Raw genomic sequence first — 144179 nt, 5'->3', positions numbered from 1 at the left:
CACAAAGTGCTGCAGGAGTTGGCACGTTATCGTGCTGCCTACGCCGCCGTTCACACTTTCGCATTTCTGATCCCATTGTTGGCAGGCGTGCTGCGTGGCATACTACTGCATTTGTAGGTCTAGTCTGGCAATTTTAACTCTGCGTTTGTGTCGCGTCTTTTTTCACCTTTTGACGAGAGACTGCTTAGCCTCCCCCATGTGAAGAAGTTTGGCGTCAACCATGGTGAAAGGAGTGTCAGGGGGTAAGGTGGTGGTGTGTACTTGTCTGGCAGTTTGAAGTTGCATCCATTCCGAGATGTGCTCAATCTCGGTAGGCGCGAGGATCGACGGGCCTCTTGGAACTTGTTCTAGTTAGTAAGGCTCAGATAGGGGTTTGGAAGCAACAGTGTGGGGTGGTTTGAATAACGTAGTGGTTACTGCCGAAGTTGATTTCTAGATTAGTCCATGTGACCCGTTGAATACGATGGGTGAGCGTAAAGTCAGGGGATGTGTCTTTGGCTACACTATTGCCCAATCTGGGGGATATTTACATCGTTGCGTAAGGTGAGGCGGTGGTCCTGAATGTGGACCCATGAGGCCCTACCCTTGGGTGTGGATACAGAGTGGCCCCCAGATTTGGTGCAGTGAAGTCGCCATCACCATATAGGGTGATGTTCTGCCGCGGCAATGGCGCGTGCAGCGAGAGTGTTGAAGCGATAATGTTTATTTCGCCTGGGGTCGGCTAGATACGTTTAATACATATAAAACTGAAGCTTGAATTTTGGATGGAAGAATTTATAAAAAGTCACGTTCCATGTATATGCCGTCGAACGGGGAGTGAGTCATCGGGAAATGTTTTTGCATGAGCATTGTAGTGTCTGGTGGATTTCTGGATTTAGTTTGCTGTACATTATATCCCCGGAAGGGCATGGGCCCGTGGGTCTCCTGTAGTGCAATAACCGCAGGGGGATTGAGGCAGAGGCCAGATATTGTTGGAGATTTTCTTTCTATTTTCGGAACCCCCGACAGTTGCAGTGTCAGACCACAAATTTAGAGCTTAGGTTTTGCAGCCATCGTCAGGGGTTTGGTGTTGGTGTTGGGGGGTTAGCGGTGACGGCGGCCATCCAACCTATCGTCTGTTGAATGTGCGCTTGAACAATATCAAGAAATTTATCAAGTTACTCATTCAATGCTGTTTGGCCATTCTCCTGAGCGGTGATCCTGCTATGTGAGCAATCTTGCTCTCCAAGACAGCGAATGTGTTATGTGTTGTATTTACGAGAGCTTTTATCCTGTCTATAAATTTTAAAACCGAGGCGTCCAGGCATCCTTCCTAGTGCGTTGTGTCAGTGGTTATGCGATTGCTTTAGGGTGGGAGGGAGGTCTCGACAGATTGGGGCGTAGTGTCTATGGCAGGAGAGGGTGTTGCCGAGGGTGCGGATTAGGTATGATGTGAGTTATTGGAAGTGGAGGGTCTGTGCAGGGGCTGCTGGGAAGCTTTGGTAGGGGAAATTCGGGATTGAAGCTGGAGCTTTAGCCTGTGAATTTCCGCCTTAAGATGCTGTTTTCAGCTAGAAGGAATTTCTCTAAGCTGCTGTTTTGAGATGAGGAACAGTTAGAGGCCTTCGCCAAGCTTTTCTGGGTGGGTCTTGCGGAGTGCTGATGGGAGGGGGGGGGGTTTGTTGGCAGGGGGTGAGTTCGATCCATGCTTGATGTACTCGCGATCCCTGTGTGATTGGTTGGGTTAGCCCGGTGCAGTTGAGGCCCTTGCGAATCCTCAGGATTACCTTGTAGTCAGCATCGGGCAGTGTCGGGGGCCTCGGCAACTGCGTAGACGGTTTCTTTAGATTTAGATTATGTGTAGTGATCTATAGGAGGAAATGACGCTTAATTTTGCAACTCTTGACGGACAGTGCACATTTTTTTAGTGCTGGCGTGCAGTTGTCGGCTGGTGACAAGTGGCGGGTGGAAAAAAGGGCTGCGTGCACTACGCGCCATGAGTGCGCGGCGCCGTGACCAGCTGCGAAGACGCCGCTGTGTCGGATGGATGCCGGGTGAGTTGTCCGATGAGTGCCTGGTCCACTCAAAGGTGGTGTGATGTGCGATCCACTTTCCAAGAGTCCGCGGGGGCGGCCATAGCATGGAAAGTCTGCGGAGCCTAAGCAATCCATGTCTGCTCAGACGCTCCGTCACCGAGTGTTCCTTTTTATTTTTCCTGCCGCAGAGCTTCTCTCGAGTGATGTTCGGGTTCGTGACACGAATATAACGCGTTTGCTAAATTCTACGCACGAACGCAATTGCTACCGCGTACGGAGCCATACTCGAAGACATGCACTCGGACATGGCATTGCCGTGTTCGACTATGCTCCGGGTGCTTCCTGTTCAACAACTGTGCTGGCAAATATGAAGTACGACGCCTTTCTCGGCAACAATGCAAATATGTCAGCAGTGGCGAGTAAATTATTCATGCATTCGTCCTTTCAATATATATTTCGCGACGGCAGTTGGCAATAACCAAGAACAAAGCACCTTACGGGCATCCGCTTTTCTACGTCATCACTTCGCATTATAATTGTGATGTGTATATTTTTCTTTTAATGCCTTAGCTTTCTTGTGGTACTTCACACACTTTTGGGGGCTATCTACGTATCTATCTATCTTTGTATCTAACCGTTTTCCCGTCTACCTTGTTCACTGGGTTGTCAGGGATCGAATGTGCGGCGCATCGGGCTGCCGTGCTGAGGTAACAGGGTTCGAAACCAACCATCGGGTCAACTTCGGTCACTGAGTACGTGGCAGTGTGAACGTACGTGCCACTCTTCAACGAACCTCTTTCCCCCCGATATGGGTCACTGTAGACGCGGTACTGGGTAGGTGTTGCTGTTCGAAGGAACTCTTTGACGCCAACTTGATGTACGCGGTATGTGCCACGCGGTCTGTGGTGGTCTCGAACGCGAACCTCTTTGATGACGACTTAGGTCAGTGGGTATGTACCAGTAGGCGTGTGCCGCTCCTCAAGGAAGGTATCTGACGCCAATTTGAGCAACTAGGTATGTATGACTGAGAATGTGCCGCTCTACAGTGACGGAAGAAATCCGTTGAATTTCTTCAAAATTTAGCGGAATCAAACTCAAGTCACAAGGGTTCCTCTAGGACACCAACCCGACGCGTTACCAGGCTGCGTCATAAACACACTGGTTATGTGCCGCTTTTCAATGAACCTCTCCCCAATTTGTATCACTGTTTGCGTGCCACTCAGTGTGCGACCGAACGAGTGAACAATTCTCAGCGTTCGCAGCCACCGGCGCACCACGCTTCCCGTCTCGGGGCCATGCGCGGAGTTATCGGCAATGCCACCAGATGGCGCAGCGTGAGCAGAAAGAATCACAAGAGAGGAGTACGGCCGCAGTATGACGTGTTTCTCAGCGTTCGCGCACATTGGCGCGCCACGCATTTCGGAGGCCATGCGCAGGCTCCGCGGTGGCAGCTCAAGGTGACAGTGAGAAGCACGAAAGAGGAGTCCGCCCGAAGTACACGCCTCACGCATAATTCTTTACGACCTGGCAACAGTTGGCCAACAGTGCTAACGCATTGCCGTCGACAGCCACCATAAGGTGGGGTCTGCCGCAGAATTTTTACCACGGACCAAAATGATATCTCTCTTGGTGTTATATTCGTGGTTCCATTAATTGCGTTCAAACACCGTATGTCTTCACTTTTTTATTGCCCTAATAAACGCCGCACTTTGTAAATAATAATGTCGGAATTTTTGCCCCTATTGCGTCAATAATAACCATTACCTTCTTCAGCTAATTCATAAGAATGACATCAGTCATCACAACGTAACAAGTTTTCGATTACAAAACTTATTTCTCCCAAAAGTTCTAATTAAGTATGGCATTCAAGGAGCTGTTTTTTTCTTTAATTAACCTTCGATGAGTGCGAAATGCGAAAGCACCCGTGTGCTTCGATTTAAGTGCACGATAAAGAACCCTAGGTGGTCCGAACTTCCGGAGAGTCAGACTACGGCGTGCCTCATAATCACGTCGTGGCTTTGGCACGTAAAACCCGTAATTTATTTTTTTAATGAAGGTGCGGAATACGTTATCTTACTAGATTAAGTCTAGGACACTGCTTTCACCATTCATATAAACTCTGAGGTCATACATGTCTTCGTCTGCAGTTGACAGTTTGTCGCCACATCACATAATCACGCATAGTTTCATGAGTTTAGCTTGTACTTACGTTCCTGGTGCATCCTGAATAATCAGCATAGTGATGGTTCGGCTACGCGTTTGTAATCACCATGTTATCTAATTTCTAATACTATTGTGGTTACATAGGGATGTGTTTTATGCTACCGCTTATTACAAATACTTCCGTCTTATACTAGCACTGATTTGCTATCGCCTTTGTTTGTTTGTTTTTACTTACATGCTTACGCTTTAACGTAATATTCCTTTGTGCGCTTGGTATGCGAGGTCTCATCGCAGTGATTTAACTTTGGAAGCTATTCCTGTATACACTTTGCTTTCACCTAATCTGTTGAATAAAATTCACTTCAAAGCACTACAATCTTTAACGATCGCAGCAGAGAAACAGTATGCAATTTCAGCAGAATAACGTTCAACGGCCCACCGAAAGCCACGATGGTAAGGTACACTAATGGCATGTATTCGACTGGTTCTTCCGGCGCTCTGACAAGCTTCGTAAAAGGGTGAAGTCACGTAGAGATTGGGGTTGCCAACTATCGAGTAGATGAAGTCGAGACGGGTGAGAGGGAGAGTCTAGTTTCAGGAGGGGTCTGGAAACGACCGACCCTGTCAGTGCCAGAAGCCGTTAGTCTGCACGTGCAACAAAGTTGAAGGCATATTTTTTTAACCCTACCGTGCGGCGATTTTCAACAAGAAAGATGCAGTCTGGTTGCCTGACTATCACGACTAGCAGTACAGAGAGGACTGTGAACGGTTATAAAGCCTGCAACAGAACTAGAACCACGACAGAAGCGAAAACACCGTTATGTTTATAATAATATAACAGAACACAAAAAAGAATGCTGCGTAAATTAGCTGTAAAGCAAAATGTGCTGTATTCACTGTTGGCCAGTAGAAAAAAAAAAGCAAAAGTCTGGAAATTTGGCTGTCCCGACTTGGTGAAGTCGGGACATACTTGTTGAGGTAGGGACAGGGAACATTTACACAAAAGTCAGAACTGTCCCGCTAAACTCGGGACGATTGGCAACCCTGGTAGAGATTGGAGCAGGGGAAAACCTGCCCAGCCCGATACGTTTAGAAACTGCCAGAGCAATCGCAGGAGCCACTCTATCGACTGCCGAACTCAAAGGAGAGCGCACTCCGAGTTAAAGCACAGCACTCTGCATGGACCGGGCGAACCTGCTCCGAGCGCTCGAAAACGACCTGCCAAATAAAAATTTTGGAAACTTACCTGCACCGTAACGGGCGTTCTGCGCGTCCGATCAGGCGCTTGCGATTGCGCGACGCTTATGCACCCCTTCTCGAAATGTTGCGCGTGAGGCGATGCGGGTGCCGATGCTGGCTTGTTCTTATTTTTCTCGCCCGGCGCGAAGACACTCGAGTCCTTCCCGCTGCCAGATTCCCAGTTGGTGCCCGCCGAAAGAGCTTTAGTATAGGCTACGGCCATGCTCCTGGACAAATGACCTGCGCGTCGACCTACTTGTGTCGTGCACAACATACCACCAAGCTAGCGGCGTTTTTTATGGCCCGTCATAAGGTCCCCTGCGGGCTTGCCCCCTATTATGGAAATACTTCGTGAACATCAGAGCAGACTTACCCTTCTGAATCCATTCTCATTCAAAAAGAATTTTCTTCTCTTTCCGCTAAAAATACAAAATAAATGTAGCATGTTGGAAAATAGCACAGCGTGTCTCCCGTAATTTCACCTGAACGTTCTTAGCAAAGTTTGGCATAGTTATTGTCACATTTGAAGAGCAGGTTGTACGAAATATATGAGCATGATTATTTCAAGTCTACTGCTACAGGGCAGGTGCTGTAATTCTTGACCGGTTGACCATGATTACCTGTAAGCTCTTCTCAATCTAAAAAAAAAATAATAACCACGCCTTCGATGTAATACGACGTCAACTTCAACCTACGGTTCAAATGCCAGGCGATAGCAATGTGCTTATTTGATAACGAATTTCTTAACTTCGTAAATGGGCAGCTTTTTTACTGCCGGAGTTGAAAAAGTCTAGCATTATTATATATTTTTCACCAAATTTAGTTTGATTTGCGTTTGTTTATGTTGGGATTCTGTCCTTCATAGGCAATAATGCACAACAGTCGTGTTTCTTTTGATTCTATAACCACCTATCTTCCGTAGTGGTTAATTCTCTTACACTTTTTTCATCCCAGTTTTGATGCGAAAGCGTCAAGCACGCGTGCGAGAAAGCACGCGTCTGTCATCTGTAGCAGAGAAACGACACCTAAGCTCCCATTGCCATTGGCTGCGAGACCAGGGCACGAGCGCGCCTCTACGGAGCAGAGCGGCCAAAAGGGAACATATCCTGCCGTGTTGCTTAGTGGGGTGTTACGTGAGGGAGGAGGGCATAGCCACGACGCCACGTCATCCTCGCTCTCGGCCCCAGCGCCGTTCGATGGAGCAGAGGCAGAAGGGCAAAACTGAGCATCCGCTGCAGTAGTATCGGGCAGGTGTTGCGTGAAGGGAGAGCCCATCGCCGCGTCAGTGGCATGTGGCGTTGGCACGGCAGACTGCTACTGCATGCTGGCTCGGGAAGCACGTACCGCTATGATACATTACTCGCAGCGCGAAACTCTAAGGACGGCCCAGCGCCGTTCTATTGGAAATGAATGCTTTCGGATTCACAATACATAAAAAGTGCTTAAGTGCCCTCGTATTTTTTTTTCCACATTAACTTCCTTAAGCTCGGCGGAATTTGCCCAATGCTTTAGCAGCTCGCTAAACCACTTAATGATTATTCTGAAACTTGCTGGTCGAGACACTGCTGCACCGCAGCTATGACCTCAATATCACTAGGATCTTTTCCCTTTTCAAATTCTTTTTCAGGTTTGTAAGCAAAAATAATTTTCACGTGGAGTAAGATTCGGTGAGTAAGGTGGACGGTAGATGCATTTAAATCCTAGTGTTCTAAAAAAAACAGAATAATAACTTTTGCAGGTCTGTGTGCAGGGGAATTGTCCTGCAAAAAGAGAACACCTTTCTGCAATCTCCCTCTTCATTTGCTTTTTAAAATCTTCTTTAATTGAAACAGTAAGATGTTACTACTCTGCATTCGCTGTACGAATCTTCTAGACATGTTCGTTCAGTAATAGTATCTCTTCTTCAGCCTTCCAAAATTGTATCTATGATCTTCCCAGCTGATACCTGGGCCCTGATTTTTTTTGTCGACAATAACCCGAATGCCGGCACTGCAGAGACTGCTGTGCAGTTTCAGAATCACGATGATGCAGCCGCGTTTGCTCAGCAGTTGCCAAACAGTCTAAGAAGTCGTCGCCAGATCGCTGGAAATTATCGAAAATGAGGTTTGATGCTTCCGAAACTCGATGAGACATTTCATCGGCGTTCACACATTCGGGCACCCACTTCGCCGGCAGCTTCTGCATTGACAACTCCAAATTATTTATGGATGCGACTCATTCCCTACGTATCCTTGGTGTCTCAGCATTAAACATTCTCCGAGCGTCAGGTTGTTGACAATACAAACAAATTCAGGAGCTGAAGGGGTCGAACCCCTCACGGATCTTGCTGCACCTTCGGTGCAATATACACCCGTTTAAGTTGTGCACATCATTTCTTAACGGTGGAGTATTACAGGCACTTGTCGCCGAGAGTTTCGATTACATTTTCATAAATATCCATTGAAGTCTTCTGGAAGAAAAATCGTCGTATCCTACGCACTGTGCGAATCGGTGTGAGCGAAGGTTTTTATGGTGCTTGTTCTGGTTGACGATAATTAGCGGTGACGTTGGCGGCGAATGTGTAATTTCTTCAGCGTTTAGCCCAACCCTAGAGTGGTAAGTTGATGTTACACGTTGCTTTGCGTGCGCCACTGCTGTTTGTCTGCATTTTCCACAGAACACACAACAAGACGTGTTTACTTGAGGCGTTGTCGTGCGTCATTGCTCATAATGCCTGAGTTGGTTGAGTGTTATCGTTGATTCATATGGCACATGGTATGGTGACAGAAGCGTTAAATTTTAATTGAATTGCGGGGCCGTACGTAATTCAGTTAATATGTTTTTGTGCATACGTTGTATATATGCGTTCGTGGTCTGCACCCCGTTTCGCTGCGCAGCGCACACGCTCCTCTTCCGCGCGACGTTTCTTTCGGGCCTGGGTGTCCTCGACGTTGAGCGCACGCTTTGGAGCCATTTTGCTGGCGCCGGTTCTGCATACGTGGTCAGCACGCTGTTGAGCTGCCAGCTCCAAACACTCGCTTGAGGCTCTGGTTGATTATAATGTTTTCGCTATCACAGACCAACACGCGATCGCCACAGCCCAATGCCTGTACTACATTGTGATAGGAATTTTATGGACGTCCAGGCGCATTTCTGCCGTCGGTATCGCCGTGAGGTTTCGTATAAAGTCCAAAGGCAATGCCGCGTGCCGTCTGTATGTGCTAGTAAAAGCGTGTCAGGGTGAACTGGCGATCGCGGCTCAATCTCGCACACGTAACGGAGGAAAGTGGGGAGGTAGCGCGCTGCCTTCCGTCACGCGCAAGTCTTCGGGAGGAAGGGGCGCGGGTAGCTAGGGGGGGGGTGTCTTGTTCCGGGCGGCGTGTTTACAATTGCTAGTATTACAACAGCGGGGCGTGGCACTCAACAGCGGGGCGTGGCACTCGCGGAGACGCCGGACGTGTGCGTGCGTGCTCGAGTAAGAGAGGGTGCGAGAGAGGAAATGTGGGGACTTTTGCTTCTTGAATATATGACTGTGCCTAGGCACTACGGAAGAGTTTCTTAGCGCCTGTTGTCTGCGTTTGTCCCTAGGCGTGCCGGCAGAAGTTGCGGGGCGTGGTAGTGCTAACTTAGCATCACAAGTTGGCGGCATGACGTAACAATACTTATTCAATCGTGTTTTTTCACTAATTGAAACAACGTGTCATTATTTCGCATTATTAGCGGCGCCTCCAGGACGCCAAAGCGCCAACGGGGACATGAAAACTAGAACCCAAATTGGTCCGTGTGTTGGGTCTCGCCCAGGCCTGCGCGTGCCGGGGGTGTATACGATCAGCTGTCTGCTGACGCGGACAGCTGGCTGCTTTTCTCTTCCCCTTTACTAGTATTGTTTTTTCCCGCGTTTCCATATATCTATTGCCTTCGTTTATCCATATACCAAGATATTTATATTCTTTTACCCGAGGTACTTCCTGGCCCTGTATTGGCACTGTCTGTTCATTGTTTTCATTGTATACCATAACAGTTGATTTTCTAACGTTGAATTTGAAACCCCAATTCTCGTCTTCCTGTCCACAGATATTAGTCAGACGTTGCAAATCACTTTGCTTGTTAGCTAGCAACACAATGTCGTCCGCATAAAATAAAGCTGGAAGCATGCTGCTCTACTACTGTACCCGCTTGTTCGTATGAGAGATTATACCCCATATTACTGTCTTATAGCGTCCTCTCCATCCTCACCAAGTATAGCCTAAACAGCAGTGGGGATAAAGGGCACCCCTGCCTCAGTCCCTTGTTGATATTAACTTCCTCCTCGCTCTTCATCCCTTATCATTCAACACAAAACACATTTTGTATGTAAATCTCTCTCAAAAGCTGTGTAAAATCGTCGCCTCAGCCGTCCCCTTCGAGAATATCCCACAGAATCTTGCAGTATACATTGTCATACGCTCCTGTAACGTCTTAAAAAGCCACCGATAATGGTGTCCTTTCTACCCTGGATATTTCAGAACACGGAGTAATGAAAAATAAGTTATCATAAAGACGCCTATCTATTCTGAAGCCACTCTGAAGTTCTCCCAAAATGCCATTATTCTCTCCCTATGCTAGCAGCTTTAATTTAATTACCTGCATTGCTAACCTGTATATTACCGATGCAGAGATCAATGCTCAATATGATTGAATTTTTTCCCCTTACCTATATAAATTAATTTCATTCTACTTTATCGTCAACTGTCTGGTATTCGTCTATCTTTTAAAGTTTTTACTGCTGCTTTCAACAGAGATTCCTTACTTTTTGATCCTAGTTCATTATTAAGCCTAACGGGAAACTCGTCAAGCCCTGGGGCTGTGCGCTTAGAAATTTCCTCTTCGGCTTTCTTCCACTTTAAATTTGTCAGCACCAGCTCGTTCTCCACCCGGGTCTCTTTCATGTTCTTTTTTTCCTCAAATACAACCTCGTCATTGCCTTGGAAAGATTCAGCTGTTATTTTTCAAATCTAATTTAATGCCGCGGTCCCTTCCAGTATATATGTTTCCATCTTCGTCTAGGATATGTTGTATTGTTCCAGACTTCCTGCCTAATAAGTTCATGTGGCTCCAGATTATTCCGTGTGTTGCCTTTCTTTTCTCAAGTATCTTACAACCAACGTTCACTTTCACCTTTTATATTAGCTTGAACCAGTATTTAACCATAGATTTTTTTCTGCCGGTACATTTCTCATTTTCTGGCTACTTCATCCTGCGGCAACTGCACTTTTTTGCCTACCTGTGTTCGCGGGATGCTTTGTCGTTCGGTGATCGCTTCTGGTATCTCCCTGTTCCGCCAGCTTTGCGGTTTCTTTTTTTCTTTCCAACGAACTTGCTACTTCTCTTTTCATATTTTGCCGTTAAAACACTTAGAAGCTCACTATGTTCCCACTCTTTGCTTGGCCATTTGGCAAGTTCTTCCTCGACTTTTGTAATTATATTATTTGTTCAGCGTTCGAATTTGGACCTGCCATTTTACGCTCCTTGCTTTCTTTCTCAACTACATATCCTATTTTCAAAATGATGCCTTTATGGTCACTTCCTATGCTGCTGTACCCATTCTAGTCAATGACCATTTCTCTCAACTTATCATGAATTATTTCATTCATCAGACAGTAGTCAATGGTCGATTGCCGATTTCCCACTTCCCACAAGGCCTGCCCGTCACACTTAGGCCATCAATTCACATAACCAGGTTATGTTACTCCCAGATATCTAGCTTTGACTTCTCGTTGTTGTCGGTATAGCCACATAGATCCTGTATGTGGGCGTTCATGTCACATAATATGATAATTTCGGCATCATTCCCGAAACCCTTGATATCAGCATTTAGGCATTCGACTAACTATTGATTCTTCTCTTTGCGATTATTTCCAGTCCACGAATACGTTACGCCCAACCAAGTTTTGTTTCCACTCACTGTATGTGATAACCAAAGACACTTCTGACATTTTGAATTTATTATATTCTATTTGGCTCCCTGATGGAAGAGCATTCCGACTTCCCCTTCTTTTTTTCCGATTTATTTCTGTTGCACTCTGCCCATACATAATTCTTATTCACTGGAAGTTCCTCCGAGTATCTAAGGTGCGTTTCTGTCACCGCATACACTCCTATTTGTTCGCTATTTACTTGCTCCTCAATCTCTGCCCGCTTTTCCTTTCTTCTGCCGCCCTGCATGCTTATGTAGCCTATTGAATGGCGAGCTTTGTTTCTTGCTTTCCTTCTTTTTCTGTTATCGGCGGCGATGGTCTTCTGAAGTTCCCCTGGGGGACTTTCTTCATTACTACCTACTCTGGCCTCCTAAGTGCCTGTGGGCCCCCTAGAAAAGCAATAGTGCGATCACAAGTCACCAGCCCACTTCTCGTCCAAGCCTGTGATTGAAGTGGATCCTGTCTCCTTGGAAACAACCACACCTTCTCACTTCCCTGTTTACTTCTATGACTTCAAAACCTTTCTCTCAGCTTATTGTCCATATAGCCTCATCAGCATCCACTACAGCGCTTTGTACGTTACTGTCACTGTAGACACCACGATCTGCACCTGAGGGGACAGCTCGCGCAAGTCATCTGCCCCCTTCACCAAGCGCTGGGCTAGTCCTATCCCTTTTATGTTTGGCACGTCATTTATCGCACTTGCTACTAGGACAAGGTTGTGTCCGTGAGCATTTTCCGCGAGCTTCGCTTTGGCTCGCTCCATAGCGGCGCCCAATGCTCGCCCTACAAATGTCCCTACCGCCACTCTTTCATTGCATTCCACCCTCTCCACAATTGCTTCTGAGCACCTAGCCAAGTTTGAGTCACCGGCAATAATCACCCTTTCACTCTCTCCTACTGCCAAGGCCTCTCTCTGCTCCCCTTGGCTTCTCTTAGCATGGATGGATGGATGGATGGATGGTCGCTATCAGCGTGCTCTTTGGAACGGGGCAATGGATGGATGAATAGATGGAACGTAGGAGCGCCCCCTTTGAAACGGGGTGATGGTAGTTGCCACCATGCTCAGCTTTCTATTTTTGTTTAACTGTGTTGGAATTTATTAAAATTCGCCATTTTCTTTAAATACGTCTTCCTACACTTTCGACCTTATGTCACCTCTCTGCTTTTGAGCCACCAATCTTCCAATCGCCTTTTGCTAATTTCCACCTCATATTTATTTACATGACTACTGTTATCTCTAAACCCTAGGGCCTCAGGAAGCGTGACTGTGCCCGCATCGACGTCGTGATGTATACTGATGGATGCTTCTATCCGCTGTTTGTTGTCGCCGAACCTTGTGTTATCTGATTTCATCGCTTGACACGAATGGTGTAGAACTTTGTAGAAGGCATGCGGGTCCCACCGGTTAATCTGGAACATTCGACGACTGATCTATAAAAGCCGACGCGCTTGACCCGCTGATCAGATTTCCGACGATCGCCGACCGTGTTCGCCGCTATCGTTGTGCTATAAGTGTAGCCTGTTTTTGTGGGCACAGGTTCGCCCAATAAAAGCTAGTTTTGTATTCCACCGTATTGCTGCTTTCGTCACCGGCACTACCACGTGACATCTGGTGGAGGTGCTTGTGCGTTCATGTACCGAACGCCCCTGACAAGCCGTAATTCAAGCCCGGACCGCAAAGACAACACCAGCGCCGTCCCGGAACATCGAGCAAGCCATCGTCTTCAACAGCTGCCCCCGGAGCACGGACTCCTACCTGAGACCAAGAAGATTGTGTCCAAGGCAACTCCAATGGCAGCCCCAGCGTCCCCCATCGTGCTGCAGCAGCCCAGGGAACCACCGACGTTCCGCGGTTCCACATTTGAGGATCCGGAAAGCTGGCCGGAAACGTATGAGAGGGTCGCTACGTTTAACAGCTGGGCAAGCGACGACAAGCTGCGACATGTTTATTTCGCATTGGAGGACGCCGCCAGGACGTGGTTCGAGAATCGAGAAGCCACCTTGACGACGTGGGACCTGTTCCGAAGCGGCTTTCTGCAAACATTTGCAAGCGTCGTGCGAAAAGAGCGAGCCCAAGCTCTACTGGAGACCAGAGCGCAGCTGCCGAATGAGACGATCGCGCTCTTCACTGAGGAAATGAACCGTCTGTTCCGCCACGCCGACCCGGAAATGTCCGAGGAGAAGAAAGTCCGCCTGCTGATGCCTGGTGCAAAGGAGGAGAGAGAGTAAAACATCTTTATTAATAATATCTGAATGGCGAGAGCAGTGTGGGAGGAACCCTCAGGCCAGGGTCCCTAAGATGATTCCGGCGATGTTTCGAGCCCGTTGTATCACTGCTCGGAGGACCTCGGGAGGTCCGTCGCGGATGCATCGTCCCACAGCTTTTGTTGCGTGGGCGGTGAAGGAGAGTTGGCAAGGGAGGAAATAGGTTTGCAGTGCACTCAATCGTGACGTGGAAGATTGTGGGCGAGCTGCCACAGCCAGGGCAACGATCTGCATAACAGTGTGGGTAGAATTTATTGAGAGAGACAAGATTAGGTAAAGTTGCGGTTTGTAACTGGCGTAATGCCACTGCTTCCTCCCACGAAAAGGACGGTGGTGGTGCGGCGTGGGTGCGACGAATGCGTGTATGATGACGGAGTATGTCTTTATAACGGAGCAAGGGATCCCCCCACTCTGAACTAGTCGCCTCACCACGCCGAGTCGCCCGGAGGGAAATTTCTCGGGCAACTGCATGTGCGCGTTCGTTACCCGGCAGCGAGGTATGACCAGGGGTCCAGAGTAAGTGGATGCGGGGAGGTGTGGTTAGTGTATTTTGCGGGATCTGTTTGAGAATTTGTTGCGCCGCTCTCTGGATGCCATGTCCTGATAGGAACGCCCGGCATGCCTGTTGCGAGTCCGTCAATATATACACTTCCTCAGGAACACGGATGGCGTATCGAATTGCAAGAGCAACACCGAGAATTTCTCCGTAAGCAGCATTTGTTCCGCGCATTGCAGCAGTCTCTCTCAGGGATTCGGTGCCATCCAAAACTACCGAGGTATAGACCTCTTGAGTGCGTGATGTGTCTGTGTATAAAGTGTGTGTTTCCGGGATGTTTGCAAGCATGCGGCCAATGTATCGTACACGGGCTTTGCGCCGCCCTTTGTCATGCTTGGGGTGCATATTACGTGGCAATGGATGAATACTTAGTGCTTGGCGTATCGCTGACGACAAGATCGTTGGACGGGTTTCAGACTCAAGGGGTGGGACAGAGTATCCTAGCCGTGTGAGAAGATGGCGGCCGGTAGGAGTGAGTAGGAGGCGCTGGCGATGGCTGACCCAATGTGCCTCTAGCAGCTCGCCTAGTGTGTTATGTGTCCCTAAGTTAAGGAGACGGTGTGTGGAAGTATAGTTCGGGAGGCATGGGCCAGCTTCGTCTCTTTGCGAATCATTGCGTCTATGCGAAGTTGTTGCGCTTGCGTCAACCGCTGAAATGAGAGATGGTATGTAAGGCGGCTGATCACGCATGCCTCCACCAAGCGCAGCAGGTTCTCTTCTCGAAGGCCCGAGCGCCTGTTGGAGACCCTCCGGATCATGGCCAGAATTTGCTCAATCTCTCTGGATAGAAGAGAAACAGTGTAGTTTGACCTGCCATCCGCTTGGATGTGTAGGCCGAGGACACGAGCACGATTAACCTGTGGTATCGGTGTGCCATCCACGTGCACAGTGATAGGGAGAGTAGAGGAACGGCTCCGGGGGCGAATGATTATGAGCTCCGACTTTTCCGGAGCACATCTTAAGCCGCATTTTCTCGCGTACTCGGAAACTGTATCGACTGCTTGCTGCAGTCGGTCCTGGATGGCTCCGTCGGAACCCCGTGTCGACCAGATAGTAATGTCGTCCGCATAAACAGCGTGGGCGACATCAGGGATCGGGGGAGCCCTGCGAGCGCGATATTGAATAAAGTAGGGGAAAGAACTGAGTTCTGGGGTGTCCCACGTCCTATAAGGCGTGGTCGATGCAGTCCCATTCCTACGGTGGCTGTGCGAACTCGAAGAAATGCGCGGATATAGTTGTGCATACCAATTCCACAGTGTGAATGTGCAACATTGCGAAGGATGAGGTCATGTTCAACATTATCGAATGCCCCTTTTAGGTCTAAGGCTATGAGTGCTCTCGTTTGGGCGGACGACGGAGGTCCTATGACCTCGTCCCGCAATTGTAAAAGCACATCTTTGGCAGACAGATGAGCCCGATATCCGAATTGAGAGTTAGAAAAGAATAATTTTTCTTCGAGGAAGGGCTGCAGACGCCGCAAGAGTACATGCTCCATGAGCTTACCAACGCAGGATGTTAGGGAGATGGGTCGTAAGTTTTCAACCTTAACAGGCTTGCCCGGTTTGGGGATCAGTGTGATGTCGGCGTGTCGCCATGCTTGGGGAAGTATGCCCTTGCGCCAGCAATCATTGAAGATATGGGTGAGGCGGTTAATATTCGCGTCACTGAGGTTACGAAGGGTGGCGAATCGGATGTGGTCGGCTCCCGGTGCCGTGTTGCGGCGTAGGTCTTGTAGGACCACCCTCACCTCGTCAGATGTGATGTCCGCATCTAGCAATTCGTTCGCCTCGCCTACATAAGGATAGTCAGGGTACTGCGGCGGCGGGCCTGTGGGTATGAAATGCTTCTCTAGCTCTCTGAGGAGTGTCGAGACATCGTCCCTGTACTCGTGCATTAGGATGTGCAGCTGTTGAAATGTTTTTCTCTTTGTTGTGGTGGGATCTGTGAGTGAGCGAAGAATCGACCACGTTTTTGCTGTGCTCAATGTGCCTGAGAGGCGATCGCAAAATCCTCGCCAGTTATTTCTCGTAAGGATCTGTGCATACTAGTGCCCTCGTATTTTTTTTCCACATTAACTTCCTTAAGCTCGACGGAATTTGCCCAATGCTTTAGCAGCTCGCTAAATCACTTAAAGATTATTGTGAAACTTGCTGGTCGAGACACTGCTGCACCGCAGCTATGACCTCAATATCACTAGGATCTTTTCCCTTTTCAAATTCTTTTTCAGGTTTGTAAGCAAAAATAATTTTCACGCGGGGTGAGTAAGGTGGACGGTTGATGCATTTAAATCCTAGTGTTCTAAAAAAACAGAATAATAACTCTTGCAGGTCTGTGTGCAGGGGCATTGTCCTGCAAAAAGAGAACACCTTTCTGCAATCTCCCTCTTCATTTGCTTTTTAAAATCTTCTTTAATTGAAACAGTAAGTTGTTACTACTCTGCATTCGCTGTACGAATCTTCTAGACATGTTCGTTGAGTAATAGTATCTCTTCTTCAGCCTTCCAAAATTGTATCTATGATCTTCCCAGCTGATACCTGGGCCCTGATTTTTTTTTGTCGAGAATAACCCGAATGCCGGCACTGCAGACACTACTGTGCAGTTTCAGAATCACGATGATGCAGCCGCGTTTGCTCAGCAGTTGCCAGACAGTCTAAGAAGTCGTCGCCAGATCGCTGGAAATTATCGAAAATGAGGTTTGATGCTTCCGAAACTCGATAAGACATTTCATCGGCGTTCACACATTCGGGCACCCACTTCGTCGACAGCTTCTGCATTGACAACTCCAAAATATTTATGGATGCGACTCATTCCCTCGGTATCCTTGGTGTCTCAGCATTAAACTTTCTCCGAGCGTCAGGTTGTTGACAATATAAACAAATTCAGGAGCTGAAGGGGTCAAACGCCTCACGGATCTTGCTGCACCTTCGGTGCAATATACACCCGTTTAAGTTGTGCACATCATTTCTTAACGGTGGAGTATTACAGGCACTTGTCGCCGAGAGTTTCGATTACATTTTCATAAATATCCATTGAAGTCTTCTGGAAGAAAAATCGTCGTATCCTACGCACTGTGCGAATCGGTGTGAGCGAAAGTTTTTATGGTGCTTGTTCTGGTTGACGACAATTAGCGGTGACGTTGGCGGCTAATGTGTAATTTCTTCAGCGTTTAGCCCAACCCTAGAGTGGTAAGTTGATGTTACACGTTGCTTTGCGTGCGCCACTGCCGTTTGTCTGCATTTTCCACGGAACACACAACAAGACGTGTTTACTTGAGGCGTTGTCGTGCGTCATTGCTCATAATGCCTGAGTTGGTTGAGTGTTATCGTTGATTCATATGGCACATCGTATGGTGGCAGAAGCGTTAAACTTTAATTTAATTGCGGGGCCGTACGTAATTCAGTTAATATGTTTTTGTGCATACGTTGTATATATGCGTTCGTGGTCTGCACCCCGTTTCGCTGCGCAGCGCACACGCTCCTCTTCCGCGCGACGTTTCTTTCGGGCCTGGGTGTCCTCGACGTTGAGCGCACGCTTTGGAACCATTTTGCTGGCGCCGGTTCTGCATACGTGGTCGGCACGCTGTTGAGCTGCCAGCTCCAAACACTCGCTTGAGGCTCTGGTTGATTATAATGTTTTCGCTATCACAGACCAACACGCGATCGCCACAGCCCAATGCCTGTACTACATTGTGATAGGAATTTTATGGACGTCCAGGCGCATTTCTGCCGTCGGTATCGCCGTGAGGTTTCGTATAAAGTCCAAAGGCAATGCCGAGTGCCGTTGTATGTGCTAGTAAAAGCGTGTCAGGGTGAACTGGCGATCGCGGCTCAATCTCGCACACGTAGCGGAGGAAAGTGGGGAGGTAGCGCGCTGCCTTCCGTCACGCGCAAGTCTTCGGGAGGAAGGGGGGCGGGGGGAGGGTAGCTAGGGGGTGTCTTGTTCCGGGTGGCGTGTTTACAATTGCTAGTAGGTACAGCGGGGCGTGGCACTCGCGGAGACGCCGGACGTGTGCGTGCGTGCTCGAGTAAGAGAGGGTGCGAGAGAGGAAATGTGGGGACTCCTGCTTCTTGAATATATGACTGTGCCTAGGCACTACGGAAGAGTTTCTTAGCGCGTGTTGTGTGCATTTGTCCCTAGGCGTGCCGTCAGAAGTTGCGGAGCGTGGTAGTGCTAACTTAGAATCGCAAGTTGGCGGCATGACGTAACTATACTTATTCAATGGTGTTTTTTCGCTAACTGAAACAACATGTCATTATTTCGCATTATTAGCGGCGCCTCCAGGACACCAAAGCGGCAACGGGGACATGTAAACTAGAACCCAAATTGGTCCGTGTGTTGGGTCTCGCCGAGGCCTGCGCGTGCCGGGGGTGTATACGATCAGTTGTCCGGTGACGCGGACAGCTGGCTGCTTTTCTCTTCCGCTTTACTAGTATTGTTTTTTCCCGCGTTTCCATATATCTATTGCCTTCGTTTATCCATATACCAAGATATTTATATTCTTTTACCCGAGGTACTTCCTGGCCCTGTATTGGCACTGTCTGTTCATTGTTTTCATTGTATACCATAACAGTTGATTTTCTAACGTTGAATTTGAAACCCAAATTCTCGTCTTCCTGTCCACAGATATTAGTCAGACGTTGCAGATCACTTTGCTTGTTAGCTAGCAACACAATGTCGTCCGCATAAAATAAACCTGGAAGCTGCTGCTCTACTACTGTACCCGCTTGTTTGTATGAGAGATTATACCTCATATTACTTTCTTCTAGCGTCCTCTCCATCCTCACCAAGTACAGCCTAAACAGCAGTGGGGATAAAGGGCACCCCTGTCACAGTCCCTTGTTGATATTAACTTCCTCCTCGCTCTTCATCCCTTATCATTCAACACAAAACGCATTTTGTATGTAAATCTCTCTCAAAAGCTGTGTAAAAACGTCGCCTCAGCCGTCCCCGTCGAGAATATCCCACAGAATTTTGCAGTATACATTGTCATACGCTCCTGTAACGTCTAAAAAAGCCACCGATAATGGTGTCCTTTCTACCCTGGATATTGCAGAACACGGAGTAATGAAAAATAAGTTATCATCCAGGCGCGTATCTATTCTGAAGCCATTCTGAAGTTCTCCCAAAATGCCATTATTCTCTCCCTATGCTAGCAGCTTTAATTTAATTGCCTGCATTGCTAACCTGTATATTACCAATGCAGAGATCAACGCTCAATATGATAGAATTTTTCCCCCTTACCTTTATAAATTAATTTCATTCTACTTTATCGTCAACTGTCTGGTATTCGTCTATCTTTTAAAGTTTTTCCTACTGCTTTCAGCAGAGATTCCTTACTTTTTGATCCTGGTTCATTATTAAGCCTAACGGGAAACTCGTCAAGCCCTGGGGCTGCGCGCTTAGAAATTTCCTCTTCGGCTTTCTTCCACTTGAAATTTGTCAGCACGAGCTCCTTTTCCATCTGGATCTCTTCTTCCTCTTTGTTTTCCTCGAATAAAACCTCGTCATTGCCTTGGAAAGATTCCGCTGTTATTTTTCAAATCTAATTTAATGCCGCGGTCCCTTCCAGTATATATGTTTCCATCTTCGTCTAGGATATGTTGTATTGTTCCAGACTTCCTGCCTAATAAGTTCATGTGGCTCCAGATTATTCCATGTGTTGCCTTTCTTTTCTCAAGTATCTTACAGCCAATGTTCACTTTCACCTTTTATATTAGCTTGAACCAGTATTTAACCATGGATTTTTTTCTGCCGGTACATTTCTCATTTTCTGGCTACTTCATCCTGCGGCAACTGCACTTTTTTGCCTAACTGTGTTCGCGGGATGCTTTGTCGTTCGGTGATCGCTTCTGGTATCTCCCTGTTCCGCCAGCTTTGCGGTTTCTTTTTTTCTTTCCAACGAACTTGCTGCTTCTCTTTTCATATTTTTGCCGTTAAAACACTTAGAAGCTCACTATGTTCCCACTCTTTGCTTGGCCATTTGGCAAGTTCTTCCTCGACTTTTGTAATTATATTATTTGTTCAGCGTTCAAATTTGGACCTGCCATTTTACGCTCCTTGCTTTCTTTCTCAACTACATATCCTATTTTCAAAATGATGCCTTTATGGTCACTTCCTATGCTGCTGTACCCATTCTAGTCAATGACCATTTCTCTCAACTTATCATGAATTATTTCATTCATCAGACAGTAGTCAATGGTCGATTGCCGATTTCCCACTTCCCACAAGGCCTGCCCGTCACACTTAGGCCACCAATTCACATAACTAGGTTATGTTACTCCCAGATATCTAGCTTTGACTTCTCGTTGTTGTCGGTATAGCCACATAGATCCTGTATGTGGGCGTTCATGTCACATAATATGATAATTTCGGCATCATTCCCGAAACCCTTGATATCAGCATTTAGGCATTCGACTAACTATTGATTCTTCTTTTTGCGATTATTTCCAGTCCACGAATACGTTACGCCCAACCAAGTTTTGTTTCCACTCATTGTATGTGATAAGCAAAAATACTCCTGACATTTTGAATTCATTATTTTCTATTTGGCTCCCTGATGGAAGAGCATTCCGACTCCCCCTTCTTTTTTTCCGATTTATTTCTGTTGCACTCTTCCCTTACATAATTCTCATTCACTGGAAGTTCCTCCGAGTATCTAAGGTGCATTTCTGTCACCGCATACACTCCTATTTGTTCGCTATTTACTTGCTCCTCAATCTCTGCCCACTTTTCCTTTCTTCTGCCGCCCTGCATGTTTATGTAGCCTATTGAATGGCGAGCTTTCTTTCTTGCTTTCCTCCTTTTTCTGTTATCGGCGGCGATGGTCTTCTGAGGTTCCCCTGGGGAACCTTCTTCATTACTATCTACTCTGGCCTCCTGAGTGTCCGCGGACCCCCTAAAAAAGCAATAGTGCGACCACAAGTCACCAGCCCACTTCTCGTCCAAGCCTGTGATTGAAGTGGATCCTGTCTCGTTGGAAACAACCACACCTTCTCACTTCCCTGTTTACTTCTATGACTTCGAAACCTTTCTCTCAGCTTATCGTCCATATAGCCTCATTAGCATCCACTACAGCGCTTTGTACGTTACTGTCACTGTAGACACCACGATCTGCACCTGAGGGGACAGCTCGCGCAAGTCATCTGCCCCCTTCACCAAGCGCTGGGCTAGTCCTATCCCTTTTATGTTTGGCACGTCATTTATCGCACTTGCTACTAGGACAAGGTTGTGCCTGTGAGCATTTTCCGCGAGCTTCGCTTTGGCTCGCTCCATAGCGGCGCCCAATGCTCGCCCTACAAATGTCCCTACCGCCACTCTTTCATTGCATTCCACCCTCTCCACAATTGCTTCTGAGCACCTAGCCAAGTTTGAGTCGCCGGCAATAATCACCCTTTCACTCTCTCCTACTGCCAAGGTCTCTCTCTGCTCCCCTTGGCTTCTCTTAGCATGGATGGATGGATGGTCGCTATCAGCGTCCTCTTTGGAACGGGGCAATGGATAGATGAATAAATGGAAGGTAGGAGCGCCCCCTTTGAAACGGGGTGATGGTAGTTGCCACCATGCTCAGCTTTTTATTTTTGTTTAACTGTGTTGGAATTTATTAAAATTCGCCATTTTCTTTAAATACGTCTTCCTACACTTTCGCTCTTTGTCACCTCTCTGCTTTTGAGCCTCCAATCTTCCAATCGCCTTTTGCTAATTTCCACCTCATATTTATTTACATGACTACTGTTATCTCTAAACCCTAGGGCCTCAGAAAGCGTGATTGTGCCCGCATCGACGTCGTGATGGATACTGACACATGTACTTGTCTTTATTGGGCGACACGTTTTGCCGCCTAACAAATGTTATCGCACAGCGCGGGACGCGCCTGCGTGTATCCGAAGTTTCTGGAAAGTTATCGATGCTTCTATCCGCTGTCTGTTGTCGCCGAACCTTGTGTTATCTGATTTCATCGCTTGACACGAATGGTGTAGAACTTTGTAGAAGGCATGCGGGTCCCAACGGTTAATCTGGAACATTCGATGACTGATCTATAAAAGCCGACGCGCTTGACCCGCTGATAGATTTCCGACGATCGCCGACCGTGTTCGCCGCTATCGTTGTGCTATAAGTGTAGCCTGTTTTTGTGGGCACAGGTTCGCCCAATAAAAGCTAGTTTTGTATTCCACCGTATTGCTGCTTTCTTCACCGGCACTACCACGTGACATCTGGTGGAGGTGCTTGCGCGTTCATGTACCGAACGCCCCTGACAAGCCGTAATTCAAGCCCGGACCGCAAAGACAATACCAGCGCCGTCCCGGAACATCGAGCAAGCCATCGTCTTCAACAGCTGCCCCCGGAGCACGGACTCCTACCTGAGACCAAGAAGATTGTGTCCAAGGCAACTCCAATGGCAGCCCCAGCGTCCCCCATCGTGCTGCAGCAGCCCAGGGAACCACCGACGTTCCGGGGTTCCACATTTGAGGACCCGGAAAGCTGGCTGGAAACGCTGGAAACGTATGAGAGGGTCGCTACGTTTAACAGCTGGGCAAGCGACGACAAGCTGCGACATGTTTATTTCGCATTGGAGGACGCCGCCAGGACGTGGTTCGAGAATCGAGAAGCCACCTTGACGACGTGGGACCTGTTCCGAAGCGGCTTTCTGCAAATTTACAAGCGTCGTGCGAAAAGAGCGAGCCCAAGCTCTACTGGAGACCAGAGCGCAGCTGCCGAATGAGACGATCGCGATCTTCACTGAGGAAATGAACCATCTGTTCCGCCACGCCGACCCGGAAATGTCCGAGGAGAAGAAAGTCCGCCTGCTGATGCGTGGTGTAAAGGAGGAGAGAGAGTAAAACATCTTTATTAATAATATCTGAATGGCGAGAGCAGTGTGGGAGGAACCCTCAGTCCAGGGTCCCTAAGATGATTCCGGCGATGTTTCGAGCCCGCTGTATCACTGCTCGGAGGACCTCGGGAGGTCCGTCGCGGAGGGCATCGTCCCACAGCTTTTGTTGCGTAGGGGGTGAAGGAGAGTTGGCAAGGGAGGAAATAGGTTTGCAGTGCACTCAATCGTGACGTGGAAGATTGTGGGCGAGCTGCCACAGCCAGGGCAACGATCTGCATAACAGTGTGGGTAGAATTTATTGAGAGAGACAAGATTAGGTAAAGTTGCGGTTTGTAACTGGCGTAATGCCACTGCTTCCTCCCGCGAGAAGGACGGCGGTGGTGCGGCGTGGGTGCGACGAATGCGTGTATAATGACGGAGTATGTCTTTATAACGGAGCAAGGGATCCCCCCACTCTGAACTAGTCGCCTCACCACGCCGAGTCGCCCGGAGGGAAATTTCTCGGGCAACCGCATGTGCGCGTTCGTTACCCGGCAGCGAGGTATGACCAGGAGTCCAGAGTAAGTGGATGCGGGGAGGTGTGGTTAGTGTATTTTGCGGGATCTGAGAATTTGGTGCGCCGCTCTCGGGATGCCATGTCCTGATAGGAACGCCCGGCATGCCTGTTGCGAGTCCGTCAATATATACACTTCCTCAGGAACACGGATGGCGTATCGAATTGCAAGAGCAACACCGAGAATTTCTCCGTAAGCGGCATTTGTTCCGCGCATTGCAGCAGTCTCTCTCAGGGATTCGGTGCCATCCAAAACTACCGAGGTATAGACCTCTTGAGTGCGTGATGTGTCTGTGTATAAAGTGTGTGTTTCCGGGATGTTTGCAAGCATGCGGCCCATGTATCGTACACGGGCTTTGCGCCGCCCTTTGTCATGCTCGGGGTGCATATTACGTGGCAATGGATGAATACTTAGTGCTTGGCGTATCGCTGACGACAAGATCGTTGGACGGGTTTCAGACTGAAGGGGTGGGACAGAGTATCCTAGCCGTGTGAGAAGATGGCGGCCAGTAGGAGTTAGTAGGAGGCGCTGGCGATGGCTGACCCAATGTGCCTCTAGCAGCTCGCCTAGTGTGTTATGTGTCCCTAAGTTAAGGAGACGGTGTGTGGAAGTATAGTTCGGGAGGCCATGGGCCAGCTTCGTCGCTTTGCGAATCATTGCGTCTATGCGAAGTTGTTGCGCTTGGGTCAACCGCTGAAATGGGAGATGGTATGTAAGGCGGCTGATCACGCATGCCTCCACCAAGCGCAGCAGGTCCTCTTCTCGAAGGCCCGAGCGCCTGTTGGAGACCCTCCGGATCATGACCAGAATTTGCTCAATCTGTCTGGATAGAAGGGAAACAGTGTAGTTTGACCTGCCATCCGCTTGGATGTGTAGGCCGAGGATACGAGCAAGATTAACCTGTGGTATCGGTGTGCCATCCACGTGCACAGTGATAGGGAGAGTAGAGGAACGGCTCCGGGGGCGAATGATTATGAGCTCCGACTTTTCCAGAGCACATCTTAAGCCGCATTTTCTCGCGTACTCGGAAACTGTATCGACTGCTTGCTGCAGTCGGTCCTGGATGGCTCCGTCGGAACCCCGTGTCGACCAGATAGTAATGTCGTCCGCATAAATAGCGTGGGCGACATCAGGGATCTGTTCGAGTAGTCGGGGGAGCCCTGCGAGCGCGATATTGAATAAAGTAGGGGAAAGAACTGAGCCCTGGGGTGTCCCACGTCCTACAAGGCGAATCGTACCGGATCGATGCGGTCCCATTCCTACGGTGGCCGTGCGATCTCGAAGAAATGCGCGGATATGGTTGTGCATACCAATTCCACAGTGTGAATGTGCAACATTGCGAAGGATGAGGTCATGTTCAACATTATCGAATGCCCCTTTTAGGTCTAAGGCTATGAGTGCTCTCGTTTGGGCGGACGACGGAGGTCCTATGACCTCGTCCCGCAATTGTGAAATCACAATTGTAAAAGCACAATTGTAAAAGCGCAATTGTAAAAGCATATCCGAATTGAGAGTTAGAAAAGAATGATTTTTCTTCGAGGAAGGGCTGCAGACGCCGCAAGAGTACATGCTCCATGAGCTTACCAATGCAGGTTGTTAGGGAGATGGGTCGTAAGTTTTCAACCTTAACAGGCTTGCACGGTTTGGGGATCAGTGTGATGTCGGCGTGTCGCCATGCTTGGGGAAGTATGCCCTTGCGCCAGCAATCATTGAAGATATGGGTGAGGTGGTTAATATTCGAGTCACTGAGGTTGCGAAGGGTGGCGAATCGGATGTGGTCGGCTCCCGGTGCCGTGTTGCGGCGTAGGTCTTGTAGGACCACCCGCACCTCATCAGATGTGATGTCCGCATCTAGCAATTCGTTCGCCTCGCCTACATAAGGATAGTCAGGGTACTGCGGCGGCGGGCCTGTGGGTATGAAATGCTTCTCTAGCTCTCTGAGGAGTGTCGAGACATCGTCCCTGTACTCGTGCATTAGGATGTGCAGCTGCTGAAATGTTTTTCCCTTTGTTGTGGTGGGATCTGTGAGTGAGCGAAGAATAGACCACGTTTTTGCTGTGCTCAATGTGCCTGAGAGGCGATCGCAAAATCCTCGCCAGTTATTCCTCGTAAGGATCTCTGCATACTCCTGAGATTCCCGTGTAATTTGATCTATACGTTTCATAAGTTTGCGGTTGAGGCGTTGTCGTTTCCATCGTCGCGTCAACCCTCTGCGGGCGTTCCAAAGATGAAGTAAATGCGGGTCTATGTCTGGTGTCTCGGTTGTGGTGCGCAGTGTGCTCGTGGTGGCCTCTAGAGCTTGTGCGAGAGAGTCAAGCCAGCGTTCGTACCCTTGGAGCTCAGGTGGGTCCTGGCGACGTTCCCTGAATTTCGCCCAAGCCGTTATACGCACATTTCGCTCGGGCCTGCGCGCACACCGTAATGACAAGGTGGTCGCCACAATGTAGTGGTCACTACCAAGGTGCTCCTCTAAAGGCCCGTGCGCAACGACTCGGCCAGTATTGCGCACGAAGGTAAGGTCAGGGCAGGTGTCACGAGATACGCTGTTGCCCATCCGAGTGGGGTGCTCTGGGTCGGTAAGGAATGTGTATCTCATGTTACAGATGGCATTCCATAAGCGGGTCCCTTTAGCCTGCGATTTAGCGTAACCCCATGCAGTATGCCGGCCACCACACAAACCCGTCCAAACCTACCAAATTCTGTTAGTAGGTGCTGAAAACAGTGCGTTCGCGAACGGGGGGAACTGTATGCATTGTGTATAAACAGACTCCCGGCATCTCTTCGCACTTTTGCTATGAGAGACTGTTCGTGCTTTTCCGTGTACATCTGCCCTTTGTTTATCCATACCCCGAGATATTTGTATTCGGCCACTGGGTGTATTGCTTGGCCTTGTACTGTAAGCTCCTGATCAGTTGTATCATTGAAAAACATCCCACCAGACTTAGCTGCGCTAAATGTGAAATCTAGACTGTCTCCTTCGTCTCCACAATAATTAACCAGAGTTTGTAAATCTTCCTGGCCATCTGCTAACAGTACAATATCGTCCGCATACATGAAACCCGGTAGTCGTTGCTCAACAACCTTTCCGGTTAATCTGTACGGCAGATTATACCGTAGATTGCTTCCTTGTAGCCTTCTTTCCATACTTATCATATAAAGCATGAACAGTAGCGGTGATAGAGGACAACCTTGCCTTAATCCTTTGTGTACCTCGACAGTTGTCGTACTCTTAATTCCTTCCCATGTTATTTCAACATTATTTTCTCGATATATTTCCTGTAGGAAATCAATTACCTCATGACCGATACCTTACTCTTTTAATATTTTCCACAGGAGCTCCATGTTCACGTTGTCGTATGCGCCGCTTATGTCAAGGAAGGCTAAATAATACTATAATACTAAATACTATTTTCCGCCTTAGCTATTTCTATGGACTGGGTAAGCGCTAACATGCTATCACTTCTGAACCCGTTCTGAAGTTCTCCGAGTATTCTATTACATTCTACCCTTGACTGCATTTTTTTATTTCACTGCCTGCATCGCCAGCCTATATATAACTGATGCTATTTTAATTGGTCGGGAGGATTTTATTTTCGTCTTATCGCCTTTCTCTTTAAAAATCAAATTAATTTTACTCTGTTTCCAGCCGTTCCGAATTTGCTTATTTATTCTGACTGCCTCCAATGCTTTAATCAGCGTTTCCTTGTTTCTTGGGCCAACTTCATTAACGAACCTAATTGGAATTTCGTCTATCCCTCCGGACGTACATTTTGGAACATTTGTTTCCGCCTTTTTCCTGTTAAGATTGGTCAGTTCTAAGCTGTTTTCTACTCTGCTATCCCGTGTTGCTCCATAATTTGGGGCGATTCCCCTATCATCTTTTTTTTAAATGACTCATCTATAACTGAACTAATGTAGTTCACAGCGTCATCTCCCTCTCAAAGTTTTCCCTCGGCATCGTGAATCTGTTCCTGCTTTCTGTGATTCGCTTTACCCAGATAGCTTATACGGTTCCAGAATTTTCTTCACCCCCCTTTAGTTGCATCGCGAACTTCAGCCAGCCAGCGATCAGAGGACTGCTTTATTTTAGCCTGGACGAGGACCTGCACTTGTTGTTTGTTTTGTCGATAAGATTCCCATTTTTGGCCTATTTCCTTTTCAGATAACTGCGCCCTCTTTGCTTCTCTGTGTTCCCGTGATGCCAACCGTCGTTGTTCGATGGCCTCCCTAATTTGCTTATTCCACCAACTTCGTGTGTTCCTCTTTCCTTTCCAGCGCTCCCAAGCCACCAGAAGGTGAGCGCCACCTGGTGGTGTTGCAATAAACCCAGTGGCACATGCGGCAAGACCATCATAGCAGCAGCACCCGGAAAGTCGGGAGAAGAGGCGCAGAAAGCTTCGCTTTAAAAGAAACTTCATGGTAGGTTCGAGTGCTCGATCGGATTGCACGCACGCACATATGGCGGTTCCTCACTTTGGCTGATGACATCAGAAATGTACGACACATACATTTGTCGTTCCCAGTGACGACATGTACATATTTTTATCATCCCAAAATGCTGTTTCTGGCGGCGTTACTAGTGCTACTCCTCCACGTAGTGCCAACATGTGTTGAGAGCATGCAAAGAAAACGAAAAAAAAATTACTTTCGGTTGTTGATACAAGAATGTATGCGAGAACGTAAATACTGGTGCGATAATCAACAGCAGCTGTATGGCTTCTTTATGCTTCTGCGTGCATGCGAAAACACCAAATGTGTTTTCTGCGCCTGTAGAGTAAGATGCTTAGTGCAGAGCAGAGTGAAAGTTAGTCGTTAGGAAATGTGCTCACGACAAAATCCGCAGATTGTCATTAAAGATAATAAGCGGAGGCACGCAAAAAAAAAAGAAAGACCTTTAATGCTGTCGAAAAAGAAAAAAGAAAGCCAGGGGGAGGGGTATGTGCGAGTGACCACACGCTCCACAAAATTCCGAAGGTACACGCGGAGACTTCAAGCGGGCCAGCGGTGATGCTCAGATGTTGATGACACGACTCAGCTTCTGAATCCTGTTGAGGAGGATGTCTCCTTGCTTTATGCAGGCCTGCAAAATAAACGTGGTAATTTGTCACTCGTGCCTTCGTGACGGTTTGCCGGTGTAGTAGAGGTTCTATTAACGCTACCTAGACTGCACATGGAAGTGCGGCTTACAAGTCGTCCTATTATGGACGAACGCATGGTTCCTAAAGTTCATACGTAAGGCCGGAATATTGCTAGAACTGAGTAATGCACACTTGCTTTGTTTATAGCCACTTTGGTAATTCTTGGGACGAAACTTCTATGCGGAAGCTTGGTGTGCCGCGAAAAGTATCCGCAAGGTCATCGACTCAGTCATCGACTGGAAAAGGCAAACTTACATGCACATTCCAGCGAGCTGTGTTGCCTTTCCTACAGTAGTGTTGAGAACGCAAAATAACCAGTCTCCTCTCAAGCACGCTGCGGCACATCCGGGCTACTTTGGGCGGCATACCAAATTATTCCCTTGAAGTTTGATGACAAGTTACCATTAACTACAGAGAAAACACTGGGAAGGCGGGAGATGGAAGTTCAAGACGATGAGCAAAGCGAAAACACAGTGAAAGCAGGAGCCAACGCTTCGAGGAGAGGACTTGCCTTTTTCAAGGTGACGTATGCTTTCCTTGGTTTAGTATATGTACGTATAATTATTCTAAAGGGCAGAGCTGTTTCCTCCCCCCCCCTGCCTTAGCGCCTCTCTCCTTTAGAGTAACCATACTTATATATACAATGCCGAGGAACGCCTATGTCGCCTTGAAAAAAAAAAACAAAAAAACAGGTCCACTTATCGAAACGTTGGCTCCTGTTTTCGCCGTGTTCTCGTTTTTGCTCATCGTATTAACTGCAGCCGCACTTGCTTTGCTACCCTGTGTCTAATTGATTGTCTGTTTGAGAAAAACTCGAGTTGTTCACGTTGAGTAAGCAGTCGCACCTGGTACTGGTAGTTCTTGCTGTCGGGCCGCATAGTCTCGACCACTCCGCCCACTTTGTCGATCTTGCAGTGAAGACGGCCATCAGCGATGAAGCGCGCCAGCTCCCTGCGTAAAGACAAGGTGTCATTGTTAGTGGCTATGCGCCAGCTAGCGCATAGCCGTGTGAAGCAAAGGTAATACCGACAGACACAAACTGGGTGCAAAACGACCCCCTGCGTTTTTTTTTTCTAAAAAGACAAACATATCGCCTCTTGGAATCTTCTTCCCACATACGTCTACTTTAACAGCCACGCATGCGACTAAGATTTGCTTCTTACATTAAATCTTTATTTGTTATAACCAAGTTTCATTTTATGCCGACCTAGTTTTGAACGAAGGACTGTTACTTCCACCATCTTACGTTGTTAAGTTCTTGCTGCCAGGAATCGTAGCAGTACATATTTCAAGTAGCGGCGAAGTAGCGGCGACTTGGTGCCACTTCGCCGCTTCCATCGCTGACAAAATGAGTATTTGTCTGTGCTTAACTAAAAGTACAGAGAAGCGCTTTTGTTCGGGTTCAGTTTCTTGCTTCAACATGCTTCGTGAATTGCGCTATAGGTGGTGTATTCTTGGCATAACGAGCAAGGTGAAATTAGATAATGAGATAATCAGTTGCACTGAAATGAAGTAGTGCATTGAAATTCATGCCGCAGATTTGAGCAAGGCGAAAATACTCAATAAAAAGACACAAAGAACACTGTGAAACAAAGGTAATACCGACAGATACAAACTGGGTGCAAAACGACCCCCTGCGTTTTTTTCTAAAAAAACAAACATATCGCCTCTTGGAATCTTCTTCCCACATACGTCTACTTTAACAGCCATGCATGCGACTAAGATTTGCTTCTTACCTTAAATCTTTATTTGTTACGAGTGGTTAGAGTATGTGTATGTTTATGTGCACGCTGCTCCACAGCATGCACATTGGTCGAATGGTAAAGATTTCGTTTTAACAGCGCCATTTTGAAAAAATCATGCATTCGTTCGGCGACAAAACTACAGAAGTCTTCTTTCCTTGAGCACTGCGCCTTGTGCGTACCTAATTGTGCAGTACAGGGCATATCGCCAAAATTTTCTTTAATAACTTACGTCTTTCCTGCCAACGCTATGGTGCGCTCAATACTAACAAAACTAAGATAAACTGGTTATGTATATCTTCTTTTTTGCTGCAGTGTGGTGGGAAGTTGCTTTCCTTGTCTGAAAAAAAATTGAAACCCTGGCACTTCTCGGTAGATCACCCAGCAAGCTGGTTAGAGAACCCGGTCTAAATTATAACGTGGATAATCCTAAATCCGTATGCAATGAATAGCTAATGCACGGCGCACTTTATGACACGGTGAACGGCACTCACTGGTCAATGAAGGACACGGTGACCCCGAAGGTGTCCGCCATGTACTGCAGCGTCAGGCTGCGGTAGGACTCCAGCAGCTGGGTGTAGGCCAGGATGCGCATTTCACGCATGTAGTAGCGCACGTGAGGAGCCCAGATGCGGTCGCGCTGGAGCAGGCGCTCGACATTTGCTGTGACGTACAAAGAAGGACATCGACCACACCCACGCCGTCGGGTTTCACTTAGGCGAAACAGGAAATACCTCAAAACGCGTCGTGAAAGTGCCCGAAAATAATGCAGCGATGACATCGTCGTTCATGTGTTTAAGAGCACGACATTACAGTTGCGGAATGTTGACATCGGTACTTTTCGACTGCCCCAGCGAATAGAATCGTCAGTATTCACAAAAAACAATTCTGACGCTGAAGCTGTTCGTAAGAGCAGATGCCAGCTGTTCATGTTGGCGGACATATCGTAACCGAAGGTTGCCGGCCAATGGCAAATGTCACTTACGAACGATAAAGCTTTGTGAATTCGGCCTCAAGTTCACCGTCTTTCCAAAGTGTTCACCTTCATGCACCGGAAACGTCTCGATTCTGTTTCCTTGCAATATTCGAAATATTCGAAAGATCTCCCTGGCGCCTTCAAAGTGCACGCGTCAGCACGCTTCCTGTCAGAGCCCTTTCTTTGCTTCAATTCGGCGCGGGGGACATGTTGAGATCTGACGAACGAAACAGACTCGTTTGGTTCACTTCACAACGCATAAAGCACTGTTGGCAGGGGAAGTAAATTTGGCTTGAGCTTTGATTCGCGTTATGTTTCCCCTGCATGGTGTCCTGTGATGCAGGGAAGATGCAGCGCGGAGGGGTGCTAAAAGGTGGAGCGATCACCGGGGAGTATCAGTCTGCCGCGTCAGCACCCTTGATGCAATGGCACAGGTAATGACTGTTGCGAGCGGACGACGAAACGGACACGTTCAGCCCGTCTTCTAGTTTTTCACTGCTGTTCACAGTAACATACTACATGCGTTTATACTTCGAACGTATACACCTTCGAGCGGCTAGTAAAACTCTATTACTGATCGGATGTTTAGGTACTAAAATGCTGTTTTAGGCGCCTATGACAGGCACTAAATCTGTAATTTAAGACATATTTGGCGCCGAATACTGACCTCAAGGTAGGTAGAGGCACAAATAATAACTTCCGTTGTGCAACTGAAGATGAATTATGATCGTAACACGGCCCGGTAAAATCTTGTTTACTGTTGTTCACTTTATTTTCTCTATAAGACGGAATGAGGCAAGCTGCGTAGGTTGCAAGACTTATCCTATATTTAGAGTATCTAAACAACATGAGATAAGTGAAAGCAGTGAAAAACAAGCAGCCTCTCAAGATTTGCGGGTTTCATGTTGTGCATTTTTTTACTGTGTATTGGTTTGCATGCAGAAAAGGAACTCTCAACATCTACCAAAGTTAGGGGCGCATGTTTGTACTTCGGTAACTTCGGTGACCCAGCGTCCTGTGGAATTCTAGAATGATCACTGCTCAGATTTTTGTCCGAGGCAGACTGCACTTTCCAACTACCTCTATAAGTAACAGGTCCACTGGAGATGATGCCGAACCTTTTCATGAACGTACAGAATGCGCCCCACATTCCTGGTCAGAGTTCCGCTCGAGCATATAAATTTCTCGGTGATGCCGGCTAAAGACGTTAAATGAGTGTACAGGTACAGTGAATCACCTTTAAGTGTATATTGTCGCGTATATCGCAGTTCAAGCCCTTGTCACTGTGATGCTCTCGTCTGCTGCAAAGCTGTCAATAACAGCTTTTACACCAGCAAAATGTTTCTGATAATGATCGGCTGCCTCCAGCCAAGTTTTCCAGAGGCTAATATTATTAGAAAGAAGATAAGGCTAGGAGAAAAAAAAATACGTATTTTAGGCTCTAAAATGCAAAATAAGCACCGACATAGGCATTTATAGGCAGAATAGAAGTGCCACTAATATGTGTGCACACCTACAATTAGTGCTTATATGTCAAATAGCCATTATAAGGGCGTAAGTGAAAATAGACATTTTGCCAAATTATATTGCGTCCTTATAACGCGCGTTGCAAGCTTCACAAAAGCTACTGATGTGTCCTGGGTTGATGTTATGGCGAAGCTTGTTGTGATGGTGCATGTGACAATTCGACAATAACTCAACAAAATAGTGAAAAGCTTCAATGAATGTATGAATTGAAGCATCACTAAGCCAGTGAAGGCCTTTACGAATCAACTTCACCAATAGCTAAAAGTGATCATAATAATGGTTGTTCAGCACAAATTATTACACGGACACAAACGAACGAAGTGGGCCAGGATGGGCCTGACATTATTTACTCTGCTCTTTTGTGTCCGCGTATTAATTTGCACTAAACTATTAGAATGCTCGACTAACCAGCCCAACAATTGGCCATCCTGGAGCTAAACGTGACTGCATGAACACTGAGCAACAATTTTTTTTTTCGTGCGGCACGGGATACAAGCAAGGACGCGTTCATAAATGGCAGCCAAGTGCAGGCGCGTGAATACATAGGGAATCTTTTAACATCGCATTTAAGTCTAGCCGGCGAAGGTAGGAAGCCTACTACGTTGTCTTGCTCGACTATGTGCACTCTCAAGGTTTCAATTGACGATATTACCAATAAAACCTGGCTGATTACATGTAACCTACGTCAACTTTGTTGGATCTTCCCCAATGCGTTGACTTGGACTAGCTGGTACATATAAAACCTCTCAAACAACTTTATTCTTCACATTACGACGCACATCTTTCGGAACTCGACCTGCTTGGCATCTTTATCGTCCTCCTCCTCTCACGTACACGCGAATTGTTCTTTTTAGCCCAAAACAATACCTATAGTTTTGTCTGAGACTTTTCTACAAGCTTAAGGCAAAACAGCGACATAACGGAAGCTTAAACAATCCGATATATTATGTCATTATTACTGCTTGTATAATTTTGCATTTTCTAATAACACTTGATTGCAAGATAGAGCAATGACATAACGGAAACCTTACAATGCAAACCATTATCATCCATAACCAATGAAATAACACACCACCTCCTGTTTGTTTCTCTAAAACCCAGCGTCCGGTTCCATCAGAAATGAAGGAAGAGGAGCAGTTAATGCAAGCGAATAGATGAAGCTGCTCACCGAGTTTTCTGAAGAAGATCGCATAGCGGCACTTGTACAGAGAGAAGACGTACTCGCTAATGTCTGGTATGCTGTGCATCACTTCGAGGATCTCGGGTCCTTTGACAACCTTTACGGGAGAAAGCAGAACGACGAAAATGGAGCATCTGCTTAGCGCATCCTCATGGAGCGGTTGATTACTCGTTATTTCAGTTTAAACAGCGCACTAAAGTAAGACAGGGTCGCTCACAAAACAAACACAGGAGCGAACCGCTTCGTGTTTGACCTTAATTTGTGCCTGTGTTAACGCTTAAAGTGTTACGTGCGCATTTTCAACAATGACAAGGTTCTCATTCAGTCTGTAAATGAGTAAATTTCGTAGTTGTGTTTGGATTATTATATTCGCATTCCGTTACAAAGTACTCACTCATCTCTGGGGAATTCTCTGCAGCAAACAGGGCTCGCGCTAATGCGGATATTTGTTCCTATATGTTCTCAGTGTGCCGCGTTGTGGTAATGCGCCTAAGCGGCTTGAAATGACAGGAATGTCCGCGTATATGCACTCACATTTCAACCACTAGAAATGATTATTTTCCAAAAGAGATTGCACACGATAAAACATGCAAAAAGAAATTCTATAGCTCAAGGCGACCTCGTAGTTGGAGTGAAAAATTAAAAGTTAACGAAGCAACAGGGATATTACTGTTACGTTAGTAAACCAGCGACAATAAGCTGGTACAAAATATGCTGAGCAACAACGCCGAATTTGTATTAGAAGCGATGCTTTTTTTGTAAAGGAACAAAACAATGCAGTAAGTTTTAAACTAATAGATAAGTTATTATGAAATGATATTGCTGTGAAATGGGCTGCACCTCTTCCATAGACTATGTTTTGGCAACAAGGAGTTATTATTGAAGGCAAATTTAGTGGTATTGAAGCTTTATGTAATCTTATAGCTACATAATAATGAGCCAAATCAGTATTTGAAATGGTATGATAATCTGCGGATGAGGGTAAGGTGTTTCTCGCTGAGAAATAAAGAGTTCGCCACAAATGCTTTCTGATACGACTGTCCCTTAGGCTCCGCGGGACTTGACAAACGTGAGACAAAGTTCGTTTTCCATTTGTTCACGAGCAGTCAACGGTTTCCTTCCGTCGCGCGTGCGGCATCTTTATGTTCTTAAATGCTGGAAATATATATTTTTTTTCAAGAAGTAGGAAGCGCGACTGCAGCATCCGGTCGCAGCTCGTACCTTGTCGAGGAGCTCGACGCGCGACAGAGAGATCATGGAAGCGATGACAGTGTAGGTGACGAAGCACTGGTAGTCCATCAGCTCGTAGCAGGTGAAGGTGGACACCGTGCTCAGGAACAGCTTGGCGGCCTTCTTGAAGTCCCGCACCGCTATGCAGTACAGTCCCTGGTACACTTTGAGCCGGTTCCTCCGGTCCCAGTCGCCGCGCAGTTCGATCAGACTGCAAGAACGCGTAAAAGATAGCACATGACCTTAGTGGAAGGTTTAGCTCTGGAGCTGCTGTCTAAATATGTGGATTTTTCGCTTGGCATGCAACAAAACAACATTATGAGATTTGTTTCGCACTTTCGTGAATATATTTGTGAATCAGACATGCACTTTTCTTTTACTGAAGTGTGCCAATAAGTGAAAATTAGACAGAAAAATAAATTGTCATAACGTGGTCTACTCTGAACTGTGAATCAGCCCCCCCCCCCCCCCAGAAGAAAAGAAAGAAAGATACATATATGTACTGTGAACTCAACCGAATGCGTAAACTGCGCAACTATATATTGGTCCAAGCTAAAATTATCTGAAAAAAAAAATCGCGCGTCAAAGCGAACACGCACACCGTTGTCAATGTAGCGTACGGCCAACCAGTGGAGTGCTCATATATGAACCGACCTCTTGGCCCTGTCGATGTTGCGGGTGATGAGGTCGTGGTCCATGTAGAAGAGTCCCAGACGGATCAAGTGGAACAGCAGGTCTAGCCGATGACCGAGGGCCACCGTCTTCTCGTACGTCTTGTTCAGTTGTGCCAGCGCTGCCGCCTATCGGCACAAAGACAACAAATTGTAGCTTCGTCCCAGACTAGGAAAGGAGTATGCGCCACGTGACCCTTGCACAAGCCGAACAAGAAGTTAGTGGACCGTAGTATCGTACAAACTGAGAGCGACGGTTGGGTTTACGCGTTCACTACTGTATATTAGCATCGTCTATCCTAGTATACTATGATAGTTACTAGTATACTAGCATCTACTAGCAGTAGGAACTTTCCGGCTGCATTTCCGGCGTCATCATAGGTCGTCGCCGTAGCAGCTACCCGTTTTGATAAACATCATGCCGTCTTGACAACGGCTAAAAGAAACGTTTTAGGAGAGGTTGCTGAAAGGAAGGCCAGCAGTACCTACGGCCTTCATTGACAAAACATTCCAGCTATTCAACACGAGGCAGTTTTTTCGGTGGATAGGTTAGCCCATCTGCGCTCCATTGCCGTCAAGGATACACGTAAATACCTTAGATGCGGACACGAGCACTAGCAGGGTGGCGCCATGTCGTGATACTGAGTTCGAGTAGACAACACGAAGCAAAATTGCAACCACCATGTTGCACACATTCCTAACACGTTATGGTTCAACAAATAGGCACCACATGTAGATGCCAGGGCCGATGCAGATCGCGGGCTCCGGCGTTCCTTAAACTGTGATCACATACAACCTTCGAGAATAATGATACGGAACGTTAAAACTTGCAACCTTGTTGAAAAAGCTGACCGAAAGCAAACTGGCAATAAGACAAAATCTGTTAGAACAAAAACACAGGTCACTTTCAATGACACTCGTTATCTAAGTGTGTAGCCGCCTATTACGCTGTTTATTGTTCTTTTTTTGTCTTCTCAACATGGGGGCTTACCATCCCGTTTCATACCTTGTCACCGATGCGGCTCAGGTATTCCGCCTTGGCCAGGTGGGCCTCGCGAACCTCTGTCTCGCTCAAGTTCTTCTCGGCGTCCTCGATGGCCGCGTCGAGGCGCACCAGCTCGGCCGCGTTGGCCGTCCTCATCTTGCTGGCCAGGCCTTGGTCGAGAGTCCAGCCCAGTTCGGCGCACGTCTCCTCGTAGAAGGGGGCCATGTCTACAGTGAACCGTGCACGACAGAACACGCAAAAAAAAATGTTTGCAGCGGTATAGGACTCAATTCCGGCGCACCGAACTGCTGAATCTAGTTCTGTGAGCGTCTACGACTCATTATGGCTATAGCCACAGTCATATGAAGCAAACAGACATCCAAGCCAGGGAAACCATAAATGAAGTGCACTGTTATTAAAGCGAAGCTTTCTTGGTCTGTTCTCCCGTCTTTCCGGGCGCTGCTGCTGTGGTCCTGCTCGCTCGCGCCACTGGTTCTTTTGCAACATCACCAGATGGCGCTCGCATCCACGTATCACTAGTGTTCCTGTATATGCTCCCGCAGGGAGCAGAGTTGCGCATAGGTCCGCCGTCGTGATCCAGCTCTGCAGCGAAGCCCCTCCTCGCGCGCGCAGGAGCCAAATGCCGCGCGGTGTTCCGCCTTTTTCTCTAGTGGTCGCGAGCTACAAGCGCCAATTGTTCGCAGGCGCTTAGTAATGGGCAATTCTTAATACAGGCTACACTCGAATGAGTCATTCGTGCAGTCGGAGGGGGTGGGCTTCCAACCAACCGAAACTTTGTATGTACCTATGTAAACACGCATATACAAACACACACATGAACGTACAAATAGGGGGTAGGACCGCCTTCAGTTCCCCAAAATAAAATACTGCCGTGGCTCGAACAGCTCCAAAGTTCGCTCGCAAACGCGCAGTACGTTGCCACAAAAGGCGGTGCAATGATTTTCATGCATATGAAGTTGTCTTATCATTGTCAGAAAGCAAGAAATGTTTTAGAGAGTGTTTAAAACTTCACACACGTAAGCTGGACACTTAGCGCATATTGGCTGTCGAAACCAGCCGATTAATGACCGTCGCCAAGAGAGCTATCGTGCCTGCAGTTATGTCAGTGACCGTTAACAGAGCGTCATTTATCACTAATCATCGTTCAAAACAGCTGCACGTTTTCGATACATGCGGTGCAGACACAGATTTAAGCGCATTTCAAATGTTCACATGCGCACATTTTAAGCAAAGCTTACTTTTACGATTCATTCATACCGCAGACTAATCAGCTATATAGTATCAGGAAATCTGCAAGTAGAAAAAGATTTAAGATGCAAGAGCTTCTAGATCAAATTTATTTCATACAAGGGAATGCATGAACGGCTGCTGGCAGCAGGCCAAGTGTGCTGGTTCTTGGAACCTTGGGGGCAGAATTCAAAGAAAATGGAAAGGCAACAAGCTATTAAGAGTAACAACAGGTTATTTTTATTGCACTAATCACATCAAGAAGGCAAACTTGCAGAGTAATTATTCACACAGTGCAGACTGTAATCTGACAACACATTTTTGGCATCGTAATGGCACAATACAAGTGCCAGTACGATGTGTTTCGTATCACTTCACCAAGGTCCTTGACTTCACATCGTCGAATACCGTACGTACCTGAAACCCGCAGCTGCTCCTCTCAACGCACGATCGACGGTCCGCTGATTGCAATGGCGATGGCACTGACGGAAACGACGAGTTCGCATGAGTCGGCGATGCGCCCGTAAAGTTGGCTTCGCAGCGGCGCGGATCACTTGACGTCATTTTTCGCGCTCGGCCAATAGCTGTGCGAGCGGCGCCGGAAAAGGTATGCGCAACTCTGCTCCCTGCGGGAGCATATACAGGAACACTACGTATCACGGCCGGCGCCACCGCGGCCACGTTTCACAGTTTGTGCGTATGGCATGTGCTGTGCTTTCTTTCCTATGCGACAAAATTTAGGCGCTGGGCAGTGATAGTGTAAACAGTACAATCGTCTAGAGCCTGAAGAGAGTGTTTGGAGCTGGCGCCTCAACAGCGTGCTGACCACGTATGCGGAACATGCGCCCGCAAAATGGCTCCAAACATGCGCTCAGCGTCGAGGGACACATGGGCCTGAAAGAAGCGTCGCACTGAAGCGGAGCGTCTTCGCTACGCAGCGAAACGCGTTGCTGGCCACGAATGTATGTATACAATGTGTACCTACAATTATAAAAATAATTTAATGACGTGCAGCCCCATAATTCAATTAAAGTTTAGCACTTCTACCACGTCAATCAAAGCAAACAGCATACAAAGCTTCGCTTACACTAGTTCCGGCAGTGCGTGGGATCCGCCAATCTTTTAATAAATCGATATGTAGAAAAAGTTCGAGGAAACCTAAGCACTTCTTATGAGTTGTGAATTCGAAAGCAATAATGTCCAAACTGAACGCTGCTGTGCGGCCCTTCGAGTTACGAACTCCTTGCGGAAAGCGAGCGCGTTGAGACGCTTGGCGTGTTTCGATTTGGCGTTACCGGGTCACAGTTAGAACGCAGGCGAGAGCTTGCGTTCTAACTTGCGAGAGCGAGGGTGACGGGGTGCTTAACACCTGGCGTGCTAGCGCCCAGCAGCTGTATCCTTTCGCCCGCTTTGCTCTGTTGAGGCCAGCTCGTGACGTGACGGGAGGGGGCGGCCAATGGCAATGAGAGCTTAGGTGCAGTTTCGCTGCTGCCGACGGCATACGCGAAGATTTTTGGCTCAGTAGGCCATTTGACCCTTTTGCTTGAATAATTAGGAAATTGGAAATGATGGAAGTTAGTCAAAAGAGAACTTTCCGGCTGTCGGGAAGCGAACCCGCCCTTTACATATTGCGCGTGTGATGTTCAACCTATTAAGCTACAGTGGCGGCTCTCCTCCCTTCAGCTTTCTCGAGGATTTGCGCATGTGTACTAGATCAGCCCTGGGGAGCAGTTGGCCAGCGCCATTCATGGCCATGGCGTCGGATGATGTACGGCACGCGAACATATAACAGCAGGCAAATGATCAAAGTACCCTCGAATGCTACCTCCTAGCACCGAGGCTGCTATGTCAAGGCACTCGCTATGCAATGAGCGAGGAGATGGGCGAGGAGTCTAAGGGGTACCTACGGGGTCAATTTTTCATTAGTCACAACCTCAACCCACTTGCCACATGTAAGATGTCTTTCCGACCCTTCCTTTTTCATTTGCCTATTGTTTGTAGGTTTCAATTGAAAATACCAGGTAATTTCCCGTATGCTTTCCCTAGTTTCGTTGTTCGCTTCATATTGCCAGCAAACTGTTATAGCGTTCCCTCTGTAGGAACGCTCTCTAAATTGTGCGGCAGCAAGGCTTTGCGTATTCTGGGACACAAGTTGACTATAGTGGTCAGTTGAATCAGAGCATAACAGACATTCGAGGAAGCTGCGTGCTGTTGAGTTGCCTTGCCTGTGTGGAAATAGGTGTGGCCATCTGAGCAGTTTACCTTGTAACCTTCGGAAATAAATCTCGTTTTTATTTTATTGCTATGGCAATGACACGATAATCCCATGGCGAATTTTTGCCGACGTCGTCCCCGTCGACGTTGGTGTGGTGGTCCGTACGGATGCTTCGGTATGCTAGGTATATACATGCGATATTATTGAGACGCCAAAATTGATGTGACCATACTTTACGGCCTTGACTGATTCATTCATCAGGATTTTGGCTATTTCAGCACACCAAGAACAGTGATAAAACATTACGTTCACACGGAATGCCTTTTGCCTCAATTTACGAAAAATTGCAAAACGCTACTAGGGCTCCCAATCTTAGAAGGTATGTGCACTGGTGCCGGCGCCAGTGCTCTTTACGGATACACTATTTAACTGGGCGCCGAGTAACGCTTACACTCCCATCTCGTGCAGCGTTTAGGTGCGACGCCTGCAAAGCCCCCTGGCGGTGCTCGTGACGCAAGCTTTCACAGACGCGTGCTAGCTGTCAGGACGCTGTTCTTTGAGCCCAGCAGTAGTGTTAGTGCTGCTTCGCACTAACATGTAGCGCAAAACAGTCCGAGGATTTCAAGCGAAACGCTTAGTTTTGCAACTATCGCCGTGAATGCTTCGCCTCTTCGGGGGAAACTGCCAATTCAACTGCAATTATATTAATATCTACTACGCTTAAAATTGTGCTCGCGGTGGAAGGCAACGATATGGCTGTGCCCAACAAAATAAAATAAAATAATATAAAAAAAACTCAGCCACTCGGCTCCTTCTCGCTCATTTTAGCGGTGCTCTGTAGCATTACGCAGTGTTTTACGCAGACAGAAAGACGACAAGGCCGAACGGGCCCACAACAGTATATCGCTTACTTTGGTCGGTGATGGCTGTCATGAGATCTTGCTTCAGCTTGTCGTTATCAGGCTCGTGGCGGGCCAGCAGAAACTTCATCTGGGCCAACTCGAGGTTGGGATTCTTCTCCAGGCTCTCTTCTGCAAGATTTTCTAGCGGCATGGTGAAGGAAGACTGATTCCCAACGCGACAAAAAGCGTAAAGCGCTGCTAACGCTTCCGACTCCTCGTCGTTGTCTTCTTCTTGCCCTGGTAGACCAGGCGCGTGCTCACGGACGTCGAATTGCGGCGCATCGCCGGCACGAGCCAATAATGTCAGGGCTCGCGCAAGCCGAACGTCGAGCACGCGCTTTGGCTAGTGTTATGTTCTGAAAGCCCCAATTCGATAGCGAGCTATGATGACCATGGTGGTATTGAAGCAAAGCTTTCCTTACCGAGCCGACCAGGGCGTCTGGGGGCGAGCAGCAGGGTGTGTTTTATTGCGATAGCAATTACAGGGACGCTCCAGGCGCATTTGCAGCGTCGTCATTGGCCTCACATAGTGTGGCTGTCCTGGCATCGGCGTGGGATGCGCGGCGTCCACCTGTATAGCGTTAAGCGTCCGGAAACGCGAAGTGCATTTGTCTGCAGACAGCGACGAAGCCAAGTGGATGAACCATCGCGCTACGCTCAGGGAGCCAGGCCAGCACTCTGGTGGCTCCCTCTGCCGGCATGAGCGCTATGCTCGCGCAAACGTCAGCGCTCCTCCGCCGGTGCCGCGGTGCAGGCACATTGGCCTGACAAGAACGGGCAGTAAACGTCGAGCTAAATTTACGTAATCCTTCCTTTGTTTTTTTTTTTGTTCTTTTGACGCTGTCAGAACTCCGGTAGTTTTCCCTTTCGTCTCATCTCGTGCCCCAACGAGCTGCGACTCCTGTTCACGCAGCTGGCGGTGCTTTTCATCACGCCAGCTTAGTCAAACGTCTGCAGCGCAGCGCTAAACTTCGCTATATCGCTTCCGATGCTTCGTCTTCGGGCGAAGTTGCCAATTTTTTCTTCGCCTCTCATAACGACCTCGCGGTTTCCCAAATTGGGATGTCATCAGCTTAAATGGCAAAGTGCAGCGCTGGAATGGTATAGAGATGAACACTTGTTGGAAACCGCTGCTGGAAAATATTTTTTTTGCCACGATTCCTGGCTTCGCCCAGTACTTCTGCGATTTATGTTCTAGAATTCGCTTTTCTTTTTTTTTCCGGTCGGACACAAAGACATTGCCAGTTCTTTTACTAGGGCGAGTCACAAGGAAACAAACACTAATGTATAACGCAAGGACCACGAGAACACCAGAGTTTGCTGAACGTGCGACATGCAGATATCTTAAGTATATTATTTCACATTTCTTTACTACGATGTCGAAATCAACGGGCACTGCCCTATTAATTGCGTGGAAGTGTGAACGGGAATTGACCGAGTATAACCCTAAGAAAATGCTTCTTAAATAATCCAGTGACAGGTGTAGCTAGATCATTGTGATTTATACTGCTTGCGAATTATTGCTAAAGAATCAAGTTTCTCTGCGAAGAATCTATACAAAGTTATTTTCATGTAATGTTTTCTTTCTTTCCCCCTTGCCGTAGTGCGACAGGCTCTAAACAATGCCTCACCTTATATTATATGCTCTTGCTCTGACACAGAAATATGTCTCCTCGGCACTTTGATCCCGGGAGTATCACACGCCTTACGCCCGGAGGTTAGCCTCGATATGTTTATTTATTATTTCGCATTTATTGAAGACCTGTAGTCTGTTTCAAACATAACAGACAACGCTGCGAAGGCTAGAGCGACTTCTCCAGCTCTTCGCATGCGCGACCAAAAAGTAGTGCGTCACATATTGACGAAGAATATTAGGTACGCACCGTGTGATTCGATGTGAAACCAACCCTGGTACTTTTACGTCGCAAGACATGATGTACTTATACATAAAAATCACCGTTGATTTAATCCTATTTAACACTAAACAAGAGAAGTCTCATGTTTCTGCGACAAGCAGCCATGGCGTATCGCATGCGCAGTATGCCGCCTACTGCACGCAAAAATTTGCACAAGCGTGATTTAACGTAAGGTTGCGTCCACAAGTTGTCGTAATGTAGAAACTTTTTGTTGTTTCGCCGTCGAGAAACTTGTGGAAGCGCACCTTATATCTCAATACGAAAGGCTAGCTCACAGTGCCGCCGGGCGAAACATCCTCGATAATCTCGGCACCACTACGAGTCGATGCAAATCACTAAAGTAGACATTCCTCACAATCAGAGGCGCCATCTCAAAATTAATCTCCTCCCTAAAAACATGCACCTCGAATTCTATAAGGAAAGGAGGGCCGAACGGTTAAGAGCCCTACATTAGAAATTCCACGCCCTCAACGACGTAGTATATGTCGACGCAGCAGAATAAATAGAACGCAACTGTATGTCCCTCGCAGTGGTGGACTCCATAGGTCAAATACGCGCTGGTGGTTCAATCCGCGCCAGAAGCACTGAAACAGCGGAAGAGGCGGCTACCGCTCTGGCGATAGCCTCCATACGTTGTCATTGCATTATTGGCGATTCCAGAGCAGGAGTACGCAGTTTTGCGAAAGGCCGAATCTCGGCTCCCGTAAAACACATACTTGACACCAACGAACACCCACGACCAATCCAGATCATTTGGGCGCCAGCATACTCCTCCCTAACCACCCACACCGCCGCTCGAGGACTCGCCAACCGAGCACCCGGACGGCTCACGCCAGGATCAGAGAGGGATGGCATGGTCAGTTACCAGGAAATAACTAAGCACTACAGGTTAGCCAGAGTAGTGTACCCCCGAGCGCACAAATCGCTTAAATAGCGACTAGAAGTAGCTTGGAGACGACTTCAGGCGAACACCTGCCCCAACCCTGTAGCCTATATGTCACTACTACCACCCGGATCAATACCCTAATACATGTATTCATTGTAAGAAAAAAAAAAGCAGATTTGTTCCATATTATGTGGTCGTGCCCAGCGGAATATGACACGAATAACGAAATAAGTAATACTGAGCAGTGGGAGGCCGTGTTGCTCAGCTACGACGCTGACCTGCAGGCCAAGGTCATCAAGAGAGCTGAAGAAGGCGCACGGGTCCATGGGCTCGTGGCTGCCCAACAACAAGGTCACCCGTCAATACCTTGCTTTCAAATAAAGTCTTCACTCACTCACTCACTCACTCACTCACTCACTCACTCACTCACTCACTCACTCACTCACTCACTCACTCACTCACTCACTCACTCACTCACTCACTCACTCACTCACTCACTCACTCACTCACTCACTCACTCACTCACTCACTCACTCTTCTTTTTTCGTAGAAAACATTGCAGATTAAGAACAACTGTGCTTCAAAGCTTGCGGAAGGGGACCTCCATGGCCGCACTACGTGCGCAGATTTTGCAGCATTGCCTGCTACGTATGAAACGCAGCATAATTGGGCATTTAGTAAGATAGCTTATATGAACAGAAGCATGCATTAGAACTTAACTATTGACATTTTCACCTAAAAGAATATTTAAGAAGAGATGCTTCATCGTACTAAATGCACTAAATGCTACAAGTAGTGCCAAAAAATATGTAGAATTGAATAAATCCTAGCAAATTGGTACAGAATGCACAACGAAAAATATAAGTGGAAGCGATACGAAACGAATGATTATTCTTACGCCAGTTGCCACGAAGTGGCACATGTTCAAAGTATTTGCGTATGTTTGCATTTATTACCTTGGCAGAGCGGGTTGTTTCTTATTTCAGTTGCTCATTCATTCATTCATTCATTCATTCATTCATTCATTCATTCATTCATTCATTCATTCATATTCATTCATTCATTCATTCATTCATTTATTCATTCAGTAATTACCTTTTGCAACTTTTACGCGAGCTACTAACAGCGTGTGTAGATTTGCATCGTTTTCTTTTCCTGCGAAGGGAAATAGGCCGTAGACCATCCGTATGCAGTATATAGTGTCTACGGCCCTCGTTTTCACAGTGCACCTCTGCATTCTACAGACAAAAAAAAAAAAAAATAAGAGATCTGGGATTTTACGACCCGAAACCTCGATCTGATATGAAGCGTGGCGTATAGTGGGGGAATCCGGACTTACCTTGACCGCCTGCGGTTCTCTTACGAGCGCGCAATGCGCGATATATGCGAACGTTTCTTGCATTTTGCCCGCCCTCGAAGTGCGGCCGCAGTGGCCGGTAACGAACCCACGACCCGCTCTTGTTTTTTTTTTTTTTGTGAGCAATAGATTGCCTACCCGATGCTCTTTACGAAATTGGAATATCTGTGCTGTGATTTTGTGGCGATGTCATTCCTGATGTCACTCCTTGCCGCTACTTTCGCGCTTCATCAGTGGTCAGAGAGCGACGCTCCGCGCGCGTTATGAATGAGTTCGGCTGGCCGTGAATGGCGGAGGGTAAAAGTGGTCTAGAATCGAGCGGAAGGAATCGCCACAAAACCGCCCCTCTGAATTTTCCAGTCTTCTTGGTAGGGGTTAGGAGTGGGGGGTGGGTGGGGGGGGGGCAGGTAATGTGGATCCGTTTGTAAACTAAGTGCTTGGTTTTACCTTTATTTTTCAAATTAACGCCACATTTGCCAGAAACACTGGAGGCAAAGTTAAGTAAAATCTGTTGGAAACAGCGGCCACCCGACGAGGTAGCCGAGTAGTCGTGGCGGTGCGCTGCTAAGCTCAAGGTCGCGGGTGCGATCCAGGGATAGGCGGCCGCATTTCGATGGGAACGAAATTTAAAAAATAGAAGGCGCTCATGTGCTTAGATTGTTGTACGAAATAAAGAACTCCAAATTATGAAAACTAATCCTCCCCCCACCGCCCCCCATACTACGGCGTGCCTCATAGTCAGATCGTGGTTGCGGCTCGTAACACTTCACAATGATGACGGATATTCGCAAGAATATTAACTTCTCCTTGGAGTGATCGGCAGTTTGTTCAGGCCTGTTCAGCGTCCACCACCCGGGAGTGTTTTTGTCTGCCCAACGTGTTTGAATGCGGAGGTCTGGAGGCAATATTTCGAAGCTATCAGCCAAGTGTTCCACCCACGAATGTGTTAGGTTAATAAACGTGTTGAGATTCGAGGCAAAGTTGTAACTTTTTGGTGAGCCAGCAGCTGCGGCGAACATCCTAATTCGCTGGATAAACGCGTATTACCTTATTATATAGAAATCACTAATTACATTTTAAAAAATAACATTAAGGGGGCACGCTGCAATTGCAGAGTCGCAGTCGTCCAGTACTCACAGCCTAGCCATTGGCTGGAAACTGCGTCGCGCAGTAGTTTGAGAAACGAGTGCTCTAAATCTGCAGCGAAATGCATTGCTGTTCCGGCTAATGTGCTTAGACACTGCGGACAAATGAGTGAAAACTGTTAAGTGGAACTGCAACGCATTTTGCGACACTTTTCGACTCTGTATCTAGCAAACCTCGGGCTAGGCACGAGGTTCCTAGCGATAGGTTATGCTTTGGCTATAGTTGCCGACTTAACTCTGCGGCTACAATTCAAGGCCCCTTAATTCATTTATTATAATAATTTCGTAAAATGTTGTTATTTAATAGTTGTTTTGGTGATTATAGCGCAACTTCGCATGTCCGCTGCGTCTACCAAGCTGGGTCAGCAAAATGTATTGTTTTAGCTCGTATCCCATAAGTTTTGTAATATATGAGGAAATTGTCGCAGAAATATGCAGTTGGTCTGCTAAGGTTTAAGGAGCTGGTGCTAGCAGATATAACCCTTTTAAACGCACTGCTGTGTGAAAGCGTTGATCGTCATTTTTTCTTAGTGTACACACATCGTTAGTATTTAGGTGCTCGTAGCACCATAAATTTTGCATAATGATTTGCTGGTTATGGGCTTGTTTATAAGGCGTCTGGGTTAGGTGTGGTACCGGACAAGTTTTCTTTCCGTTTAAGTAGTAGTACGGCAGAATTTATACAGAGTTGTTGAATGCTAATCAACTATTTTTTTTTACCAATAGTGGAAAACACTGTACAAAGGTCGCCTGCATAACCTTAGCACCTACGTACATTGAAGCCCATATAGGTGTAGCTAGCTAAGCGCTATTTCACTATACTTCATTTTATTTGGCATTCAACCAAAAAGCTTAATGAAGCATAAGAATGCGTTGGAGCGTCTGAAATGCAAAATATAGCCGTATTTGTTTTTGTTGTATGATATTTAATTGTTTTTGATAGAATACACTGAAACTTTTATACAGCACCCCCCCCCCCCCCCTCAAAAAGAAAGAACGAAAAAGAGATTTTGTCTTCGGGGACGAAATATCGGCATCTGTGACGTCATTATATGCTGTATTGCTCGTTTTAATTATATGCCCGATACTATACTGCGCATATAGAAAGCCACTCAGAGTTGAATTCTAGGATAACTGGTCCAACGGATATAACGTTACGCAGTGTTTCATTATTATTACTTTATTAAATATACTGCATAATGTGGTAGAAAAATAAATAATTCCGCGGATCAGAGGGAGAAGCAGGCAATGGCCGCAAATCATCGTTTCCTCACTATGCAGTGTGAATGAATACGAAGTGCCGCTTTTTTATTCATAGTTCACGGACGGAAAGCGGTTCCATTGTGTGTGCTCTAATATATCAGGAAAAAGATCGGAGGCGCCGCTGTCCAAAACGCGCCAGAAATATGGACGGCCGGATTGAAGTACAGGAAAGCACTTGTAAATCTGTGAGAATGACAAAGAGGGGCGTATAGTCTGTATTCCTCGAACGTTATACGCTCTAAAGCTTCCGTCGTTCGTATTGCGTCCTCCGGACAGGCAAATGCAACCGCTCGGGGTGCACCCTCTCGGCAAAGCGGCGAAATTTGGACGCACAGCAAACGCGGAGCCTAACGTTACCAATCCGCAAGCATCGGCACTTACGTCGCCGTCCCACGATGGCGCTGGAAACGGAAGAACACGGCCTACTGATCGAGGGAAACGTTCGGCTCCACCGTCAGAGCGGGATGCAGTAGGCTCCTGTTCAGTGCCATTGTTTCGATATCCGATCAACCAATCTTTACGGCCCTGGTAATGACGTGATGCCCGTTTAGCTAAGCGCCACAGCAGTCTCTCCGACGCAGCCTTAGGGAACGGTCGTTACTGTCGGCAACGCAGGACCGCCGTTTCAACGCCAGCGCGTTTCCGGCGGTGGCCGGGAGAGTCGGAGGTGGGGACCGGACAGCCAGGGACAGGGAAAGAGGCCCCTCGTCGTGAACGTCGTGTCGCTCGAAGACGATCACGCCAGCGATCGTCGTGTCGATTCTTTGCTAACTGTCTGGTTCTGTGAGCCACCACTCCACCAGCGGCAGCCATCATGAGCGACGACCTCGACTTCCCAGCAGATCGTTCGGAGGCGTCGAGTCCGCACGATGAGGGCGACGCGCCGTCGCCCATTGAAGCGATGCCGCTCGACGATGACGACCAGGAGGATCAGCACTCTCCTTACACCAAGGGCATCATAGCGGTCGTGGGCTCGCAGGCGAAGCCACACATATGCTACCATTATCCGGTAAGTAAGTTTATTGTATTGGTATTGATGCGTGTTTTTGTTGAGAGTCGTGGCAACAGTGTATGTTAGCACTCATGCGGTCAGGGGCAGAGAGAAAAGCCTAAATTAAACAATAAAGAAAGAGAGCAGGAGGTCCTTCGGTGTGCCTACTACTCTGCATAAGGCCAATGGAGATGGGAAGGAATGAACAAGTAGTGAAAGCAATTTAGTACGGACAACTGGACTCTTTGAAAGATAAAGCTGAAGGGACTTCGACAAGCTGTTGGTCGTATGAATGGTTAATCTGGGCAGTAGTTTGCCGAAGAGAGAGAAGAGAGAGAAAAGAAACGAGGGATGAAAGAATATATGAGACTAATGAAAAGTTCCCAAATATTTGCGTTCAACAGGGAGCTCTACAACACATTTCGCTTTAAAAGTGGCAGCATATGCGCTGGCGATTTGTAGTCTGGCAAAGATATGCTGCGCACAAGCAACTCATCGCACCCCGTGTCTTGTAGTCTATGCTAGGGCATGAAAAGTCAAGGCTGATTTTTGAGAGTAGGATTGGTTGACTCTGGTTGAATGATGAATTAATGGGTGGACAGATGGATGCTCAGACGGATAGAGAAATAGAAAAAAAAGTAATAAGCCACTCGGTCAGTGACTTCGGTGAGTGGGTGGATGAACGAATGGTGTAAGACAGGCAGGAATAGGCATGCTGGTGAGGCCGCCGTTCCTCTGCCTGGCGAACAGTATGAATTAAAGGCAAACGGATCGTCTTTGAGGTTACCTTCTTGATGGAATTGAAATACATCTGGGAATAGGCAATGTAAAGATTACACGCTGGTTCACGGTAACTGTCCTTGCCGTAGAGGAAATAATTCTAGAAAACTATGATAGTTGAATGATAGTTGAAAACTTTTGAGTCACTGCAATCGTGTCTTCATTATTCGCCGGCCCACTGTTAAGAGTTGTTCTGCTGTATGCAATCGCGCGCATCTCACGGGCAGTAAACTTATAAGCAGCAGTATGTGGCGGGGAAGGCGCGCTTAATAAACAAATAAATGGACTGCCCCTCACAGCGAGAAACCCAGACATTCTTTTACAATATGTCTGGTGTTCCAGAGACACGCCTCCTTACGGATTGTGTAACTATAGATTCTACACGGGTTGGGCACTAGTCGTAGAAGGCCAACTGCAACACGATTTTGTGGCCCGTAAAAAGCTCTTCAGTTTCATACAGTGTAGATGAAGAGTAGCCTCTATGCAAAAATTTACATTTGAACTTCGGGTGGATGCTCTATGAAAGGCGCGAGAAAGTGGCGTTCTTGATACCGAAACTGAAAAACATTTTTTAGAGGCGATATAGGCGGTAAATGCGAGATAAATGCGGCAGCATTACGTCGCACCCATTTAAGGTCCCGGATCTATGATTTAAACCACGTTCACCACGTTGCAAAGTGCTGTTTCCGGAGCTCACTAGAAACACTGACAGTGACACACACACACACACACACACACACACACACACACACACACACACACACACACACACATATATATATATATATATATATATATAAACAAGGGCTGTGCGTACAATAAGGTTCCCAAGGAGCTGCCGTCGCGAAGAACGCTGTTGCGCGGGATCCGGTGACACTGGCGTGTAGCTGAGTTTCCCCTCTCCCAGTCCCTGCCCCGGCGAGCTGTCTGCGACGTTCAGTCTTGGCTTGGCAGCCGTTAGAGTTGGAGCTCGCACTCGCTTCTCCCGCCAGGTGCGAATTAGGCTGTGTGATTAGTTAGTTTTTTTTGTGTGCAAAGAACAGTGCGCCGGTGGACATTCATTCCCAACTGCGTGAAGTTTACGGAGAAAAGTGTATGAGCGTGCAACACGTGGGCAGATGGTGCAGAGAAATCAAAGACGGCCGTACATACGTCCATGACGAACAGCGTTCTGGACGGCCATCGGTTTCGGACGAAACAATTGCGAAAGGGGAAGGAGCACTGCTGAAAGATCGAAGGGTGATGGTTCAGAATCTCTGCGAGATGATCCCTGATGTCAGCAAGATCGACATTGACAAAATTTTGACCGACCATTTAGGATAGGCCAAGGTTTGTGCAAGGTGGGTGCCGAGAATGCTTACGGAAGACCAGAAATGGCAACGTGTTGAAGCGGCCCGCGAATATCTTCAGGCCTACGAAACCGATGGCGACGGATTCTCGGACCCTATTGTCACTAGGGACGAAACCTGGCTCCATTACACGACACTGGAAACTAAACAACAATCCCGTCGGCGGAAACATCCAGAGTCTCCGAGCCACGGAAGTTCAAAGAAACTCTATCTGCCGACAAAGTGATAGCGAGCATCTTTTGGGACAGGAAGGGGTTATTGTTATGCGAATTTATGCCTGCTGGTACCACAGTCAATGCGGACCAGTAGTGTGAGACGTTGCAGAACCTTCGCAGCGCGATTGAAAACAAGAGGAGAGGCATGCTTACGGAGGGAGTCGTTTCTTTCAGGACAACGCTCGTCGGCACATTGTATGTGTAACAAACGATCTCATCAACAAATTTGGATGGAATACTGTCACGCACCCGCCGTACAGCCCAGATATAGCCCCAAGTGACTACCATAGCTTCCCTGAATTGAAGAAACACCTGGGTGGGGCGCATTTCAGAACCAGGGAGGAGCTGAAAGGAGTGGTTTTAAGCTATCACGGCGCGGCGGGAGAGCTCTAGGATTCAGGCATGCAAAAATGCATTGATCTCAACGGCGCTTATGTCGAAAAATAGGGGAGAGTCCAAGCTTTCCAGAAATCTATTATTAAATGCCAATAAACATGTTTTTCATTGCGAACAGTCATTGGTGACTTTATTTTACGGACAACCCTTCTATACACACACACACACACACACACACACACACACACACACACACACACACACACACACACACACACACACACACACACACACACACACACACACACACATATATATATATATATATATATATATATATATATATATATATAACATACACGCACAAACACAACACGATCTTCTATGCTCTCCCATTCCCTCCCTACCTCTACCACGTGACCGACTTACTTCCCACACTACAAGCACATGCACTTCTTCCCACTTTGACGCTTCTAATGCTAACGCAATTAAAGAAAAACATTTGCCGCCATCTACCACTCACCGGAAGTGACGCGTGTCTCAGTGCGTGCGGCTCCAAACTCACCATGACCTCCGAAATTAGGCGGCGCTCATGGCGCGGATAAAAATCTCGGAGGTGACGTGCTGGAGCTTAGGTCATTTTTGCTAACCACCATGCGTTAATGGCTTAGGCATCACTTGAAAAGGCTGCTAATAAAGCATTTCGGCAACCGCCGGCCCTCTAGGATTGCCAAAATTGTTTAGTGGCATATGCTAGTGGTTTATTACAAATTTAGCAAACGTGAAGTTTCGTTGCAGTTGGCCTTTAAAAGGGCCCCTCAGCTGGCCGCGCAGTAAGTTTTCCTTGTACTTCAGAGAAGTTGAGCAAACGGCCGTTCTGTGGGCGTTCTACCGCAACAAATTTAAAAGAGTTACCGAGATAGAAGCAATGAAATGTCGTAAAGCAGTGGCTGGGAGAGGCGAACTATCCTGCCTACACCAAACTCTCTCCATTTACTCAACCAGTGTCCGCAAGCAAAATCCGTCTCCAGCGTTCTCTCATATCGGAGGCGAGGGCTCACTACCTCCTCCTTTGTCACGGCCACCGCCTCCACGATCACCGCATCCCATGTGTTTTTTTATTCCTCCTTAACTTTCTGCTTGTCGCATTTCCAGTGGAGTTCCCGCGCGCTCTGCGTTTCACGGGGATTCTCCGGCTCTTCTGGCTGCTAGTGGCTATTGGTGCCCTGCAGCTGGACGTAGACGACATACAGATAGGTTTACACGAAAGAGAGTCCTGGTTCCAGATCCTTGTGTAGAACTGTGTGGACAACAAATACCTGTCAACAAAGAGCATAAGTTCCCAAGCATTATACTTGACTCCAGGCTTAATTTCATTCCACACATTAAATATCTTAAAGAAAAATGTCTAAAAACAATGAACTTACTGGAACTTCTATCCCACACAACATGGGATAGCGACAGGAAGTGTTTGATGAATCTTTATGATAGCCTAATGCGATGTATGTAACTCTGCCGCCCCGAGCGCGCTAAAGATGCTCGACCCTGTCCACCATCTAGGTATCCGCTTAGCCACTGGCGCTTTCAGGACAAGTCTGATTGAAAGCTTGTACGCAGAATCAAATGAGTGGTCACTCCACTTGCGGAGACCATAAGCCTCACATATTTTCTCATAATACAATCTAATCATGAACGTCCATGTTTTAATACAGTTACCGATATGACGTGTGCTACGCTTTTCCGCAATCGCGCCTCTGTAAGACAGCCTTTCTCGCTGCGTATGAAGGAGTTTAGCGATGAAATGCATGTCCCACTCCTCGAGCATCGCTTAATGCATTCAACCAAGCTGTGACCTCCTTGGGAGTGGCAGGCGGTAGAATGTGACATGCCCTTTCTAGAAGTTACAAAGCATTCACCAGAGGTCGAAATACGAATATATTTCCTAGAACTTCAGTGCAAGCACTCGTGCACAGAGTTCTACATTGACGCTTCCAAGTCACGTGCCGGAGCGTCCTACGCAGCCGTCGGTCCATCCTTCTCGGAATCCGATGTACTACATCCAGAAACAAGCATCCTTACGGCCGAGGCCTACGCAATATTGTCGTCTATAAAGCATATAAAGAAATCAAAACTCCAAAAAGCAGTTCGTGAAGTGTCGTGAAGGCCTTGATGTCACTCTGTAAGCATAAATATCCCGTACTTATTGAGGTCTATTCCGACCTGTGTAAAGCTTACCTATCTAACCGGCAAATCATTATATGCTGGGTACCTGGTCATAGGGGAATCGAAGGCAAAGTTCTGGCAGACCAGATGGCCACGTCAATTGCATCCCATGCTGTTAATGATACTGCTTAAGTCCCTGTCACAGATCTGAAGCCTTTCTTACGAAAGAAAGTGCGAAACCACTGGCAACGCATGTGGGACGCATAAATAAATAACAAACTGCACGTGATAAAGCCACAGTTAGGTTGGCTCTCCGCAACAAAATCACGGCGAACAGATGTCCTATTCAGTCGTCTCAGAATAGGACACACATTTGGGACCCATAATTGTTTACTTACTGGAAATGATTGTCGAACCTGTGGTAGATGTGGGGAGAGGCTGACCGTCCTCCACGTGCTCCTGGAGTGCCGGGAAGCCGCAGCTCAGAGAAACATTTTCCCTCTTGTATACCATTATTACATCCATCTTCACCCAGCTATGTTTCTTGGTAAGGAACCGCTTTTTAATACCAAGGCAGTCCTAGATTTCTTGAATGATGTTGTCCTACACGTCATAAGCCCATTAAATTCATACCGCATCCTCTTCCGAGAAGATGCTGCTGTGATAGTGTTTCGTATAGCACGTGCCTACAGGCTCTTGTTTTTCAAGGACTCTGATGAGGCAGTCGGGCTCTAGCAAATTTTAGTATCAGACATATTTTGTACAACGTATCATTATCTCGCAGTCCATGTTAATGCTCATAGTTCCTGACATTTGTCACTGCCATAATCTTATTACAAACAGATTTTACGCACTTTAGAGCGACTACTTTTAAGGCCTCTTTACAGCCACGTCACATCAACCACATAGAAATTATACCTCAACTGCAAGCTCATTAACACTGGCATGGCGATCTTCGGCCATACCTGGCCCATATATATATATATATATATATATATATATATATATATATATATATATATATATATATATATATATATATATAGCATAAGCATGTCAGTACATTGTATGAGAGTGTGGGACAATACGTGAACTTAGCTGTACTTTTCAAAAACTTCCTTCTACAATGATTTTTTCATTGTGACAGTATCATCATTATCATCACCTTTACACTGGACTATCAATGCATCTGCCAGATAGATTCCCGATGCCACATGGGAACAGCGAAAACATATGCAAAACATGCTCGTTTATTTAGATATTGCCGAACGCATTACTAGATCTCATGCGAGCGTTTGCACGTGTGGTTGTAGAAAATATACGGGCAAGGCCAACATACGCTAATATCATTTTTTCTTCATTTCCTTTTGCATTCAGCTCACTCCGGTTTACATCAAGCTACCCAAGTCCATCCGGGAAATCGGAGATATCTACATGCAGATGGTGATGCCCGTCGACTTTAAGAGGTGAGCTGGGCTGTATGAGGTATCCGGGCATGTATGAGGGAATCAGTCCGGAAGCAAAAAAGAAAGAAGAAGAAAAAAGAAAGAAAGGAAAAGGATGAGGTCAAAGGAAAAGAAACTCACAGGTCGTCATTGTTCACTGAGGGACTGCAACGCGGTAGCGTTATGAGGTCCTATCATTGCGCGTTTATTTATCTACATCCGTGGGACTTCTCCCACCTAATGGTAATCGGTCAGTTGTTATCGCAGTACGATCTATTGCTGCTGTTTACTTGTTGCTGCCTCCAAGTCTACAGCGTCACCTAAAGTCAACGAAAACACAACAGCAAAATGACGGCTGTCGCTATATAACATAACGCGCAGCTATCGCTGTAGAAATCGCTACACATTCGTCCTATCTATCGATATATACCCACCCACATGTGCGTGTAGCTATGTAAACCACAGCTATCACTTTATTTCAACCATCCACCCTACATCGTATTGCGGTGGAAAACATTGCACAAGCGGTAACACCTCCCCTTCACGTACCACTTTACGTCTTGCCCAATCCGCTTCTGCTCATCCTTACCCTCTGCGTCGCTCTCACCTCGCCAGTTGCCCTTCCGAGGACATAGCCCCCTACGACGACGAAAGCAAAGCTTTATCCCTATAGTGATATTGCGTTAAAGCCCTTGCGAGGACACATATATACTCGTAGCGCACTGCGTCAGGACCGGCCGACTCATGCTTTCTACACAGACTCCGGGAACCGGCCGCGATACAAACGCGGTGCAATGTCGACAGCCCTGTTTTGATGGTTGTATGATCTATCCTGATGGAGCAGTGGGACGAAAATAAATAGGCGCGGCCTTAAACTCAGCGGTGCGGATTAGAGCAAACTGAGGTAGCTGATCTTCGAATTCAGATTGAGAGGAAGAAATGACACAGACCGTGCAATACGTAGTCGCCCAGCAAGGTAGATGATTGGTAGTGCGGTTACGCCAGGACGCGTCCACATTGGCAGAAAGTGTTAGCAAACGAAGCAGTCGGCACCTTCTTTACGAGCTTTTGTTTTTGCGAGGTTGTACGGTTGAAGCGGGACTAAGCGAGGCGCGTTCGTTGCAGGGTGAACTGGGAGTTCACGCATTCGGCGGATACGCGCCACGTGTGGAACTCCACCGAGATCGTGAGCACGGGCCACCACAAGGTGCGCGTAAACTTTCAGGACCTGGTGGATGGCAAGGAGGACAAGTACGAATGGCATAACTCGGACGTCGGCTCGGTGGCCCCCGTCTTCAAGCCGCACAGCGAGCACTTCATGCAGCTGCACTACGACGACAAGGAGAAGCAGCTCGTGGTGAGTGACCACGATTGCTACGTTTAGACGGCTGTGGTAACATTCCTGGACGTGGGGTGTGGGGAGTGTTGGTAATTCGGAGTGCTCCCAGTAATAGTTAAAATGATTACGGGATGATTTCGATCCCGAAAACAAATGAGGGACGTTATATTCTTTGGCAACATTACGCCCACTACCTTAGTGTGCACTGAGGACTTCGCGCGTTAACCTTTACAAACGTTTAATCACATTTGCTTTTCTTCTGACTGTTTCCCTTTAACGGCCTGCACACGTTGAAAAATGTCGCTATAACTGTTACAGCGAAGCAGTTTATGCGGACCAGTTTGCCGGAGTTCACTAAAAATATCACCATCAGCAATGGCTCGAGCGTCGTCAACAGCTTCCCTAGCTGGCTCCACTGCCGCTCGTTATTTCAGCGCAGAGAGAGTAAAACATCTTTATTATTAATATTTGAACGGAAAGAGGAGCGTGGAAGGAACCCTCAGTCCAGGAACACTAAGATGACTCCGGCGATATTTTGAGCCCTTTCTATCATAGCTCGGAGGACCTCGGGAGGTCCCTCGCGGAGTTCGTTGTCCCACATCTCTTCGTTGTGTAGGGGGTAAAAGAGTGTTGGCAAGGGAGGAAAGAGGTTTGCAGTGCACTCAATCGTGACGTGAAAGATCGTGGGCGAGCTGCCACAGTCCGGACAATGTCTGCATAACAGTGTGGGCAGAATTTATTGAGAGAGGCAAGATTTGTAAAAGTTGCGGTCTGTAACTGGCGTAATGCCACTGCTTCCTCTCGCTAGAAGGACGGCGGTGGTGCGCCGTGGGTGCGACGAACGTGCGCATAATGACGGAGGCAGTCTTTGTAACGGAACAAGGGATCCCCCCACCCTGATCTCCAGCGTAGAATTTCACTTCTCTTCTGTCGTCGTAATGGGGAGGCCGCGTTTACGCGGGCGCGAGCCACTGCTTAAGGGGGTATGATGCATTCATTGTCTTACGAGACGGAAATTTTGAAGCAATTTAAATTTGAAGAATAGCAAGCGGTAGTGCCGGAAGGATGCTGCTAATCACGCCATCGAGCAAACTCGAGACATCTAACGCAAGCGACAACGGCGGACTGCAGGCATACCGTCACTGACGTCGTTCTCTCCGTCGCAGCCGAGCGTGTGTGTAACCTCATTAAAAAACACAAAGACGTAACCAATAATTGCGAAAGACTATAATGAAGCATCGGGATTTGCCCAGTGATAAAAATCGGGGCCGCACGTTTCGGTTTCGCTGGTTAACCATTTGTACGGAGTGCTTGGGTTGATAATTTTTCTTTATTTTTCGCGTATTTTGTTAAACTGTGGGGGAGACATTGCTAACTTAGGTTGGTTCGTACGTGTTATAGCTATATAGATGGAGTAACCGCGCATGGGAGAGCTCAAGCGCAATGAGCTTTGCCCGTTCATTCCGTGTGTCCTCTCCCATAAGCTGTTTCTCTATCTAGCTAAGAGGCATGGAAGTCTGCATCAACGCCTGTTGTCAGTGATAGTTCAAGAACGGAGGGGCCAGTACTGCCCATGAAAGGGAACAAGTATACCTAATCAAGCGGATCGCATCGTCCTATGGTTGCTTTCCTTCGCCAGCTTTTGTGTTCATTACACAACATTCGCGATGTTGAGGCGCGTACATGCGAATCCCACCACACCTCTGCCGGAGGTTCTTTGTAATGTGTGGCTGATGTACCATGTCTGGTGCGGGAACCAATCAGTCTATTTGGTCTTTTGCGGCGCATCTTCTTGGCCACAAAATACTCACAAAAGTTTTTAAACTACAGCAATTCGAGTAAAGCAATTAAGGTGGGTCATTTAAAGCGCCCATCTAAGCGTCTTTTCATAACAGTTTCTTCGTCGCCACATGTGGCGACTTGAACTGTTCGTACCTGTGATGCGTGACCATGGCACGCTCATTACTGCTGACCTAGGGCCCTCGGAGGTCAAGCGTATCATGTTATTCTTTCCTTTTTGGGGGGACAGGGTGGAGGGGGGGTAGGGGGGCAGGACTTTGCGACAAGTACACGTGAATTTTCTTCAGGAGGGGGCGTTTCCCACTTTTCCTCCCTACAGACGTACGTCAACGGCCGCGAGTACAATAGGCACGACATGGACGAAGGCGGCATCGCCAACGAGTTCACGCTGTACGGCACCGTCTTCATCCCCGAACTGGTCATTCCATGCGAGTTCAAGGTGAGAGCTCTCGCATTCCAGTAAGCAATTATTGTATATACTTTCAAATACTTTCAGCGCCCTTGTGGGTATTCCATAAATAAGTGGTGAAACACCCTTATCAGGGCAGGAAACATCAAGTGTAGTTAAGCAGAAGAAGGTGCTACATTTAGACATTGGGGCAGCGTTATACATTGAGTGAAAAAGAGAGAGATGTTGGTTGACATTAATAAGAAATGTTTGCTGATCGCACCGCAACCCTCCATAGAGTCCCGCTGACACATGAACTTCAATCACCAATGTGAAGAAGGAGGAGGAGGGGCGGAAGGATGACAGAGATATTAAGGAACAGAGCGCCCTGAGCTGATAGCTCTGCTGGCATGAGATTCCCTGCGAACGCTGGACGCTCTTATTAAAAACGAAAGGAACGAATCCCGTTGTATATTGGAGCGCTCGAGAAAGTAATGAAACAACAAAGAACTGAAAAGAATTTACACTGTTTAAAGAGCATACTCACTGAGCCTTTTAGCAGCGAACCATTTATGCGAATAAGTGAATTGTAGGGGCGCGTAATGGAAGGAAAGGAAGTGGGGAGTCTTATTACCGAAATTATTGCGGCGTAGTCAACGCGTTCATGCCACGAGCGATACGTATGTTGTCGAGGTTAACGGCAGGCGTGACGTACAGCCGATAACAAAGGGTGACGCAGCGCATAGGTAATGCACATTTCGGAGCTGATGATAGTCACGAGAGGCCTAACATAATATTGCATAGAGCCACTCTATAGGCCGCGGCTCTCGGAAAGGCTGACCTCTTGGGTCTAAGGTGAAATATTTTCTGTATACATCTATATGATAGATGATCTGTGATTCGACGTGAAAAGTTGAAGGCAAGTATGCTCTATTGCTTAACAATACCTTTCCGGTCTTCTTTTTTTTTTTCTCACCTAGACAATGCCACTCACGGTTAACCTGAACGGGGCAGTGGCGTACAACGACACCTACACCATCCGATTCCACGTGAAATCGCCTGGCAAGAAGTGAGTTTCCTGCGGAGGTGTATTTTGTGGAAGTACACGTGCGGTTGAAAAATTCCTGCCTGCCGATGGTATACCTCACGGCTGCGTGTTGGAACTTGCGTTGTAAATTGTTCGTGAGCACAGAATAATGTTCACGGGAAGCTCGCAAAGCTGTGCGTTTAATATTCAACGTAAAATTATTATTTTCGGAGCTGCAGATTATTTAAAAATAACCGGCGATTAACACGGCATCAATACTATTACATCCATACCACCCACCTGATCTGATATGAATTTCCGATGTCTCCTGGCTTAGCGGCACATATCAACAATTAGAAATTAGCCGTTTACAATTAAACGCAGTATCGGTACCCATTTTACTGAGTACACCTTGGCCGTTGGTCTTATCTTCACAGGCTCAGCAATTCGAACACTCGCTGGAGGCTGCGACCACTTAGTCGCATATTACAAAGTGTCGCGAGTGCTCGAGGGGCTGAAAACGTGAGCAGGCAAACTGTGACAGCACAACAGCCTATTAGACATGTGATCTGTGAAATTAGTGGTTCAAGAGTTCTGTTATTGGTTGAAGGAAACTTAGGCATCAGATCTTTTTCGATAGCTGCTAGAAACAGCTAATTTTTGATGCCCCTACAAGCGCTTAAAGCGTTCCTGCCTCTCTTGTTTTTTTTTTCGTTATTACCCTCCTCCAGTACAGTTCAGACAGTGTGGTGTGACATTCTCTCTCTCTCTCTCTCTCTCTCTCTCTCTCTCTCTCTATATATATATATATATATATATATATATATATATAAAGTGATAGTATGCCAGGATCGGGTAGTTGAACAGGCACTTGTAGGTTGAGGAAGCACGTACGAAAAAGACGATGCTTCATTTCCTACGTCTCGGACGGGGTCCGGCCTTCGTCAAGGAATCACATTACTGCAACCTTTACCGTCTGCTGTACGCCTTCTTTACCGGGTTGGCACCGATCTATATGGGTCTCTTCCATGTAATGTGGTCTGGAATCGCTGGATAATTGCTGCAGTAGACGACTTGACAAGATGCATCGAAACTTCTTTCGGCTGCTGCTCGCGAAGTCGCCGCATTTGTCTTACGGCGTTTTATTAATTATGAGGTACTCGCAGCGTGCTGCACTATTCACCGGCCAACTACGAAGTATTATCCACAGACTACGGCCTAACGGAACTGTTCAAGCGCACTCTTGCTGACACGCTCACAATGTATGTTACATCTGCCATTCCAATTGGGACGACATGCTCCTTTTTGTCACGTACGCGTATAATACTGCCACTCAGGCTACCAAAGGTTTCTCACCATTTTCTCTTCTCTATGCACATGAACCATCCTAAGTCTTCGACTCCATGCTTACGTATCATCCGGACACCTCTGAATTCCCACCTCTTTCAGAAGTGCCCCAACATGCTGAAGAGCACCGTCAGCTCGCTCGCTCATTCACGTCCGATACCGCCAAGGCGTCCAAAAAGATTGCCGCGACCGCGATCAGCCTGCACTATCCTTCGCCGTTGATTCTGATGACATCACATTGAAGCAAGTCCGAAACTTGCTTGGTGATGACACGATGCTCGGCAGATGACACGCGGTACGGACGCTGGCGTAATGGTGCATGATGTCCCGTATCGATTTGTTGAGATACGATACTTGTGGGGCTTAATGACGTGTTATCAAGTCAAACGAGACATGAAAGTCATTTAAAAGGGCAAGGAGCGGCTCAGGTTGTGTCAGATCGAGGGCATCGGCAATAAAGTAACGAAACACATCCGGTGATATCAGGTCAGATTGCAAATGGGGGGCGGGGCTGTGCTGTTGCGTTGGCATTAGCAAGGCCTTAGGAAATAGAGAAAAAAATTATGTGCACTTTGCTGAGCTAAACTGCGATAAGCGAAAGCCTATCTATGACTGCCTCTGTTGCTGTGGTCTGAACTGTTCTGCGAACGGACGCGGCCGTGGATACCGTGATTGATCACCGCTTTCCTGCGTCCACCAAGACTGTGCACGGACACCCATGAGCCACTAAAGTCTTCCGCCTTAATACACGGTAACGTCAGCGTCCACAGTCTGGATAGTGCCAATATACTCGCCACAAAGCAAATGCAAGACGCAAATACGAATGTGAGTTAGAAACAAGTATTTCTGCAGCACCATGAAGAAGCACGAGGAGAGCGAACGACAACAATATAGGGTGGCCACGACTGAAAATGGCAGCGGGTGTAAACAAGACCATCACGTTGCCAAGCAATGCTCATTACAAAAAAAAAAGCGCGGTGGGGAAGAAACGCAGTATCTGTAATGACGAAGATCCTGCTAGCATGCATGAGCTTGCAAGTCGCGAGATGGCAAGTCGCAGAGAACGGAGAACTGAACCTCAGCATCTGCACAGTCAATGACGATATGATGGCGCTACAGAAAATTGCTGCCGAGAATTGCACCATCGGAGCAAGAATTCAGCACAAAGAATTCAATCTGCTACAAGATGCATTGAATTAGCACTTTGGCAGTGCACATGGCAACTGGCTGAATCGGTTGCGTACTTGCAGTTCGAAGGGTCAGGGCCACTTTACGTAATGAGCGACAAAGCTTTTCACTAATCACGGATACACCAGAACCTGTGTCGACGAGCGCAAGAATTATGATACCATCAACGAACACGTCGATAACGTTAGAGGGGGAAAAGCGAGGACTTGGATGTTCCGACGACGACGCAGTTTGTGCCTCAAGAACTGCGGAAATCAGTTCTCCGCTTCAGTAGTACTAACACTGGGCCTACTACACATCGGTGAGAGAGAGTGGGGACGAGGGGAAGGCGAGCGACGAGCACCAAAGGGCTGTGAATCCGGAGCTGGTTGGTCATCAGCTGCGTAAATTTGCGGCGGCGACTGTTGTGCCAAATGAAATGCTGGGCAGCCATAGCTAGGGGCTTGCGCGGTGTTCATGAATGCGGCGAAGTGCCAGAGGCGAAAGCGTGCTACATGTCCTCAGGCGTAATTTATTGGGCGGTTGTCAGTATTCGGCCAAATACTTGCAACCTGTTGCTGTGCACCAAGAAAGGGAGCCGATGACTGTCGAGGCAAGGGATGACTGTTGAGGAGGAGAGAACCCTGGCAGGCGAGGCGCCCGTGCAGCGGCTTCAACCTACGTCAGAGGTGCTGCCACGGGAGCCGGCTGACAGGAAAATGGAAAAGCTTCGGTGACTTCCTCTTGAAACATTTGGCGGATCGCTGGAGCCAAATAGTAGGAAGGCTTCTCTGTCGTCGGCAAAACGGAGAGCTGTCGCGCGGCATCCTCGCCCACGAATTCTTGTATCTGCGCCAGTAGAGCTGTCTAGTTGTCGCCAATAGCCAATGCTGCCAGCGAATCTTCCGTGGGTGTTGGGTACTGAGCTAAGACGCGTTGTTTCTGTAGCTCGTCATAACTTGGGCACAAATTGATGTTTTGAATAACGGTTCGCGGATCCTTCGCTAGCAATGTTTAAGATGCGTCCTCATCAATGTATTTCATAATGTTTTGATCTTGTCTTGTTCTGCCATCGATGGATTCACGCGCTTACGCAAGTCAATGAAATCTTCAGTGTAAAGTGTGAAAGTTTCGCCGTGATGCTGTGCTCGTCCGCGCAAGCGTTGTTCAGCGCAAAGCTTGTGCACAGCGGGGCACTCAAACACTTTTGCGAGTCCTGTCTTGAACGCACTCAATGTGAGCAGGTCCTGTTCGTGATTTGGGAACCAGAATTTCTCGACGCTGGTTAAATAAGATACAGCACGTCGTGCAACTTGATGATGTCGTCCTACTTTTTGTGCTGGCTCACCCGTTCGTAAGATGACAATCAATCCTCCACGTCATGATCATTGATGTCGCTAAATATGGCAGCATCACGCTGGCGCAACCCACGAGAAGCGACGACCGCTGGTGTCTGGGGTGCATCTCGCTGGGTGGCTTTGTCAGGCATGGTCGCAGTAGGGGGCATCGAACGGCTTTAGAGTTGCAGTTTTCGAAGTTACGCCGCATCTGCACCAAATGAAAGCGGGATTTGTTGAAACTCGTCCAAGGGATCGAAAGAGGCTATATACGAAGAGTCCTAGTTCTTGTGTTTTTCTGTTGAGCATGTGGCTCCTACATACTGTGGGGAATTGGCCAAGAAATGAATGGATTTCTCCACTTTATAGTGAAGAATGCATGTCAGAATACCTATGGGTTTAGCACTGTTAACGTAAAATTGTGTAATAAAATTAAAGTGTCAGATCAGATCGAATGAGTTATCAATAATTTAAATATACACAAAAGAAGAAGAAAATATAGAATTTTAACCAGGCACTCAGCTGGATTCCATAAAAAATAAATTGGACAGTGGAGCAAACATCCGTGCGGCTGAATCCCAAAGTTGAACTCAAACAAAATAATGACAGGTAAAGTCCAAGCCAAGTCTTCGAAGCGGGAGTTCCAATATTAGTTTTGTTGCCGCAGGAAAGCGGTGACAAGATAGAAGGAAGTGATGAATTGCTTCTTCCTCATTACAAAACGAGCCAAGAGGGGTGGGCACTAAAAGTGGATATTGTAAGTAGATGTTCCGGGAGGGAATGCGGCAACATAATTTTGTGAGGCAGGCCTCAGTCATCCTTCTGTTGCAGCAATTGCTATGCCATGGAAATACCATATGCTTATAATCTGGCGAAGTAGTCAGGCCTGAGTCTGATAAGGCTTTCATAATTGAACGCATCCGACATCTCGCCGCCGTGGTGCGGGCTGCCACTGGTAGAATAGGAAGGACAGAGTCGATAAGTGACATCTATGCCAGTGAATCAGCAGTTTCATTTAAGAACAAACGTTTCTGACCAGGTACCCAAATGAAATGAACACGTTGCAGATGGGCAGGAATTAGCAAGTGAACTAGTTTCAGCATGGGTTTATCACAAGCCGCGGTAAGGGAAGACCATACGATAGTGAGCCAGTAAGAATAGCAGCTTGTTGCGGCTTAGGGTGGTGTTCGGGCAAGGGATCCACCAAGCCCATCGAGGAATACAGGCAGTAGGAATGAAGGAAAAAGGGTCTGTTGGTTTAGTTGCATGGCTGCAGTTATGGAAGTCCACTCTATGCAGAAGCAAGTTAAACATCCGAGTTCACATCAGGACCCACTGTGCTCGCTCTTGAAAAGTATCCGCTTTTAATACCGTCGTCTTCCCTAGGCAAGTCGACTAGGGAATCTGAAGACTGTCAAGCAGCAAATCACAATGATCGAATTCGTTGCGATACCACGCAAAAAAATTGAATCCGGCTTTTCTGAATCCCCTCTACAACGCAACTAAATGCACCTGGCCCGAAAGTAAATATTAAATGTTTTGTATATTTCATGTTCGTTAATGAACTAATTAAGCGGAATAAAAAAAATACTGTAAGGAGCGTCACATGATGGCGCACCATATCCTTGTGTGAAAGAGAGAGAGAGAGAGAGAAATGCATAGAAAGGCAAGGAGGTTAACCAGAGGTAGTTCAGGTTGGCTACCCTGCACGGGGAGAAGTATTGGGAGGGATAAGAAGAGAAAGAAAGTGGAGGTGTAGATAAGTTATGTGAAACACCCTGTGTGTATTGTTTCTTTTTTCGTACATACGTGCTCAACTACCGCATTTATATATATATTATATATATATATATAATCTGGTAGACTTACTGAAAGTGCGGTCGTGCTTGCTGTGACGTCGGACAAGAGAAAGTGGGGGAAAGCTCTTATCGGTCGTGGGGCTTCTTCGCAGGCTGATGCTGAATTTTGGCGAAATCACGTTGGCGAGATCAATTTTGGCGAGATCAGGATTCCGTACAGGCTACTCAACAATAGACCAGATTCACACTATCGATCAGGTTATAGAAAAATGTGCGGAATATAACCAACCCTTATATATAGCTTTCATTGATTACGAGAAAGCATTTGATTCAGTCGAAACTTCAGCAGTCATGGAGGCATTACAGAATCAGGGTATAGACGAGCCATATGTAAAAATACTGAAAGATATCTATAGCGACTCCACAGCCTACCCTAGTCCTCGGTAAAGAAAGCAAGCAACAAAATCCCAATAAAGAAAGGCCTCAGGCAGGGAGATACGATCTCTCCAATGCTATTCACAGCGTGTTTACAGGAGGTATTCAGATACCTGGATTGGGAAGAATTTGGGAGAAGAGTTAATGGAGAATACCTTAGTAACTTGTGATTCCATGATGATATTGCCTTGCTTAGTAACTCAGGAGACCAATTGCGATGCATGCTCACTGACCTGGAGAGGCAAAGCAGAAGGGTGGGTCTAAAATTAATCTGCAGAAAACTAAAGTAATGTTCAACACTCTCGGAAGAGAACAGCAGTTTACGATAGGTAGCGAGGCACTGGAAGTGGTAAGGGAATACACCTACTTAGGACAGGTAGTGACCGCGGATCCGGATCATGAGACTGAAATAACCAGAAGAATAAGAATGGGCCGGGCAGTGTTTGGCAGGCATTCTCAGATCATGAACAGCAGGTTGTCATTATCCCTCAAGAGAAAAATGTATAACAGCTGTGTCTTACCAGTACTCGCGTACGAGGCAGAAACCTGGACGCTTACGAAAAGGGTTCTACTTAAGTTGAAGAAGACGCAAAGAGCTATGGAAAGAAGAATGATGGGTGTAACGTTAAGGGATAAGAAAAGAGCAGATTGGGTGAGTGAACAAACGCGAGTTAATGACATTTTAGTTGAAATCAAGAAAAAGGAATGGACATACATGTAATGAGGAGGGAAAATAACCGATGGTCATTAAGGGTTACGGACTGGATTTCAAGAGAAGCGGAGCGTAGCAGGGGGCTGCAGAATGATAGGTGGGCGGATGAAATTAAGAAGTTTGCAGGGACAACATGGCCACAATTAACACATGACTGGCGTAGTTGGAGAGGCATGAAAGAGGCCTTTGCCCTGCAGTGGTCGTAAGCAGGCTGCTGCTGGTGATGATATATATAATCTGGTTGACTTACTGAAAGTGCGGCCGTACTTGCTGTGACGTCGGACAAGAGAAAGGGGGGAAAGTTCTTATCGGTCGTGGGGCTTCTTCGCAGGCTGATGCTGAATTTCGGCGAGATCACGTTCAACATCGACCTGGAGGAGCACAAGGACGAGCTGCACCGTTCCACGCACGAGGAGCTGCAGGTGTCCTCGCACTCGAGCTGCGCCTTCCTCAGCCTGAACCGCAAGATGATTGCCAACTCCATGCGCCGGCTGGTCACGCCCGTCATGATCGTTGACGGTGACATCCAGATCATCAACCTGCAGATCGTGAGTACCGAGGTCGAGGAGGGGGTTCCAGGTCGACGGCTGAGTTGCACAGGGACCACCTATAACGAAACGGGGCGAATTCACTGTTAAAGAATGCTCAAGCGTTCTGGTTCAAGCACAGGGCGCGGTTTGGCTACTTTTTCCAGCCCGTGGAACATTATAAACTAACACTGACGAGACGAGACAACCCGTCGCCGTCATGGCTGCCCGCTTCATAGCAGCGTCCGCGACACAAAGAGTATTTGACGACCTCGTAGATCCCACCCATCGTGCCGTGCCATCACTAGAATAATTGTGCACCGTTCTGCTCGCGTTCTTATGCCCCGCACCCCGTCGGAGTTCCGCCCCCGCGCACCTCGCTATGACCTATGTCTAGGATACACATATTTCACCACTGTTCAAAGTGCATGCTTTGAACGCCGTGACACTGAATGGCCCTGCTGGCGCCATGATGAATGTAGTTTTGGGATTTAAAAGCAGCACAAGAACATCGAGAGACGGAAGAAAGGAACGCGCGTGACGTGAATTCCCTTTTGTCTGTCGCCGTTTTTGGCCTGTGATACGATCTGGACCGAGCGTGGGGGGGGGGGGGGTGTTTAGTGTGGTAATCAGCAAAAGATAACGAAGGCGGCATGGTGATGATGAAAAGGAGAAAAAAATTGTACTTACATCATTTGTTCAAGTTGGTGACTTGATCAGACTAGTGAGTGTTTCTTGTTAACGCGGGAGCCAGAATAGCTTTAAATAATCTCTTGCGTATAGCCGAGACAATCGGCAGTGAGGTCCATTGTCAAGGGAAGCGGAGGGGCCTCCACAGGAGAAGCCGTTTTGGAGTCATCTCAGGAAGAAGCTGTTAATGCAGTCATGGATGTGCTAACGTCCAAGTGTTCGCCGCAGTGGTTTGTCTTGTCGGTGACGTCCATGGCTTCTTCCCCTTCGTGGCTTGCTTTCTCACCCGGGTCAGCTCAGGACGTGGAAGGAGGCATAGGGGTGACGTTTTCTCGTAGGGGACGGGCAATTTGCTCGACAAGGGAAGCAAGCTGGAACGTTGCTCGAACTTGCGACGTTGAATCCCAAGCCGATCATAACAGCCCGTTCACCGCCAGGGGAGGTCTCGAAGGAGTTGCAGCATTCACACACCTCGAAGAAACCGGTAGACTCCATGACACTGCCTTGTTTTGCCGTTTGGTCCAAGGCTAGCTAGTTGGAATCTTCTGGCGATAAACCAGGTAACGCCTATGGCACAACAAACAGAGAGCACTCAGCCTACCATGAGAGCCGCCAGGTCTAGATGTTCTTCAAATAATATCTTCTAAGAAAGATACCTGCAGCCCTCTTTCGGTATTACCAAGATTAACAAACGAAAGAACCAGACTTCAGTGCGTATTCCAACCAACCTAGTGCCTAAAGTTTTGTTTCTCGTTTCAGAAAAGTCACTGCCCTTCGGCAACTAAGAGTGCAGTTGGCGAGTTGAAAGAAAAGGTTAGAGTCATGAACCAAACGCAAATATATACATCTAAAGCGAACCTAAACATAACAGCATTGTAAGCAACACAAGGGAACTACGATTGAGGCTATTCGCTTGATATAACTTGATAACATCCTTTCCTGTACCTCACAATGAAGACCTGTTTTTCTTTTCCCAGACGCTTGTCTACTGTAACAAACAACGCGTCAAGCAAATAACTCGTAGCGCTAAAAACAATTCAAAATGCCTGTTTCCTCTAACAGCGTGTGAAGGAGACTTTCACCACCGAACTTTAGCGTTTGGCCAACAAACTTCGCTTTTGCACTGCAAGCCTTTCCTCTAAATGCTTATCTAACGTTGCGTCAACGACAGTATAACCCCTTCTGCTAAACCTTAAGCATTTGCAAATTAAACAATCGTCTCGAGCCACAATCTTGTTTTGAGAAGGTCATTTACATAACTCATCGCGAATCCAAGCCATTATCGTAAAACTGACGCACATTCTATGCGGCTCATACACTCTAGAGCATCCTACTGAGCCCAACTAGAACTTATGAAAAAAAGTCACTCGCAATGAGTAAAATCGTAAGAAATGAAAACAAACGGTGCCTCTTTGCTTAATGCATCTTAAGTCAGCGCTCTTCCCTGCCATTTGTCTTAGTTTGGTCACGCTGCTAACCAAAGATGCAGCAGTACCAAAATGCCTATTCAGGCACCCTTGCGAAATAAGATCGCTTGTCGCCTTCTACATTCACGTATGCGAACTGACCCAAACTGACTGCACCTTTTCTAATTACGGTTCTCTTGAATCGCGCCCGATGGGGTCGCATTCCGGTGTGCTTTCGAGCTCGCCAGGGCCAACAGGAGCGTCATATCTACTATTACATTCCACGCCGACCCTGTCCGCTTTCCTTCAGCTCTGTGAAAGGCAAGCCAGAAACTTGGCTGGTATAATGACCCCTCTCACTCTGTCTTCCATCTCGCGCAGCGTCCTACTACTGTGGCCTTGAGACAACTATGGTTCGTACATGCTTGTCCCCGCGAAGTCCAAAATTTTCGTAGGGCCCTTCTTAGCGGTGACGCGCAGTGCCCTGTCGATGCAAACCTTCGTTTACGTTTCCGCTGTCGCGGTTTCGACAAAGGCCTCCCTGTTTTTTCGCGTGACGGCTCGTTTCATGTTCTCTGGCATTGATTAGCCCTACTTGCTCCTTTGGCTCTTCCCTTTGTTCTGGTGCCACATTATCTCTCTGGCCATCCACAAATGCCTTTGAGTCGTTCACTTACCGAGACACGAGAATTATCTTCAGTTCCTCATTAACCTCACCATGACTTTTGGGACCAATCTCGTCTCCTCAATGAACGGTCTCTGGAATGCCCATTGACTTAGTCTCGGCGGACGTCTGATCCTCCTCCTCGTGAAAACACGATTCGGTGCTCAAACTATTTGCGATAGGTTCTTGCTTGTGTTGACGGCACGCGTTACCCTTGCTGTTGCTATCCAAGCCCTCACCTAAAATACTACTCCTATTCACATCTCACATCGAGACGCTCCGAGTTTTCTTCGGTCGCCGCGATTTCCGGATCACCTTCCCGTGATTCCAGAAAGTCGTTCCAACACACAGGTAGGAGAGAGGTTTCCAGCTTTTACCTGAGCTCATTTGGTTTGCTAGAACCAGTCTCGTCCACGCCAGGAAACCCCTCTGGAGTCCCCTTTGGCACCGTGTCAGCGGATGCCAACAAGCCCTGATCTTCAAAACTCTCTCCGACCTTTTTGCCCATTTCTTCTCTATAGGGTCATGAAACTTGTGATGTTTCTGGCGAAGCCTTTACCTACAGTATTCCTCAAATTCTCAAGTGGTGGGTGTTGTACGGAAGCATCAGTTTCAGGGTTTCCTTCCCGGAAGTCGCTCAAGCGCTGGGGCTCGAAGAATGTGTCCAACTCCTCACAAACCTCACTAGCGCTGTTGGAACAAATCTCGACCCCGCAATAAGTGTTTTCTGGAATTCGACTCTTTCTGTCTGGACACAACCGAGACCTTTGACTGCTTCACCCTCAATCATGTCAAGTGAAACAGCTCAAAGCTTTCAACAGCCAATCACTGTGTGCCCCGGCTTTCAGCAACAAAAACAGATGTCGAATTTTTCGCCTTTATACCTTCGGTAATTCGCTTAATCTTTTGCGCTGTTTGCGGCAGCTTCGCCCCGCGCTGACGTTCTCTCCAGGGCCTTTGTTACACTTGCTGATTCTTCGCTTACGGACGCGACTTCAGCGCTTTGTCACTGAGTGGCATCACGAGGGGTAACTTTATCTCTTATCATTCCACTTTTTCAAATTAGCCTTAGTAGCTCTCTCCAAAACACCGCAATAAAGCTTTACTAGATTCATTGTATCTGAGTAAGGGATCAAGACTACTTAGTGCTGGAGCTCTCTTTCGCGCACATACATTGCACGTACATAGCAACCCAAGTTGTCTACTAGGCCAGCAGCATGTCCTCCATACGGGCACATATCCAGTGGCCCCTGTTGATTGCTCGGAAAGACAGCAGCCGGCCCATACCTTGCAGCTCAAGGCGTAGTAGACAACTTAGGTGACCGGGCATGTGCCACCGTTCATTGTGCAAGATCGTCTGACCATCTAAAGCGGCCGGAGTAGCCAAATGAAGAAACTTAGCTTAATGAGCAGTTTTGAGAGCTTTCTGTAGCGTAGTAATTGTTCTAAAATGCAGGACAGCTTTCTCCCGTTGTGCATGAACGCTGTGTTTAATGCGAATTCATTATATGCCCCATGAAGCGGAAAGTCCGGCGTCTGGTGTTGTCATCCGACGGTACGAAAACTCATGTGACTAAGTGATGACGTTACGTTCCCGGAGCTGGACCTACTATGGCTCGCGCTGCGAAGTGCCACGGTGAACAGCCATGGCGTCGGACGGACGCCGTGGCTCACACCCAAAAGAACAACCTGGCCAACTCCCAAAATTGGATTAAGGTGGATTAAGACGGAATTAAAGTGATATAAGGTGGATTGAGGTTGGTACAAATTATAGCAAGGTGGATTAGGCTGGATTAAGGTGAAGCTTTAACTGAAGGTGATAACTTAGACACTTCCTCATTAATTCAAATGACGTAAGTATATTTAAGTGATTGTCAGCTTTGGTGCCTATCACTTGTCTGCCTTCAAATTGATGAAGACAGGTTTGTCTTCATCAATTTCCATCGAATCTCGAGCTGCTCTAGCTTCTTCTTTTTTCCAGGTTAATCGCAATCCTTTCGGTGATACTCGCCTTCAGTTTTACTTTCCCTTTAAATTGTATCGATTTTTAGACAAGAAAAAGGTACCTAAAACGCTTGCACCTGTATGCAAATACTGTGACAGGGTGTAGCCTCATCATGCATATATTTCGCAGATTTAGATTTACGAACATTAGTAATCATTAGACTTGTAGCAAGAGAGAAAAATAAAAGCTTTGGCGTGAATTTTTTCTTGCCTTTTTTGTTGCGTTATCAGCGAGCTAGCACTTGAGCAGCCTGAAGATCGTGTACAGAACAGCGTGCTGAACATAAGCGTCGAACAATTATGAAACCGTAGTTTAAAGAGTAGTTTTCATATCTGAGAGATGTCATTTGTCACACATATCGTTTTCCTTTATGGCGTTCTACGTGAAAGGATAATCAGCGACGAGGGCTCTATTAATCTTACAAACTACCGCTTGTCGCAGAGAAGTGAAAACGCATTTAGGTGAAGATAGTTAAAGGGAAGCTCAAAGGTTTCCCAGAAAAAATGAGTGAACATCTGTACATAATGGTTTTCAACCCTCCGAATTCGAATATCGTATCGAAATTGAGCGAAATAAAGCGCAAATATATTTTATTTCAACGAAAAGTGCAGCAGCGGACACGCCCAGCTCGCGCGTCTCGTTTCCGCCTGTGATTGGTCGGGCGCCTCGTGACGTCAACACTAGTGTTCGTCCAAACTGACCGCTGCCGCTACACATGAAGCGCGGTGCCAGGTAGTTTAGTTCTGTTTTTCTGAAACGGTAATGGAAAAGTTAGAGAGAATGCGTTTTTCTGAGGAGTTCGGCGTTACTCCCTACATGTACGAGCCGATTCCGAAGAGCCGGCCTCTCGAAAAAGCAAACGATGCTGGTGCGAGCAGTGCTTCCGACGCGAACGAAAGCGAAGTCTTGGGATCGCCTCGTGTTGGAAATGCTCTTGGGTGAGTATGTTTTTTGCACAGCAGCCTATGTTTTTTGCACAGCACAGTATGTTTTTTGCAAAGCTGTCGCTTCACAGCAGCCTCCCACTTCGTTAAAAGCTTCTTGCGGGAAGTAATGGAAGACAACATCGTCGCGGCCGCTGGTGTTCGTGCAACCGTAGGCTGCACAGAAAGCCGGCATGATCGGCCCACCACTTCAGCTGATGCTGCGCACGTTGACTACCACTCTACATACACGCAGACGCACCAACAAAGGAATGCAGGGTCGATCGAAGCAGATTACGATGGCACGCACGCAGAAACAAGCACGGTCAGGCACGGTCGCGGAGGCTGCGAAGGAACGGAACACTAGTGTTGACGTCACAACACCACGGTTTCCGGTCTCTGCTCGCATCGTCAGCGTCAGCAGCAGCGCGCGGCATTCGACGGGGGGCGAAGCTACAGCGCAATTTTAAGCGACGATTACGTCGCTCCTAATTGAGAAAAAAAACCCCAAATATTACCTACATGGTTTATAAGGTTCCCGCATCCGTATATGAGCGTCTTATTGAATTCGACAGACTCTTCAGCTTCCCAGCTGTTTAAACTGAAGCGTGGAATGTATCGTTATGATTGCTTCTTGTTGCTGTTCTGCCTGTCAATTTCAAGTGACGCACAATCTGCATTCTCGTTTCAGGGAAAGGGCTAAGCACTCGGCTGCAACAACGTCACCTTCTTGCCGTAAGAGCCACAGCATCTATCTTTACAAGTTTGTTTGATTTATATTTATGCTCAATGTTATCTTCATATCTATAGTCACAGTCGTGTATATTTTTACGTTAAGCGGTATTGTTATTCGCTCACGGACAGTTACGCACATTGGTCTCGAAGGATATACAAACCAGCCTTTTGGGGGAAATGAGAATTCAGACATATAACTTTCGAAAAGTTTAGAAATGAAAAGAATGAGCCCCAGTATCTTTGGCATCCAGATACATGTTAATTTGGTCCGACAGTGCTTGAGCGAGAGCAGTATGGCACTCCCGGTGGCTACCATTGAGCTTTGCACAGCGACGAAAAGTCCCAATGAGACACTGTATGACATTTGTGCATGTTCTGAGTAATCCATGTTGAATACGTAAATGCTTGCCATAAAAGAACTGTGGGTTCCTGCCGCCCGCTAAATAATTTAGTCTTCGGCGTTTTCGAATAGAACAAAAAAGAAACTGCGAAAGATACGCTGTCTTTTCCCCCAGATTTCAGTTTCTAACTCAAAAAAGATAAGTGAAAGCAAATTCACCCGAGTGCTAAGACAACGATCTGCGGAAGTTGGTCATAGTCTACATCAGGCATTTTTTGCGCAATCAAGGGAACTAAGCGATAGAGAAGGATGAGAAGAAGGCAGTGAACTGGGCGAGCGCTAACTCAAACTTTTCTTTTCCTCACCATGAAAACAATACCGTAAAGGCGCCTATTCTATAACATAACCCTAACGTTTATCCTAGCTGTTATTATTCATTTAATGTCGCCTTAGTTTATGAAATTCCCTTAAACGTTCCTTCACTATCTTCCCCTACTAGACTGCCCGATCCATGGCCGATGCCCCGTTGTGAGTTGAGCCCCCCCCCCCCCCCCCCCAATCGTACCATTACGCACCAAACCAAAAAAAAAAGGAATTGTTTGAAACTACAGCACTAGAAATGCACTTCAATAAATACACGTACTTCGTCGGTGTGTCGATCAAGACTCGTCGCATTCTTTCTCCAGAAAGGATGTGTGCCTGCCAAGGATGGTGCTGTTGTTCTTGGTGCTCCTTTTACTTTCTTTTTTGGTTAACTCTAGACCTGTCTGTCTTCTCCTCCTTCTCGATCTGTGGAATGCCACGAACCGACGGAGTCTGGCGAGGTCAAGGTCAGGCGTCAGCCGGTCGCCAAACTAATCTTTACTTTCCTTCTGATTAACGTCCGTTGTACCTGCTGCTGCGGCAAAAAGGAACAGTGAGGCGAGAGAGAGAGATGTATGCAGAGGGTGAGGGGGAGCCATGGTTCAGATGATTGCAGTCCTTGCGCTGCGGCCAATTAACTGGGCAAGTTCGCTGTTCGTTGGAGCTGCTACACGGCTGTACTTCATTTGTGGTGGACCTGTAGGTGGCGGTCGCGTTGTTTCTATACGTGAGGTGTTAGCCTGGCACTTGACTGACTGCCTGAAAACTGCTGTTCCTAACACAACTCTGGCTACCACTCGTCGATGAGTTCGAAGCTGCCTAAGAACGCGAGAAATCATGACAACCACTTTTAGCACTGTGCGCAGTCCTCTCGGGAGCCCTATTAGTATAAATATCATCTTTCCTCCTGAGGATCAAATGATCTTTTCTCATTCCTATAATGAACCACAGACAGTGCCATACGTAACCCTCCGCGACGCCCAATTTATTGCACTTTGTGCACTGAATTAGCACGCCCAGTCTTGAACGTCCACGCTAGAGTCTACCCTCTCCGAATTTCAAACAAAAGCGTGGTTTTGTTGCCGCTGAGGCCTTTAATCATACCTCTTTCGTGCGTCGGGATACAGGGGATGTACAGAGATCTTTCTTTGGGATTTCTCAGCAACAGTCTGCTTGCAGCATTGCCGAGCACGGGCAGGATTAATATCCATAGTAAACAAAATCTACAACAGCAGGCACTACAGGGAGACCTTGGGGCTTCCGCAATGTGCTTCAACGGTGCCGGAAAATGAGCCACCCCGGGGAAGTACACAAAGCTATGACAATTCTTCTGACTACTAACTACGTGAAGGTTAGCTGCAACTCCTGAAAAATCTCAAGAGCCACGACTGGTTGGTCGCCTCAGTATCATCGATCCACCGCAAGCGCAAGGACTGAGTTGTGAACAAGCGCACGTTTGCATTCCTTGTGTACAGGTGCATTGCCAATAAGCGCCAAGCTGACACGACTGTTGAGTGCTTATCGCTAGAACAGCGTAAGCGCCGTACTCTCGGTCTAAATTACATCTTCATTAAACTTCCGCAACTTCGTGGCACAGCCGACGGCAGCATCCTTCGCGAGGTGTTCGAACGAGAGGTTTCCTTGAAGCGGGAAAATGCGGCGCTGGCAACAGCCGTCTGTGGGCACTCTGGCAGCTCAGCGACGAGCGTCCGCCCAACGGAACCGACTTGCAACACCATACGTCTCGCGTCGCGTGGGAAATGTTGGAAATGAAAACCGGTTGACGCTGACCACCGGGAGCAGGGATGCAGCTCGTCGCCACCGACACTTCCCGGCCGACGGGCCTTGACATTGACTCGGGAGGATAAGGGGCGCCAGCTAACTTGGGGGCACACATGCGAAAGTGGCGCAGGCGGTTGTGGCGTAGCCGAGCTTCTCGGCGAAGCAGTGTATGTCGGTTTCCACTTGTGCAGTGCTATAAAGGATGTTCCACATCCATGGCCATGTTTTTGAGCGATGCTGGCGAACAATCTCCGATTCGTGAATCGCAATATGAGCTCTAAATGGATGAGCTTCAATTTAATTAGTGAGTCCTTGTCAATAATGCAACCATGTACTTATTATTTTCGCACGAACGTTGTCTGTATCTTCAAATAATAGAGACTGAAACGAGTGGAACTATGCGACCTGCCACAATCCATGCTTACAATTTTTGTTTAGATAGAAACATCCTATATATATATATATATATATATATATATATATATATATATATATATATATATATATATATATATATATATATATATATATATATATATATATATATATCTCACGTTGAAAAATTCCCGTCATAGAGCTTTATTCATTTAGCGCGGAAATGTAAAACATTACCGGCTCGGCATACAAATATTACGTATATTTATTATCTCTGAATCCAACAATGAGAACCACTGTGCAGATGCTACAACGCAGTAAGAATAAATTGTGCTCTTTTACGCCGGGCGACACTATGCAAGGCACACGCGATCATGCCAGAAATGCGTTCTCTGCGCTCGCCATATAACGGGGTGATTGCTGATTCTTTATCGACTCTGCACTCTTAAAACCGTTGCACCCTTTGGAGCGTATATTTGTCCCATAACGATAATCGTCATTTGCTTTGCTTGCATTTCCCTTCTTGAAAACTCAGCACTCGGTACTTTCCTGTCGAGAATGCTGTGTCACGCAGATAACGCGCAAGCCGTTCGTGACTTGGAAGTGCTGGGTACGCAGCGTTAAAGAAAAGAAATACGGGCATGACAGATGAATATTATTGTTGTGGGACAAGATAAGCTCCAAAGGGAGTAAACTTTTTAATAGTGTATAGCTTTTTAATAGTGTAATAGTGTATTTAGGTTAATATAGTTCCACTTCTAACGGTGACCAGGCGTACTTCAATGTGGCAATCAGTACCGCACTCTCACCCACATACTGCGTCACGCCCTCTGTGAATGGCCTCAGAACGCCGTGACCTCTGGGGTATTCGTCTCGCCAAACTCGTCACACATGAGTACAATCAGGAGCCGTTGAGGGAGAGGGGGAAGGGGGGCGCAGACGCACTCCCCCCCCCCCCCTCCTTCCGTATGGTGGACGTTTGGTGGTTACGCACCATATGTCCACGTGCACGCTTCGGTCTGTACAAAGCACCCCCCCCCCCCCGCTCTCTGTATTTTTTTTTTCTCGCTTTCTGGCACTTATCGGTCGCATCCTGCGCCGATGCGACGAGGCGGCGTGGGCTTTCCAGGAGCACGCAGCTGGCTCGGCGAGTCCAAATTGTCTGTCTGTTTGCCTTTCTTTTAATGCGAAGCCCCTTCTGCCAGCTTCCTCGGAATAATTGCCAAGCTGCTGCCGTGTTCCGACTAGGATAGATGGACATGATAAGAGCGTATTTTCGATTGGTGTCTGGGGAAAGAATCATTACGAGTTCACTGTGGACAGGTTTTTGGTGCTGCTGGCAGGTGCAAGGGTTTCTCCGAAACGATTTCTGTTTTCGCCTCGCGTCGCTGAAACGTGTTTACTAGGCCCCTCTGTCTCTAGCTCATCTTAATCGGCCGACAAAAAAAAAAAGTACAAATGGGACCGTGACACATGTGGTGATTACCCTGGTTTACGGCAACGTCAGATAGGATCACAGGATAGTGCTGTTACGAATTATGCCATTTTTGTATCCTCTACTTACCAATATACTTTAATGCATTTGGCTTCAATCCACGCACTGTAAAGTTATTTTTAAATATTTTCCATAATTGAGGGCTCACAAGAAGAAAAAGAAACTTTTTGTGCTCTTTAATGGTGTGTGGCAACATGAGTTGGTGAGGCCCCCTAATCCATGTGCACGTTTTATGTCAGATCTTCGATTTCGAGCTTTGCGGTATGGCGATTTCTTCTATTACACTACGTAGCGTTGGTATTTAGTACGGCATTATTGTTTCTATGACACGTCAGCTATGTGCCCCTTCCTGTGACATGGCGCGTTGTGTCATGTGATGAAATACGTCTACTTAGCGTATAACTGATAAAATGAAAGGCAAAAGTGTCGTCTACCTTAACGTAGCGCCAAGCTGCAAAGGAAACCTACCCGAACTTGGACGAATGTTTCCTCAACCGCGAAGCTTCATTTCTGAGAAGCCCGTATTGGGTTTCCTTTGGAGCTTCGTACTACATTCAGACGGGTCACAATTTTTACTTTCATGTAATTTCCTCCACTTTGCGAGTTTTCGCAGAACTGATTTGCCATAACAGATAAGAGCTAAAAGATGAACCACTCAGTGCGACAATGCTTAAAAAAAACCAAAAACATTCGGCGGTTGCGGAGGGGCAGGTAAAATGATGAGTATGGGAGCTGCGCACTGATACATTCTCAAGCAGCGCATTCTGCTGACTCCACACGTCTGCTTCGACGGGTCTCACTTCATCCGTGCTTCGTCTCATCTGTATTTAGTTTCGTCACTCTCCATTCTGAGCGAAGTCCGAACGCTTCAAGCGCGCGCCTGTCCAGCTCCACGGTCCACGGAGATGTGCGTGACCGCTGCAGGCTTTTGGTTCTTAGACAAGAAGGAAACACTTCCTAATGCGCCAGCGTCCCGCTTAAGCACAGAGTTGAGGTTTACGAGAAAACCCATTAAGGCCGACGATGCGTGCACGCAGTACGGCTTTGTACAGTGCCGCCAGCTGCGGAATCGCTACGGGAGACGAGGGTTCGGAACATCGACAAATCGCCGAAGGAAGCAGCTGTGAGAGCGTCGTAGAAACACGAACAATGGAAAACAATAAAAGTAGGCATAACGGCGTTTACGTAACTATCCGCATGTCGCAGATGCAACGGCCTTTTTTATTACGCGGAGGCATCGACGCGAACCCCGGCGGTTTTGTTGTGACGCCGGATGATCGCGAGGCCGAGCGCGAGATCTTGACCTCAGAATGTCGATGACGTTTGGGTCCGTCAGGAAACAGATATCTTGCTTCGTTGATTGCAGTCTAACGACCTCACATGCTTGTTTGTTTCCAACCAATAGTAATAACAAAAAAACATGCGTATTTCTGACCGCTACCGACGGGACGAAGCTGCAGCCATGCGAGCGAAATGGACGTGCGCAGTAAATGAGCGGTGATTTACCCGCTGTGTTTCGCAAGGCTATGGTGAAGGCTAGATGAAAACTTATGTTGATAGGAACCTAGTGCTGGCACCCATATTCAGGGCAACACGCGTGAGCGCACTCGTATTTTTCATTGCTCATTTTGATCTGACTTTATAAGAGATAGTACATAATAGCCTTCTGAAGGGAAGGTAAACACTTTAGAGCGACTTCTGTTACGCTTTGTCGCTTTGCTAGTTGACTACAGCGATGAGAACGCTTGATACCTGTTCAGGACGGAATAGTTGCGCGCACTGAAATTTCGTCCACATGTTAGTCCTCTCTGTGCGTTTTTTTTTCTACTTTTCCTTGCGTAGTCATGATTACGATTACTTTCGTTTTCTCTCTTCACACATATATGAGGCGAAGTTCATTTCTTCTTTAATTTTCATCGATGCAAGTTATTTGTATCATGCTTTAAGCAATCATTTTCGCGATCGAAGAGGGCAGGAAGACGGAAGATGGGGCAGCAGTTGACGATACGTAGAAAACTTTAGCGTTTTCCCTCTTCTTGGTCTAGAAGGAATGTCTACAGCATTCTTACCTTCCTCTATTTCTTCCCTTCCCCCTTCTGTATCGCGCAACTAACACGATTATATGTGACGCTCAAATATGTCATAATGGTTCGTGAGTTAGCTTCAGGGAGTATTCTTGTTGCGGATTAAGGAAATGTCGGCTAACTTGCCGCACAGGAACTATTCATCAATTGAAGACAACTCATGGGAAAGGGGAATAATACGAGGTCGGGACGAGGCAGGTGCCACGGAACGTGCACAGGATGCTCAGGCAATAGGCGCTCGTGAGCTAGCTTCTCGAACGCAGTTTTTGAAAGTATGACTGCCCGCAAAGCTGGCTGTTCGCACGCAGCGGCCTCCTTTCGACTGCATCTTAGCGATGCCAAACTGTCGATAGTGCTATTGAGACATAAATAGTTGAGTCGCTTTCGAACTACCGATGACAAAGCAATATATTGTCGCCGTACAACGCGGACAGAAGACAGACACGTCTTCTTCGTCCTCGCCCAATCTCACTGACCCACTAGACGGAGTCCTTTAATAGAATACACGTGTTGTTATATATATATATATATTGATAGTGGTGTCGTTATTGTACTATGGCTGATAAAAAGAAGAAAAAACACTATTCATAATGGTATTGGTAGTACATACACAACCAACGCGACATACAGCACGTAGTTAATCCCTGCAACATAAACTTGGCGATGGTTTCGTGCACGTGCCGAACCACGCGTTTATGCGGGTTGCCATAGCGATCAAAGCGCTCTGCGTTCTCGCAGAGCATGCGTCACCGGGCGCTGCAGCCCTGCTGGGTGCCCTTCCGCATCATAACAGCAGGGCGCTTGTACTAACTTGCCGTGCCAATAGTATAAGCTCACTCGACGTGGTTGACCAGTACCTGCTGTGATGCAACCATTGGCGAGGGATAGCGGCCGCTTAAAATTGCGGAGGTGAAGTCAAAGCTCGACAATGCCGCTCTATGAAATGACTCTGCAGTATACTTCTGCATTTTTGCACCGTCAGTAGCAGCAGGACGCGTGTTTTTTTATCTTTTTTTTTAATTCTGGGGTTTTACGTGCCAACAGCACGATTTGATTATGAGGCACGCCGTAGTGGGGGACTGCGAGTTAAGTTTTACCACCTAGTGTTCTTTAACGTGCCCCTAAATCTGAGTACACGGGTGTTTTTTGTTCATTTTGCCCTCGTTGAAATGCGGCCGCCATGGCCGGGATATGATACCGGCCTTGATATCGTGCTTAGCAGCGCAACACCAAGGCCACTAAGCAACCACGGCAGGTAACGCATGTTTTCAGTCGCCGAGTATATATACGTAATTTCGGACATGAGGAGTGGACCGAAGGGGAATTAGGTGAGGTTCTCCAACGTAATGCATGACTCACGCATAATTCGTCGAATTGTTGAGTTAGAGCGAAGAAAAGAAGCCTTTATAAATGTGCATAACTTCACTGCAACAAATTTCAGTTACACTTTGGATTTGAATATGATGAAAACAAGTAATTTTGTTGGTCTGGTATAACATTGGTTAGCTTTAAGCATAAATAGGTGATAGCCACATTTGGAATTGTGACAACAGAGACAAATGATATGTTATCTCATTTGCCCCCCCCCCCCCCCAAAAAAAAAATAAGAAACTAGTGCAAGAAAGCGTGAACTTGTTTTTACTGACAGTGAGTTATCATGCATGTTTTGGCAATATCGCCAGAACTGCAAGCCTGTCCATAACGCTATCAGCGAACTAGAGTTTATTAGTATCCATGGAACGATGAATACTATGGATAGTTAAAAATGTCGACACTAACGATAGTGAACTTATCGATAGTTTTGCACGACTACTGCTTCTGCGTGGAGGAGCGTGTATACAGCTTCGGGCAAGCTTTGTGAAGCGAGCACAATCCACCAAATGATACGCGATCTTACGGCCAGTTGCGAAGGTTACGTCATTGAATCAGTAATCTAGTGCGGCTGTTAACGTTCCTCTCACGGTGTCTAACCGCTAATGAATATATTGCCGACTGTCATCTCTCAAGCAGAGAAAGAGAAAGCAAGAGAAAGAGACTCGTTGAACTTCTGAATAGAAGACCATAATGGTAAAAAAATGTTGGTCTATGTTGCCCAATACATTAGCTTGTAGTATGGTGGCCGAAGCAAGACGCCACAGTAGCCGAGCTGTGTCATTGCATCTCACAGGTACTTCGCTTCCATCGAGGTGTTGACGTCAAGCCGACGTTGGTATTCCCTTTGCGAATAAGTGATTCCCCTCCTTATCTACGTATGCATCCCTTGGCTCTTCCCCTTGCTTTCGCCGTATCAACTGAGCCGCCATTACCTGTGACTGCCTTGCGGCCAAAGCCAACTCACTTCTCGCCATGGGCATAACTTTACAGCGTTTATCGAACTCGATCTTTGAATCAGCTGCGCGGTCATCAACGTTCTCCCGGTACGACTCGCTGAAAGACACGCCGATGCTTTCCAGCCGCGAAATGGCTATTTGTTCCTCGTTTAGCTTCTAGGGGGAAAGCGCAGGCGGGTACTGGGATCCTATACAGATTCATAAAAGTCGACAAGATAGAAGGATCACTACGAAAATAATAAGGTAAATAAGTAACTAAATCAAGAAAAGCGAAGGAAAACGAGAAACCGACTGCTATGTCTTGCGCAAACAATTCCACATTCCTATAAGAGGACTCTCACGCATATGATAGAGCTGAAAGTGGGATTTGATTTGATAGGCCAGGTTTTCGCCTTGGAAAACTGCCACACTCCAATGAAATGAAGTACACTTGAGAGGTATATTTCGTTGTATTGATTTATATTCATTTCAGCCGTTCTTCGGAATGTGAAAAATACAGGCCTTTGTAGGCTCTCTCTCTCTCTCTCATTATATATATATATATATATATATATATATATATATATATATACATATATGCACACACACACACACACGACGCTTCGGACTTCGGCCGAAGCGTTGGAATTAACCACATCGTTTTCGTTCGTGCTCGCCCTCATGCTGTAAGAGGGAGAGAGAGAGAGAAATTTATTTACAGAAAGGCAGAGAGGTCGGCCTGAGCTATAACTTGCTCTGGCCTGCTACTCTACACTGGGGAAGAGGGACGGGCAGGGAAAGGACTGATGAATGATGATGGTATAAGGAAGAGATGCGTATACACAAATTTACAGAGTTGTGGCCTCTCTAAAGCCGTGCGTCCAGCCCAGTGGCTTGGAGAAAAGCTATAGCGGCACTTGTTACCAGGGCTGCGCTGTCTGCATTAGGCCAAGGACCTAAAAGAAACTCTTCCGATAGCGGTCTCTCATGGATCTTTGCATTGTAAGAGCTCATAGTATATATATGTACTGTGTTAGCTTATTTCTGATGTCTGTCCTTACCTGTCTGTTTCGTTATACTGAAGCACCAGCAAAAGATATATAACATCGCAGTGTTTCTTTCAGCCTGGGCTTTCCGTTCTGCAAGCAGTGTTGGCCGGGCATCGTGCAGGCAAGAACGGGCGAAGAACTGGCGAAGTATAGGGGCCCGTAAATGACCACGAGAGTAGACCATTCTTGGTCCATATTACTTGTTCGATACCCTGCCTATGCTTCCAGAACGAACCCAACTAGATGAACTATTGCCGCGCGCCACTCTGAAATAAGGAACGCGTGCACGAAGAAAGGGCGAAGACTACACTGGACAAGCGCCTTGTCCAGTGTCGGCCTCGTCTTTCCTTTATGTCCGAGTGTGTTATTTCACTACAGTGCGCGGCAGTCATTCACCATGTACGACAACCAACTAGCCCCCAACCTTAGCTGTTGAACCAACAAGCCTAAACCAATGTTTCTATTTTACTCCTTGCAAAAGGAGTCACATGACTTTCTCTCGGCCGTAATGTCTCAATTTGTAATCACTTACGTAGGACGATTCTGCCCCAGATTCAGAAAATGAGCTGCATTGCTTCTATCGATAACAGATATTCAAGCATAAATGTCACGACATTTTTCTATATGTTAATACTAATCTAACTAACCTAAACCTTTTTCTGATTTTTTTCAGTTTCTCCTCGGTCCTGTTTTTTTTTTCTCACTCAGTTGGTTCTCCGTCCACGGTGGTGGGTTAATAAAACCTTTTTATTTCTACCGCATAATTGCTACGCGTTTGCTACGTCTGTCGTTTTTATAGTGCCTATATCTGAAAGTTGCACTTACCATTGAATAAACATTCGCCCTAGGAGCAATTACAAAAGAAGGAGCACATAATGCGAGTACCCGAGAAGATGGTTTGTTATCGTTTTTTTTCAATTCTTAACACAGTAAGTGAAATATAGAGTGTACTAAAGACTGCTGCTGACGACCTCCCCAGTTTGGCCCCCCTGAACATAATTACGCAAGACAATCATGTTCGCGTTATGATTACAAGATTCTAGTAATAATACACAACCGAGGAGTTAAAATTGCGATGACCCTGTTTTTTTACTTGCTTCTTTGTCACGTTTACATTGCTTTGAAGGTATTGGTAATCGTTGTTGCATGTACTCGCCAGTTACTCCTACAGCAATTCATTCAGCAATCATCCACTTTGCACAACTCTTTGAGCGGCTTTTTGCTATGACAAGATCAATCATAACAATTACTGTGCAATTACACCCACGTCGTCCTCACATTACGGAGGGGTAATGTTCTGAAACAAACAACATATAAATATTACACTCAGTTAAAAACAACTACAAAGTAGCGGTGTAATGGATTGGCTGTAGTAAATCCTGGTTGTTATGTTATTACAAACAAGGTGATCAATCATATCCTGCTTCAGAAAGAGCACCTCTTTCTCTAAGTCAGCAGCAAAAGAAGGCATCTCTGAGCTGCAGCCAGGATGGTGCGGGATGTTCTCGGAGGACACTTACGTTGTATATTTAAGACGCTTAATGTGAAACAGACTGAGTGACTCATCAAAATAATTAAAAAACTTAGGACTATGGGATCTATAGCATATCAAAACAAGCTAACTGCAGCATCGATGTCTTGACAAGACTTTCCAGCGCTGCCTCGAAGTGAATCAATATATCATACCTGACTATAATAGCGCTACTGTTCAGATATGCCACATCAAAGTAATGATTTCAAGTCGCTATGTTTGCAAATTTCTTTAGGACATCCGCACAGCCATTGCATGCTTCAGCGTTTTGCAGTAGGGGGCGCGCGAGATAGTACATTGGTTAGCAGTGAGTACTGCGCCCGGTGTTTTTATTGTGAACAACGTGATAACTTGACAATAAGACATTGCGTTTACAACTGCACTGTTCTCGCTCAAAATTCGCAGCAACGTTACATTTTCCTTTATATGCACCGCTCAATAACCCACTTGCCATAGTTGTTTGCCTTGTTTTTAAATAGGCAAAATTAGCCGACTTTAGCGATCCTCTGCTTCAGTGAGAACACCTACTGCGACAGTGGTTACTCAACTCGACCATCCCCCCCACACTGAATTTTGTCGAAAAATTCCTCAAATGCTGGGCAAACTGTGTGCGACATGAAGATAACGCCGACGACCACACCGTTATGATGACCACCATATGAATAAGACAAGATGGCGACGACGACGGCATGATGAAACCAATGTCACAACGACGACTGTGTCACGACGGCTGGTATCGACGGATATTGTGCTCGGTGGGATGAGCAAACTGAATAGATGGAGAAATCTAAGAGGGCGCTTCAAAGAAAACTTGTAGCGTCATCCGAAACGGCAGTAACCGACCGGCGACAAAGACCACGACGACGGCTTACACATGGCAGGCCTGGGATCAAAGTCAGAGCGGGAACAAGTGCAGCTTTTCTTTCTGCCGATTTCTGCAATGGAAATATAATTAAGATAAACATGGGGATGCTGTTAGCAACAAGCATCTCGAAAAGCGAATGAAGTAGCAGTGAGCACTTGCCAGCAATTGACCCAATCAAATAAATAAATAAATAAATAAATAAATAAATAAATAAATAAATAAATAAATAAATAAATAAATAAATAAATAAATAAAGAGAGTCATTCATATAACAAAAGCTTCCGCTGAACTCCAGTCATGCACAAATATTGGAAGTGAGTTAAAAGTGAAACTTAATCCGGAAAACTTCACTATGATGATCTGTTGTAACGCTTGTGTTATTGAAAACACTGCCACTATTGTTATCATTATATTATTAATCTGTCTCTATAGCGAATAGCTGTCGCCATGACATGAAAATTTATGGTGGACTCCAGCAGTGGGTTGATACAAAGAAATGACCCCCAAGCTTCATAAATAACATGACAACATGAACTGCACCGTTGTTCTCTGCATCAACGCATATAGGGCACGCAGTATTGTTTCCTCGATGACACCCACGTATATATGTAGTCAGAAGCTGAACGTGACCTCTGAAAATAACAAGGTAAGTCGACGTCGAACACGAGAGGGATTCTGGCACTGCTACGCTGCTATCGCCCACCGGGGCTTTGAGTTTTCTCGCAGTTGTGCGTCCACGCTGCATTTGATGCCGACTACGTTGTTGCTTGAAGAGGCTTCAAGTTATTAGGCTGGGAAAGATTGGGAGTTAGTATGAACGGCTAATATATCAAGAACGTTTGGCTTGCAGATAACGTTGTCCTGTTCACCAAAGTTGGAGACGGCTTGCAACAATTGATTGAAGGTCATATAGCCGACAAATTGCAGCACTAGTTTAGAAGGTTAGTATGCAGAACACTTAGCTAATGGTAAGTGACCTAGCAAGAGAACGAGAATTTCCGAATGGAGGTCAGCCTCTAGAATCGGTGGAAGAGTGCATGTATCTAGGCCAATTAGTCGCAGGGCATGCGGATCATGAGAAGAAAACTTTCGGAGGAACAAAAATGTGCCGGAGCTCCTACGATAGGCATTACCGCATGATGACAGGCTTATTACCATTATCCTTGAAGAGAAAAAATAATGCGATAATCGCATGCTCTCCGTGCTAACATGTGGGGCAGGAACTTGGAGGCAAACAAAGAAGCTTGAGAATGAATTAAGTACCGCACAACGAGCGGTGGAAAGAAATAATTTAGGCTAACGTTACAAAACAAGAAAGAGCTGCATGAATCGGAGAGTAAATGAAGATAACCGATTTTCTATTGGACCTTAAGAGAAAGAAATGAAGCTGGGCAGGCCATGTAATGCGTAGGGTAGATAACCGGCCGACACCTAGAGTTACGGAATGGTTGCCAAGGGAAGGGAATTGCAGCCGAAAATGGCAGAAAATTAGGTGGGGTGAAGAAATTAGAAATTATCTTGGCATAAGATGGGGTCAGCTGGCGCAAGACATGGGTAATCAGAGATCGCCTTCGTCCTGCAGTGGAGATAAAGGTAGGTTGGTGGTGCTGCTGCTGCTAATGCTGCTGATGACGACAACTACAACGACAACATTGCTGAATTTCCCCTCTTTTTCAAGGCTTCAAGCCAGCCACGTTTCCAGACGAGTGATCGAGTGATCGGTTATCTAGATGAAATACTAACGAGTGATGCTCCCTTGATTTCTTGAGTCTAGTTCGAAACAAATACAGTATTGCCAGCGCCGGGGGCAAACGCTATTACAAGTGGTCTCCACCCCATCAGATTCCCAGAAGCTTCCCATTACAACGGCTGCGTAGTCTTTTTAAACCGCACTTACGCGGGTCCCTTCAGTGACCTTAAATGGCCCGTTGCAATACGTGCGGCCACGAATTCTCTCTCTGGAGATCCCAATATAGCGCACCTGTGCGCTGACCACGGCAGGTGGCCCAACACGTGTCGGTGCGGGCCTCTCTCACCTCGCACCGGCGATTTTTACGCTTGCGAGTTTCATGCGTAGCGGTTTCCAGCTTGGCCCTAGTGGAAGCATCCAGTCCGCGTGCAAAGCTCGAAAACACGCTTTTCATACCACGCGGCAAGAGGCGGGGTTGCGGTTCGCGATTTCGAGCTGATTACGGTACTTCGTCGTTATTGACCATGTTTTACGCGTGACCCAAGCCTTCCTGTGCGGCACGCCGTTGCACAACTGTGCAGCACGTGGGAAAACCCCGCGACAACGCGGTGATTTACTCCGTCCATACTCTTGGAGAGTGTCTAGGCAAGTGCACCCATAATATAAGTGCTTCTTGCGGGCCGTTTCCTTGTCGCTGGCATGACGAGAACGCGGGAAGGCGCTCTTTTGCGCGCAATGCGGGAATTTCCCTTATTTTTCGACGTCGGGTGATTTGCTACATCTAGAAGAAATGCGTAATTTTCCGATTTCTCGAGCCTATAATCAAGCTGGAAACTTATGTGGTTACCTCCGCGGCGGCGATCGTGGGCGGGTGCTTTATTTGCCTCTCTCTAGTTTCCTTCGTATCTTTCTGCATGTCTCTCCCGTGTCTTGCAGTGTATGACGGCAAACCAGATTTTCTGTTCGGATTAACCTCCCTGCCTTTCTCCTTTATTCACTCTCCCTCTCTCCGTGGCGTAACTCAAATCTAATAGTAGGTGAAAAATTACGGTTTATAGAAATATATTTTGAACTTGACAAACGAATTTAGAAAAAAAGCCCTATGCAGAAAAATAAAATGAAATGCGGCGTACGTAGTTGCGAATTGTTCTTCATGACGGTCATTAAGCGTGTCCGTTCCATGCAGTAAACGTATAGATTAGGCCTGCTTCATGATGTTTTGTTCAGCGCGATAAAGGAGCTTCTTGTCTTGTTTCCCGTCTTTTCGTGCTGTATGACGTTCATCATGATCCAAAACGTACAAGTTATTACATACTTACGAGGTATAAAATATACATAAAGAAACGTTATCTTATATATATGAATGATATACGGTGTTATCATTTATAAGCTTTACCGAATTAAAAAAAAATCTCCTGTCAGCATTATTCTTGTCCTTGGGCCAGCTTATTCGCAGAAGGCGGACATTATCAGCACGAGAATTCAAAATACTTATGGAACGAAGTAGCGAAAATTTACTAATTATTGGTTAGTTACGTTACGGCACATATTGCAATTTATGAATTGTACTCGGCAAATTTGGCAGGCGTATTCGCTTGGAATCATTTTCCAGGATGGCACCAGTTTCTAGACTTTTCTCAAAGTATGGGACAAAGTACATGGACGTTCCAGTTACTTTTGTGCTTCAATGCATAAAAAGCATTTCGTTGGAAAACTAAGCGGAAAAACCGTGCATTTTTACGGCGAGTTTGATGACGCATATCTCGAAACTGGTGGCATTCTGGAAATTAACTGCAGGTGGGTACGCCTTGCAAAGTCACATGCTACAATTCTTAAATGGCCGCATGGGCCGTAAGATAATGAAGCAGCTAATTAGTGATTTGTGTTAATTTGTTGAATGCGTGTTTCGATTTCTCGTGCAAGTAATGTCCGCGTCTTCGAATAATCCGGCACAAGGACCAAAATTACGTCATGTGCAACAGGCAATCTCAAAAAGGTATGTAAAACTTAAAAACGATCACCCCGTATAAAAAGTAGGGCTCAGAACTAGATTTGAAATACGTCCACAGCATGTGACTTTACAATAGTCGATGTAGACGTGTACATGTACAGTCTAAGGATTCAGTACAAGATTTATCCATAAAACCACATTGCACCCACCGTGGTGGCGTATATAGTGTATTCGGAGGTGCGTTGCTAAGGCCAACGGCGCGGGATCCGATCCCGGCCGTGGCGGCCGCATTTCGATGAGAGCGAAAGGCAAAAAAAAAAAAAAGAGTCACAGGCCTGCGATGCACACGCAGCACAGTCACAGCGCAAGCATTGGAAGCGGCTCCATAGAAGCTCCATTTTCGCACCAAGCACTACAAGGTCCTCGCGGCGAAGTATCTTCGCGTCGTCGTCACGAGAACGATCTGAACTGTCCGTCCGGCATCGACGGCGAGCTGCGGCTTGTCCTGTTCTCTACACAGCGGTCTGCTGAGCCCGATGTTGCCTAGTTGCAGCCGCGCTCGTAGTTCTGCGATTCGCTTCCTCAGAAGCGGTTCGTATCTTGCGAGGAGGCGCCATAACGTGTACCGGAGTAAACACAGGTGACCAGACTACGTGGCGCACATGTCACACCCCTTGACCCATGGCGCGGTATGGTGCTGTTGTTGTTGTTGTTGATGATGATGATGGTTTATTGGCATCCCCTACGAAACATCATCATCATCATCATCATCATCATCAGCCTAGTTACGCCCACTGCAGGGCAAAGGCCTCTCCCATACTTCTCCAACTACCCCGGTCATGGACTAATTGTGGCCATGTTGTCCCTGCAAACATCTTAATTTCATCCGCCCACCTAACTTTCTGCCGCCCCCTGCTACGCTTCCCTTCCCTTGGAATCCAGTCCGTAACCCTTAATGACCATCGGTTATCTTCCCTCCTCATTACATGTCCTGCCCATGCCCATTTCTTTTTCTTGATTTCAACTAAGATGTCGTTTACCCGCGTTTGTTGCCTCACCCAATCTGCTCTTTTCTGATCCCTTAACGTTACACCCATCATTCTTCTTTCCATAGCTCGTTGCGTCGTCCTTAATTTCAGCAGAACCCTTTTCGTAAGCCTCCAGGTTTCTGCCCCATATGTGAGTACTGGTAACACACAGCTGTTATACACTTTCCTTTTGAGGGATAGTGGCAACCTGCTGTTCATGATTTGAGAATGCCTGCCAAACGCACCCCAGCCCATTCTTATTCTTCTGGTTATTTCAGTCTCATGATCCGGATCCGTGGTCACTACCTGCCCTAAGTAGATGTATTCCCTTACCACTTCCAGTGCTTCGCTACCTATCGTAAACTGCTGTTCTCTTCCGAGACTGTTAAACAATACTTTAGTTTTCTGCAAATTAATTTTCAGACCCACCCTTCTGCTTTGCCTCTCCAGGTCAATGAGCATGCATTGCAATTGGTCTCCTGAGTTACTAAGCAAGGCAATATCATCAGCGAATCGCAAGTTGCTAAGGTATTCTCCATCAACTTTTATCCCCAATTCTTCCCACTCCAGGCCTCTGAATACCTCCTGTAAACATGCTGTGAATAGCATTGGAGATATCGTATCTCCCTGTCTGACGCCTTTCTTTATAGGGATTTTGTTACTTTCTTTGTGGAGGACTACGGTAGCTGTGGAGCCGCTATAGATATCTTCCAGTATTTTTACATACGGCTCATCTACACCCTGATTCCGTAATGCCTCCATGACTGCTGAGGTTTCGACTGAATCAAACGCTTTCTCGTAATCAATGAAAGCTATATATAAGGGTTGGTTATATTCTGCACATTTCTCTATCACTTGATTGACAGTGTGAATATGGTCTATTGTTGAGTAGCCTTTACGGAATCCTGCCTGGTCCTTTGGTTGACAGAAGTCTAAGGTGTTCCTGATTCTATTTGCGATTACCTTAGTAAATACTTTGTAGGCAACGGACAGTAAGCTGATCGGTCTATAATTTTTCAAGTCTTTGGCGTCCCCTTTCTTATGGATTAGGATTATGTTAGCGTTCTTCCAAGATTCCGGTACGCTCGAGGTTATGAGGCATTGCGTATACAGGGTGGCCAGTTTCTCTAGAACAATCTGACCACCATCCTTCAACAAATCTGCTGTTACCTGATCCTCCCCAGCTGCCTTCCCCCTTTGCATAGCTCCTAAGGCTTTCTTTACTTCTTCTGGCGTTACCTGTGGGATTTCGAATTCCTCTAGGCTATTCTCTCTTCCACTATCGTCGTGGGTACCACTGGTACTGTATAAATCTCTATAGAACTCCTCAGCTACTTGAACTATCTCATCCATATTGGTAACGATATTGCCGGCTTTGTCTCTTAACGCACACGTCTGATTCTTGCCTATTCCTAGTTTCTTCTTCACTGTTTTTAGGCTTCCTCCGTTCCTGAGAGCCTGTTCAATTCTATCCATATTATAGTTTCTGATGTCCGCTGTCTTACGCTTGTTGATTAACTTAGAAAGTTCTGCCAGTTCTATTCTAGCTGTAGGGTTAGAGGCTTTCATACATTGGCGTTTCTTGATCAGATCTTTCGTCTCCTGCGATAGCTTACTGGTTTCCTGTATAACGGCGTTACCACCGACTTCTATTGCGCACTCCTTAATGATGCCCATGAGATTGTCGTGCATTGCTGCAACACTAAGGTCCTCTTCCTGAGTTAAAGCCGAGTACCTGTTCTGTAGCTTGATCCGGAATTCCTCTAGTTTCCCTCTTACCGCTAACTCATTGATTGGCTTCTTGTGTACCAGTTTCTTCCGTTCCCTCCTCAAGTCTAGGCTAATTCGAGTTCTTACCATTCTATGGTCACTGCAGCGTACCTTGCCGAGCACGTCTACATCTTGTATGATGCCAGGGTTCGCGCAGAGTATGAAGTCGATTTCATTTCTAGTCTCACCATTCGGGCTCCTCCACGTCCACTTTCGACTAACCCGCTTGCGGAAAAAGGTGTTCATTATCCGCATATTATTCTGTTCTGCAAACTCTACTAATAATTCTCCTCTGCTATTCCTAGAGCCTATGCCATATTCCCCCACTGACTTGTCGCCAGCCTGCTTCTTGCCTACCCTGGCATTGAAGTCGCCCATCAGTATAGTGTATTTTGTTTTGACTTTACCCATCGCCGATTCCACGTCTTCATAAAAGCTTTCGACTTCCTGGTCATCATGACTGCATGTAGGGGCATAGACTTGTACCACCTTCAATTTGTACCTCTTATTAAGCTTCACAACAAGACCTGCCACCCTCTCGTTAATGCTATGGAATTCCTGTATGTTACCAGCTATTTCCTTATTAATCAGGAATCCGACTCCTAGTTCTCGTCTCTCTGCTAAGCCCCGGTAACACAGTACATGCCCGCTTTTTAGCACTGTATATGCTTCTTTTGTCCTCCTAACTTCACTGAGCCCTATTATATACCATTTGCTACCCTCTAATTCCTCCAATAACACTGCTAGACTCGCCTCGCTAGATAGCGTTCTAACGTTAAACGTTGCCAGGTTCAGATTCCAATGGCGGCCTGTCCGATACGAAACAGAGTGGTGACAAATAGTCACCTAGCCTGCCCGAGTTAACCAGGTCCAGCTACAAGCAACAAGCAACTGCTATATGCATTTGCCACGTGTCGGGACACCTGGTGGAATTTAACGCAACTGCAACGCAAAGGGCGTTGCAGCTCTCACATCGCAAGACAAGTGGTACATTATGATGCTAATTATGATGATGATGATTTAATGGCATCCCTTTTGAAACGTGGTAGGGACATAGTTACCTAGCCAGCTTTAATTAATTAGGTAATAATACATGTTTTTCTTCTCATTCTATAATTTTTGCATACATTTCCCTAATATTATTTTTCTTCCTCAAACCTCATCTACCTTTACCGCTACCTATGCAACTGCTACATGGCGTGCCACCTTGAGTAATAATATGCAATGTCAATGCAAAGTGTCACGTACAGCCGCTACGCGGTACGCATGTCACTTCGCATGTCTCCTCGCTCGTTAGGACGCGTTTGTAGGGCATGTTCCCGACCCGTGTGTGCTCCCGGCGGGAACCGCGATCTTTAAAGCGAAAGCTTTACTGGCCGCGAACTTGTGATTTCGCCGTGGCGGTGCTCCGAGGAGGCACATGACGTCAAAACGCGCGCCCACCGCGGATATTTCTCTCTCTCTCTCTGGCTCCCTAGTCCCTACTGCGCATGCACCACTAGTAGCACCGAGCCACAGGTGTTTCGTCGCTGAGCAGCGCCGCGCCTCTCCGCCACCGCCGTTTGGTATGACGTCACACAGCGTTCCTCGTCGTTGCGCTCGCCTCCGCTCGCTTCGTCAGCTGCGCGGCATGCCTGATAACATGTCGGTTGATTGATAAGCAGAGCTCGCGTGCGCCGCAACTACAGTTGAGGTGGCAGTATGGACGGCAAATATTCTGATAAGCAGGAGGAGGCCTGGAATCGACATCAGAACGAGGTGTAGAGGAAACGAATCGCCCAGGAAACAGACGAATAGCGCGCCGAACGACTGGCTAAACGCCGGAACATAGCTAGACAGCCAGACTAACCTGGACTTGCAATCAAGGTTAACCAACGCTGCCTTAGCTTTCGCTACGTATATCGTGGTATAGCCGAGCTGAGCCACTGCCAATTTTTGTTTCCGGCATTCTCGGCGATACCTGCGACGGACACTGGCGGCGGCGGGCACCATCGTCCACCGAAACGGCTCCTGAAATGAGCCCATAACTGCTCATGCTGTAAGACGCTCGTGTGCCGTCCATTGGGTGCACGTTAAAAAAAAACTAGATGGTCAAAATTAATCCGGAGTTCTCCGCTAGTGCGTGCATGCCTCATAATAATATCGTGCTTTTGGCACGTAAAACCCAGAATTTACTCAAAAACCGCATTGTATTTGCACTCCGCGTCTCCGCGCTCTGAAGGATTTATAGGCTGTCAAAGCTAACGTTAGCCAAGCAATTCAACAAAAAATAAAAGTAATTTAAGGAACACGGTGCAAGGTAGATTTCTAAGACCTACGGTGTTTGATTGTCAGCGTGTTGACAACCGAACACCATATGCCTTCTAATTGTATCTTGTAACTGTGTTTCTTAAATAATTTGTTAGTTGAACAGCTTGGCTAACGTTAGCTGGGACACACGGTAGATTCTCAGAGAAGTCGGTATCGAAAGTGTAGTTGGCCTACGGCGTGACATCGCGGTATTGATCGAACTTAATTGGATGGTGCATCTGTACGAAGTAATATATCCTTTGACTTAGTCGACTGTGCATTCGTTACTGTATATTTAGGCTGCCCCCGACAGTAGGTAAAGCGCTTTTGGAATGTGAGCATTTCTACCAAGGCAAAATTACGCTGTGGAAACGATTCTCGGATCATACGAACGACTATAACCGCTGACTTCAATACGTAGCTTAACTGGTACTCGATATTCAATCAGAAGTAAGGAAGTGGCATCATTGATGCTTGCTTCCTTTACTGAAATGATGTTTACTCAGTCTTGACTTCTCTTGAAAACTGCAGTCTTAAAACAAGCGGGTTGTGATTTAACTTGGAGTTGAGCGCTTCGAAGAACCCCAGGAAATTTGTTTCGTATGGAAGTGCATTCAGGCTTATAGGTGCACGACATTCTGCATTGGACGATTCTAATATATACAGCACGCCTTGGTGATTCGTAAGACTGACCACGTCTCACCGTAATTCACAATACGGGAGCCGCACGGTTCCCTCATGATGGTTAACGTTATTCCTGATCACTGCACTAGAAAAACGTATAAAATAATGGTAACTGCTTTATGCGGTATTCGGCGGACATTACGAACCAGTACCTTCATTTCTTAGATCCCCACTTAATGCTCCGCCTTCCCAATGGATTGTATCATGTGTCATCAATGACTTGGAGTAGCATTCCCATATGGGCCTACTCTCCTTTTTTTTGTCGAGATGACCAGGAGTGCCGAATGTGAAGACTCTGTGCGGAAAGAGACGATTGCCCACCTTCTTTGCATGGTATGAAAAACTTTATTTAGGTCCTGAGGAATCAGTCTGGGACTGATGCGGGCCGCTCCCACGTCGGTACAGAGAGGCCAAGCCCCTCTGCCGTCACACGGGCCCTCTGGACAGCCCTGAGTTGGTCCGCCAGCACTTCACTGTGCAGCATCCACTGCCACCACTGTTCACCTCGAGAACTATCACCGGCCAACGCCAAGCAGCGCCAAAGCATGTGTTCTAAATCGAGCAAACCGCCACACTTACTACAATAGACTGAAACCCCGCAGTCCGGATTAATTTTATTCATGATGACCGGGTTAGGGTACTTTCGTGTCTGCAGAAGCCTTATTGTAACCGCCTCTGGCCTATTTAATTTAGAATGTGACAGGGGGAATGCTCTGCGCCCTAAGTAATAGTGCTTGGTGATTTCGTTGTGGGTTAACAGTTGGTCTCTGTACTCAGGAGCGGGAGATCCAGCCCCTTCAGGGAGTATACGGCACACTAATCCTCGTGCCTCCCTGTGCGCCACCTCGTTCAGGTTATGCAGGGCCCCCTCCACTGTCCCCATGTGCGCCGGGAACCAAGTAACTGTATGCGAAGTGATATCCCTACCCTGCAGCAGTCTGTTTGCCGGTTCCGCAACAAGTCCTCTCGAGAAGGATTTAATCGCAGATCGCGAGTCACTAAACACCAAAACGCTTGAATCAATTAGTGCTAGAGCAATAGCCACCTGTTCGGCGACCCCCGGATCTTTGGTATAAATGGAAGGGGGATTTCTAGCGCTCCCTTTGCCATCTACCGCCACCACCGAATAATCATTTTTCCCATTAATCCATGCGGCGTCAACAAATGCAGACTGCTCCTCCTGGCCATTTGCCTCTCGCGACAAAGCCCTAGCTCTCGCGACCCGCCTCCCTACATTGTGCACGGGGTGCACATTCCGCGGAAACGGACGAACCATGATATTTGCCCTAAGGTTCACGTTTAACTCGTGTAGGTGCTCCCTATCGTGCGACACAGCCACCGATTCTTCAATTGACTCTAAGATATACCTACCCGCTGGTGTACCTAGCAACCGCTCCCTCTGTACCGTACGCTGAGCCTCGGCAATTTCATCTAAAGTACTATGCAAATGCAGTCGTAACAACATATCATTTGACGTAGAAGACGGAGATGTCAACTTTCGCCCTCAAACAAACCGTGCTTTCATTCCTACATGACAATCACAAAGGACGCATCCACGTTTACACGGACGGTTCTGTATCCTCTAAAAGTTCAGCTGGAGCAGAGCCCCGCAGTTACTCTGCGGTGATTCCCGCAGTGTGTGTTACCCTCAAGTTCAAGACATCTCACATTAAATCATTGACGGCTGCAGAACTCGCAGCTACCCGTGCTGCTCTAGAGCTTATTGTTCACAAATCATCACATTCATGGTCCGTCTTATGTGACTAAAAGGCAGCTCTCCAGTTCTGAGGTCCCCTTTCAACCACGGACCAAATGTGCAGCTAGTCGCAGACATCCGACTACTCCACCATCACGCAATCAACAAGGGGCGCAACATCATCTATCAGTGGATACCGGGTCACTGCGGAATTTCTGGAAATCACAGTGCGGATGACGCCGCCCGATCGGCACAGGATGCTGCCCATGTTATACCAATACCACTGTCACGAACAGATACAGCCACAAGTCTTCGCTCCCTCGCCCGCGAGCTTACGCAGAATCTGTGGAACACCAGTGAATTCACGAACGCATGTCTCCACAGCTTGGATCCACGTTTGCAACTCCCTATACCACCAGGGTTACCACGAGTGGAAGCAACACTTCTGTACCCCTTGTGGCTCGGCATGGCATTCACGAACTCCTATGCATTCCGCATTGGAATGGCCGGCAGCCCTAATTGTGACACCTGCGGCTGCGAGGAGACGATTGAGCATCTCCTTTGTGACTGTTCCCGTTACAAAAGTGCCAAGAAAAGTGCCCGTGACCGCGCTCGAAAAACTGGACAATCGCCCCTTCACAGAGGAAAAAGCTCTAGGACACTGGTCCAGACGGGCTTCGGCACTCAAGGCCTTAAGAGCTTTGCTGAAGTATTTAAGGACATGCGAACTGTGCGACCGCCTTTGAATGTTGTAGGCGCGTAGTATCGCGTTACTGTGTGAATTTCCTGGTTTCCATTTTCTTCTTCTTTCTCCTTTTATTCCCTTTACCCCTTTCCCCAGCACAGGGTAGCCAGCCGGTACTTACACTGGCTAACCTACCTGTCTTTCCTCGCCTTTGTCTGCTCCTCTCCTTGGCGTAGTCACAGGCAGACCAAGCGCAGCCTTGAGGCTTTTCTGATTAATGCTTCCAATTTATTTTTCTCCCCCCTATTACAATTTAGCATAGCTACCACGTACGAGAAATGACACGTAATAAATGCGTGAACTAAGCGCATCGCACTTTCTTCTCCTAAACCCCTATGCCTATTAGAGATCCTTCTTATAAGTCTTATGGCCTCCTCCGTCTTCGTGGTAATACGCTGAATGATTCTAATGTTCGATCCGTTCGCTTCAAGTATAAAACCCAGACCCCTGATTGCTTCAACTTTGGGTATCAACGACCCTTCCCTAGTATGGATTCTAATGCAAGGCTCAACTTCCGCTACCCAACCCTTCGGCCTACGACCTAGCTTCTTAGATTTGAAGATTTTAGATTTGAAGTGGAGCACTTGAGCCCCATTGAGACCCAAATACTCCTCCGTAAGCGTTACCACCTTCTGCAGCCTAGCCTCAAGCTCTCCATGACTACAACCGGCACTCCATATAGTAACGTCATCCGCGTAGATAGAATAGCCAATATCCTGGAGAGCGTTCAGTGTATAAGCCAACTTCGACATCGCCAGATTGAATAACATAGGTGAGAGTACGGATCCCCGCGGAGTACCACAGCAACCCAATTTAAAGACTTCCGACTTTATCTCCCCAAACCTGAGACATGTCCTTCTATTCGGAAGGAAAGCCTTGACAAAATGGAAGAACCGCTGACCTATATTGAAGTCCGATAGCACCCGTAGAATGAAAGAATGTCGGATTTTATCAAAAGCTTTTTCCACATCAAGTCCAATTAGTGCTTTATTATTCCTTTTCCGCCGGTCAAGGAGCTGATGCTTAATCCTGATCATAGAATCCTGAGTCGAGAGGCCGGGCCGAAATCCTATCAGCGAGTACGGAAAGACTTTATTGCCCTCAACATAACGCGTTAGGCTATTTAAAATGACATGCTCAGCGACTTTGCCCAAACACGATGTCAGGGAAATGGGTCTGTTCTCGTTTCAGAGCACACATATTCAAAGCATCGGGACTGTATGAAAGACCGTAATCAGGTGCTCACGCAAGTTCAACGTCGCTTTCCTTGTCAAATGTGTCTGGCCCTTTCGTTAACACGGTTTAGCGCTAAGTTGAGCTCGAACTCTCCGGACGGTGTTCTAACTACACGTGGGCGCGACGTACATGTTGACCTGAAGTAGCAGGCAAGACGACTACTGTTTTGGCAGGAACAGCAGCGCCCTGGACGCCAGCAGGCGACTTACAAAGCTGGCGTGATAAGTGCCGCCAGAGGTGGTGCAGTCGTCGTCGCAACTCATCGTGAACGAGGTGAGGCCAACGGGAAACCGTCGGTGTATATAGGTCAGCACCTGTAGGGAAATATCACATAACGTTAGCTTGACGTGCTCTGCAAGTTCCACTCGGACCGGTGCATACCCACAACAGCTCAGCAGGAACGCCAGTCAGCGTATAGATTCTTTTCGCGGATCTGTTTGCTCTAGAGGAACGAGATAGCGCTTGCGACGACACGCCGCGTGTTGCCATGGCGGCAGCGCACGATTACGAAACCATTACCGCTTCTGAGATACTACTGTGCCATGAGCTGTAGAAGATGTAACTGCGTGATCGCTAGTGCACTGTGCTCCATTGACGCTGCAAATGTGGAACGGTAGAGCAAGGACATGTGCTGTAGCTGGCTGTAAAAATGGCTAAAAAAGTTATGGTGTCTTACGTGCCAAAACAACGATCTCATTATAAAGCGCACCGTAGTAGGGGACTCCGGATTGATTTTGACCGCCTTGGCTTTCTTGACGTTAACCGAAATCTAAGTATACGGGTGTTCTTGCGTTCGTCCCCATCGAAATGCGGCTGCCGTAGCCGGGATTTGATCCCGCCACCTAGTGCTGAGCAGCGCAGCAACAAAGCTACCAAGCGACAACGGCGTGTTGTGCAAAAATGTTGACTGGTACACTAAGGAATGGAATGTACCCGTGTGATCAAGTTCACAGACCGCTGCTACATGTATACATAAGCATTGCCTGTGCTGCTGGCCCTTCGCGATGCGCGGCTTTCCTCGAGGATAAAAGAATTCACCATTCCGCCAGCGTTGCATCGCTAAACTAAAAAAAAAATGGGCTTCAACCCTGGAACATCGGCAAGAGTAAGTACCGCTCGGTACACAGTGATAGAAGGAGCAGCGTCGCTTCTAGGCATGCTAAGTTTTTCGCACGTTATCAGCACGCATCCACTCCAACTCACTCGCAAACGTACGCCCAATTTAACGCCAACCTATCAAAAATAAGTGAATGGGCACACACTTGAGTCAATGCGCCGAAAGGTGGGTGACGGCGACTGCACCGACAACACACGAGTGTTCGTGGCTGAGCGTTTCTTGACTGTCCACAGAGTAGGTGAGTGACTAGCGATAATACGCCTTTGCTACAAGTTATTACAAAGTACAGAACATCTATAGTCCAAACCTTGTGCACAGCGAGAGCATGTCCATCACAAACGAGCGCACCTGCGAGTGATTAGGCAGAAAGTAAACAACGAGATAATGACCGCAGCGAGGGTCTTTACTGAGTTTGAAATATGACAAGACGCTGCGTAAAAGTAGCAGCCAAATAATGAACGAAGAACAGAACGCACTGATCCTGAATTAATTCATAAGCGGGAAGTTTGGACAGCTTCAAATTTCTCTCTCTCTCTCTACACACACACACACACACACACACACACACACACACACACACACACACACACACACACACACACACACACACACACACACATATATATATATATATATATATATATATATATATATATATATATATATATATATATATATATATATATATATATATAGCTAAAATAGAACTGGCGGAACTTTCCAAGTTAATCAACAAACGTAAGACAGCTGACACAAGGAACTATAATATGGATAGAATTGAACATGCTCTGAGTAACGGAGGAAGCCTAAAAGCAGTGAAGTAGAAATTAGGAATAGGCAAGAATCAGATGTATGCGTTAAGAGACCAAGCCGGCAATATCATTACTAATATGGATGAGATAGTTCAAGTGGCTGAGGAGTTCTATAGAGATTTATACAGTACCAGTGGCACCCACGACGACAATGGAAGAGAGAATAGTCTAGAGGAATTCGAAATCCCACAGGTAACGCCGGAAGAAGTAAAAAAAGCCTTGGGAGCTATGCAAAGGGGAAAGGCCGCTGGGGAGGATCAGGTAACAGCAGATTTGTTGAAGGATGGTGGGCAGATTGTTCTACAAAAACTGGCCACCCTGTATACGCAATGCTTCCTGACCTCGAGCGTACCGGAATCTTGGAAGAACGCTAACATAATCCTAATCCATAAGAAAGGGGACGCTAAAGACTTGAAAAATTATAGACCGATCAGCTTACTGTCCGTTGCCTACAAAGTATTTACTAAGGTAATCGCGAATGGAATCAGGAACACCTTAGACTTCTGTCAACCAAAGGACCAGGGCGGATTCCGTAAAGGCTACTCAACAATAGACCGTATTCACACTATCAATCAGGTGATAAGGAAATGTGGGAATATAACCAAACCTTATATATAACTTTCATTGATTGCGAGAAAGCGTTTGATTCAGTCGAAACCTCAGCAGTCATGCAGGCATTACGGAATCAGGGTGTAGACGAGCCGTATGTAAAAATACTGAAAGATATCTATAGCGGCTCCACCGCCGCCTTAGTCTCCCATAAAAAAAGCAACAAAATCCCAATAAAGAAAGGCGTTAGGCATGGAGATACGATCTCTGCAATGCTATTCACAGCGTGTTTACAGGAGGTATTCAGAGACCTGGATTGAGAAGAATTGGGGATAAGAGTTAATGGAGGATACCTTAGTAACTTGCGATTCGCTGATGATATTACCTTTCTTAGTAACTCAGGGGACCAATTGTAATGCATGCTCACTTACCTGGAGAGGCAAAGAAGGAGGGTGGGTCTAAAAATTAATCTACGTAAAACTAAAGTAATGTTTCACAGTCTCGCAAGAGGACAGCAGTTTACGATAGGTAGCGAGGCGCTACCTATCGTAAACTGCTGCAAGTGGTAAGGGAATACATCTACTTAGGGTAGGTAGTGACCGCGGATCCGGATCATGAGACTGAAATAATCAGAAGAATAAGAATGGGCTGGGGTGCGTTTGGCAGGCAGTCTCAAACCATGAACAGCAGGTTGCCATTATCCTTCAAGAGAAAAGTGTATGACCAGCTGTGTCTTACCAGTACTCACGTACGGGGCAGAAACCTGGAGGCTTACGAAAAAGGGTTCTACGAAAAGGGAAAGAATGATGGGTGTAACGTTAAGGGATAAGAAAAGAGCAGATTGGGTGAGGGAACAAACGCGAGTTAATGACATCTTAGTTGAAATCAAGAAAAAGAAATGGGCATGGACAGTACATATACTGAGAAGAGACGATAACCAATGGTCAATTAACGTTACGGACTGGATTTCAAGGGAAGGGAAGCGTAGCAGGGGGCGGCAGAAAGTTAGGCGGGCGCATGAGATTAAGAAGTTTGCAGAGACAACATGGCCACAATTAGTACATGACCGGAGTAGTTGGAGAAGTATGGGAGAGGCATTTGCCGTGCAGTGGGAAAAGGCCTCGTAACCAGGCTGAGTCCTAACCAGGCTGATGATGATGCTATATATAGGCCCGATTTAAATACAAGCACTGTATACACTACTCGCGCCGTTTGGACATGGCGTATTCAGTTCCGAAGGCGCTTACATGCTCTTCGAAGCTATGACCAAAGCTTCGTATCGTCCCCCGTCTCTCACATCTGCCAAAACAGAGGTTTGCTGAGCCGCACTGGGCGTCATGCACAACCAGTGTAAACAAGGAGGCAGCCGAGGCAAGCAATCGGCTGCCTCGGCTGCCTCGGCTGCCTGCAAGCAATCGGCTGTGTCAGCACGTGATCAAACATGACGGCGCCCACGAAATCGCCGCGGAAAGGGTCTATTGTGTACGTTCATACAAAGCTCAAACCCGCAGCGGGAGACAGAACGTTGTCTTTGCTCCGCCGTCGAGCCGATTCATAAAAGCGTTGATGGTGCGTCCACTCTGCTATCGTCGCTTTTGCAGCCACTTCGCGTCTTTAGAGACCCTGTAAATATCCGCGCGTAAGCCGCACATGCGCCGTCGATAGCGGAACAGCACGGCGGCAGGGGCGGTTCCGAGGGCGTGAATACGCCTTAAGAGTCCACTTTCTTCCACGTGAAAGAGTTTGCAAGTGCTTGTTATTCTTACTGAAGCAGTATAGGTATGGAATTTCCAATATTTGGCGTACACCTTTAAAAACTTGGGCATTTACTCTTAATATTCTCACGCAACCAAGTCGCGGTGCACATTCATGACCGAATGCTAACAGTAAATACACCAGATTTTAAAAAAAATCTTCACTGCTGACCTAGTTACCGCATGCGGGAATGCTCGAGTAACCGGAAGGGGTATACGAAAGGGAACAGCCTTTTCTTTTGCATTTTTTTATTTCTTAAGCATTGATGAAACCTACATTCATCATTATCAGCCTATGTTATATCCACTGCAGGACGAAGGCCTCTCCCTGCGATCTCGAATTACCCCCGTCATGCGCCAACCGATTCCAACTAGCGCCTGCGAAATACCTAATTTCATCGCCCCACCTAGTCTTCTGCCGTCCTCGCCTGCGTTTCCCATCGATTGGCACCCACTCTGTAACCCTAACGGCCCACCAATTATCTAACTTGCGCATTACATGACCTGCCCAGCTTTATTTCTTTTTGTTAATGTCAATTAGAATATCGGCTATCCCCGTTTGCTCTTTGATCCAAACCGCTCTCTTTCTGTCTCTTGAAGTTATGCCTAGCATTCTTCGTTCCATCGCTCTTTGCGCGGTGCTTAACTTGTTCCCAATCTTCTTTGTCAGTCTCCAAGTTTCTGCCCCATTGTTAGCATTGGTAAAATGTACTGATTGTGCACTTCTCTTTCAAATGATAATGGTAAGCTTCCAGTCAGGATCTGACAATGTCTGCCGTATGCCACTCCAACCCATTTTTATTCTTCAATGAATTTCCTTCTCATGATCAGGGTCCCCTGTGAGTAATTGACTTAGGTAAGCGTACTCCTTTACCGGCTCTAGAGGCTGACTGGCGATCCTGCTGCACTCTTGTTCCCTTGCCAGGCTATTGATCATTATATTTGTCTTCCGCATAATAAGCTTCAACCCTGCTCTTACACGCTCTCTGCTAAGGTCATGTTTTAGCAAACTATTTAGCTTGTATAGCGTAGTCATGTAGGACGTGTGTCTAGCGTTTGTATTAGATATACAGACGAAAGTTAAAAGCGTTTAGCGCTAAGCGCCTGTAGCGCTTCCGGGTATTGATTGAATAGCCTTCCCTTTTGTTTAGTGGCCGACTGCGGAGGGACATATCAATTGTTTGTGTCGCCTGTGAGTATTAGTGCGCACAATTTTTCGAGTTACGGTCACCTGTGCTGTTGTCATTGTACACCAGTAAACTTTACACCGTAGTTGTGCTTGTATACGCGAATAGCTGAGCCTGAGGGCACGCGAAATCGCGCGGGCTTCGGGGCGTATTTTGGTTCGGTTTGTGCGGCAATGATTGGAACAAATGCCAAACGCCTGAAACACGGTGTGCCTAATCGTCACGCTCGCCGGCATGAAAAGACTTGCTACTCGGGTGTGTGCGACGGGATTATGCGCGGAATGTGCAAATCCTACTCCCCTGTTAACGACGCTCAACCCCTGTACGCCAAGGAGTGGATTCACTCCCGTGTACCTCTGTGGGAGTTGGCCCGACGTTTCCTGACAAGGCCCTCTACCAGTGGTCAGAATGAGGATGCCCGGGTGGTGGAGGTTATAAAGAAAGCCAGCGAGCCGCCACATGTGGTCGCATCTTCTCTGCCTTTGCGTGTGGGTGCCCGCACGCTGAGCATTCTTATATTTGTTTTCCTTAGAGCGCACCGCTCACCCGTAACGATGTGTTAAACTTCTGTTATTTGTTTTTACGCCACCTCGTATTCCCTGCTGAACTCTTTCCAATGGTTAACCTGGTTCGTGTTCCTAGTAGACGCTGTAGAAGGTTCACAAAACCCCGTCCCTTTAACAGGCGTCTGAAGCTTTATATGCTGAGTTAGGCTGCTCAGGGAGAACAGCCCGCCTCCTTTTCCGCCGCTCTCTCTCTCTCTCTCTCTCTCTCTCTCATGTGACGGCTGCAGAAGAAGGCTAGGCTGGTGGTAGAGTGGGATGGCAGTCGCCTTCCATGACGGTGCTCCCGTCGCTGGAGGCAACACACGAATATGGTTATATGTGCAGCCACCTATGCTAGAGCTACCCGTGCGCTGGTTTACGGCTCTGGCCTCTACGTAATCACGCGACAAAACAACATGCGCTACCTAAATATCCTTACTCTAACAAATATACGTCTTCAAGCGTAATTTTATATTTTTTTTTGTAAGACGAACAGCTTTCTAGAAGCGCCCGGTTATTCGCTTACACCGACAATCATCGTCAGTGGTTTCTGCACTTCTTTTTTTTATTTCGTACAGCGGAAGATCGCTTTTTTGTGCTCGTAAAACCGTGGAGATGCAGGCGACGTGCGCTTATCTGTTTCCACAACATCCTGACATAGTAAACGCACTAGGCTCGTGCTTTGTGGAGCCCTGGTATCCTCGTCATAGGCAGTTACATAATGCAAGATATACGACTTCGCACATAAAGAAAAGTATTTTATTGTGGTTGTCGGAAGAATGAGTCGTTGCACCGTTTCAGTCTTTCATATTACGCGGCGCATTTACAGGAGAGCACGGTTCAGTTTTGGCTCGATGGATAAGCGAAGAGGATCAACGGGGGTCGAACAAAATATGTCTCAAGCTAGAGCCAGAGATTAAGTTCGGGCATATGTAGAGGGACGACAACTAAGACAAAATCATATTTGGCTAGATATAAACGGATGCGTTTGGGCCACGGGGTTCGTCAACTCCGATACCACTACAACAGTGAGCACACTGTATCGCCAAGTTTTTCACGGCAACGGCGAATGTCGTCGTTGAATGGTCGCTTCGCAGCGATGTCAGTTACACTTCACATGCTCGAGGAGAGAGAGAACAAGAGGAGAGGAATGTAAGCGGTGATGATATGCAACAAAATATGTTTGCTCTAGGTGCCTGACACCGATGAGGGTGCCCTACAAGAACAAAGCATTACGACAATAGAGCCTTTGAGACTAGCTCGTAACAAGCGACAATTCTCGGCGACAGATGGAGCGGCGCGGTTCTTCGAGAATTACGCACGAATACATGTTGCGACTTTGTCTGCAGGGACGAGCCGACTCGCAGACGTAGGCTCTGCCTGCAGTGCTCGACAGACCCGCCGGCGGGTGTGCGGGACCAGGCTGCGCGTTCAGTGGCGCAGCGCAGCGCGCCGGAGGTGCGTGACCGGCTCGTCCAAGCAGGGCAGCAGCATCCTTTCGCCAGCACACCGCTCTCTCTACCGTCGCCCCAGGGCCTGTCGACCTTGCCGGACCGGCGGCGTGGGGAGCTCTCAGCTGGCGAGCGGAGAGGGGGCACAGCGGGTGAGGCCGCCGCAGCAGAGAGAGACTTTTTATAAAGGGTCGGCGCGGTGCGACGCGAACTCTTCGCCCCCAGTCGGTACTTGTGGAGCGGTGTGCGATGAGTTGTAGAGCAGCCATGTCTTCTCCAAGGGCGAACGTCATCGCCGTGCTGCTACTAGTCGGTGCCGTAGCGCTTCTGCTGCCCAAGACGGAAGCAGGTGAGATTGGCCCGGGGCCATCTTTCGAAGCGACACACGCCGGCGACGCTTGGGGACTGCGATTTTATGTTTTGGCCGAGTGACGTCCTCCCGCCAACATTTAGTCGTGGCCTATGAAGCCTATCAACTTCTTCTATCACACTTTCTCGGGCACGCTTTTTTTTTTCTGTGGCATGGTACAGCTGCTGACCGACAATGTGCCCGAAGGCGCAGCGTACTGGAGAAGTCCTGGCAGGAAGATAAGCGTAACGTTTCCGCAGTGCAATAGCGATTCGGTTCTGCTGTTTCCGCGTGAGCTATTAATAGTTTGCATTTATGTGAACGTTAAGAAATGCGCTTTGTCAGTAAGCTACGTTTGCAGCGTCGCTTCGAGCATTAGAATGACGAGCGATGACCATCCCGCCGTTGACAGCGTGACATTTTCTACTGGCCTAAAGTCGCTTGTCTTCCCTAGCCATGGGAGGCACTGCATCACAAGGAGCCGTATTGCTCACGTTGAACGGTACTTCCGGGCGTAGCGACTTCGGATGACGGGAAAATTTTAGTTCCATTATAGGCTGAGATTGATTAAGGCGTGATGGGATACTCAAACGTAATTCTGAAGCCTTGTTCGAATATAAAAATGCTCAGATACGATAACATTGCCGCATGTATGTTACTGTTTAACAGCTCGCCATAGGAGAATGAGGAGGAGGAGGAAATAAAGAGAGAAGTCAGGGATGTTAACCAGAAGTGCGTTTGGTTGGCTACTCTACTCTGGGGAACGGGAAGGAGGAAATAGAAAGATCAGGCCTTAGCAGAAAGAAACGAACAAAGCAATCCGGCCAGAATGTTGACGCGAAATCACCGGCGCCAGTTCGTCCTGCCCGTGGCAGCTACTAGAAACATCGGCGTCATGCCGCCGCATTGAGAAACAACAGGCGTGTAAATAATTGCAGGGGGGTGCAGGAGATGTTACTTTTTTGATTCTCTTATGTGCCACATGTATCTTTCACACGAAATTGTAGTGAAGCTGGCTTAGCTTCTATGCCTCATGATGCACCTTGTATTAAACACGTGTTTATTTTCCGCTAATCAAAATGGTATGCTACTCAGTATAATGCTTAGTGTTAGTCTTAATACGCAGTTCAACAGTCAATTAGCTAATGGTACATAAGAGCGATAGCTGTCTTCAACATGTGGACATAAGATCTGTGGTGAACCGCACTGAAATTTAAAACAAATATGTCGAAGTTTCTTTTAGCTCTTATTTCCTGGCTTAAACAGCTGCCTCAGGCATAACAAACAAGTTAGGGTGACAAGAAGACAGACGATTTGAAGCATGCTTCACCAACCAGCCCCCGTCACAGAATTATACTAGCTTGCATTTCTTTTATCTCTTTCATCGCAACGTGCAGTCCTTCAAAAGCACGCTCGACAAAAGCAGAATACAACCAAAATATGGGTAGTCTACATGACGCCAGTCATCGGTTGACGAGTTTTATTATCAGGTTTGCCAGAGATATACACTATTTGCCTCAATCTGGGGTCGCCCATCGGGCACGGCCTTCAGAAGGCGGCCGTGTACTTGTGAGCCTGCAGTGATAAAGCGAGCGAGCGAGCGAGAGAGAAAGAGAGAGAGAGAGAGAGAGCAGGACAGCCGTAGGGGTGGGGGAGGGGTGGGGCATTTCGAATCGCGCATGAATCATTCATCGCTTGCGGATACTCTGAACAGAAGGCAATGACGTACGTCGCTTCCTGCGGCAGAGATTATCGAGAACATCCCTCAGGTAATGTAACTGGACGATTAGTCGGTGGGTTCTCATTACACAGTCGGCTACTCATATCAGGATGCAGAAAACCGAACACCGCGTGTGGCTGACCGAGGTGTACAGTGTGACTGATGTGAGCTGCAAATGTCTCCTGCGACGTTTGCCGCTTCCTTTCCCCCTCTGCATTCGCATCCCACGATAACTGTCGGCTATGGCTAGGAGTGGCATTCACAAAGTATCTTGCCTTTTACATTGCAATGACTGACAACACTGCTTGTGGCGACTATGGTCGTGAGGAGGCCTTTGATTACGCTTTCTGCGGCTGTCCTCAGCCCAGTGAAGAGAGGCTATTGTTCGCCACTGCGCTATCTCGCGTTAATCATTGCTGGAACAAATCGTTTTAGAGCGCCAACATCATAAGCTGTATGCTACAGAGGGCTATACGAATTCATTGCCACAATTCATAAGGACAACAAACCTTGCACGAGCGACTTCTAGCAACTAAGAGTGCGAAACGTTTTAAAATCTCCTAGGAACGGCTATGATCCTGTCTATTGTCACTGTCTCTATTTTCTTCTCATTTTTCCTGACACGTACCCCCTCCTCCGTCCACAGTGCGAGGTAACAAACCGGGTTGTTTGTACTCATTAACTTCCCCGTCTGTATCCTTTCTTTCGTCTCTGGCACTTGGCATTTCTATGCCTTGATTTGATTGTTTTTATCCTCAAAGCCTACTTACACGCTACTTTTGGTGTACGCTGAGCCAATCGAGCTCGTTGAAAAATAGTTATGTGCTACCTTGGATTTGGGGCGTTCTTTTGTGCGGCGATATTTTGAGCCAGCTGTCGTCCGACGAGCGCACAGTCGAGGAAACTTCGACGAGTCTTCATCGGCATGCGTACCGCCGCGTTCCATGTGTACTCGCATCGAGCCACTCGTGTTCTCTCCTGCGCGTACCATAGATCTTGTGATAAAAGCCTGCACCCGACAAAAACAAGAAAGCGAAGTGGCTGGATGGTTATTATGCATGCCACAGAGTAGGTTCAGGATTGAAGCCGGGAATTATGTAATAAATTTTATGGTCCCTTTATGCGACATAGCGGCTCAGGCTCTCTTTCCTGATTGTGTGACGCAACGGGCTACTAGAGTTCTAATACCGAAGATCTGGTCTCGAAGGCATTTCAGTAGGATATCGGGTCAATTTTTCCTCCCTATTCTTCTATACGTTTTCCTTACTGCAAGTTCGGTAGTGCGAAATCATTTTTCTTCAGTATTAGCATTTAACGAAGCCGAAAGGGCCATAATATGTCCAGCCATCGTCAACCTCCAAGGCACCTCTCACGCCGCCATGTTTAATGCGATTAGAAATAATCCCTACTTCTGGCTTTTGAGTATATCTATCTGTCTATATAGCCCCTTGCGCAGACCCAGTGACCCAAGTTCCCTGCTAGCTTAGGCCACTAGATATGTACTCGTGGTCGTGATGCCGTCACGCTCGTTACGACTTCGTCATCCGACTCTCGTCATGACGTCATCCTCAGGCCATCGTCGTCACAAAGTCAGCCATCCAACTGTCAGCCTGCCGGCAGGCCGTCGTCATCGTACCACCTTCGTCGTTCCATCGATGTCATTTCTTCTGCTTCATTTCATCGTAATGATGCACTCGTCTTTAAGTCGTGATTAAAAGATAACTGATGCGTCTCCTATAAGCAGCAATACAAATCGATTACCATAAGAAGACCCTGTTTGCTCTTGGTGAAATGCGCGCGTCTGTTTTCGTACACCTATCTTGTTTTCGGCCCTATTATGCCTTTTGTACCTTATTTGTGCAAAATATTTCCTTACGGACATTTGTGGTTTGACTACGTTGAGCCATGAGGAACAAAAAGAGCAGGATCTCGTATAAGAAAACACATTGAGATTACCCCGGTAATTTCTGTCATCGAAGACAACACAGAGGACTTGCAGCATTTCGCATGACGGAAATAACGGACCCGGTGACCTCAGCGTGTGACATGCGAAGCGTCGTCTGTAGCCATGGTGTGTTGCCCTTTCCTCGCCCTTTACTTATTACAGTACGTAATCTCTCATCAACAATGTTCGCAACAGCTGCGGCTTTCAGTGCTACTGAAGGCCTCACGGAAACATTTATTTATTGAAGCATGAAGTGACTGAGCTGTAGGTAGATGCCAGTATGGGCATCAGAATGGGCGCGATCAAGATACCTGGATTTAAGGGACGTTCTGGTTCGTTAAACATGCTAAGCTACTTTATCTTTGACTCGTCAGATGGACTAATCTTTCCAGACGCGCAGCGTTGAACCTCACTCGCCCAATCACCTCATTTTACTCCTCACTTTATTCCATCATAATTAGCCTGGTTACGCTAGGCTAATTATGATGGAATAATTATAATTATGATAAGAGGCAGAGCAAAGGCCTTTTCCATAGTTGTCCAACTACCCAGGTCATGGTTATTCCATCACTACGGTTATTCCATCACTATATCGTTAAATAATAACATGAATTAAATGCTTGGTGTGAGGTATAGTTGCTGTCCATTCTCTTAACAAAGTGCAAATAAAAGCAACACTCGTTGTCATGTTGTCGTGGTGATGGCTTCTCCATCTGAGATGAAGGAAGCCGCAATACAGACGGCTTGTTAGTCTCTGTAAATTTTTTTATCAGCCTTTTTTTGAAAATATCAGTCGTAAAACTCACTCGATGCCAGCTTGTGCGACGCCCAGTGTGTTTTCAAACTGAGGGACTATAACAAACGAGGATCTTTGCCTTCCTCGGCACGGGCTAGTGGCAAAACGTGTTGACTTCGTTCATTTGTTTCTTATTTTACGCGGACCGCGTAACCTTCTTGTCCTGGGGACACACATGTCTCGGGGCTACGACTCACTCGAAGTAGGAGAGTGGACGTCCATTGTGGGACGTGCCACTGCATTTCTCACCTTCGTATTTACGGTTTTCCTTTGCCACACGCCAAGCACTCGTTGTACACGCCAGCGTCACACATGGGAGAGTGAATACGTTCATTTAGTGGGTTATTGAGGACCTTGTCACAAGAACATTTTTCTTTAACGATCTTTCTTCCTTCTTTTTTTTTTTTGCTCCACACGACGCACTTGATATGCCGGCGAATCGATTTGATGTCAGCAGCTTAATTGCTAGCCCAATTAGACCCCCTTTTCCGCATTTCGCGGGTAAGATTTAATCGCACCTAAACTGCGGTACGGGTCGCTATCCCCCGATTTACTTCTGAAATCGCTCCTTTCTTGGCCCCACGTAATGACATCCGGAAAGTTGAGCCTTGGGCTGCTAACGATTCCGGTCGCGCCGACGGTCGCGGAGCGTGGAGGAACGCGCGCGACACGTGGTTGTAGAAAAAAAAAATTGCTTGCGTGTTAGAACTATTGATTCGTACAGAAGAGCGCGCTGTCAAATAGAGTGTGGCTTCCACTAGCTGTTTACGAATAAGCGATCGCTGCGTGTGACTTTTAGTCTATACTTATAGCGGGAAAGCGATCCATTTTTGTTGCTATGACACAGGAAAGCGTTTTAAATAAACTGTACCTCGTTAAGTAACGCATCACAATTTCCAGCGGTAAAAAGTATGAAATCACACAATCAAGCCCTTGTTGATTCTGAGAGCGGAGTGAAATATGAATACTTTTCACGAATACTTTTTTCTGATTATGATTGTCGACTGCAAAACCAGTCAGACCCACACTACAGCTGTGGGCAAAATCGTTGACTGCCTTCAAAAAGACAACGATCAGAAAATTGTATTGTGATTTTAATTGTAGACGTTGCGCAGAGTACCTTTTGTTTTTCTTATGTTAAGCAGGAGCGCACTGAACATGCGTAGTAGGGACAATGACGGTATGCCTTTGAGCCACAAGACTTTACTCAAATATGCTTTGCGGACTCACGTGGGAGTGTTCCTTTAGGTCTGTTGTAGCCCACCTATATGTATATATAGGTTGGGCTTGCACAGTATATTCGACTAGCATTTTGGCAGGGGAACAGCCTTTCTCCGCCAGCCGAAACGTTAGTAAAATGTTCTGTGCAAATCCAACTTACGTCGTACTCTCTCTTTTTCTTCATTATATTAGCGCGGCTAGAAGTGCGATTTCCTCAGCATATATATATATATATATATATATATATACATATGATTCGTAAATTCATGCCTCGCGACGCTGTGCAACTAAGGAGAGGAATGTTGCGCAAACTCGCAACGTGCCCCTGTTTGCGCAGTGAAGAAGTAGACATGCTCAGTCGGTCGGACGAATGAACGGACATGCGTAGGTTATGCACGTGTTTGCGCGAGCGTGTGCAAATAGTAGTCGATGTAGACTCTTTTTCTCTGTATACATTGCTGCGACATGGATGATCTTACTCCCCCCCCATCCCCCGTAAAGCATTAGTACAGCGCTTTGCACCAGTGGCAGGAAGACCGGTTCCTTGTAGAGGAAGGTGCCGCGTGACCGGCCAGCCATCGCGTATCTAACTACTTTGCCTGGCACGTAACTATACTACATGCTTCGGGATCACACCGCTACGGTAATGTCTGAAATCTTGCTGTAACAGCGTACTGGGATACGGGTGCAGCAAGTATTAAGGCTGCGTCGTCTACCATTGCCGGTTGGAATAGCAACAAGAGCCATGTTCTAATCATAGACTTCTACACAGTCCTGCAAGACGTCGGTGGAGGTTGCCATGGCTAGGTACTTCCTCTAGGCGCGCTACATTATGGGAGCAGATCGTGTGCTGCTATGATCGCACCTATCGTTTAGATATATAGAAGGGAATCGACCAGTGACTATAAGATGACTAAATTCTTAACCGCTTTTCTTTTCCGCTCATTTAGGTTTCGTGACCGGTTTGAGTGTGCGCTTGGTCCACATTTGGAACCGTTTTTCTTTTCATCTATTTTTGGGAGGTTTTCTGTATGCGTGTGTGCATGTGAATGTGCGTGTGTGCGCGTATGCAGGCGTGTGTCCGTATGTGTGTAACGATGGTGGTATGGCAGCATCGTGGTGATAAAGAATAAAGTGAAGCGCGGAAAACTTTTGCCACCGTGCGGTTATGCTAATGGACATTGCAAGTGGTACGATAAATTGTTGACAAATCTCTCTGAAAGTTTCTTTGTTGAAGGTTGTGCGTGCACGGGGTTGTAGCTAACTTGTCATAACGGGACTACTGGCAATGCAGGCCCTACAAGAACAATGTTTGCGCTGGATCGCCGTACATAGACCCTTGGCGACTGCTGAGCATTGATCAAACATGAGCAAGTGAAATGCTTTTTTTAATCATTCATAACATGACCGTGTTTTTGGCGAATTATTATTGCTTAAATTTGTAAAGAAGTTTGTGCGGGCAAAGTACGGGAGTTGTAGATTGGTTCAGATTAGCATAGAGCAGGAAATAACGGTAAGGTTCGGACACTAGACAGTGTCCTGACCTCTAGTCTTGAACTGATTTACTGGCTGTTGGTATCGAAAGACCATACCTTCTTTTTTTTCTGTCGGTGTTCCACACAAAGTGTCCACACATCAAATATGAGTCATTTGAGCCGGTGAAGGCCGCATTCTCCGTCTTTAAAAGAAATATTGATTTGGCGACTACACAGGGCAAGTGATTAAATACCTTCTTCGCTTGTCACTCTTGCAACAAAAAGAGCATTCGGAAGTGTTTTGAATTGTGGAGACAAACATTTGGGGGCCAAGTGCAGCACACGAAGGAGCCGGAGTTTGTCGCTCTCTGAGTCCGCAGCTTAAAGTTTGGATGCGCAGCCAGAGCATTTGCCTGGGAACGCATTGCATAGCGGACTGTTTCCGAAAATGAGTGTAGGGCTCGAAGAACTCAACGGCAGTTCAACACTTCTGGGCTTGTAGAGATAGCGAGAAAATGGTAAACTTAAATGCTTATAAATTGAAATGAAAGCGCGTTTTGAGAGGCAACATAATGCAAAAGCTCCAGATCAGAGCTCCGGAGAGGGCAAGGAAAAAATTAAGAGAAAGACACCACTCGGCATGCATTGTTGTCGCCGATGTCATTAAAGTTCTCGGAGTTGTGTCACGGATGATCGTTGAGTCCGGCCGCTTTCAAGAATTCCGGCAGCACCATTGTAGCCGTCTGAAGACGCGATATGTGAATCCAGGGCCCCACGATCAATATTATTCAATAAGAAACTTCTTCCGTGTAGGCGGTTTAGAGCTGCGCGGAAGGCAAATGTTTCATTTTTGAACGATGGTGCTAATGAAAACGAGGACGACACCCCAGTGCTGTGGGGTTCTCGTTTGCGCAGTACGAATTGTAACGAGTAAAACAACCAACCCGACAGGGCATATTGTTGATAAACGACTTCGCCTTTTTATGGAAATGGGGGAAAGGCTAGCATTATACTTTTATGACACAATACTTATTTTGCTTTGTTGCATTCTTTTTTTTTTATTGAGATAAAGACTTGCCCTTAAGGCATAATTCTTGGTGGGTATATGGTGGAATCTGTTGTCATGTATCCAGCGGTCATAGCTGGTTGTCACACAGTAGCGGAGGCCGGCTTGCAGTAGGAGACGCGAGCGTTCCGATTTTAAACCAGTACATGTTGCATTCGTACGGTTTTTACTGAGGTGGCCCTTCGAAGTTCAAAATTCGGGGCGTTCAGTGCGCCCCTCTGTTCGATTATGCGCCGTCGCTGTCGTCATTCCATCATTTCCGTGTCGTCCTTGTCACCATGTCGTCGCCATGTCGCGGTCGCTGTGGTTGTGTTTACGTCAACTGTAAGTACAGTTGGAGCAACTCGCGTGGCATTATTTGAACTTTGCAAAATTTTGAGGGGCGCTGTGGGTTGCGGTGTGGTAACGTTTGTCTCAGTCAAGTTCACTGCCCAAGAATCGTCTAAGCCGGCTGATTTATTTGTTTTTATTTCGTCACCTTTCTCAGAATCCGAGGTGATCTTAGTGACACTGACTACGAGTGAGCAGGTGCCCTTGGGAGAAGACATGATGCTTTGAAAAAAAAAAAAAGATCCTGGCTTCGCTAATGCAGACTACCACCAAAATCTACGACCTGTCGTCTAAAGCTTGCGGAAGAGCCCACTCAACTCACGTCGCCTCGTTCCCACGAGCATGTTTCCCGAAAGTCGAGCTGTCATCGTAAATTATCCGTATTCGCCTGTACGCAAAAGCAACGGCAAGCAAGGTGGCAAGGAAGCCAGATAGAGACACCGCATGGTATAGGAACACTCTTCCGAGATTCTCCTTCTGGCCGCGCTCCAAGTTGGCAGGACGATGCTGATACAACGTCAGAGGAAAGCCGGTAGCCCGTGCGTCGCATTGCAGAGCCTGCCGCTGTAGCGACGGGCTTCTTTTTTTTTTTTTTTTTTTTTTTTACGCGGGGAGCAAGTCATGCGCCAAGACCGCGGACTCAAAAACTCTCGTAAAGTGAAAGAATATCACGAAACGTGCTTCCGTATCTGTGGATTATGCTCGTGTTTAAGCAAACTGCGGACAAGGACAATGTAAATGCGCTTATCGCCAACGAAGGCAGCGAAGATGTGGTTCCTGTCCACTTGATTCCCTGCAGTTGATACGTTCATTGAACCGGCTGTTTCGAGGACGGTTGATAGGCGCGTCATGCATCTGACGCTTTGTTGTACCACATTGACACAATGCCGCGTCTGTGACAGCTTGAGAGGCAAGAACACGCATTCTCTCATCTGTGTAGGGTCAGCACTTAATTTCTTTGTGTTTATTACGTTGCCACGAGCCGCGTAAAACCATCGTTCTTCCACTTTAGTCTTCTTATCATTCGCTTCATCATCGAGATTTTATTGTCCAAGTTTTGCAACAAGCAGGTGTGGTCGGAAGGAGGAAGGCGCAGATCCGCGTGTTCTTGGAGTGCACCCATTAGCCTAGCACAGGTAGCACAGCTACGCTGCAAACTAGGGACGCTTGCGAATCAATCACGTTTGTAAATTTCAACGATGCTTGTTGTAGACCGTAAGACGAGTTTTTTTTATTGCTGTGAGAAGACTTCTCAATCATTGTGGATATGGCTTCGAAGAAATATAATGACATACGCATGTGCTCAGAAATGATGGCATCATTCTTCTTTCTTCTGTCGTTTAATTTGTTGCCACTTAACAATTTTTTTACCTTCCGTCTTAATGAAATTGTTGAAATTGCAGTCATTTCTACATATTATTATTTTCGTCGCACGTACTTAGGATCACAGTGCTGCTTCCAGGCTGCGATTCGTCGAGATCGCAGCTGTACCCAACCGTACCGTGCTTTTGGCATTGTCATTTTGCAATATCCCCAAGAAAATCGTGCGTGTTCTACTTTCGAATGTTTCCCATTAGTACTTCTTCTACGCCCTGTGTTGAAAGAAAGCTTGCTTATGGAGGCTAGGGTGGCGAGGAAACACTTTAACATCATTTGTGCAACTGTGATCAACATCGTGTACAGAGGCAGTCGCTCTCTACTGCGATGCGCCATCTTCAGAACAAATTATTTTGGAATACCAACCTCAAATGCCGTTACAGCAAAGGGATACGAGTGTGTTGCTGCAATGCACTTCTTACGGAGAAGAAACCTGCCCGAGGGACCTTAGCACCAAAAGGTGTTAACTCTTATGCAGTGCTATGAACCTCAAAGACAGTCTGCATGTGCTCGGTCTCTCTCTCTCCCCATTTCCTGCTTATCATTCTTCGTACTCCCTCCACATCTTCTAGTGTAGGGTAACGTACGGTATCTTTGCGTTCCTATATTTTCTATCCTCGTAAAAGAACAAACACGCACGTACGCACACGCGCTTACGCACTCACGCACGCACGCGCGCACACACACACACACAGACACGCGCACGTGCGGGGCGGGGAGGGGAGTGCATTATTATGACGTAGATTCATGCGTTGCATTATCAATACTTCTGAGGAGCTGCACGTAAAGCTCTCAATGGTCAATAAAACTGCTCTTACGGTCGGATTCGACTAAGCTCGAGGATTCGAACGTTCGTTGGTTTTAGTATCCATTGAAAGAGCATACAGGCAGAGTGAGAGAGAGAGCAAAGAACATGACGCTGCTGCTGTTAGCAGAGCGCGGCAGGCGTGTTGTTTTGTTTCACCTTGTAGCAGCTCTGGATCTGCAGGTGTCGTGCCACCTAACTCTGAGTAGTCACGCATGCTTGAGTGCTTCGACGAAGCGTCGCAAAAGACGCTGTTACATATGGAGCTTTCCAGCGTCTATAGCAACAAATATTACGCCGTGTCCTTCAGGATATACACGTGTGAAGGTGTTTCCAGCATTCTGACGGGCTTGTGCTTCCTTGGGTGAAAGCCAAGGACGTGTTCCCGAGAGCAAGGGATGCTTTTGAGAATTCTGCTGACAAGCGGGAGTGAGGACAAGTCCCGAACCCGAATGTTGCATAGATGTTGGATAGATTTCGCGGCGAAATCCTCAGTAATATATATTAAGGCGCATGATTCGCTGTACCGTTATTATTCTGCGAACCAATATTTCTTGAGGAAGTTTGCTTTTCGGAGCTCGCTTGGAGTGCTTGTTTTGTTGGTAATAGATGGAAGTGCCAGATATGACATGGTAACGACTTGTTTACCCAGCGGCAATGTAATTGAAGCGGAGTGGGGAGGAGGCGGAACGCACGCTCTGAATGAAGTGGCGAGTAAGTATTGCGTGAATAGATTTCGGTAATAAATTTGACAGCAGCTCTCAGCTCTGATAAATTATTTGCAGACACGAAGGTCCTCACATGTTGGGTTACAGAGAGAGGGAGAGAGAAATAGAAGACAGGAAAGGCAGGGAGGTTAACCAGGCGCACGTCCGGTTTGCTACCCTGCACTGGGGGAAGGGGTATTGGGATGAAGAGAGAGAGGTGAGAGAGAGCGCACATTTTCGCGCACAGTGGAAGGTTCGCACTGAGTCCACACACGGTTTCCAAGACCTGCCGACTGGAGGTATTCCAAGAACGCTTTCGTGGCCTTCTGTTCCACCGACGCGAACGGCCAGGGTCCAAGGATCTTCATTACGGAAAATGGTCTACAGTCCAGCTGGTTCAGTGCTGTCCGGATAACTTCGCGTCCGACGTCGTACTGGGGACCGATACATAGGATGTGTTCAATTGTTTCTGTGCTTCCGCAAGAGTCGCACATGGGCGTATCCCCCCCTCCAATGCAGAATGAGCAGGCCTTCGTAAATGGCACCCCGAGCCAGAGGCTTTTGTGTGACAAGCGCACAAAATTATAACGGACTCCAAAAGTCCCCTGTATCGTTAGTGTGAGTATTATTACGGACGTCCTTCCCTGCGGCGACCGCCTGCCTCCGTTTCAAACGCTGTCTTAGCCTAATAATTTGCGAGGCAACCACTTGGCAGCCTGCACAACCCATAAGCTGCCGTCTTCCTCGGGGCACTTGTTCCGGCTTTCACTCTCGTGAGTAAATTGACGGCCTTTTCACTTGCGCGCGCGAAAGGTTCCATGAGGTCGTTGCGAGTATGCCGGAAGGTCACGGCGATGGTCGGGTCTTTCTTGCCCTCGCATGCGATCAGGGCTGTCACACCTCGCTTACACGAAAAGGCAGACGAGTGCTGTGGATGGCGGATGTCTCGCTCGGACAGAAAGCGTCGGTGAAGCAGGGGACGGCAAAACGCCAAATGGGTCAGCCGTGCCTCATTGTCCGGAGACATGTTCGCGGAAACAGAGCGTGCATCGCTCGTTGTGGTCCCTTTCCGTCATTCGTTATGGCAGCCGCGGCCATTGAGTTCGACCGTCACTCGTGTTGGCAGCCGCGACTAGAAGGGCTTTAACTCGACGCTCTTCCTTTACTGTATTGATAGATGAAGGGATATTATGAACATTCCCTTTGAAACGGGGTGGTACCTGGCGCCACCGAGCTCGTTATTTTCACTTCCGTAATGCTTTAATTCTTGGCCCTTTAGACCCGTGGCTTGTATTGAGCATCACATCCTAAAGTGAATTATTGCGTAAAATGATTAATGTATCTTTATTAGGTATTTTCTCTATCTTTTACGCCGTCACTTCTCTAGGCACCTTTTTCTTGTCTCTATTTCGAGATGCATTTACTTTTTCTTGGTTATCGCGAAAATGCAATGTTTCGGGCAGGGTAAATATGTCATCGTTTACCTCAAGATGGGCAGTGCGACATGCAATGAGTGACACATGTGCGGAATGCATATGTGTTTGCGTTGCCCGAACTAAAGTGCGCGCACTCTTACATGACTAATCCCCCCTACCATTCTAATAAAAAATCTTAACATGTTTTCGTGCGACAAGGAAATGTTTCGCTGTGTAGCGTTCATTATTATTTATTCTTTGTTGTGGCAAGCAGATGGCAGATGTGATCCAATTACGAGTGCTTGAGGATATAATATATATTTTTTATGTATTATGCATACCGTATTTATCAGAATGCGTAGCCTAAGAGATTTATCAATGGCTCGTTATAATTCATAACTCAATAGGTTCGAATATGTAAAGTACCATGTAAAATACAAGAACGAAAGCAGTATAGGCCGCAGAAAAGTGTACAGGTGCTTTATAGTAATCACATGATTTAGCTTAACCTTTTAGGATGAAATAAGTAATTTGGTGCACTCAACAACAGAAAGTTACCGCTATAGAAACGGTTCGTCTGCTATTTCGATTTCACATGCTTGCGGGCATTTGGATTACGTTGACCGTCTGTTCGAATGCAATTCCGGACGGCAGCACATGCTATTTCTGAGTTCATCGTACAACCGCCCGAACTTCCGATGCATTTTAATTCGTTGCTGAAGTTTACACTGTGATGAAAATAGCGTGCGCTGATGCGCTTTCGGCAGCTGGTGAGTCTTGACATGAAACAACGATATTCTAGAAAGCCACTGAAGCCTTTTTTTAATGTAAGCTTTCTTTGCTTCTTTCTTTAACTTTCCGCTACTGCTGCTGCTGTGGTATGGCACGCCGCTAACGCCGGCCGAGTCGGGACGCGGCTGAGACGTGGCCATGTCACAAAAACATAAAGGCGTGCGCTGTCTGTGTTTTGTTTGGTGACATTAGCTTATGGAGCTGTCATTCTCAATATTCTGAGGAATAACTTTGTAAAGAATGTAAGACGAGACAAGGTACGCGCCACGTGGAGGGCCTGCGCGGCTGTGGTTCCGAATGGTTGTTCGCCACGCGACGCCCGTGGCGTCGACACCGGATTTTCTGCGGCGCGGGACCCCCGCGTTAGTAAACCAACACACTGGAGCAATGGGAGGCACAACTCGCCAGCTCGGACCCGAAGGTGCAGAAGGCTCTTCTTGGTCGCGTTCGGCTAGCGGCAGAAGCCAGTGGAGCCCTGGACTTGGGGCACCACCCATCAAGCTCCTAATCCCCTATCCCCATTTCCCCAATTCAATAAAGTTATTCTCTCTCTCGCGTTAGTACATGGCAGGAGTGTGGCACAAAGGAAATGCTACCAGAGAAGCTCGTGTCAACATTCACGCCGCGTCGCTTGTGCACGATGCCCTCTGGACGCCGTGGCTAGGCGTGACCCCCCAGCAAATGCAGTGCAGGAGCTGCCGCGCTGACCCGCAATAGCAGCGAGGGTAGAGGGAGGAGGGGAGGGGGAGAATGTTAGGGAAGGAATAGAGAGAAAGAGAGGAGGCAGTTTTGTGAGCTACGACGCAAAAACCTGAATGGCGCCGAAGCGTGCACTTACTGCCGAGGAGACGAAGGCTCGCATAAAGCGTCGAACGGAGCAAGAACAACGAACACAAGCGGAGCAGGCAAGGTATCATTTCACATCACGTCACGACTATTGTATGCCGTCGATATATCACCGCCAAATAACGTAATTGAACGCAAACAGCAGACAAAGCTTCGTTTACACACAGTGCGTGGTATATGCATATTTTTTTCTTACCGACACCCCTATAGCAGCAGATGGTGGCATAAAATCTGTCTTTAGGCTTTAATTTTAAGCATCGGGTTCGCTCGGCGCTTCTCTGAGTTGGAGAAGGCGGATATCAAACTTTCGAATAATAAAGAATAAAATACGCCTGTGTAGTGCGGGGAAATTACGCGTCCGAGTGCTGGCCTATCCCTGGCATCGGGAAATCCTTCCATTTACGCCTTCTGCTTTGCCTTGATGTGGCGGCTGCCGTACGGAAGCACCGGCTGAATGGGCATGAATGCTCACTTTGGCAACACAACTAGCAGTATCTCTGTTTGCAGGTATACATTCGCGTAAAAGACAAGCGACCGACTTAATCTGTCAGCCACTCATCCTCTCGTGCGTTCCAACGCTACGGGTTCGCTATTACATTAGTCACGAAAAAATGATGAACTCACGTATAGCGCCGTATGCTGTCGCATGTGTGTCCGTCCTTGTCCGTTTTGTGCTGCTCAGTTTCCCAGGACGTTGTAACGACATCTTTTCCTCTGTATTTTTAAATAAGAATGTAGCAGAACACAAGTGAAATTCCAGTGTAAGTTTCGCATTACTTCCTCAAGTACAGTGCTCAGGATAAATGAAGCTATTAGGCCAAAACAAGAGAGCTGTTGACAGGAAGATGGAAGCTTGAAGTGACTAACAGTGGCACATTCCTTGTTCCGTTCCTGGTGATGAAATTTTTTGGCGTTGCACATGGTACGTTATACTGCGATGATTACTAAACTGCTTGACGCGAAGCGCGCACGAAGACGCTGGCGGGGTTGCGTGAGCCCGTCCTCGTTCTGGTAGCTCGGGGACGAGCAGCGGGGCTTCGTCGTGGAGACCCACGACACGTCTTTCGTCGCACTCGATTGACACGCACCCTCGGCCGTTCCGCGTGGCCTCGTGTCTTGTCCGGCGACAGGCCATCCGTGAAGTCACATCGCCGCTAAGCGTTTTCACGCAGCTGGTCGCCTCCTTCCGGGTGAACCCCTGCGACCCTGTCGCCTTTCAGACCGGCATCACTCGTTGCGCATGATTTGGAGCGTGGCATGTTTTTTTTATTGTCCTCGTTTTTTTTTCAGCTGATAGCTTCTGCATGCAAACCCTGCCTTTATCCTCTGACGTGCGTGTCTGCCTAACGGGTAAAACAAAAAGAAAGGAAATGAAACGCCTGCTGTCGAAATAAAAGCTACTGAAGTGGCGACGATGGCGGTAAGAGTTTAGACATCGCAGCGATGCCGTAACATATGAGTATTTCGAAAGCTGGGCCGTATCTTTTAATTCCGATAGGCGGAAATGTTCACGCATTGGCACAACTTTCACTGGCGAAGATGTGTAACTTTGCTAGACATATCGCCTCACCCGCAGCTCCTGAGGAGACGTCAACTTTTTTCTTTTTGTTTTTCTTTTACACCACAATGCTGCGAGCCTTCGTTGGCTTCGGGCCAGGAGCATGTGGGCGTGGTTGACAGCAAGTGGTATCTAGAGGCTACTGATTGCGACGCAGAATTATAGCTTTCGAAACCGATGTGCGGAATTGTGTTCTTACTCTAGGTTCCTCGCATTAGGTTCGTTGTCGTTTATTTAATAATTATATACCTGGAAAATAGACCCCGAAGAGGCCGGCTATCTCGATTATCAAAATTAAACTCCAGCGACTAAAACATTTAAGAAAGGAAGATAGAAAATAAATAAACGAATAAAGCTAAAATATTGCAGAAATCTACCAATCCGGCATAGCCTGCTATATGTGTGTATTGTGGGGGCGTAATGTATTGGCAACACGTGAACATCCAGTCCCAAAACCACCTCTTTTTTTCTGTTAATAGCATTGTTCCAATGTTTCCTCTGCTGCTTACATTATGCTTCGACATATAACTAACTGCTTGCACACATATTCCGCACTATATATTACGGCCTGCGCTACCTACGTGTAAAAACATGGCACAGAAGTATTCAATTATATTGCCTTAGGAAGTTTTAGGTACCGGACACCCGTCGAAGGCTTAAGATTCTTGCCATGAACAATTGGTTCATTGTGGGTCACGTCTAACCTGACTTATGTAGGAGAAGTATGTTCTAGATCAGGCCCTTCTTCATCATGTTCGCACCCCGAAAATTTCGCACGAATTAAAAGCTGAACATTTTTCTGCGTTGAGTTACAAGGCAGACTACGGTGACCCACATCTCCCTGTTTGAGCAGCCCTTCGCTATCGCTGCTGCTTCAGCTGAGCAGCCGCGCTCTCTGAGGCGGATCCACCTCCTCCATGACGTGAAAAAAATAATTGATTTTGACTACGTTAAGTATTTCTGCCTTCTCATACTCTCGCAACTGCTCTCTAGAGGCCGTCGCAAGTACAGCGCCTGATAAAGAATGGCCGGAAGCGATTCCTGAGCCATTCGGTGACCTGGGGTGGCGAAATTATTGGGAATTGGCGTGAACGTTTCCAATACACTGACACAAGCGGCAACTTTTAACCGGCCTATATATGCACGTCAAAGATCCATGCCAGTCGAGAGCTAGAACTTGTGCGTGTCTTCTATTTTTCGTCTTGCGTCTTCCGCACTACTTCATTGTGTCACCATACGTATTTAATACAGCATTCCGCATACTGGATTCCTGAAGTCTTTAACTTACGCAAAAGAGTAACTGGAGATTCCAGAGGATGCCTTCATTATAAGTCGCGGCAAACAAAAAGACCGGTGCCTTAATTCCAACGTTTACACTCCCTTTTGCTCATCTGTGGTTCGCATGTTTACCGATTGTTCACGCTAGTTCTGCGCGCACTGTGGGCAGCTTTTACTTACGTCTTAGACCAGACAGTCCGGTCTTGCGTCATCTTCACCGACTCAAGTGCGGCCCTGTGGTGCCTCAAGTCGCCTTGCACGCGAGAACAACTCGTCATGAACAACAGACGCCCGTGCCATAAATAAAGCCTGCGAACCGCATCACAACGTTATGCTGCAGCGGTTACCAGCCCACTGCGGAACAGAAGGCAACGTACAGGCTGACGGTGCTGCCAAATCTGGATACGACACTTCGGGAGAAATGATCCGGAATACCTTTCTCGAGAAAAGATGCGGCGACACTGGTATCTGCACACACTTGCCTTTACCAGCGATCCCTATGGACAGATGCAAGTCACCTGTACGGACCCCTATACAAAATTGATCCATCGTGCGACTTTTACATGCCGCGAGGCCTCAGTACAGGCAAGACCAAACATGCCTACACCGCATCAGACTCAGCGTGGCCTACACGAACTACTTCAAATGCTAGATTCAACTGACGAACTCGTCATTGTGCTTTGAATGTAACGCCCCTGAAGACCTGCATCATGTTATGCGCGACTGCTGCCGCTACGCGTCAGAGAGACAGTCTTTGAAGGCAGCACTGCACGTGCAACGGGACTCGAGCTTGTAACTGCGCCACAATCGCGGCCCATGGCAAAGCACCATCTGCACGTTAAGCACCACGAAAACGCTGCTGACGTTCGTGCAGGCTACGTGCCTTAACGAAACTTTGTAAATCTCTCTCTCCCTCCCTCCCCCTCTCTCCCTCTATCTCTCAATATATATATATATATATATATATATATATATATATATATATATATATATATATATATATATATATATATATATATATATATATATATATATATATATATATATATATATGTGTGTGTGTGTGTGTGCGCGCTGTTAAGTGCTTGCCACTTTATATATCATAATCGTCACTCAGCACCTGGAGTAGCATGACAGGCGAACAACCTGGCCAACATTTCCAGCATACCATTAAAGCTGGTACATATATATATATTGGCTGCACGAAAATGCCTGCAAAAGAAAACAATGCTGCAGGCTCCAAAATTCTGCACATGCCACATTGTTCGCCTTCTGTTTCCTGTTTAGAAAGAAGTTCGTGGCTTACATATCTTTCTTTTTTCTTTGCAGGAGGCGGCTTTGTGGCAGAAGAAGAACAGCGCCTCAACTTGCTGAGATCGCATCGGTAACAATGTTGTCTACACAGCTCGTTTCTTCTTTCTAGCGCTGCAGTGTAATTGCTTTAAGAAAACTGGTTCAGTCCGGAGAAACACTAGCGGATGAAATACAATTCTATCACCTGTGAATTTAGAGAAACGTGGTTCTCATAGGAAACTCAGTGTGAGCAAAAGCGAGGGCAGACCTTGCGAGTAGTGTTAACTGACTGCACAAAGTCATCACAATAATTGAATTTTACACATATATATTTTAAGACAAATTGTTCGGATTGTTCGTAGCCATTAGACGTGACTCGTTGAAAGGTATTAATAAGCTTTTATATAGGACGACGAAACAGCGTAGTAACCAGCACACACTGCTAAATGGCGCCTCCAGCAACAAAGGTGTTTAAAACGAAGACGCATGGACAGATATCAAATATTTTTTCTGGCGTCATAAGCCTTTGTATTGCCCATTAAGATACAGAACACGCTCGTTTAGCTTACTAGTTATAGTATAGAAGACAAGTTGTATCGGTATTGCTAGCGGTTGATGGCTCTTGTCTGCATCATTATTACAGGATTTCTGACAAACGCGGTTGCCCTTTGTGCGAAGTTTACAGTTTAGTGTTGCTGATTGTCGCGCATTAGTGCAGACCATGTATTTCACAAATATTCCTATGGTTAGCCATATAATGGTCTTATGTAATGCAATGATCCCTACCTTATCATCTACCGCTCAAACCGGCCGACCCTGGTTATAGCGTAGGCGGAGATGGATCACTGACTGAGTGCAACAAGGAAAAGAATTGAAGTATACACCGATTACATTATTCCAGCCTTGACGGGCAGTTCACACTGGTGCCCACAACAAAGATCGCCCCTGCGTAGTGACGCACACGATACTAATATTCTCGATCCTTCTGTAACGGCTCGCCACGTCTTCTGTGTGTTCCGTTGCGCGTCGATCGCCTTCCGCGTAACATTGCCTTCTTGCAATAACTGTCATTTAAAACTTTGCACAGAGTACAAAACCTTTGGCATAATAGTAAAAAAAAAAATGTCCGAAAAGTCCTTTGGTCATCTACTGCAACTGCAGCATAAGGAGTACGGAGCATGTAAATGCTCCCTACTGCTTTCTGGCGCGTTCTGGGCCGTGTCTGCATGACGCCCTCCCACGGTGACGCATCTACGCGACGTGTGTCCAAGTGCCGGGCTTTCTGCTCCTCCCTGCTTTGGTTAGGCTTACCTGGGCACTGTTTTCAAACGCGTCGTGCCCTTTGGCGTCGCAGCGCGTTAAAAACGAGTGGCGCCATTCTCTGCTTATAACCTTGCTCAACAATCAAGCTCCGATTGTGCGCCGGGCGGTTGCAGCCGCTGTTGACTGTGATGGAAGCTTTGCATCGATGGATTTTTTTGTAAACTCTGTTTTCTCCCAGGAGCGGCCCGCTTCGTCACCGGGTCGCGAGGGATGTGACTGGACTCATCCGCGGTGTGCGGTGGTCCCCTGTCGGAGGCAGATCTGCTCGGGTAAAGTAGCCGCTGCTTTGGGTGGCTGTTAACTTATGTGTTTATTTCTGTTATCAATGCAAAAGTCCACACTGTACTAGCTTTAAGCGAGGGCACACTGGAATGGAGCTAGGGATATACATACTGGCATAATCGTTTGTAGTTTTGAGAAACACTGACACTCTGGCTGTGTGTTTGCGTGATTAATTACTTGATTGATTGATCGATCGATCGATCGATTGATTGATTGATTGATTGATTGATTGATTGATTCAATCATTCATTGGTTGATTGATTGAATAATTCAGGACATTTAGACTCCCATAACAACACTGGGTTATTAGAGACGCCGTAGTGCATGCCTCCTGATTAATTTTGACTGCCTGTCGTGTTCTTTAACAACGTGCACCTAAATCTATTAGTACATTATCATTTCTGCCTTTTGTCCCCGTCGAAACGTGGTTGCCGCCACCGGGACCCAAGTCCGCGACCAGCAGAAGGGCATAGACTCTGAGGCACTGTGGTGGGTTTAACGAATAATGCGAATGCAGAGATGGAAAGATTGCAGTTACCTTCTTATTAGCGAAAACTAAGGTGAATTCTTATTTCATATAAATTAGTAGTAGCACGAAAACGAAATGTACATTTTGAGAACCCGTGGTTTCTTAATTTTTTGCTTGATAGTTACAGAATACAAGTATACCGAAGCGTTCAAAGGCCTTGACATTTTAGTCAGAACTTTTAACCGAGCTTTGGACATGATATTTGTGCGACACGGTCTGTTCGCAAGCGAACAAGGCGGGGGTTCCCCTAGAACATTGGCCTCAAATAATTGAGCTTACCTACTGCGGGGATTGGCCTAGACGTCGGCAGTAAGAGAGGAAGCGGGAGAAAGGTATAAAAAAGGTTAAAAAAGAAAATAAGAGTAGTATTACAGTTATACATTCCAGAAAACTTTCTTTGCCTACCCTCCCGTGTTCGGCATGGCTGGTGCCAGCTGGTGTCTGCTGATGTGCCGGTCCGTACCTCGGCGGACATATTTATTGCTGTAAATACGAAGGTGGCTTTTACGATTGCTGCGCCCTCTACCGTCACAAAGTGTGGTGTCAAGGCTCCCGGCACTTCTGCGTCAGGCGCGCTTTGCACAGCCTCGACACCATGCTATGTGACAGTAGACGGCGCAGCAATGCAGTTTTGCGTCACTCCGGCATGCATTGCAGATCCCGGGAACTTTTGCGGCTGACTGTACGTAAGCGTGGACGGGACAGACGACGCAAACACGCTTTCTTCGTGTTAGTTCCATCTTCGTCATTTCATCTACATTCCGTTGCGATCACTCCTCCGTTTTCATGCCGCTGTCATAGATTCACCATCTTCATTCGGGCGTTGTCATTTCGTCATCATAACCCCGCGGTCACCACGCCGTCACCATCATTTCACCGAAGTTATTCCGTCATCGTCCATCTATCGTCTTAATACCGTCATCACGCCATCGTAGTCATACTGTCGTCAATTTCTTGTGACCGTCCCGCCTTTTGCATGCTGTCATCGTCTTTGCGTCGTTGTCATACAGTCGTCGTAACACCATCATGGTCATTCCATTGTCATCATCTCAGAATCGTTATCCCATGATGTCAGGCCGTCGTAGTATTGCCGCCGCGTTACATCGTCGTCACACAGTCGTCGTCATGCCACCATGGTCTTTAATCATGGTCATTCTCCCGTAGTCACTGCATTATCGTCATGCCACCGTTGTCATGCCACCGTTGTCATGCCACCGTTGTCATGCCGTCAACGTTATTGCGTCGTCGTCATACAGTAGCTGTCATACATTCGGGCTTAATGTCGCCGTGACATCGTCGTGCTGGATCGTTCATTGTCATTGCAGCTTTTTCATCCGATTGCCGTCATACCATCGCCCTCATTTTAACGCGTTAAGGGCCCCGTGTCGCAGAAAAATCATGTGACGGCGCCGGCATCGGCGGAGTTGTCCATGAGCGAAAATTTCCGTATATATTTAGGTATATGTATATGCCACGCCTTGTTATATGACATGCGGTATGTGAAGGTTACATTGCCACACCATTATATCATTAAAGTTGCTCATACCTTGGCTTACATTCTTCACAAAGTTATTCATCGGAATTTTGAGAATGACAGCCCACAGAAATATGTCATGAAAAAAAAGGGGGGGAACGCCGACAGGGCATATGCCTTTTATGTTAAATATTCTCAGTGAAATATTAAAAGTGTGTAACAATAACACAAACCTTAAAGTGATGTTAATCTATTTGGGGCGGTTGTGCACTACCTCCGGGATCGCCGAGGTAGTGCACAAGAGGTCGCGTTTCTACCATGAAGCTCACCTTCATTGCATAGCGTTCGCTGCCAGCGTTTCCCGGTAAACATTACGATTACATAAGCTGAAATTGCCGGGAATGTCTGAGAAGCAGTCAGGGGTCTTTGAATGCTGACGCATTCTCCTCTTAAGGGCAAAGCTCAAGCGTCGTTAAATTTATTTTTTAGTTCGCTTCCGTTAGCAGAAATGTGGGCCGATCCCGGCGGCAGTGCAGGCCAGGAGCAGTGACTCGTACTCCCGTAAGGCAGAGGCTCGAATCACTCAGCAAAGGGATGCGAACAATGCATACATTCTTTAGAATCACGCATACAACATAATGAACAGCTAAGTTTCAATGAAGAACAAGCAAAATTAAACCAAGGGTTCGAACGGCATAACTGATAATACGGTGCTCTTGATAACAATTCGAAGGACGCAGCGCTTGAGGACTGAGCCCGGTTGGCTACCACACACTCCAGGAAGGGAAAATGGAGGGAAAGATTAAGAGAAGGAGAGAAAGTCCACTGGGGATATCGCTGACGTGACAACAGTTTTCTGCTCTATATCACTGGCGGTTACTCAGTCCAGATCACAGACGGTCCCTCAATCCGTTAGCTTTCAAAAATCACAGCAGCGCTTTTGTGGCCTTTTGTAGCTGCGACATGCGAGACCATGGTCCCAAGTTATTGCTTGAGGTTTTAAGGCATGATGTTTTAACAGCTTTCTATCAAACTGATTTTGAGCTGTGCAGAGGCCGCGTCTTTCATTTTCAAAAGATGGGCATTAGCACAGTGGGTGTTCTATAGTCTCGACACCACAGGCATTGCACTCAAACATGTATCTGCATTGGTGAATGCAACGCCCAAGCGTAAGCGCCACAGCATTGTTTCCTCACTTCGTGGAAGCTCAGGTACGAGACGCAGTTGCATAGTTGCACAGAATGCGATCGATGTTGGGTGAATTTTGGTGTGGGCCCCTTCTCCAATGTTATGGCGAAGTTGTTGGAGAATTGTCAATGACAAAGTTGTTGTCAGAGATACTACAATGACCCGGCAGCCACTGAAACACCACGTCGTGTCCTTTGGCGATCATATGATGGTGCGTAACACGCATCTCCGACACGGGTGGGCCGCAGGACTAGCGAAAAAGAGCTGAAAAAGGACATTGTAGGGCCGCCTTTGACTTGCAGAATGTTGCCCACTGATTAGCCTGTTGGCTTGTATCTGATGCTTATTGATCGTGATGGTATAACCACTGCGATGGTGGAGCTGGTCTGAGTGGAAGAGCGATCCCTATATATGGGGACTCGGTTGAAGTAGAAATTGTGCAAACAATCCAAAGAGCTGCTTGCTTCAAGGCCAAGGTAGGCAGGTCAGTCTTCTTTCTTATTCCTGGAATGGAAAGGCGCACTTCAGGTAACCACATTGTTATTGTGTGTGTGTGTGTGTGTGTGTGTGTGTGTGTGTGTGTGTGTGTGTGTGTGTGTGTGTGTGTGTGTGTGTGTGTGTGTGTGTGTGTGTGTGTGCGTGCGCGCGTGTGTGCGTGCGTGTGTGTGCGTGTGTGTGTGTGTGTGCGTGCGTGTGTGTGTAAGTGATGTGTTCAACCTAGAGTGCATCATAGCCGCAATCGCAACAATGCTGGGTCGCCTGTGGGTAGGACTAGCATTCACCAACTCCTACAGCTATCGTATTGGAATGGCGGACTCGCCAATGTGCGCTAAGTGCAAGTGTGAAGAGACCATCAGTCATCTTCTGTGCCACTGTTCTCGTTTTGATAACCAACGTAAGACTCTCCAGTGTGCCTTGAATAGACTGGACGACAGGCCATTTACAGAAGCAAAGATCTTAGGAGTCTGGCCTCACAGTTCATTAGCCCAGAAAGCAGTTGGAGCGCTTCTTCACTACCTGAAGGCAGCAGACTTGAGTGCCAGACTACAGACATCCTACATCTAACGTAGTGCATGTGAAAGTGTGGTATAGACTCATGTTCTCTCTCTCTCTTTCACTCCCCATTCCCCTCCCCACGTGTAGGGTAGCAAACTAGACTCACTCTGGTTAACCTCCCTGTCTTTCCTTATTCCATTCTCTTTCTCTCTCTAAGGGAAGCGCTACCAAACTGAACTCTGTTCCTCCCCCGCAGTCTCCTCTGCCGGCGCCAAAGACGGTGACCAAGGCAGCCGCACCGCTGACGCTTCCGGCGCTCACCAAGAGGGCGCACAACGTCGGGTCGGGTCCTATCGTGCTCAAGAGCAAGAAGAAGATCTTTATCCCTAAGTTCACTTACGATGGTGCTGGTCCAGGTGAGTGTAGATGATCCCATTAACAGCGATGTTCAGCTATGGAACGTGGCACATGTTCGGCGTTTTGACAGATTCAAAAGAAACGCCGCGAGAACGCATTGAACATTTAGTTCGAGTATCCTCTGATTTATTTGTTTTCATGTCATGGCCATAAAAGAAAGGTGCTTTATAAAGCTTAACATCTCGAAACAAGAAGCGAATGGCACGCACATTTTTTTTATCTCTGTACCAAGTCATGCGCATTATATTACAGAGTAAGGTGTTATAGGTCCATTCCAATAATAGCCGTTTTCGGCTGGCTATAGTGACCGCCGCCGCCAGTGTCCATGGCAACTATCACCGGGTATGAGAAAAAGAAACCAAGTTTTTGCCAGGATCGAACCCATGCCCGCTGCGCGGGAGTCAGCTACTCTACCATTGAGCCACTTCCTTTTCTTTCTTTAGTGCCAGCTTTGACATTATACGCAAAAGATAAAACATGTCTGCAAGGATTTTGCTGGCACGACATATTACAATTTTTTTTTCAATGCTGCAAATCTATCTAGTATGTCAATCCACGTTGGCTGTTCAGGGAGTGCCCGATGGACATCCCTTAACCGTACTACATCTTCAGTGAAGTGATCGCGTGTAGTTCGCAAATTGACATCAGCATTGTTGCACTACATCCTAGCTTTCTACAAACTGTGGAGGCCCAGGAGCATTATAGCGTCGTACGGAAAACCCTCTGTTTCTACCGGTAAGAATTTTATTTCATGTGGATCTAAAGGTAACTCTTCCTTTAATTTCTTTTGTATCACATCCCAGAAAAAGATGGGATCCCATCAATCTAGAAACGCATGCTCTATCGTTTCACGTTTCTTGCATAAGAAGCTGTTAATGGATCACGGATCAAAAATACCTTTGTTATGCATCCATGTTTTAACTGATAATGTATTAGTGTGTAGTTAAAAGAAAAAAAAAAGCTTTTACCGAAGGATGTACGGCAGTTCTTTTAACCCTTTTGAGGACATCTCCTGGGCCTCCATGGTTTTACATAAGGTAAATTGGTACTGGGAGAATAGTGTCAATTAGGTCCTTATAGAGCTTTTTCGAGTAATATGGGCTACATACTGCATTAAAATCGCACATGCAACATTCTGTGCGCAAGCACGACTTCTCGTAGATAACCTTTAACGGCGCCTTGCATTGTTTCACACGAGCATACAACAAATCCTGGAAGGTGACGACATAAAAGCAGTTGCATTATTGTGCGAAGGAACACACAATTCTGATCGCGAAGGTACGTAAAGCCGACACAACTTGTGGCACAAATAAATGTGCCAATCCAAGGCACATTTACTGGCAAGGACAATTTTGTGCGGCTGGTTCTTTCCCAAGTCGATGCCCATATGAAAACGGCGAAGGCACGGTGTTTTTTTTTTTTGGCTGTTGATCCGCGAAGCACACAGTACATTCACGACATACCATATCTTGGAGGAAATAGGTTACAGCCTTTGGCAGGCGAGAACATTGAGAGCCGTCGCCCTTGTCATGCATTAGCCTTTCCCTTTGCTCTCGCCACTTGTTCATTCCAGTACGAGAGGCACGCCTCGATACGTTGTCGCAGTGGTTGACCACCGAGGTCTAGAGAAGTAGTCTGGCGTTTCAGCCAATTCACCATGCCAAAATCCATAACTCTTCTTCCAGTTTATTTGCGCCCCGGTGCATTTGCAGAAGGTCTGAACTACCGCCACGGCCTCACAAATACTATCTCTACTTGAACAGAATATGACGATGTCATCGGCGTACGCCAATATGTTCACATGTGTTCACTGTAACCTGAAGCCAGTTATCCGTTCATTATTTTTGGGTGGCCTTGCACAAATGCTCAATATAGGCCGCGAATAGCAGGGGCGACAACGGCCATTCCTGCCTCACAGAAGACCGCACTTGCACGCTGTCAGTCAGGTCGCCGTTTACAATAACCCGAGTTGAGCAGTTAGCATGCGACATCCTGACACCGTCTGTTATTATGCTTCCTACGTTGGAAAGCTCTAATATGGCGATGAGAACATCGTGGGAAACACGGCCGAAGGCTTTAGCGAGGTCTAGTCATGCCAGCGCTTGCTAGCACGCAACCGAAAAATGCCCTATAAACGCGTTCTATATCGCGCGCGGAGACACGCGATGTGACGAGCGCGCCGCGTAGCGTCGACACGGGCACATTTTGCATTGCAGTTACGTATTATTACACCAGGTAGAAGGCCATTTAGCAGTAACACAGGTACAAGGTAGTTAAATAAGGCTCGAGACAAAAAATAATGATGAGATGTATACAAGAATTAATGCTAATTGTATATATATATATATATATATATATATATATATATATATATATATATATAGTGTTTGCCAATAAATCAGTGTTTGTCAAAGTGTTTGCCAATAAATCAACATCATCGTTATCATTTGCATCGTATCATGCCAATTGCCTTGCGATATGACATGCACGCCATGTAGCATTTGCATAGGTAGTGGTACAAGGTCTTGAGGAAGAAAAGAAGATTATGGAGATGCATAAATATTCATGTAATGAAAAACATGTAGGACATAGTTGATTAATTCAAGCAGGCTAGATGACTGTTTGTACGTCCCGTCCCGTTTCAAGGAGAACGCCATTAAATCATCATAATTATCATCATTAGCATCGTATCGTGCCATTTAACACGTGATGTGACATGCGCGCCGCGTAGCGTTGGTGCGTACAAACTTTGCGTTGTAGTTCCGTTATATTCGACCAGGTGTCCCGATATGTAGCAAATCCATATAGTAGTTGCATGCTGCAAGTAGTTGAAACTGGTTAACTGAAACAGGCTAAGTGACTATTTGTCCCCAACCCATTTCAAAGGGGATGCCAGTGACCCATCATTATCATCACCATCAACATCAACGTACCGTGCCATGGGCCAAGGGATGTGACACGTGCGCCGTGTAGTCTGGATACCTGAGTTTACTCTGCGGTACACGTTATGGCACACGTACGGACCGCTGCTGAAGAAGCAAATCGTAGAGATACATGCACGGCTGCAACCAGGCAACTTCGAGCTCAGCAGACCACTGTTCAGGAAACCGTCGACGCCGGGCGGACAATTCACGGCAAAGAGACTTCGCCGCGAAGACCCTGCAGTGCGGGGTGCCAAAAATGGAGCTCTTATTGAGCCCTGGCTTCATTCCATAGTAAAGCAGGTTTGCCGAGTGGCAGTGCTGGCGACCCTGTCGTGCAGTCGCCTCACATCCCAAGAAAGGGCAGGGGGCAATGACCCTAATGTGGAGGCGAGGCGAGGTAACTTAATTTCGCAGAAGCAGGAGACAAATCCCAGTGACGGATGGTCGCTACAGGACAATGGTAACGCTTGGTAAAGTTTTATTAGCCTACCCTTATCGCAGTAGCACACAGTTGAAATAATCACATATGAGACATCCTCAGCTTGCCCCCTTGCTTTTTTTTATTAAACGTGTCACTGGAGCTTAACATAACACGAATCACTTCTATTCCAGATGTGTACTTCTTGGTGGGCAAGGGAGCCAAGGTGACCCACAAGGGCGCTACGAAGATCCCCACTCCGACTGGAGAGTAAGTCCGCACACAATCACTTATTGAGTACGTTCTAAGGTGCAACTCAAAACTAGTGAGAGCCGGAAGCAACTTATCTCGCAGCCACACGGGTGGCACTTTAATAAGAATCGTTGCGTTTTTTGCTTGGGAAAAGGCAGTCTGGCGTCATCGCGTTTGTTGCTATTCGTTGCAATTTGTTATGGAACATCGGTCATTGAAGACCGAAAACGGCTACTATTCACAGTCGCCAAAGAGCATGTCTGCTCACAAACATAGGAGCTTCTGATAAGAGACGATACTTTTATGGCATTGTGGAATCTATTTCCGTAGTTGTTCTCAAGGAACTTTCAGAATCGCAGGGTGTGGTCCGGCTGCACGCCGTTTAGCTACGGCGAGCGCTGCATCTCGATGTGCTCTAGCTGTACCGTGAAGTCAGTCTTCTGGTGTCCCATAGAGAGAGAGAGAGAGAGAGAGAGAGAGAGAGAGAGAGAGAGAGAGAGAGAGAGAGAGAGAGAGAGAGAGAGAGAGAGTCGTGTGGCTTCGCAATTCATTATATTCGAATGACTTGAAACGCTCTTAGAATTCTGCCAAAAGAGTCTCGACATGTTATGAAGATTTGCGTCATGCTTTCTTCTCTAAGCTTAACTTTTAGCTGAAAACTATTAACTGATAAAAATTATTCAATATAGATGACAATCTCGTTATAGTGTTTAAGGATGAGACAATCAGAAAGCGTTACAGCTTTCACTGTCAGGGTGTATGAGAAGTGGCTGTACCTGCAACGAATACTGATAGTGGTAGTTGGTCTGGCATCGTGCAAGAGAGCCGTACCCCAAGCTTTGTTTACTTTACTAGGAGGTCCCCAAAGTATGCCCTTGAAGAGTGGTATGTTATTTGTATCTGTCAAGTGCACAGCCTAGGAAAAAGCGCCAATATTGCTAGATCCAAGTAGCATGGTTGACGTTTACTCCCAGAGTGCACAAATATTTCTGAAGGTTGAAAAGTAAGGAGAGCATACAGAGCAAAAGCATCGGTTGGCAGGCGCTACCACCTGCAATCTTTCACTCAAGACATGTGGGAAAAGCACGTGTTTGATTCAATGATGAACGTTGCACTAATAATTTTGGTGATGTAACTGAAACAATACCTTAGGTTTTCGCACTTGCACCTTATCTGCTCCCATCAAAAGATCCCACGCTCCCGAAAATGTTTTTATGCGATTGACGCTCTCAAAGGATCATATCAATTTGTTGTAAAAAATGCCGTTTCTGCATCATATTCCATGCGGTTTTACAGCAGCAGTGCGTCATACAAATGTGAGCTTGGTCACGGGCCTTTAAAAATCTGGTCGTGGTCCCTATGTTGCCCGCCGTCCGTATGTTGTGCAGCCCTGATATAAAGGATAGCGTGGGGTCCAGCTCATATATCTACTACTAAAAATGACGTTTATGTATAACGGTTAAGTATAAACGCAGCCGTAACGACACAGGCATAAAACATAAAGAGAAACAATGCATTATAATTAAATCGTGGTAGTGACGCAGGTTTGCACTGTGCCAGCCCAGCTGTACAGCATTACGGCAGCATCAGTGCGTACACCAAAGCTGAACAAATGGAATTCGACTCCAAGTTCTTTCCGTGCTATTCGGTATTATCTTTAAACCACTGAGTAGAACGTATAGCATCGCCATTAGGTGTAGCTGTCACTGCGGTTCAGTAACACACCTCTGCATCTACTTGAGTCAGAACTTGCTCGAGAAACACTTCTCCATGCCAGTGCTGGCTACCTGCAGACATTGAGAGCACCTCGCTAGGAAATGTTAGCTAACGAATTGTCGAGGATCATCGAAGAATACAGGGACAACGGCACTCTAGGTGACGGTGATTCAGCCTACTGTTTTTTTTTCAATTTTAAGGAAGTGCCATATGGAGGAAGGTTTAAGAAGCTCAGGACTCTCACGAGGATTCTCTCACCAGCCTTGATGTCGGTCACACATGAGTCTTCGTAATTTCACCTACGCTGTTCCTTCTAGTGGATGAACTCTTAGTAAAGTTCAATTGGAAAGGTAAGCACGAAGCCGGTCGTTCGTCCGAAATTGGCACGAGTCCTTGCCGAGGGCACATTTACGGGTTATTCCGAGTCTTGCAGTTCATCCACCAGATGGCTTTATGAGAGCCAAGGAAAGCGCTATACAAACGCGGAGATTTCGGACATGAACGACCAGCCTCTGTAGCAGCTTCGAGCTAAGAACCGGAGCTGAAACTACGGTTTTCAAGAATTTTAAAGAGAACTAAAATGTAGGCAAAAAAATGCTTTTACAAGTCTGCTTGAAACATCAAGCAACCATCGGGGCTTTTTTTTGGTAACCGAATTATAATGCCTTGTGCATGGGAAGTTTTAACTATAGGGGCACATCAGATTTGGCGAAGCCAGGTATGCGTCGCAGCGTGTCAGTGGTTTTATATACTTCTTTCAAAGAGCAGGTCTCCAGAGCACACATTGCTTTTTTTTTCTGATTAACAGTTTGTTTATGCGTAGTCACAAAGTATGGCGCACGTCGTACTTCGATTTGGCTGGAGGAACGGGAAACATTTTTGTGGTGGCAAAATTTTATCTGTGTTTCATTGCGGGTTCTTCGGTGAAAGGCGTACAGGGCGAGAAGATTACCGGCAGGAATTTTTGTTGCTCAGATTAATTATTTCTTCCCCTGGGCTCAACATTGCATGCGAGAACGTGGCATCAGTTCTGAAGCTGCACTATTGCGTAACCCGGCTGTTCTACTATGTTGAATGTTTCCTATTAAAACAAGCAGTAAAAGCAAAGTCTATCGGTCAGACCGATGAAGACAGAGAACCACCGCCTTGGAGTACTCATGTTCACACAAACGAAACTCTGACGCGCAGAGACGTCGACTCGCTCAACGGCACTCATCTTCAAACACCAATTTGCGGCGACGTGGCTCCATAAAGAACCACGTATTATTGAGACAGAGGTAACCAATTGAGTCATCGACGATTAGCTGTTCTCTTATATTGACCTCGTACTGATGTTAAGTTGTTACAGTGGAGGCATGCAAACGTGTCCTCTACACTCTAAATGTGTTCGCGTGCGCGTGTGCTCAGGACAGGCTGCTTATTGAGTACTGTTAATATTATCTTCACGGCATCGTTAATTTATGTGTTTTAATCTTTCTTCTTCGGGGCAGAACCAAGATAAAGAAGGGCTACACAGGCCAGGACGTGACACTGACGCTTCCGGGGAGCTTGACATTCAACGATGTCGACTGGTTCGCCGTTTACTGCATCACCTACGAAGAGAACTTCGGTGACGTGCGCATACCGAAGAACCTTAACCTGCCTGCCGCCTGAGCTCTGATTCATCTTTAGAGGTTTGGGGTTAAGAAACTCCGTTAGCTTTGTACACAGCTGGACATTCCGGCCGGCAGAGAAAGATGAGGCTCTCTGAAACGTGTAGTTAATACCATGTGGGCTTTGTTGCAGCACATGAAAGTTACCTGTCATGCAAGCGAACTTGTGACCTACGCTTTGATCAAATAATTACCTTGCAAACAATGGTCTCGTTGCCGAACAGGTTAAAATACGTTCTTACCTTTTGAAGAGAGTCTCACCTTTTTCTTCAACTCGGTGCATGTGTAAGCTATCTGGACAAGCACAGAGTTGAAGCGTCACCACGTGCTGTAAGCGCAAATGGTTTTCTGCCAAGTGCTATGAATAACTCCAAGTATCTTATGTTTGTACCCCTATTACACACAGGGCGGAGAGAATAGAAGAGGTGGCCCACCCGGTTACTTTGCACGCTATACAAAGTGCTGCGTGCCGCCCAGCCTCATAATACGCCTTTCGCTTCAAAGAAACTGCTATTAGGGTTTTCATCCACTTCAACATCTTGATGTCATTCAACAGGTTTTCTTCGGCCTTTTGAAACCACACATTGTATTTTTTTGTTCTTACGTCACTGGACATTACATATAGCAACATATCTCCTCGGCCGGAAAGAATGAAAAAAAACTGCCATTTCAGCAATAAATGCATGAAACTCGACTTCTTTCTTGCACTGTGTTTACTTACGGTGAGCGTGTCGCCTCTGCAGCTGCTCAGCTCTTCGACTGTAAAAATTATAGACCACCTTAAACCAACGACTACGGCGCAGGTGCAGCCAATAAACCTTGCCCTCTCAAAGCTGAATAAGTCCGAAATTGGTCTGTTTACAGTCATCGCCCTCATTCGCTTTGTCTCACTTCGTCGTGCTAAAACAGAAGTCATTGAAGTCGCACAAGTCAATTAAGAATAAAAATAGAAGTAAATTTCACATTTCTTGTTAGATTTAGGGGTCGAAGGTTCGCCCGCCGTGGTCCATTATAACCTTCACTCGATCACCTCAGCAAAGGGTGAACGGTTATTGCATAACGTATAGTTATAAATTGATTGACACCCAACATAGACGCCTCTGACTCCTATATATTAACTCTCCTACACACATACCTTACGCTATGTAAATATTTTTTGGGAGGAACGAGGTATATCTACACCTAATTGGAATGAACACACTGAAATGAAATAGACAAGAAAGTGGGACAGTTGGCGCAAACAATGAATTAATTTATTCACTTGCGGAAAAAGTTTGTTCGCAGTAGAGAAGGTGCGCGTTCATTGGAGCTGTTAAACAGTGAACGTCTTCGTGCTTTGTCTCATATTTACCAGGCGCTACAGTGATGACGTTATGTGTTTGGATTCATTTTCGCCGATAATCTGCCAGAATCTGAGTTAGTGTTGCATAAAGTTTTGTTCAACATACCGGAGGAAGGCTTTCTCTGAATATAGTAATCAAACCACAGCGGCCATTCCACAATAACGTTCATGTATGTACTTTAACGCCGCGAAGTGCGGCATTGAGCCGGTGCAACAGGAGGTGCTCGTTGCACCTGTTTTGTGTGCCAAAAGGTGATGTGGAATGTGTGTAGGCCGAGCTGCATTGTCCTCACGAGGTTCATTATAACAAGCAGACACTCAATAATCAGTGGTATATATTCAAATTCATTTTTATTTCCTCGAGCCAGTACCAGTTCAGCCCCTAGCCGGCGCTCCCCTCTTGCCACCCTGACTCGCTGGTTGCGCCGCTGCTCCCCCGTCCTGCAGGCATTTCTGAAAGCCAGCGTCAAATTAAGCGTCAAACGACTGCGCCTGATTCTAGGTGATGTCGCAAACGGCTAATGAAAGGTCAAATAAGTGAACTCAATACCTCGTCGCTGTGACAAACATTAGCTATAAATATTTTTTTACTGACCATTTGGTATTATCTCCAGAGCCCGCATCGAGGGAACTTTAACCTAGCGAATCGAGCTGCCAGTACAATGGTCATGCCAGCAAGAAGGGAGAGAAATAACATACTACCTAGTATCTTAGCTAATGTAAAACTAAAAATTACAAGAAAGACTGAGCTGTACAACAAAGATATTCAACGACCCATGATGTGAAGAGTATCATTTTTTGTTATTTGCAAAAACGTTGATTGAGTTAACTTCTCACTTAGCTTCAACCTATGAAACCTCGAATTAAAATGACAGCCGAGTTCCCTTCTAGCTTCAGATGACATTCTTATCAAATAAATGTTGTATTAGCTATACTGATACCATTAACAAGATGTTCAAACTGCGAAATTAGACTAAGTTATATTCTCAATTAGACAAAAGGCTCGCTTTACGCCTGGCGCACTCGTCACGCAATATTCATTTAATGAGCGCTCCAAAATTTAATTTGCACTTTATGCGATTCCTAACGTCTTATGTCAAATGTGTGAAAGCCAAACTGCCCATTACTTAGTGTCCCAATGTGCAGCATGAACTTTCGTACGACATGCATGTCACGGGTACACTATAGGCATGCCAATGATGCGCTGGTCTCTAGTTGCATAAGATTACTCATGCAAAAGTAAATTGCATCGAAAATCTTACTCCCTTGGCGATGTTCTTGGCCTTCAGCTGTCCCAAATAGGCAGTGTATTGCTTGTACAACTGCAAATGCGAAAAAGCGTGTATTCATTATTAATTTGATTCCGGCGGGCGGCATGACGGAGTAAATATACGGGCAAGTTAGTTTGCGTGAGAGAGAGAACGAGAGAGCGAGTGAGTGAGAGAGAGAGAGAGAGGCGAAAGAGAAAGGCAGGGAGTTTAGCCAAGGCAGTGCCCCGTTTGCTACCCTACACTTGGGGAAGGGGAAATAGGGAGAAGTAGATGAGAAAAAGGAAATAACAATAACATTCGCACTTATAAGGATTAGCGGTGCCACCAACTTGCGCTCCTCCTAAACGGCTGAACGACGCTTTGTGTACCATGATGAACGGCTTCTGAACTTGATAGAAATTAGGTCCACATATTTGCAACAATATTGTGCACGCAACTGTACTTGGATTAACAATACTTCAAAGAAAATACACCGACAAATATATTAGAGCAATTGAGATCCGCGCTTCTCCCGACCGCAATAGTAAGTCCACTGCATGCAGATTCACCATAAAGCAAGGGAATCTGGAAACTGAGCTGAAAGCTCTTAACATAAAATACTCCAGCACTTCCACCAAATCTGCGCGGCTTCCATCATCCCTCGTCGTCGTACGCTGACAAATGCTGAAACAAAAAAGAGAAACCCTTCGATTTTCGCGGGCACAATCGCGCATTTGAGTCGCGCGAAAGCACAGTTACATGAGTACTTTGAACTGCATTATTCTACCTCATGCCGTTAAACAACGGACCCCCAGCGCCTGGCAGCGCCTTTGTTCGCTTTCGTTGCAGGGTCCGTATTCACGAAAACTGTTCTTGCTATAGAACAGTTAGTAAGAGGAGGTGTTAGCCTATCCTAAAGCTTAACATATTATAAGCGACGGCGGCCAGCCAATGTTAAATAACACTTGCGATCAGAAAGCGTTGTAACTTTGGCTCGAATCTCTTCGTTCGTAAGAGCTCTTTGCCACTGGCTGGCTGCCTTCGCTAAAAATGTGTCCAGCATCAGGATTGGATGGAATCTGCTCTTTCGAACAATTCAAGCGTAAGTTCCTTTCTGTGAATACGGGCCCCGGTTCCTATGGCTTGGTCCCCTTCACTTTGCTGACGGCTCTCCTGCCGTCAGCGGCTAGCATCCGGAGGTTAACTCTGTTCACTACTAGACAAGCTATTTGCAACCTGTCGACGTATTCTTTGAGTAGGAAACGTTTAGACTGATTTAAGAAATGAATAAATGAACAGTCAATTTCAACTTACGGCATAGTTTGCGTGTAACATATTGTTTATTGTCTCTTTCAATGGGCCGTCAGCAGGTGTGGGCATTGCAAACTGTCAAGCGCGGTACGTTGGTCACGTGTCGACAATCGTGTTGGCAAACTGTCAAACACCTTCACAGCGCAAGAATAACTGTGATTACAAAAAAAAAAAAATAGGCCCATAAGGCCCATATGGACGCTGCCCAGCTAGAAGAAGAGAACCCGCTCGAGACGGCACGACAAGAAGTGAAAGACGCCAGGGAGACAGAGCACACTGCCCAGCCAGAAACAGAAAATCGACTGACGGAGGCGCCATGCAGCGTGGCACCAACTCTCGAGGCGACGCGAAACCCACGCCGTGGAACTCACGGACCGCTTGTGTTCAAAAGACAACCCTGTTTCAGCTCCAAAAAATTATGATGAAGTGGACAAATATTGGAAAAGACAAATAAAACTTCAGTTTACTAGAAGTTACAGCTTTAGGGACATTTTGAACATTGCTTTTTTTAAGTTTTGACTGGTTGCCCGGAGGATCTCGTTGTGTTCTCGCAACTTGTTCTCGTTTTCTTCTCGCAACCCGAATAATGGCTCCGGCTTTTGGCTCAAGGTGAGTTGAAGGTCGCCGAAAGAAAAAAAGCATTTCAGGTTAAAATGGAGGCAGGGCTCATGACATAAACGTGACGCGGTTCGCCAGCTACGGTATGAAAGGAGGCTCTGGACATTTCGCCACTCTCGTCGAGGCGGGACGTAGGCGCGACGCGCACAAAATTGCGCTGATGGCCCCGATTTATTTTCGTAACGTGACTGAAATGCAACGTTTCGCTTGTGAAACGGAAATGGCGGAGATGAACCTGACGTTCTTGACGAAGCAAAACAGTTTTCCTCCTCCGTAAAAGTACAGCAGATAGCTGAACGCGTACGATTGTTCCATCAAAAACGTCTCTCACTTCCGTCGACTACTTCGTTAGCTAGAATGCGTGTCTCCGAGAAACGGATTGAGTCAGCGTATAATATCGTCAACGCGCTTGTTTTCTACCTTGAGACATCATACGCAACCAACCAGCGGTGATGAGCGCACGTTCCAGGCCGCGTTATCGTTATCTTGTGAAGCGCAAGAGACTCAGCCGACTCGAATAGATGAGGAGTGGTCGAATATCACCAGCCGCGTTTACATGAATACGGTAGAAGCGTATCGTATTATCTTGCCGTATCGCATTCCGCTGATGCACCACCGTTTACATGTATGCACATCTCGATCACTGGCTGGCAAGCTAGCGTCGTCTGGTGTAACATTTGAAAATGAGCCCCCTACTTCTGGTAAACAGGCTTCCGCTGCCATACAGCCGCGCCGCTGGTTGGTTGGTTGGCCGGTTGTAATCCCGCAGCGAATGCTTTCCCATAATTCCTGATGCGATACGCTTCTGTTTACATGCGCCGCTGAAATGCGCATTCTCCATCTCAAACTACCCTTGTTTGGCGAATTGGATACGATACGCCTTCCTATCGAATTACCTCGTTTACATGAGATGTGATACGCTTGAAAGTTGACACGATACGCTTCTGTCGTATTCATGTAAACGCCGCTACCGATAGCGTTGCGGGCGTCAGAGGTCAGAGGAACCTACACGACGCAAGCGCCGGCGCTGCCATCTCGTTCACTTTGCGGCTTACTTGCACCGCGTGAGGATGGCGTGAGCAAACTTCAAGGAACCGCCTTACATATATTTTATTGCGATCGCAATTATATGGACACTCCAAGCGCATTACAGCCGTCGCCGCGACGTTCCGTTTAACGGCGATAACACCGCCGGCGCGCGCCCTACGCTGTACGTGCGAGTGAAGGCATGCGAGGGGAGCCGATGACCGCGGCTAAATTTCGCCCGCGCGAAAGAGACGGAAGTACAGTGGCTA

The 144179-nt window shown here is 46.9% G+C and overlaps 4 protein-coding genes across 5 annotated transcripts in view; 2 read left to right on the top strand and 2 right to left on the bottom strand.

Annotated features, from left to right (window-relative positions):
- Positions 1-28438: 28438 nt before the first annotated feature.
- On the bottom strand, positions 28439-41981 carry LOC142584970 (26S proteasome non-ATPase regulatory subunit 6-like). The gene is made up of 8 exons (XM_075695363.1): positions 41385-41981; positions 37032-37237; positions 36009-36154; positions 35346-35565; positions 34113-34221; positions 30936-31104; positions 29545-29650; positions 28439-28641 (listed from the first exon to the last, which is right to left on the bottom strand). Exons 1-8 carry the CDS (start codon positions 41524-41526, stop codon positions 28573-28575), a joined length of 1167 nt encoding a protein of 388 aa, XP_075551478.1. The 5' UTR covers positions 41527-41981; the 3' UTR covers positions 28439-28572.
- Positions 41982-48493: 6512 nt separating this feature from the next.
- LOC142584971 (uncharacterized) lies at positions 48494-84083 on the top strand. Of its 2 annotated transcripts, none has more exons than XR_012828993.1 (8): positions 48494-48951; positions 55154-55242; positions 56347-56578; positions 58680-58799; positions 59729-59817; positions 66904-67120; positions 73479-73550; positions 83993-84083. XR_012828993.1 is itself a non-coding variant. In XM_075695364.1 (8 exons), the coding sequence occupies exons 1-7, from the start codon at positions 48757-48759 to the stop codon at positions 73488-73490; spliced, it is 954 nt and encodes a 317-aa protein (XP_075551479.1). In that variant the 5' UTR covers positions 48494-48756; the 3' UTR covers positions 73491-73522; positions 83993-84083. The 2 variants fall into 2 exon arrangements, 1 of the variants encoding a protein (XP_075551479.1); XM_075695364.1 differs by having other exon boundaries at positions 73479-73522.
- A 22334-nt stretch (positions 84084-106417) lies between these two features.
- On the top strand, positions 106418-139057 carry LOC142584969 (protein Skeletor, isoforms B/C-like). The gene is made up of 6 exons (XM_075695362.1): positions 106418-106568; positions 125229-125283; positions 126694-126784; positions 131241-131400; positions 134938-135013; positions 138202-139057. Exons 1-6 carry the CDS (start codon positions 106469-106471, stop codon positions 138362-138364), a joined length of 645 nt encoding a protein of 214 aa, XP_075551477.1. The 5' UTR covers positions 106418-106468; the 3' UTR covers positions 138365-139057.
- A 991-nt stretch (positions 139058-140048) lies between these two features.
- Positions 140049-144179, bottom strand: part of LOC142584299 (uncharacterized) — a 90042-nt gene continuing 85911 nt past the window's right edge. The window contains exons 13-14 of the mRNA XM_075694443.1: positions 140968-141027; positions 140049-140158 (exon numbers count right to left, since the gene is read on the bottom strand). Coding sequence (XP_075550558.1) covers positions 140081-140158; positions 140968-141027 — 138 coding nt within the window. The 3' untranslated portion in view covers positions 140049-140080. The remainder of the gene's footprint in view (positions 140159-140967; positions 141028-144179) is intronic.

This window comes from Dermacentor variabilis, chromosome 6 (genome assembly GCF_050947875.1).
Source record: "Dermacentor variabilis isolate Ectoservices chromosome 6, ASM5094787v1, whole genome shotgun sequence".
NCBI classification, from domain to species: domain Eukaryota; kingdom Metazoa; phylum Arthropoda; class Arachnida; order Ixodida; family Ixodidae; genus Dermacentor; species Dermacentor variabilis.
The sequence above is the reverse complement of the archived record's forward strand: the minus strand, read 5'-3'. Positions and strand labels throughout refer to the sequence as shown.

Excerpts from the sequence above, each read along its gene's own strand:
- LOC142584970 (XM_075695363.1), bottom strand. The coding sequence starts at position 41,526 with ATGCCGCTAGAAAATCTTGCAGAAGAGAGCCTGGAGAAGAATCCCAAC. Across the intron at positions 31,105-34,112 it reads GATCTTCTTCAGAAAACTCG|CAAATGTCGAGCGCCTGCTC; the intron begins GTGAGCAGCTTC and ends TGTACGTCACAG. Across the intron at positions 29,651-30,935 it reads ACCGTGTCCTTCATTGACCA|GGAGCTGGCGCGCTTCATCG; the intron begins GTGAGTGCCGTT and ends GTCTTTACGCAG.
- LOC142584971 (XM_075695364.1), top strand. The coding sequence starts at position 48,757 with ATGAGCGACGACCTCGACTTCCCAGCAGATCGTTCGGAGGCGTCGAGT. Across the intron at positions 55,243-56,346 it reads ATGCCCGTCGACTTTAAGAG|GGTGAACTGGGAGTTCACGC; the intron begins GTGAGCTGGGCT and ends CGTTCGTTGCAG. Across the intron at positions 58,800-59,728 it reads TCATTCCATGCGAGTTCAAG|ACAATGCCACTCACGGTTAA; the intron begins GTGAGAGCTCTC and ends TTTCTCACCTAG.
- LOC142584969 (XM_075695362.1), top strand. The coding sequence starts at position 106,469 with ATGAGTTGTAGAGCAGCCATGTCTTCTCCAAGGGCGAACGTCATCGCC. Across the intron at positions 126,785-131,240 it reads TCGGAGGCAGATCTGCTCGG|TCTCCTCTGCCGGCGCCAAA; the intron begins GTAAAGTAGCCG and ends CCTCCCCCGCAG. Across the intron at positions 131,401-134,937 it reads TTACGATGGTGCTGGTCCAG|ATGTGTACTTCTTGGTGGGC; the intron begins GTGAGTGTAGAT and ends CTTCTATTCCAG.